Source organism: Phyllobates terribilis, unplaced genomic scaffold, assembly GCF_046119375.1.
Source record: "Phyllobates terribilis strain yellow unplaced genomic scaffold, ASM4611937v1 Scaffold_12__6_contigs__length_324123572, whole genome shotgun sequence".
In the NCBI taxonomy this organism is placed as follows: Eukaryota; Metazoa; Chordata; class Amphibia; order Anura; family Dendrobatidae; genus Phyllobates; species Phyllobates terribilis.
Window position 1 is genome coordinate 50,415,922 of NW_027362772.1, and position 144,179 is coordinate 50,560,100.

Consider the following 144,179-nt stretch of genomic DNA (forward strand, 5'->3'; position numbering starts at 1 on the left):
ATGACTATTCCGGTGATTTACATGCTGGAGCACATGTTAAACAGAATTCGGAGTCAGGTGGTGGCACAAGAGGAGGTGGAGGAAGTAGAGGAGGAGGAGTTGTATGTGGAAGGGCTAACATCTGCAAGGTCCAGACGGTCGGCAGCACCAAGGCGGCAGGCATGTGAGGGTGGGGGAGATGGTTTTACCAGGGCGCATGGTAGCAGCCAAACTAGTGAGGAAGGTGCAGGAGCCCAGGAAGAAGTGGAGGACGAACTGATGGAAGACTCATCAGATGAGGGAGACCTTGATCACATTTCTGTTGTGCGAGGTTGGGGGGAGAGGACAGAGGAAGGAAGCATGATTGTTACCTCGCCACCAACACAACAGGGACTTGGTGCTCCTGGATGCGCAACACACATGAGTGCCTTCTTGCTGCACTACCTGCAACATGACCCTCGAATTGTGAGAATTAGAAATAATCCTGACTACTGGGTTGCCACACTGTTAGATCCCCGGTACAAAAGTAAATTTGCAGAAATTATTCCTGCCATAGAAAGGGATGCACGCATGCAGGAGTATCAGCAGAGACTGTTGCAGAATCTTACATGTGCTTTTCCACAAAATACCAGTGGTGCACGTAGTGAATCTCACAGTTCCAACTTGCCAACCGTGGGACCGTCAAGTGTTCAGCACTCAAACCGTAACAGAACCACAGTATCTGCTGGTAACATCAATTTTGCGGAATCATTTCACCACTTTTTTAGCCCATCCTTTGCAAGGCCACAGGAGACAAGAAGTCTGACACATAGTCAACGCCTAGAGACGATGGTACAGGAGTATCTCCAAGTAAACATTGAAGCCACGACTGTGTCACTGGACCCTTGCTCTTTTTGGGCTTCCAATCTGGATAAATGGCCGGAGCTAGCCACTTACGCCTTGGAGATCTTGTCATGCCCCGCAGCCAGCGTTCTGTCTGAACGTGTGTTCAGCGCTGCTGGTGGTGTGCTGACAGATAAGCGCACGCGGCTCTCCACTGATAATGTAGACAGACTCACGTTCATAAAGATGAACAAATCATGGATCCGAAATGACTTTTCTACCCCTGTGTCATCCTGGGGAGAGTAAAAGCTTGATGATTGGTTAAAATCACCCTACCAACCGTTTTAAGCTTTCAAATTACTAATCATGTTTATCTGTATCTTGACTGGAAAATAATTTGGGCTTTGTAGTAGTGTGCAGCACTGATCCTATTAGGCCATCTATACTAAAGCTTCACCAGATTTAAAATTAAAAATAATTTTTAGCTGCATCTAGCCCGCAAAATAATTTTGGGGCTCCGAGATGCGCAAGGCACATAAGTGCCTTCTTGCTGCACTACCTGCAGCATGACCCTCATATTGTCAGAATTCGAAGTAATCATGACTACTGGGTTGCCACACTCTTAGATCCCCCAAACTTTTCGATCAACCTTTTCATTTTAATAAAGACCAAAAAAATGGTCATTTTTGAAATTATAAGCATTAGCAGGTTGTTAGAAACTGAAATCAAACAGTTTTCAACTCAAAACTTTATTCTAGGTGATGTTACATTTTCACATAGGACCCCTTGTTCGAAAGGAGCTTCTGAACTCTCTCGTCCATTGAATTTGTCAGGTTTTGGATGTTTTCTGCTTCAATTGTTTTGCATGAGGACAGAATACCCTCCCAGAGCTGTTGCTTAGATGTGAACTGCCTCCCGCCATCATAGACACTCCTTTTAATGATGCTCCAAAGGTTCTGAATGGGGTAGAGGTCAGGGGAGCATGGGGGTCACACCATAAGTTTGTCCCCTTTTATGCCCATATCAGCCAGAGATGCAGATGTTTTATGTGCAGCATGAGATGGTACATTATCATGCAGAAAAATGATCTTGCTGTGAAATACACGGTTCTTCTTCTTGAACCATGGCAGGAAGTGCTGTTTGAGAAAATCCACATACATTATGGAGTTCATCTTTAGCGCCTTCAGGGATCCTAAAGGGGCCGACAATCTCTCTCCCCATGATTCCAGCCCAAAACATTACTCCACCTCCTCCTTGTTGGCGCTGTAGCCGTGTTTGCGTGGGGTGTCCATCAACCAGCCATCCTCCACTCCATCCATCTGGACCATCGAGCGCTGCACGGCACTCATCCGTGAACAAAACAGTTTTGAAATCAGTCTTCATGTAATGTTTGGCCCACTGGAGCCGTTTCTGCTTGTGTGAAGTGGATAGAGGAGGTCGACAGGATGGCGCATGCACAGCTGCAAACCTCTGAAGGACCCTGCATCTTGTTGTTCGGGGGACGTTGGAGGCACAAGCAGCTTCAAAAACTTGTCTGCTGCTATGACAAGGCTTTTTTGCCGCTGCTCTTTCAACCTGACGTAATTGCCTGTAGGAAAGAGTCCTTAATTTGCCCTTATCAGCACGCACACGTGTGTACTGTGAATCAGCTACATACTTCTTGATTGCCAAGACACTTCATCCTGATCATCGCACAATGTTGATTGTAGTCATGCCTTGACCTAAACACTCCACAATTTGTTGCTTCTCAGCAGCCGACACATCCTTTTTCTTTCCCATTTTGGCAGAAAATGTAGGCTGCTTAATAATGTGAGAGAGCCTTCTTAAGTAGTCTTGCCTTTCATTGGACACACCTGCCAAACTAATTAGCACAGGTGTCTGCAATTGCTTACAGTGATATAAAGAGCCCTGACACACATCACCATCAATGAGTTTAACTGACAAACAAACAAATTCTTCCCTTATCACTCCTAAACACTTTTTGCATAATAATTTGGAACGCAGTGTACATGTGCTTTTCCACAAAACACCAGTGGTTCACGTAGTGAATCTTACAGTTCTAACTTGCCAACCGTGGTCTGTATGGAGTTGTTCAATAAAGGGCCCAAAATTAAGATAACATAGATGGGAGAGGTCTCTATGAATAGGAATTCCTAAGTATTTGATACCCTGTGAGGGCCAGGCAAAGGGAAAGTTGGACTGGATGGAATCCTATATGGATTTGGGGAGGGAGACATCGAGGGCCTCAGACTTCGCTGCATTGATTTTAAAATTTTACCATGTAACAAAGTGATCTATTTCAGCCATAACAGCATGGATGGATATATGTGATTGAGTGATATATACTAGGACATCATCAGCAAATAGAGAGCACTTGTACTTGGTGCCTCCCACCTCAATCCACCTAATATTGGGGTTATGGCGAATTGATGAGAGCAGGTGCTCCGTCACTAGGATGTATAAGAGAGGGGACAGAGGACATCACTGCCTTGTCCCATTGGTGATTGTGAAAGGTGATGAAAATGTTCTGACGCACCCCCTGGGCCTTGGGACACCCGGAGCCGGACCCTTTTTGGTGGATGCTGGTGGTTGTAGTCTTCGTGGCGGCGACCCGGTTCCGTGGCTCAGGGCGGTCAAACCAGTGGCGGAACTATTTATGTGGTTTTGATGTTTAAATGTCCGACTACGCCACCCGTGGATTGCGGTCAGAGTGAACCGCCGCTACAGGGCAGACCGCTGAGGCTGGTGTTGCGGGTGCAGCAGAGCGTAGCATAACTCCCCACGGGAGGAGTATAGCCTCAGGGCAGTGTATGCGGAGGATGGGGGTGATGGTGCAGGGCAGCAGCAGTAACGACACGGAGTCAGTGATGCAGTTCAGGGCCTTTACTCACAGTTCTTATTATCCAGACCACGTCTGCAGGTAACGGCTGCCCACGTCGTACTGTGCTCACCAGGTGAGGGGCTCAGACAACTCCCAGATAACTTTGGAGCACTTCACAGGACCCCCTTTGTGTGTCCTTTGTCTGGCCTTTCTTACCAACACTTCTGTCCGGCTGCCTCGGGCCTCCTCTTGGTAAACTTGGCTCCAGTTTCCCTGACCCTATGTGGTGCCTTCCTAGCGGGTGTAGCGAGGGGCTGCGCCACATAAAATGTCAGAGCCTCCGGTTTCTAGCTGAGGGTCGTTTCCTGCCTCCACTAGTTCGGGGACCGGTCTCCCCCTTTGGCCTGACCCCTCCACGCAGGTGGATTCGGGCGTGCGGTGGCAACTCGCCCGTCCGCACCCCTGGGATCCCTTCATTCCTCGTTCCTGGAGCCTTCTCCGCTCCTCTTCCTTCCTTCTCCCTCTTCCAGGCCTGGGCCTCTGTTACTAGGCCCGCCTCCGGAGCAGAGCTCATGCAGAGCCCCTGCTCCCTGCCACTTCTGCTCAGACTTCTCTGCACTGAACTAAGATGGTGCCCACCTTTTATACTCCCTTCTCAATGCACCCAGGAACTGCTTCCTCCCTGCTCCTACACTACAGGGTTCCCCTTCCTCAGTGTTCCCTCCCCCCACTCCAGCCAGGAACAGGGACTGTCGTGCCCATCTCAGGGGCATATTGGTCGCCCTGCCCCACGGCAATGTGGTGTAATGCATGCAGGTGTCGGGTCCTGATCCACACTCCATCCTTACCTGAGAGTGAGATATCACACCTCTGGGTGAGGTGCAATACGTCTGTAGCAACCGAGCCCTCAGGGTGCTACAGTTCCATTTATCTTCAGCCTAGGTGACGTATTGCGATACAGGGCCGTGATTTTGGCTATAAAAGGGTCCCCTAGACCCCTACCCCAAGCTTTTTAAGAGAATCATATATGGCGTGCCAGGAGACTCTATGGAATGCTTTCTCAGCATCCAACGAGAGTATCTAATTACAAATTTTTAACTGCATCTAGCCCAGGAAATACTTTGTGCCTAGTAGCAGTGTCTGCTAGTCAGCGGATTATCCCGGCTGTTAAGCAAGCTGCACCACCTGTAGTTTAGACACTTAATTTTTTCAAAGGAAATGCTTCGGGACCACGGGATACTCAGTGAAGAGCATCAGGAGGCACCCCAAGGCATAGGGGCTGGGACTGGCAGTAGGATGCCTTTCGGTGGACAGCCGAGCTCGATCCTTATAAAAGCTTTTTAACTGCAGCAGCTTTAGTGGACGCTACTGGAGCTGGAATTACCGCGGCTGCTGGCATGAGACTTGCCCTCCAATAGATCCTTGTAAATGGATTTAAAGTGTATTCATTCAAATTAGAGAGACAATTTAAATTAAAAAGCTTAGAGCTGCCTCCACCACAGGGGGGCTCGCTCGACCCACCAGCGGACAGGCACCAGTATTGGGAGAGGGGGGCTGGCCGTCAGGGTTCACCGCGGCTCTGGCACAAACCCGGCGACACGGAGGTGGCACGGGCAGGAGCGGACTGGCCGTGTCGGCTTCTCACTTTTTGGATTTTAGAAGGGCATGACATGCCTATATCTGTGTCTCCCCCTCCTTTTACTCCTCCACCTCTTTTATTTTCGCATGACTATATGTACTTGTCACTTTTCCATGTGTTAGTTATGTCTTCTGAGCAGTTTGTCAGCTTTTGGACACCTTTGAAGGTGTTTTCTATGTGTTTCTATGTGTTTTTGTTTGCCTGCCATTGGTTTTAACGGTGTTCGAAGGTGTTCGACGAACAGTTCGACGAACAGTTCGGCGAACACACGGGTGTTCGACGAACCGAACCGAACTCGAACACTACGGGGGTGGCTCAACACTACTCCTGAAGTACCTGGCAGATTGCTGGATCACTACGCCGGAGGACACAGGACGATTTGGGCGGTTACACACTGGTAACTGTAACCTGGAGTCTTTACCAACTGTGAGTAAAAACCTGAAGACTGCACCCCACTGTGTCCTTGGTTCATTACTGCACGACACCGTCCCTGCCAGCAACATCTACCTCATCTAACCATCTACACTGCCCTGGAGCTTAGCTCTGCCTGTGGAGAGCTGAACCAACTCCGCTGCATCACCATCAGCTCCAGAGGATCTGCACCGCAGCGGCGGCTTCATACAGCTGCACACCACAGGTGGCGTCACGAACATTTTCTCCTTTATCCCCCTTTTACTTTTATTTGACCGCTGGGGCCATGGACCGGGTCACTGCCACCGTGACATCCCCCAAATAGAACCGACCGGCCCGGCTACCGAGTACCCCACGGCCCCAGGGGGCGCGTCAGGTGCGTGAGTGGGAGATGCTGAATGTCCTGTCTGTTAGGTATGAGGAGATCCAAGATAGGGCCAAGACTGTGATGCCAAGAAATGAGAGAATCTGTAGTAAGAGGGAATGGTCGACTGTGTCGAAGGCAGATGACAGGTCCAGGAGGAGGAGGATGGAGTAGTGTCGCTTGGATTTGGCGGTTAGTAGGTCGTTGGTGACTTTGGTCAGGGCAGTTTCAGTCGAGTGATGCGGTCAGAAGCCAGATTGTAAGCAGTCGAAGAGGGAACATGAGGAAAGATGGGAGGACAGTTCAAGGTGGACATGTTCTAGTAGTTTTGAGGCATAGGGGAGAAGTTATATGGGGCGGTAGCTAGTCAGAGAGGATGGGTCAAGGGAGGGCTTTTTGAGGATGGGTGTGATTGAGCGTGTTTGAAACATGAGGGGAAGACAACGGTTGTTAGTGACAGGTTGAAGAAGTGGGTTAGGGTTGGGATGAAGACTGTGGTAAGGTTAGGGATGAGGTGGGACGGGATTGGGTCAAGTTCTCAGGTGGTGAGGTGTGGTTTGGAGAGTAAAGAGGAGATTTGACCTTCTGTAATGGTGGAGAAGTAGGGTTTGGAGGAGGAAGGTTGAGTAGATATGAGGAGGGGTTGTTGGGACTTTAGGCAAAAGCTTTGTCTGATGGTGTCAATCTTCTGCTTGAAGAATGAGGCAAAGTCTTCGGCTGAGATGAGAGAAGAGGGAGGAGGCGCCTGGGGATGGAGGAGAGAATTGAAAGTGTTGAATAGCTGTTTAGGGTTGTGAGACAGGGAAGATACGAGAGATGAGAAGTATGTTTGTTTTGCTGCAGTGAGTGTGGACTTGAAAATAGTGAGGGATTGTTTGAATGCGATGAAGTGCTCGATGGAGTGGGACCTTTTCCATCTCTGCTCTGCTACACTGGAGGCCCGTTGGAGTTCTTTAGTAAGGTTGGTGTGCAAGGGTTGCTTGTTGATTGTGCAAGCTTTGGTATGTTTGAGAGGGTCGATTGAGTCGAGAGCTGCAGCTATTGTGGTGTTATATAAAGCAGCAGCAACATCTGCGTCGTGGAAAGAATTTATGTCTGTAAGAGGGAGGAAGGATTCAAAGAGTGAGTGTTAGAACCCTCCTTTTTGTTTTTTCCATCTTGTGTTTTCGCGGTCACGTGACCATCTGCCTTTATATTCCAGCTCCGCCCTTGTGGCTGTGCTGGACTTCAGTGTTTGACTGTTTCTCTAGCCTGGTGCTTCGGTGCCTTTCTCTGTCAAGTTCGCTTGGTCCTTCTTGGACCTCTAGTACATTTTTGTCAGTTTGTCTTTTTGTGTTCTGCAACAACTTCTCAGTTTAGGAGGTGTCCCATTTTTGTCCCAGTCCTTAGTTCTTTTAGGGACCCCTACCTTAATTCTATAGGCCTTCGTTCTGACTAGCCGAGGACTAAGGCGGGTCTGTTCACTAGGAACAGACAGCCCGCTACATCGTAGGGATTCAGCTTAGTGTTACTATAGGGACAGCTTTCCCCTATCTTTCCTTAGTACATGTTGCAGATCACAACAGTAAGTTCAGCCTAAAAAAAAAGGTCAGTTACGCCCGTATAGCTTGTTTACGCTCTGCAGGAGTATTTCTTTCTGGGAGTACTACTATGCAGGGAGACTTGATTGAATTTCAGGTATTTGTGGATTGTGGTTCAACACTTAATGTGATTGATAAAGGGTTTTTGGAAAACCTTAAATTGAAATCCAAACCTTTGTCATCACCTATTTCTGTGATTGCAATTGATAACACTCCTTTGAAATGTATTACTCACAAGACTGCAGCATTTCCCCTCACTATCAATGGAATTCACCAAGAAATTTTGGACTTGGTTGTTTTGGATAATTTACCCTCTCCAGTTGTTCTAGGATTGCCTTGGTTAAAACTGCACAATCCTTTACTGGACTGGTCTACTAATATGATAAAGTCTTGGAGTCCGAAGTGCTATGATAAATGTTGTAATGGTCGCATTGCGGCTGTGGAAAAAGGGGAATTTCAGGTACCTATTTAAGATTTTTGGAGGGTTTTTTCGGAGGAGGAGTCGCAAGTTTTACGTCCTCATAGGGATTATGATTGCGCCATTGAGTTTGTTCCTGGAGCTACTCTTCCCAAGTCGCTTGTTTAATCTGACTATCCCTGAAAGAAAGGCCTTGGAGGAGTACATACAGACTAGCCTGGTTGCTGGTCACATTAGACCTTCTAAGTCGCCTGTGGCAGTTGGATTTTTCTTTGTTAAAAAAAAGGACGGCGGTTTATGTCCTTGTCTGGATTTTCGTGAAATTAATAAGATTACTGTACGCAATTCCTACCCATTGCCGTTAATTCCTGACTTGTTTAACCAGTTAGTGGGGGCCAAGTGATTCTCCAAAATTGATCTCGGGGGGGGGGGGGGCATACAATTTGTTACGAGTGAAAGAGGGTGATGAATGGAAAACTGCTTTTAACACTCCGATAGGTCATTTTGAGAATCTGGTGATGCTTTTTGGTCTTACCAATGCACCTGCATTTTTTCAGAACCTTATTAATGACATCCTGAGACCTTTGATTGGTAAGAATGTGGTTGTGTATTTGGATGACATTTTGATTTACTCACCAGATCTAGAGTCCCATTGGCAGAGTGTACGTGAAGTTTTGCAGTTATTGAGTGATAATTCACTCTTTGCTAAGCTGGAAAAATGTGAGTTCGCTGTGCAGAAAATTAGTTTTTTGGGCTACATTGTCTCCAGTGAGGGCTTTTAGATGGACCCTGTGAAGGTTCAGGCTGTGCAGGAATGGCCTAGGCCTATTGGTCTGAAATCTATACAGAGATTTTTGGGTTTTGCCAATTATTACAGGAAATTCATCAAGAATTTTTCAGTAATTGTTAAACCTCTAACTGATCTCACCAGGAAAGGTGCAAATACGGCCCAGTGGACTACTGAGGCCATTGAAGTGTTTCAGTATCTCAAAGAGAGGTTCAGTTCTGCCCCTATCCTTATGCAGCCTGATGAGACCAAGCCTTTTTTGGTCGAGGTCGATGCTTCATCGGTGGGGGTCGGAGCAGTTTTGTCTCAGGAGAACAAGGGTGGAGTACATCCTTGTGCCTTCTTTTCGAAAAAAATTTCGGAATCCGAACTGAATTATGATGTTGGAAATCGGGAGTTGCTGGCTATTAAACTTGCATTTGAACATTGGCGTCATTTTTTGGAAGGCGCTAGATTTCCTATTCAGGTTTTCACAGATCATAAGAATTTGATCTATCTGGATGCTGGCAAGCACTTGAATGCCCGTCAAGCTAGGTGGGCACTTTTTTTTTCTCGGTTTCATTTTTCTGTTACCTATATCCCTGGCACTAAGAATGTTAAAGCCGATGCTGTATCTCGCAGCTTCTCTCCTACAGTCAGTGCCGAGGAGGAGGAGAGCATTTTACAGAAAGGAGTTGTGGTGGCGGCATTGGACTCCGTTTTGGAGAATGGGATTCTGAAAGCTCAAGATGATGCTCCATCTAACACTCCCCATGGGAGGTTGTTCGTGCCTAGATCCTTTAGGAGAAATTTGTTTGTGACGTGTCATGAGTCTCGGTTGGCAGGTCATCCAGGAATTTTGGAGACTAAGAGACTTATCAGTCGCAGTTTTTGGTGGCTTGGATGGCAGAAGGAAGTCATCAAGTGGGTGCGTCAGTGTACTGTGTGTGCTAGGTCAAAGGCTTCACATACTCCTGCGGCGGGGTTGCTTTGCCCTCTGGAGGTTCCTAGGGTGCCTTGGACGCATCTCACAATGGATTTTATTACTGATCTTCCTGTGACCGAGGGTTTTACTGTCATCTGGGTGGTCGTGGACCGTTTTAGTAAGATGTGTCATTTGGTTCCATTCATTAAGTTGCCCTGCGCCAAGACACTCGCTAAGGCGTTTGTTAAGGAGATTGTCAAGCTCCATAGCGTTCCGACTGATATTGTTTCTGATAGAGGACCTCAGTTTGTGGCTCGCTTTTGGCGTGCATTTTGTGACAGGTTGGGAGTCCATTTGTCATTTTCATCTGGTTATCATCCTGAGTCCAATGGACAGACTGAAAGAAAGAACCAGGATGTTGAACAGTTTTTGCGTTGTTTTGTGGCGGACAATCAAGAGGTGTGGTCTGAGTTTCTGCCTCTCGCAGAATTTGCTCTTAACAATCATACATCCTCCTCTGCTGGGTGTTCTCCTTATTTTTGTTGTACTGGGAGACATCCGTCTTTTGGTTCGTTCTCCAAATTGGGGTCGGCGGTGCCGGAGGAGGAGAATTTTTCCGGTGATTTGGAGAGAGTTTGGACTAATGTACATTGCAACCTTCAAGAGGCTAACAAGAAGTCCGAGAAGTATTTTGACAGGAAACGTAAGGAGGTTTTGTTTACTGTGGGTGATATAGTTTGGTTGTCCCCGAAATCCTGCGGTTGAGGATTCCCTCTAAAAAACTGGGTCCTAAGTTTGTGGGTCCATTTAAAGTGCTTCAGGTTGTTAACCCGTCTGCTGTTAGGTTGGATGTCCCTACTTCCTGGAAGATTAATCCTGCGTTTCATGTTTCCTTGTTGAAAAAGACTGATGTATCTGATAGGGACGCCACTGTCACAGTTCCTCCAGTTGTGGAAGACGGCGAATATGAAATTTCTTGTATCTTGAATTCTAGATGGCATAGAGGGAGATTACCGTATCTTGTCTCCTGGAAGGGTTTCAGTCCCGAAGACAACTCCTGGGTATGGACGGATGATTTCTCTGTTCCTAGGCTTGTTAAAGCTTTCCACAGGAGGTTTCCGGATAGGCCTTGGCCTGGAGGATCCGGAGGATCCTCATAAAAGAGGGGGTACTGTTAGAACCCTCCTGTTTGTTTTTTCCATCTTGTGCTTTGCGGTCACGTGACCATCTGCCTTTATATTCCAGCTCCGTCCTTGTGGCTGTGCTGGACTTCAGTGTTTGACTGTTTCTCTAGCCTGGTGCTTCGGTGCCTTTCTCTTTCAAGTTCGCTTGGTCCTTCTTGGACCTCTAGTACATTTTTGTCAGTTTGTCTTTTTGTGTTCTGCAACAACTTCTCAGTTTAGGAGGTGTCCCATTTTTTTCCCAGTCCTTAGTTCTTTTAGGGACCCCTCCCTTAATTCTATAGGTCTTCGTTCAGACTAGCTGAGGACTAAGGCGGGTCTGTTCACAGGCAGCCCGCTACATCATAGGGATTCAGCTTAGTCTTACTGTAGGGACAGCTTTCCCCTATCTTTCTTTAGTACATGTTGCAGATCACAACAGTGAGTGTAGGTCAAGGTGTTTGAGGTTTCTGCGAGGGTGTGCAAGTTTGTGGAATGGGGCTTGTGGACCTGGAGAGGAGAGGGTAGAGAATGTGAGTAGGTTGTGGTCAGAGAGAGGGAGATGAGAATTAGAGAGGTTAGATAGGGAACAGAGGCGGGTGAATATGAGGTCCAGCGTGTGTCCATCTTTATGAGTGCCTGCGGAAGACTATTGAGCAAGGCCAAAGGAGGAAGTGAGGGATAGGAACTTAGAGACATATGAGTGGAAAGTGTCAATGGGGATGTTGAAGTCACTTATTATGATTATGGGGATGTCAGCGGAAAGGAAGTGAAGCAGCCAGGTGGTGAAGTGGTCTAAGAAAGTGGTGGCTAGCCCTGGGGGTCACTAAATGACAGCCGGTTGGAGGTTGGAGGGGGAATAGATGCACACACAGTGCACCTCAAAAGAGGGGAGTGGAACGGAGGGCGGCAGTGGGATTTGGGTGAAGGCGCAGGTATCTGACAGGAGAAAACCTACACCTCCACCATGTTTGTCATTGGGGTGGGGGGTGTGGGAAAGGTGGTGTCCGCCATACGAAATGTGTCAGAGGGGGTGAGCCAGGTTTCGGTGATGGCGGGGAAGGAAAGTTTGTTAGTAATGAAAAGGTTGTGAATGTAGGAAAGTTTGTTGCAGACGGAGCAAGCGTTCCATAGAGCTCCTGTTAGTGCTACTGAGGAAGTGGGGATTAGTTGGATGGGTATGAGTTTAGAAAGGTTGCAAGAGTTTGTGGAAGGTTGTGGATAAGAGGTAGAAGTGACTGTGGGGATATGGCGAGGAGGACCAGTATTTGGAGAGATGTCGCTGGCAGTGAGAAGGAGTAGAGAAAGCGTTAGCTGGTAGGAGTAGGAGAGAGAATAAGGTGGCTGTCTGTGTTTGGAGATACAGGATTGAATGTTGAGGAATAATTCTGAGGAGGAGGTGAGATGAATGGGGAGGATGGAGGGAGAGATGAAGAGTTCCTTACTAGGTGTAGGGATTTGAGGAGTTACTAGAAAGTGGAGGACTATAGGGGGAAAATTGTAAACTAACAAAAGCATAGTTAAAAGAGAGTAAGCATTCAAAGTGTGGGTTACCTGTCTCCTAGCCTGACTAACTGCCTCTGATATAACTGCCACTTATCTCCGAAGCCACTTTGCACAAGAAGACGCGTGCACAACCCAGCATGCGTGCACCCCTTAAGGAGCTTCTAAATATATAGGGCACACTAAACCATCAGGTGAGGGTCATTGTGGGAGCTGCTTGTGGCTAAATTAGGAGCTGCTCATGTAGCGCCCCGAGGGTTCGGCCGCTACAGGGGTATTGCACCTCTGCCAGAGGTGTGATATTCCACTCCCGGGTAAGGATGGAGTATGGACCAGGGCCCAGTTAGCTGCATGCATCACACACACCCCATTTCCGGGGGACAGCTCAACGGTGCTCCCATTAGTACAGTAATGCAGGCACGACAGACCATGTCACTGGCTGGAGTGGGGAGGGGGGAGGAATACCCAGTGATGTAGGAGCAGAAGGGGACGGTTTCTGAACATAGGTAGGATCTCATTGGTTACTGGTCACCTGAGCTCACACACTAGGGGAAGGTATATAAGGTGGGCACCATCTTAGATCTGGGTCTAGTCAGTTCAGACAGAGAAGAAGCAGAGTGGAGATGTGACAGGGAGCTGTGGCTCAGCCTCGGCCCAGCTCCACGAGGCAGGCCTAGAGTGAAGGCCAGAGCCAGAAGAAAGGAACAGAAACAGAAAGGAACAGAAACAGAAAGGAACAGAAAGGAACAGCAAAGAAAGAGAAGTACCCAAAGTGTAGAAGGCAGAAGGGACCCTAAGAGCCCATGAGAATATCGGGTGAAGGGTCAGGCAGATTAAGGGTACCGGATCCCAAGTTGGTGAAGGAGAAACTACCCTCAGCCAAAGACCGGAGGTCGTGATCATTTATTGGTGCAACACCTCACCAAACCTGCTAGGCAGGCACCATATAGGACAGCGGGGAACGGGGCCCACGTTTACCCGCGCAGATCTGCGGCAGCTGGACAGAAGTTGGTCACTGGTGGGGCAGGCCAGAGAAAGGATAGAAGGGGGTCATGTGCCATATTCCTGAACTGCCTGGGGGTTGACCGAGCCCCTCACCTGGTGGACGCAGCACGGCTCGGGCGGTCATTGCTGACAGAAGTGACTGGGAATATACGAACTGTGAGTAAAAGACCCTGGACTGCAACATGTTGTCTTTATGCTTTTTACTTCGCCAGCACTAACGGTACTGGGACGCCCTGCACCATCACCCCCATCATCCACTACACTGCTCTGGGGCTGTACTCTTCCCGTGGGGAGTTACACTACCTCAGCTGCATACACCATCAGCCTCAGCGGTCTGCCTTGCAGCGGCGGCTCATAATAGCCGCAGTGTACGGGTGGCGTAGTCGGACATTATCTAAAACATCTAAAAGATTGCCACTGGTCTGACCACCCTGAGCCACGGGACCGGGCCGCCACTACTACTCCCAGCGTTACACTGAAGCCCGGTTCCGAGTGCCCCAAGGCACAGGGGGCGAGTCACTCACATCACCAGGAGATGGCTGGGTGATCAAAGACAGAGCTAGGACTCTGTAAGCTCTGCAGTTTAGCACCTCTAAACATCAGATAAAATCTTCAGTGGGGAAAGGACAGACATATGTGAGTATTGAATGGAATGTGACATATAAAGCAGAAATATCAAGCGGAGAATTGTACCAGTAAGTTGATTCAGGGAAGTAGAGCAATAGATGACGACATATACAGCGAGCAGAGGAATTGTGCAGGAGCAGAGCATGTACCTGTGTGAAAAGAGAAGAAGACGGGTGTTGGTTCATGGCCTCTGAAATAACTGCCACTTATCTCCGAAGCCACTTTGCACAAGAAGACGCGTGCACACCCCAGCATGCGTGCACCCCTTTATAATCTTGTATCTTAGCTAAACTATAATTCTATTTTCTCAATCCATTTGATAATTGTACAATGCCTCGTGAGTCGTGAAAATACAGCTCCCACCTCCGTTTATATCAATATGTACAGTATATCAGAAAAGTGAGTACACCCCTCACATTTTTGTAAATATCTTATTATGTCTTTCATGGGATGACACTGAAGATCTGACACTTTGATACAATGTAAAGTATTCAGTGTACAGCTTGTCTAACAGTGTCAATTTGGTGTTCCCTCAAAATAAATCAACACACAGCCATTAATGTCTAAACCGCTGGCAACAAAAGTGAGTACACCCCTATACTGTATGTGAGTGCCATGTATACAAAAGCCTATATCTCTGCTTCACATCAGGGTGAAAAAGAAAGGATCGGGGTGGGGCTGGGGATGTTGGTTGAGATTAACATCACTTATATATTTTATTGCTTTGGTGTCACCAGAGATATCCACTTATGTTTTGCATTTCGACATAAAGAAAAGAAAAATGTAAATGTAAAAAAAAAAAAAAAAATCAAAGGAATAACGGCAAACATGAAATGTATATAAGGTAAACAATGTAAAATGATTTAAAATGATATTTATACATATAAATGGTTGAATCATTTCATCATTATTTCTTCATTTGTTTGTTTCTCATATCTGGAAGTTGTTCCCATATTTAGTTCTATGTGAGAAAGGTGATTAAACGGATGTCTCGAAAGCCTTCTCAAGAACACGCACTGCATCTTCAGCAATCTCTGTAAGGAAGTTATGTAGCATCCAGTAAGTGGTTCCAAATGAGATGCCCCCTGCTACAATACTACCCAGCACTGGGATAAAGCTGGCGGCTTCCTCAGCTGCCATGAGTCCCCCTACTACGGTCATGCTTAGTAAAGTCCAGATAAGTTCTTTAGTTATCTTTTGTGTGACTAAAGGAGATTTGATCACAGATCTTAAATCACTGACGTCTTTATCAAACTTTTTAGCCAGATTTTCTAGAGAATGATCATCCAAGCCAAAAGCAATCTGGTAGCTTTTCAGTGCATTCATCAGGATTCCGGTATCACAAGCTACAGACAGGCCTGGGATCGGGATTGCAGCCAGTCCACAAGAAGCTAAAGCCAACCTCCAGATCTTCTTCTGCAGAGCATCACGCTTCTTCTCCAGAATATCTTTAGAAATGTTGGGTAGAGCGAGCAGGAATACGTGTTTTTTCTGATCTGGTAGCTCATTTATTAGAGTATCCCGCAGCTTCTGGAAGTCGTACTTGTGCAGCTCGTCCTTCAAGCACGAGATGAGAAACACTTTTGGCTCAGTGATTTCTCCTTTTTTGAGACCTTCAATGCAGTTGTCTTGAATTTCTTTCAGTATCTTCGCTTCATTGAACGTCTTCTTCTTTTGTTTCATGGACGAATACAAATCCCCATCAACTTTGGTTCTCGCAAAGTAGAATTTCTTTTTCCTCTTGTTAATCGCCTTCGCTAGCTCAATGTCATTTTGCTTAAAGCGTTGTGATGACATGATGATGAAAAAGTCATATTGATCAAATTTAACACGGTCAAGATACTTTTCTGCCAAAAAATTTGGAGTTCCTATTCCTGGAAGATCCCAAAATGTCACATGAGGATACTGCACGTGGGTGTACTTCATTGGCTCCGTTGTTGTCTCTACCACACCAGTTTGGGCCGAACCTTCTTCTTCATCATCCATGCCACGGATGGCATTAACAAAAGTGGACTTTCCAGTTCCTGACTCTCCAGTGATGGCAATGTTTAATGGAGCATTTTCTATTTCCTTAAGGAACTCGCTGACTTTTTCAGCTGCTTTATAAAGGTCACCATCTGCCAAAGCAGTTTTCATTTCCTGCATTTCTTCATCAGGTATGAACCTTAAAAGATCCATTTTCAGTTATTGCCCTAATGAAAAAAAAAAAATATTTGTAACCGCAGAACTTTACCTTTACTCTATTAAATCTGTTTTTGTATTGCTAATTAGATAAGAACATTTTCCAATCATAAACACGGACAACTGGGCATCTTAATAGTAAAATGTCTCTCTATCCTTATAAGTTCACTGTTCTCATGAATGTTCTTCTTCCTCTAGAGTCATAGAATATAATTTAACCCTAACAATAACCCAGGTTAGGACGTTTCAACTATTGTCAGTCATTTTGGAGGCTATGAATAGTTTTCCTTGGTCAGCCAGTAGTGTTGACCATATTGGGGCAGGGATGCAGTTTCACCGAGCCTTGAAGCATAAGAGAGTCCAAAAGGCCAACATAAGCCCAAGAGTGATAGTTGGGATTCAGTTAAACATTTTGCATTGGGGTCTATGGGCTCAAGTTTTGTCACTGTCAGCCAGTCACACACAAATGTACCTGCCCCCTCCTTTTCCCCCCTCCCTCTTTATCTATATAACTATAAATCTTCTGTACTTATTTTGATAAAACAAATTAATATATGTGATGATACAGCTTATAATCTTAATCAAACTAGATGTCTAGATTTGTTAAGCCAAGAGAAGTACCCTATTGTGTTGACTTATGAATGTATGTGTATTTCTTTGGCTAGTCAAGAAGGACAGTCACTCAGCATAGAACAATGAATGTTTGCTAAATATGTTGATTAATCTTTGTGTGGACCCTGTGGCTTGTTAACTCAAAAGACAGGAGGACAAACTATGCAAATTCATTAAATGCTCAAACAATGAGACCTGAGCGCTGCCCCTTCCCCCCAACATGTGACTGATGACCGTAGCCCCATATGTAAATATAAAAAGGGTTTTTCTATCCTGCTGCAAAGAGAATCAAGGAGAAGCAAAAGATCAGTCAGACTCGTCAAACCATCAGCTTGGAAGCATGGCTTTACCCAAAGAGACACAGATTTGAATTCTACATGATTCTGGCCTAAAGGTGTATGGTCCTGATGGGAAATATCCATATCTGCCCCATTGACTATAAGAGAGCCAATGGATACATTTGGGGAGACCAGGTTGGGATGATGAAGTCACCTGGCCCCATGGATATGTTGTTTTGGGTTGCCAGGTGGGACTATCCAGTTGCCTGGAACCCATGTAGACATTCAGAGAAGCCAGATTGGGTCCAGCTGATCATCTGGCCCTATGGAAACTCTTGGAGAAGTCAGGGTGGGACCCTCGGGTCTCCTGGCCTTGTACTTCGATGGACTGCTAGCTTCCTAAACTTGCCGCTACCTTCCCTCTGTAGGAGCCCACCAGGGGCAGGGGGCCACTGGTTGAGGTAGTTGGCCTTGGTAGTGCCAAACTTGCAGCTGTTCTATCCCAGGCCGGCCAGCAGAAGGGTGAGACTGTGTAATGTTGTTCCATCTTGGGTATTTGCTGGGACTGTTCTATCTGTTTATTGTCCGTTTTGTGGTTCAATAAAGTATTGCCACACTGTTTTACCCTCACCCTGTGTTGTCTGAGTAGTGTTATGCCCATTGAAGACCGTGTCTTCACAATATTCTTTTAAAACATATATTTTTGGGTCGCCATGTTCTGATATCTTTCTTACTTATATGCAGAAGAAGCTGTTAGTGAGCTTGCATTGGACTTTTTATTCCTATCATTTTTGGATACATAAAACTTTTTTTTTATCAATGTTTAATTATTTTTTTAGTAGACTTAAAAATAAAACATAACATTTGGGATTTTTTTTTAATATTACTTTTTACAGAAATCATCGTGCAGTATAATTGACACATGAATGTACTAAGAACGGGGAAGCTATGGGCTCTGGATCCTTGGTTTTATTCATGAATCATCAGGCACACAAGTGTCTTTTACTAATGGATATTGGTTCTCCACCACCAATGATACTTTTTCGTGTCTGCTGAATCTTTTCTATTATATACTCACTTCAGCAATCATTCTCTGGATAAGTGATTAGGCTCAAGTTTAACCCTTCCTTAGTTAGTTGTCCATATATAAGGGCAAGTAAATCACTTTACGAAGCACAGTAATCACACCGACATGGGTAACTCAGACTATACAGAGCACTTTAAATACTTTTAAATATAGTCAACGTATTTAAAATAAAGCATACACAAGCAAAGAAAAATAACAATTTAAAAAGAAATCTTCCTTCGGACGCCATACTCTTCCTCCCTGGATTGGCGTCTATAAACATTAATGAGAATAAAAAGAAATATCTCTCACCTTCAATAATGTTTTTTGAGAAAATGTAGTGGAGAAAAAATCTGGGAACGTAGAAGAATCGTCCTGATCACCACCGATATGTCGAGACTTGAAAAAGGACTTTGTTTAATGCGCAATCAGTTGTGATAACACAGCCATAACCAGCATGAGACAAAATGAGGCAGAACTGAAAGATACATGACCTTTTATAAGGCAAAAGTTGGCTACATGCCATTCATAGATCATTTACAGGAATCGTTGGAACCATTACATATGTGATACAATGTGTGATATGTAATTAGCCTCTTCAGAGAGGAAGACTTAAACTATAGCGCCATCTATTGGATGTAGAAATCCTAAAAGTCAATAGGTAACATTTCTCCTTGTGGAGAGTGACATGCCAGCTCTGGGATGTCAATGTAAGGATGCTTATTCACTGGGCAATGCTCCTCTGGGAAATTGAATATGCAAATTGCCTCTTTAGAGAGAAAGAGGAATTGATCTCTATAGCGCCACCTGTTGGAAGCAGCAATTCTACAAGTCAAAATCGACCCTTTAACGAGTCTTGCAAAACGACTTAGGATAAAAGCCAAATCAGAATCTCAAATTGTAGACACAATGTTTCAGGGTGTTTGCCCCCATCAGTGCAAAGCACTTTTTAAAGGGTCAATATTGACTTTTAGGATTTCTGCCCCCAATGGAGGCACTAGAGTTCTAGTCTTTGTCCTATACTGCTGTTGAGGGAAATAGTTGTTGTGTGGCAGTAGATCTGTTCCAGTGTGGCAGAATTACTTTGGGCCCTGTGAGTTAGGATATGTATAATACATTGTATGTGCGTACACTGAGGACTGATAAATGTACTTTTCTGCCATCTACTGGTTGATGTCTGCATGTGAAAGGTAGGTATTCAATATCCTCACCACAAGCTGCCATGGAAACGGCTATGAGGAGCCTCCCAGCTTAGTCCTGACACTTCCAATGAGCTCGTTCAAACCATTTCTGTTCAGTGTACTCCCGGGTGATGAAGGATGGACTACTACTCCCAGATCTATTCAAGTCCATGCTGACGGGACATTTTTCTTCATATAGTTGCCTCCACAAAGGAGTGAAACTTTCCATTGTCAGGAGAGAGATAGCTGAACAAGTGCTCTCCTGCATACTGGTTTCTCTATGTGCCCCTGGCCGGAACCAGTGCGTTGTGACTTACATGTCCCTGACATTGTCTGCCCAACCCCCTGCAATAGCGCCCAAAACCATGAGTAACTCAGTACTACTAGTGTGTCACCACGGGGAGCCAACCTGTTAAGATCCCTCAGTCAGTGAAGCATTTCCTGGACTGTGCTTTCCTAAAACAATTTCTCCAATAGCAAATGATGTGGACTGTACTCCAGCCACCCTGGGAGGCCCTAAACCTTCTGCTTCACACCAAGATGAAACCTTCTCTCCTGGCTCCAACACTTGCATCCAGACACCACCTCTACAGGATCACCCCCAGGCTGTCTTATAGTGTCTCCATACACTGACGAGCAAAAGGGTAAAATGTTTTGACCTTTTGACTTTCAGGCACCATATCTCACCATCCACTACTGCTTAAAACGTGAGACTACCATCATTTTATAGACAATCATCTTGGCTCTCTCATACATAAATTTGACTTACAACTATTTAGCATATGATTAGTTATGCAGATTATTGTCATGTCACTGCATTGTTACTGTTTTGCTCCTAAAAATCTAAACTTTAATTTTAATCATTTTGTTAATATTTAGTAAATCCACCTTTGGTTTTCAACACTGCCTGGGCATGCTCTTGATCAGATTCAAACATGTCTTGACCGAAATCTGATCCCAGGTCTCTTCTACACGTTCCCAAAGTTGGTGCATACAGGTCGACTCATTTGGGTATGTATATAGATTTTTCTTCAACTCTACGCATAAGTGTTTGATTAGGTTGAGGTTTGAGGACTGTGGGGGCCAATCCAGCATCTCTACTTCAATGTCATTGAACCATTTCTTCACCAATCTTGCCGTATGCTTTGGGTCGTTGACCTGCTGGAACACTATGTCGTCCTTTTCATACACATAGTACTTGAGTGTATGAAGTAACTCGTCTTGTAGGATACTCACGTATAGCTCAACATTGAGACCACCATTGATCCTGGTCCAGTATCCAACACCTTTGGCTGTGAAACAACCCCATATCATCAGGCTTCCTCCACTGAACTTGATAGTTCCTTCAATTTCTCAATCCGTTACCCCTTTGTTCACTTGTTTCTTTCTGACCCATTTGCCCCCATCAGAGCCTAGTCTATTAACTTTCATCTCATCGCTCCAAATCACCCATTTCCAATCTTCCACTCTCCACTTTTCATACTTTTTTTGCAAACTTGAACCAACACATCTTATGATGATACTGAAGTCGAGGCTTCTTCATCTTTTTTCGGGCCACCATTCCAGACTTGTGTAACGAGCGTCGCATGGTGCTTACATTGACATTTGTGATATCACTATTAAAAAGCATAGGAGACACCTCCACTGCCGTGCTTGTTGAGCCAGAACTGATAGACCTACTGATGAGCCAACTTGTTGACTCTGATATTTTGCCTGGACATCTGACGCGCCCCCTGGGCCATGTTGTTAGGGATACCCGGAGCCGGATCAGATGGGGGTTGTAGTCTCCGAGTGGCTGTGACCCGGTCCGTGCCCAGGGTGTCAAACTCAGTGTGTGGCAGTCTTGATAGATGTTATTAGATGTTCTTAGTGTCGACTACGCCACCCGTTGATTTGCGGTCAAGAGGCCGCCGCTGCAGAAGGGTCCGCTGAGGCTGGTGGTGTGTGTGCAGCTGTGGTAGTATAACCCCCAACGGGAGGGGTATAGCCTCAGGGGGTCAGACGTGGAGGATGGTGGTTGTGAAGGTGCAGCAAGGAGACTCAGAGGCATGAAATGCAGTTTCAGGGTTTTTACTCACTGGTGTTGCTCGGGTCACTCTGTACAGCAGTGACCACCCGAGCCGTGCTGCGTCCACCAGGTGCGGGACTCGGTCAACTCCCGGGCAGTTCTGGAGCGTGGTCCTGAGCTCCCTTCTGTCCCTCTCTCTCTGGCCTTTCTCACCAGGGATCCACTTATGTCCGGCTCCCTCGGGTCTCTTGGTGGTTGAACCTTCTCTGGCTTCCCTGACCCTATGCTCGGTGTGCCATTCTGGTGGATTTGGTGAGGGTCGTGGCAAATCTTGCCCACGACCTCCGGTTCCTGGCTAAGGTGTGCTTTTGGCTCTGCCAGCTTGGGATCCGGTACCCTTTTGCCGACCCTTCACCCTCTAGTTCTCATGCGGGCTCTTGGGGTCCCCTCTTGTCCTGCGCCTCTGGGTCCCTCTTCCTTCTCCTCTCCTGGAGTTACTGCTGACTCACAGACTTGACTGACTGACTGACCCTGTCCTAAGATGGTGCCCACCTTATATACTCCCTCTATGTGTGAGCTCAGGTGACCAGCACCCAATGAGCTCCTACATTTACCCAGACTACTCCCCCTATCTGCCCCTTCACTACTGGGATGTTCCACCCCCCTCCCACTCCAGCCAGGGACAGACGCTGTCGTACCTGCACATATACTGGTGGGAGTACCGTAGTTCTGTCCCCCGGAAATGGGATGTATGTAGTGCATGCAGCCTACTGAGCTCAGTTCCACACTCCATCCTTACCCGGGAGTGGAATACCACACCTCTGGTTTGAGGTGCAATACCCCTGTAGCAGCCGAGTCCTCAGGGTGCTACATTCCCCCCTGGTAAATCACAGCACGTCCTCGGGCTGTAAAAGAATAAAAACATGCAAAAACATACAAATTTTTTTCATAACATCATAAACATATAAAACATATAAACATTACATATATACTATCATCATCATAAAACTTTTTCATAATAAACATTCTTGTTCCTCCGGCCACGGTGCAACTTGTGACCGGGTAAAGTGCGACAGTCTCTCTTGGAAGAAAACAGTTTCCTATAAAACCGGTAGGGGGCGCTTTAAGAAGCGCAACTATGTACAAGGGGAATGTGGCCGCTCTCAGTCCTCGACCAGTGGGATTAAGGAATGGCTGTTTACAGTCCTTAGCCTGTTAAGGGATAGGGGACACACGGGTACAGTTCACTGGTCCCAACGGGGACTATATTTTAAACTATTAACTGTTCTTGTACCCTGACGGGTAACTATTTTACAGTTTCACGATACCGTACTCTAATGACGGCGTCCTCCTGTTCCTTCTCGCGGGCAAACTTCAGACCCGTCCGGGTCCTCTTGCTCCTCCTCACACCGCAGCTCCTCCTCCGTCAGCCGGTGTACATGAAGGGCGTACGGTCCTTTGGCACATTTGTGCCGGGTGAATGTGACCTCGTCCCCTACGTATAGGTCACGTCCTCGGTGTCCCTCCGGTAGGTGGGACTCGACATCTCTTCTGGTCACGAAGACGTCGCCGGGGGTGTGATGATCCCTGATGAAACCCCAACCGTGCTGCAGTTGGAATTTAATCACAGTCCCGGTGGCACGGGGACCATGAGCTGCACGGGGGTTCCTCCGGGTCCGGCTCTTTTTTTCAGCGCTCTGTATTTGCAGCCGCTGCTCACAGACCCGCCTCTCTCTCCTTTCCCTGTCAAAGACTTCCAACTGCTGGCGGCAGCACTCCGCACGCTCAGCTGCGGCCGCCCGTGTTTCTTGGGTGAACCCCATGAGGTCTCCTCCAGTGGGGTCCCACTCAAACTGCGCCTCCTCCAACAAGAGCGGGGTCATCTTGACAGGCGCCGGAGGCGGTATCAGGGGCTCATCCAGGGGTCTTTCTTTTTGGAGTTGATAATACTCCGGTGGCCATAAAAAGGGCTGCCCATCCGGGCAAGTGTGCTGGGCAAATAGGTCTTCACCCAGGTGTGGCGCTGTGGACATTGGGGGCGCTGTTATGGTGGCGGCGCCCGGGTTCACCAGGCCTTGCGACCAGGCTTGGGGCACCCTGAATGTAAAGGGCACCGTGAAGACGGCGGTGCCCGGGGTTACTCGGCCCTGCGACCAGGCCGGTGGCTCGGCAGAGGTAGAGGGCGCTGTTGGTACTGCGGCGCCCGGGGGCACTCGGCCTTGCGACCAGGCCGGTGGCGTCTCCTGCTTTGCCGCGCCCAGAGTTGAGGCGCGTGACGTCACAGGGGTCGCGGTCGCGGCTTCTGCTTGAGGCCTAGTCGGGAGCGGTGACGGTGCAACGACGGGCACGGCAGGGGGAATTTCGGGCTCTGCGACGGGGAGCTGGGGCAGGCACACGGCTTCTCGGCTCGGGGTAGTGACGTCCCCTTTACCTGCCTCCGTCTCTTCAGCTCCTTCCTCGGCGTCGTCTCCGGCCTTCACTCCTCCTGCACCATCCTCAGAGGCGGTCGGTCTCCTCGTCTCGGGTGGCGTGCTCCGCTGGCGGGCTCCAGCCTGCTGGGTCATCTCTCGGCTCCACTCCGTCAGCGTTTCTCGCTGCACCTGGGCCATCCTCCGTGCAAGGTCCTCCAGCGCGGTCTGTGCACACTCCCGGTCTCGGGGAAGCTGTGCCAGGATCTCCACCAGGCCTAGTGGGGTGGTTGCTTGCAGCAGGCTCCTGACCACTGGGTCGGTGCTGCCTGACTCTCCTTCCATCTCCGGGTGCGATTTCTCTGGACTCCTCTCCAGACTCCTCATCTCCGGGTGCGCTCTCTCCAGACTGCTCCAGACTGCACCCATCTTCTTTCTTTTGCTCTGTCTCCGCCCCCTTTGGGGATGGTCCTGGGGCAACTTGCTGATTGTCAGTTCCAGGGGCAGTTCTCTCACACTGATGGACATCTCAATCATCACAGTCTCTGCTGGTGGGGGCGGTTTCCGCTTTTGGCACCATTCTTCGACCTGGCCCACGATGGGAGGTGGCTTCTTGCCATCCTCTGGCACGCCCATAATGGCGTCCGCTCTGCCAGGGCGGGAAATCTTCTCGAATGGCGAGAATCGTCTTCCAGTGGCGGGAAACACTGCAGATGGCGGGAAAAGACTGCAGATGACGGGTAAATGGCGGGAACCGATCCGTGATGGCGTCTGATGGCGGGGACCCTCTGGAATTGGCGGGAGACTTCGTTTTGAGGTAAATGCGAACTTTTCTTCAGGCACGCAGTACCCGGTTGTTGCGGGCACGAGATCCTGCCGACTACGCCAAAGTTGACGCGCCCCCTGGGCCATGTTGTTAGGGATACCCGGAGCCGGATCAGATGGGGGTTGTAGTCTCCGAGTGGCTGTGACCCGGTCCGTGCCCAGGGTGTCAAACTCAGTGTGTGGCAGTCTTGATAGATGTTATTAGATGTTCTTAGTGTCGACTACGCCACCCGTTGATTTGCGATCAAGAGGCCGCCGCTGCAGAAGGGTCCGCTGAGGCTGGTGGTGTGTGTGCAGCTGTGGTAGTATAACCCCCAACGGGAGGGGTATAGCCTCAGGGGGTCAGACGTGGAGGATGGTGGTTGTGAAGGTGCAGCAAGGAGACTCAGAGGCATGAAATGCAGTTTCAGGGTTTTTACTCACTGGTGTTGCTCGGGTCACTCTGTACAGCAGTGACCACCCGAGCCGTGCTGCGTCCACCAGGTGCGGGACTCGGTCAACTCCCGGGCAGTTCTGGAGCGTGGTCCTGAGCTCCCTTCTGTCCCTCTCTCTCTGGCCTTTCTCACCAGGGATCCACTTATGTCCGGCTCCCTCGGGTCTCTTGGTGGTTGAACCTTCTCTGGCTTCCCTGACCCTATGCTCGGTGTGCCATTCTGGTGGATTTGGTGAGGGTCGTGGCAAATCTTGCCCACGACCTCCGGTTCCTGGCTAAGGTGTGCTTTTGCCTCTGCCAGCTTGGGATCCGGTACCCTTTTGCCGACCCTTCACCCTCTAGTTCTCATGCGGGCTCTTGGGGTCCCCTCTTGTCCTGCGCCTCTGGGTCCCTCTTCCTTCTCCTCTCCTGGAGTTACTGCTGACTCACAGACTTGACTGACTGACTGACTGACCCTGTCCTAAGATGGTGCCCACCTTATATACTCCCTCTATGTGTGAGCTCAGGTGACCAGCACCCAATGAGCTCCTACATTTACCCAGACTACTCCCCCTATCTGCCCCTACACTACTGGGATGTTCCACCCCCCTCCCACTCCAGCCAGGGACAGACGCTGTCGTACCTGCACATATACTGGTGGGAGTACCGTAGTTCTGTCCCCCGGAAATGGGATGTATGTAGTGCATGCAGCCTACTGAGCTCAGTTCCACACTCCATCCTTACCCGGGAGTGGAATACCACACCTCTGGTTTGAGGTGCAATACCCCTGTAGCAGCCGAGTCCTCAGGGTGCTACACATCCACCTCTTGGCTTTTGTCTGGATGGATGGACGGACTTCATTCCATATTCTTCCACCTGTCATGGCACTCGCATGATTCAATTTGGCAATTTTCATGGCCGAGAAACAGGCTATTGATGAGCTGGAAGATGCTGTTTCTCTTTTCTTGGGAAATCTTCATGGGGGCTCCTCAATTCGAACCAGTGACCTTTCACTTGGGAATCAACCTAATAACTGAGCTATTAGGGAATGTGATAACAGGTTGTAATTTGTAGAATACAGGAAGAAAAATATTTTTCCACCACTAGAGTATCTGAAGAAGAATAACCTGATCACCTAATATCAACATGGGTTTACGAGGGATCGTTCCTGTCAAACTAATCTGATCAGTTTTTATGAGGAGGCAAGTTCTGGACTGGACCAAGGAAATGCAGTGGATGTTGTGTATATGGACTTTTCAAAAGCTTTTGATACGGTTCCACATATTGATACATAAAATGAGAACAATGGAGATAGGGGAAAATATATGTATGTGGGTTAAGAATTGGCTCAGTGATAGGAAACAAAGGGTGGTTATTAATGGAACACACTCAGACTGGGTCTCAGTTAACAGTGGGCTTCTTTTTAACATATTTATTAATGACCTTGTAGAGGGCATACAGAGTAATATTTCAATATTTGCAGATGACACTAAACTCTGCAGGGTAATCAATACAGAGGAGGACAATTTTATATTAATGGAGGATCTATGTAAACTAGAAGCTTGGGCTGATAAATGGGAAATGAGCTTTAATGGGGATAAATGTAAAGTAATGCGCTTGGGCAGAGGAAATAAAATGTATAATTATATGCTTAATTGTAAAACACTGGGCAAAACTGTAACTGAAAAAGACCTGGGTGTATTGGTGGACGACAAGCTCACGTTTAGTGGCCAGTGTCAGGCAGCTGCTGCAAAGGCAAATGAAAGGCCCTTCTTAAATTTTAATAGTGAATCACTCATTACAACATCATGCGGCAGAGAGTTCCATAGTCTCACTGCTCTTACAGTAAAGAATCCCCGTCTGTGTTGATCCAGGGAAGTAGTCTGATTCTCGTATGGAGTCGGGAAGGAATTTTTTTCCCCTATGTGGAGCTTAGTGTTTGCCACATGTTTTTTTTTTTGCCTTCCTCTGGATCAACATGTTAGGCTATGGGTTGAACTAGATGGACTTAGTCTTCCTTCAACCTTAAAAACTATGTTACTATGTTACCAGGAGCAAAACGGTTACAATGCAGTGATGTGACAAGAATCTGCGTAACTAATCATATGCTAAATAGTTGCAAGTCAAATTATGTATGAGATAGCCAAGATGATTGTCTATAAAATTATGGTCATCTCACATTAGAACCTGTAGTGGATGGTGAGATATGGAGCCTGAAAGTCACAAGTTCAAAACATTGTTACCCTTTTGCTCGTCACTGTAAGTGTATCCTACCGCTATTGTTGTGGATATGACGGAAGTGTTTAGGGATCCAGCAGCCTTCTTCAGCTACCCTGACTGTGACGTACACATTTCTCAGCATGTGTCACGCAAGGTGTGGGAAAGACTAAGTGCAACACGAAGGGAAAAGGGGGAGGAAGCCCAAACACTAGGGAAAGGGGGAGTGGAGACCCCTAGGCAGATCTAATATCACCCTGCCTACCTTACCATCCCTATATAGGTTCCACACCTCCCCGAGCCAGACCCTAAACCCTGGATGACCCTAGAATTTGGCCCTAGATAGAGATGGGGAGGTGTGAGCACTGGTCAGGCCCCACTACAAACTAAAGACAACAAGGTAGACAAGCAAAGGGGTTAACTTAGCTTGAGCAGACACCAGAGGAGTAACGCCAACTGTCCTCCAAGGGCACCAGAGAAGACGCTAGCTGACTGCTAGTGCTCCAAGCCTGTACAGAGAAGTATCACTGGCGATTGCTTGGAGCAAACTGAGGGGTTTTAACTCCCATGCAAGGGTGTGTCAATCAGCAGCAAGAGGGAGGTTGCCGCTACGTTCTAAAGGAAGAAGGATTAAGAAGGTGTCTGGAATGCCAAGCGCAGTGACCTTCTACAGCTAAATCCAGAGCGACTGTCTATTACACTTGACACACCCTTGACAGCATGTGATGTGGGATGCGCCTGCAAGGGTTAATTTACCCTCTCACTCAATTTAGCACTCAACCTCTCCTATAGTCTATAAAGTGAGCATAAATCCCATCCCGACACAGTCCACACACCCCACCTACACATCACGCTGCCACCACTCATCAAACACACGGGGTGATGAGTCCCTGAAATATGTTACTATCAAAAGGGTCACAACTCTCTAAAAGGCTAAGAATTCTTTAGAGCAGTGTTTCTCAAACTCCAGTCCTCAGGGCCCCCAACAGATCATATTTTCAGAATTTCCCCATGTTTGACAGGTGAAAGAACCTGTGGCCTTTTCTGATGCCTTGATAATAATTCCATCACCTGTGCAATACTAAGGAAATCCTCAAAACATGATCTGTTGAGGGCCCTGAGGACTGGAGTTGGGGAAACACTGATTTAGAGCATACAAGTGGAGCACAGAGAGAGAGATGGAGATAGGCCTCTTGGACTAGTCATACTAGCCACATGTCCCCAGTAGCTTTTAATAATATATTTGTTCTGAAATGTCGCAGCGTTTCAGATTAAGATCATGTACAGATACATGTATTTCACGGTCCGTATACAGACTGCAATGCTCGGACTGACCGTGGATCTCCTGACCTGAGCTTGCAGCCTCACATGAGTTAAAACCAGGCATTGTGGTTCACATAGGGGCTATACTGTATAATACACCCATGTGAACCCAGACTAAAACAGCAATGCAGCCTGACTCTAAATCCTGCTGCAGGGCTTCAGGTGCCATGAATCAGGTGGCAGGTTAACTTATCTTGAGCAAATTTCAGTGACGTACCTTTGAAAGCCTTAGTCTCATCTGTTACATTGCTTCCATCACTTCTATCTCCAAACAGAATCATCATGTAGTGGTTTAATGTGGAAATAACAGTGACTATAGGAATTTCATGTGATGTTAACAGCAGCTGAGGTGATGTGCATTATGAGGTTCTGCAGCAGCACCGTCCTCAGCAGGACTGAGCAAAGTATACCTGCACAGGAGCGCGATTGGGGGACACTGTGTGGATGATGTAGGACGTGTCATCCACTTGAAGCAAGCAGAAGGACAACGATTGCGACGAGAGAAGTGGCGCCGAAGCAAAACCAGTGACACCGCCTGGAGGATTATAAAACATATTTTTTGGGTTATGCAGAGGGGATTGAGGATTTACATACATCTTCCTAGAATACTGTTAAAGAGGTCTTAAAGGTGGTGGTTGTAGTTTATGTTATAAAAACCTGGTGACAGATTACCTTTAACTCCAATAATCTATGCAAGTTGTTACTGCTGACAAAAGTTATCTTCACTCAGTCTCTTAGTGCCCTCATCAATGCAACATCTTTTACTTTCTTTTTTCTGCCCAGAACCTTCATCCTCCTCCTTAACCCTTGTTTTTTTCATAATATAATCCTCTAATCTTTCTGGAAGTTTTGGTACAATGGGCGATCCTAACAGATACATTTTGGTTTTCTTCTAGTTATCATACCCGACCATTCATGAGAACGGATCACCTTTTCCACATGCTCTTTGACATTTGCAAACCTGTTTTCTTCTGGATGCTGTACTAATCCTAAACCAAGGAATGAAGCCAAAATTATATTCCATCTTTCAATTCCACTGTCTTCTGTGGCAAAAGTGCTATGAACAGTGGAGCTATAAGTTCAGGAGAGAGGAAGGAAACTGTTACTCAAATTGTACTCGCAACTGTTCTGCAGCCGCATAGTAGGACGAGCAAAATTCATTGTCATCATTTTCGCTCTCCTCCACCGCCGAGTTTTGTGAGTACATTTTATATGGAGATAAATCTGCTTCACATATCCTTCCCTCCATTTACCATGCAGCTCAACACTCATCTTCTTTTATCACCTACTTATACATCACATAAGCTGACAACCAATTGGCATCAAATGAACTGTGATGCTAGTCAATACTCAAGGACAAGCGGTAAGGCAGGGTCGTCAAACATTCCGGGGTCAGATACCACAAGGGTGAGTAGTGAACTAAAGGGGAAACACAAAGGTGAAGTCTGGTCACTGTCCGAGGTCAGAATACCAGGAAGATAGTGGATCAGAGCAAAGGGGCTAGGCAAACTGATGGTCAGAATGAGGTTCAAGATCATCAAACAGAGCACAGGAAAAAAAAAAAAAACACAGAGCAAATCCTATGTCTGGCAGAGATCTGGGACTGACAGCTTATCTAAGTAGCTGGGTAATCACTTGGAACAGGGAACACATGAAGCTGTCACAAGGAGTTTTTCAAAAACATCTCCAACTGTCATGGTGGCATCAGGGTATGTGGATTCCACAGATTTAGACACTCTTCCTTGTGACTGCATAGATAGCTATGGTTAGCACAGAGTGACTCGGGCATCGACTTGTAGAGCTGAAGCTCCTAGGCAGGTTAGAAGGCGTTAAATCTTTGCTGGACTTAGCTTGTTGATTACCTGTGGTTACATGCTGCGGAACAACTAGTTGTGTTTGATCTTTCCCTATTTAAGCTGGCTCTGCTGTTCAGGTAATTCCAGCAATAGTTCTCTATGCTCAACAATCAGGTCACCTGGTCCCATGGAGACATTTGGAGAAGCCAGGTTGTGACACTCAGGTCACCTGGCCACATAACTCAATTGGTTGTCAGCTTCCTACACTTGTCGTTACCTCCTCTCTGTGGGTGCCTGCCAAAATCGGGGTGCCACTGGTGGTGGTCGTCGGCCCTGGAAGCCCTGAAGTCACAGCTGCTCTAATCCCGGCGAGCCAGCAGAAGGGTGAGACTCTGTAATTCACACCATTTTGTTTCATTTTTGGGTCTGTTCTATATGTTATTGTCTGTTGGTGGTTCGATAAAGTATTGCCATGCTGTTTTACCCTCACCCTGTGCTACGGTGCCTAGTGGTGGAACCACTGTGCCGTGGTACAAGAAGGGACCAGAGGGGCATAACTAGGGTCTAACCCGGACCGACCCTGGCTCTACGGCGGCTTTACGACTGTGTGAACCGAGGAGGGACCGGGAAGGTGGACCATTTGCTACCCTGGGATATACGTCGTGTGAGAGCAGGTGACTCTCACGGGACTGAGGGCAGGCGCCGACTGGCACGGCAGAAAGGCAGGCACGGCTAGTAGGTCGGTTAGTGGGCACGGCTGGCAGGCAGGCTGCCAGACATGGCTGGCAGGCAGGCGGACACGATTGGCAGGCAGACGGGCATGGCTTTTAGACAGGCTGGCGGGCAGCACTGGGACCTGAGAACTAACAAGAGAGTTAAGCAACAAACTTACAACGTTGCTCAGGCACCACCATGTTGAGGGAGGTCCCTTATATAATAGATGCCCTCCGACATCTTAGGATGGCGCGCGGCCCCTTCAAGAGACAGGGAGTGCGCAAGCACCTTAAGCACAGTGCCTGGGGATCTGCGCGCGGTGCACACACCCCGGGCATGGTCGGCGGGAGCGGCGGGCAGAGGACCAGGTCCGTGGCGGTAAGTGGGTCGGTGTCTTTGCCGGGGGAGGGGAACGGAAGGCAGAGACGCTACACACTGTGTTGTCTGAGCAGTATTCTGCCCATGGGAAAAGGAGGACGGGCGTTCAGTGGGATGAGCCCTGGTCCATGGGGTCTTTCTAAAATGTTATCTGCATGACTGCATATACAGTATGTGGTAACCATTGATAGTTTATTGAACAAAGTCATTTTACAAGCCTCGACATTAGTGATGGGCAAACCCGTGACTGTTTGGGTCTGGCCAGTTCAGCTCAACGCCGAACAGTTTATTAAAAGTTCGGGTTCGGGTACCAGAGCTGTACCCGAACCCGAACACAGGACCTCATTCACATGAATGGGGGGGCCCGAACATCCAATGTTTTCCACGCTGTCATGTGCATGACAGCGCAACAAACACTGCCTCTGATCAGCGGTAAGATCATTATCGACGATCAGAGAGCTGCCGTTCCCATGCTGTTAGACGACAGTGTGGGAATGGGGGCCCGAACATCAGTTGTTTGTCACGCTGTCATCTGCATGAAAGAGCAGCAAACACTGTCTCTGATCGGTTGTAAGATTAAAACCATCGGTCAGAGTGCTGCGGTTCCGACACTGTCAGATGACAGCGTGAGCCCGCAGCTGTGACCGGAGGTAAAACGCGTTTACCTCTGGTCACAGGCATCGGCAGATGGGACTACTACATCCATCAGCCTATGCCTGCTATTGCAGATAACAGCGAGAGCAGGCACGGCTGTTGGAAGTTTTCATCTGTAGGCGCCTGTGCTATAAATAAATAAATAAAAAATAGTGTGAGTTCCTCTGTATTTTTGATAACCAGCCAGGCAAAACTGACAGCTGTGGACTGAAACCCTCAGCTGTCAGCTTTATCATGGCTGGTTATCAAGAATAGAGGGGTCCCCATGTCGTTTTTTAAATGATTTAAAATAAATAATTTAAAAAAACAGCGTGGGGTCCCACCCATTTTTGACAACCAGCCAAGCTAAAGCAGACAGCTGGGGGCTGGTATTCTCAGGCTGGTAAGGAGCCATTGATATTGCCCCCCCCCCAACCTAAAAATAGCAGTCCGCAAAATTATGGCTCCGGGGTAATTTTCATAACCAGCAGAGGGAAAGCTGACAACTGGGGGCTGATATTACTAGCCAGGGAAGGGGCCATTAGCCCGAAATGTTTCCTGGCTATTAAAAACAGCTCACAGCTGCTTGCTTAGCGCTTACTGGATAGATTACAGGGGGACACCAGAAAAGAATTGACGTAAGGTCCCCTACAAAATCTAACCAGCAAAGGCTAGGCAGACAGCTATGAGCTGATAATAATAGTCAGGGAAGAGGCCTTAGATACTGGCCCCCTCTGATGCTAAAAATATCAGCTTTTAGCTGCCCCATAAATGGCGCATCAATAAGATGCGCCAATTCTGGTGCTTGGCATTGCTTCTCCCACTTGTCCTGTGGTGGTGGCAAGTGGGATAATAGGGTTGGGGTTCATGTCAGCCTTGTATTGACAGCTAATATGAAGCCCAGGTTAGTAATGGAGAGGTGTCTATGAGACGCCCCCATTTCTATCCCCTTTGTCAAATTGTGAAAAAAAAAACATTCACCCAGAATGAAGTACTTTCTTTGAAATAATAACACAGACTCCTTTATTAATTCTCAATTTACCAAAAACAATTATACTTACCTAACGCCCAATTCACTGAAGCCAATGTCTTCTGTAAGAAAACAAAAATAAAAAACAACAGTATCCTTCACCTGTCCGAAGTTCTGTCTCATGCCGTAATCCATGTCTGGGATGCATAGTTTTCAACAAGGACGGTGCCAAGATGCGACCATCCCAGCTGAAAAACTACTGAGGGATGAGTTGCTGCGAGTTCAGTATCAGTGACTAGCGGTGACGCTATAGAATTCACCGCTGGTCATTGAGGCTGAATTCCAAGCCAGGCCGCTAGTGGTGATCTCACTGAGGTCACCGCAGTTCATTGCCCCAACTGGGAACGCAGCCTCAATGACCGGCCCTGTATTAATGTCCCACGCTGTATTAATCTTACCACCGATCAGAGCTGCCAGTGTTTCTCATGGTGTCATGCAGATAACAGCGCTAGGAACTCCCGGTGTTCAGTGTGCCGAACCCAAACAGTAAAACGGACTTCCTGGTGAAGTCCATGTTCGGGGTCTGTGCCCGAACAGTAGGTGTTCTGTACGGGTTCCCCCATCTCTACTCAACATATCAGTGGTTATCCTTTTGGTTCTTCTGCTTACCTGGATTCTTTGCTTCTCTCCACCCCTAGGAGGGATCCCAAGGAACACCATTACAGGTGAGAGATATTTCCTTTTTATACTCACAGATGTTTATAGTGGGAGATGCAGGGAGGCAAAATACGGGGGGTTAAAAGTGGGAAACCCCTTCAGTTTGTGTTTGTTTATTGGTTATGATTTGTGAAAAGGAAAGGTTGAGACTGATGATATAGATACATAGAAGAAGTAACTACGATGCCAAACCAACTTTAGTAAGTATTGTAGGGATTCGCTCTCTGGAAGGCATTAGGTAGCGTTCACACAGTGAAACATGGTCATAACATGTGCAATTGCTTTCATAAAACTCCAAGGGAGAACAGCCTCTTCTGGGCACAAACAGTTAATTTAGCAGGGCACAATCTGTATACGTCAGTGCGAGCTCACCCGAACAGATTACAGTTCTTTCTCATGGAGCAAACTTCATACAGAGAAGAGGCACAATTTCACCAATTGCAGTATCCCCTTCAGCTCAAGCTCCAGCAATTCCAGTGCCAAACAGAAGTGTTCAACACTGGGCATAGTTCACACTGAACAGGCTACAGCTTCCACATGGTTCTCTGCAGATGCCACACCAGACTGCTCAGCTTTCCTAGCTGACCCATGCAGTCTCCATTCAGAGAGAGATCCTGGCATGTTTCTCTCACAGCAATAGGACACATTTTGGCTGGCAGCTCATCAGCAGCACACTCAACTCTGCCCAACATCCAGCAGACTGACACACCTAGTGACCACATGTCCTGGTTCTTAGTCAAAGCTAGCCAGGTGCATCTAATTAAGACCTGCAGTGCTAGGATTTAACCCAGTCCTAACTGGCTTTGCTACATAGCCACCCCCCCAAAGCCAGGAGCTGGGCACCATCTACCAACACACAGATTACACAGAATACACACAATGTTCACATCCCGCACACAGTCTCTGCCACCTGCACATCCCGCACACAAGCTCTGCTGCCTGCACATCACAAAGTCACTGCCTACAACAACAGTAAGTCTAGTACTACATGCAATACAAGCAAACATACAAGACACACAACTCTTGCACGAGTACCATACTGCTCTGCAGACACACAGCCACACACACATGCACTGACGGTGATCTGTGCTCAGTACACTACATCCTCCCCTCTAACCAGTACAGTGAGAGGAATTTCATCATTTATATCATTACCTTATTACTTTGAGTAGCATCGGCGTCTCTGCCTTCTGCCAGACAGAGACGCCGTCCCTCTCACCTCCTCTCTCCTCGCGCTCCCCGCTCTCCTTCTCTTCCTGCTCTCAGCGCGCGCAGTCCCCCGGGTACTGTGCTTAGGGCGCGCGCGCGCTCCCCCCCTCTTAAAGGGGCCGCGTGCGCCGTCCTAAGGAGTCCCCGGCCAATAACCGAGGGTCCTCCCATATATAGGGCACCTCCTCCAAAATGGAGGTGCCCGAGCAAAGTTGTTGCACAGTGTTACTTATCTCTGCTTCAGCCCTCAGGTTCCGCTGCTAGCCTGATTCCTCGTCCTGCCTGCCAGCCTGTTATCTGCCCGTTACCTGCCGAGTCTGCCAGCCCGCTCACCTGGAGCGCTCGCCTGTTTCCTGCCTGTTACCTGCCGTGTCTGTCAGCCCGCTCACCTGGGAGCGCTCACCTGTTACCTGCCTGTTACCTGCCTTGTCTGCCAGCCCGCTCACCTGGGAGCACCCGCCTGTTACCTGCCGTGTCTGTCAGCCCGCTCACCTGGGAGCGCTCGCCTGTTACCTGCCTGTTACCTGCCGTGTCTGTCAGCCCGCTCACCTGGGAGCACCCGCCTGTTACCTTCCGTGTCTGTCAGCCCGCTCACCTGGGAGCGCTCGTCTGTTACCTGCCTGTTACCTTCCGTGTCTGTCAGCCCGCTCACCTGGGAGCGCTCGCCTGTTACCTGCCTATTTCCAGACCATCCATCTAGAGACTTCTGCCTGTCACTTGCCGTGACCACCTGACAGCCTACCCGGAGGCTCCCGCCTGTCACCTGCCGTGTCTACCAGTCCATCCTCCAGAACCTCTCGTCAGCCTGCCTACTGTGTCATCTGCTATACCGGTTAGTCCCAGCCATTTGACCCGTGGGAGTCACCTGCTCTCTTACAAGGTCGTCCCCAGAGTAGCACCTGGTCCCTCTGCTCGGTCCCTCCCTGGTCACGGAGTCGTTAGCCGCCGTACGACCAGGGTCGGTCCGGGTTGATACTTAGTCACGCCACTCTGGGTCCCTCCTTGCACCACAGCACAGAGGTTCCACCACCCGGACCCATAACACTTTGTTACCATAGCCATGTGCTTTTATCCATATCTCTGGGTTTAACTGGTTTTAATTTTTTTCTGCGGTTACTGGATTTTCCCCATTACGTTCTCAAGGTTTCACCAACATAGAACAATTTACAGGTGCATTCCAATAGGTAATTTACATATTCCGAATCACCTGTTTGGAAAGAATGGATTGAAAAAGTCTCTTGAGTGGAAGGATGTGAGAAACAATTACCTTTAATCATATATTTACATCTGACGCATCTGAAACACAGAAAAAAACCCTTACGTACCGTGCCTGTAAGAGTCGTTTGTACGCTCGTCTTGAAGGACCCAAGGTCACAGTCTATCAATCTGGCTTTAATGTTTTTAGTTCTCTTATATGAGAAACCGCGAGGGGCTTTAAATTCTTCAATGTTGGGCAAATATCTGCCTATCATAGGCCAATGTCACCTGACAATTCTAGCAATATCCTTACTTTCTTCACTAAACGTGGAGGCAATGTGGTATCTTTATACACTTTGATAGGACATGAAAGAGGTTTATCAGCGATACGTGATAGACTTGGTAACTAGGGATGAGCGGACCGGTGGAAGTTCGATTTCTGATACCTGATCCGTATCATAGAAATTTCATACTCCCAGTCTAGCACGTGTCACTTTGATAGTTTGTTGGGGTATTATGACTAACTCATTGCAATTATTCTGTGATCTTGTTTTATACAGTTCTAGATTTTGGATTAAAATTAAAAATTACATTTTTTACCCATTTCGCACTTGTCACTTTTTATCCTGTATGGTGATGAACAATTTGGGATATTATAATTAATCAATTTCAATTGTCTCGCATGCACTACTTTCGAAATCTTGTCTATGGATAAAATTGAGAGAATATACAGTATATGTAATTAATACTAATTTGTCTGCTATATGGAGTGTTTATTCTTTGTTTTAGTAGTACTATGTTCTTTTATTTCTGCTTGTTTTTTGCATGTGATAAATAATAAAATAATTTGGTTGAAATATACTCTGGTTGTTTGGGCTTCTTCGCGCCCACATTTAGATATTGGTATAGCTTTTTGAGTTACGGCCCCTTTAAATAGACTTTGATCCTTGAATGAGTATCGGTGTTATTAAAGACAGATAAGAGACATATATTCTCGGTCAGAACAAGATATTGTCCAGCAATAGACAATTCGGCTCAAAGACAATACAAGACAAACAGTGCAAAATTTTTCATGAATCCCAAAAGTAAAGTAAAAAAATACATATATTTCTCCCTCGGAGGTGTCAACTTTAAATGCACAATGGCAAACACGAAGATAATGTAAAAACTTTATTGCCTCACATTTATAAATCATTCAATCAATTCTTTGTAGTATCTAGTAGTGTTTTCTATATTTTATTCTATAGGAGAGATTGGCCTAAACGGGTGTCTCTAATGCCTTTGTAAGAACACGCACTGCATCTTCAGCAATCTCTTTAAGAAAGCCATAGAGCATCCAATAAGTGGTACCAAAGGAGATGCCTCCTGCTGCCAGGCTACCTAGCACTGGAACATTACTAACTACATACTCAACTATCATGAGACCCCCTGCGGCCCCTCTGGTTAGTAAAGTGGTGACAAGTTCTTTATTTATCTCTTTAATGACCAAAGGGGACTTGATCACAGATTTTAACTCACTGACGTCTTTACCAAGCTTGTCAGCCAACTTTTCAAGAGAGTTTTCATCCAAGCCAAAAGCATTTCTATAGCTTGTCATGGCTTTCACTAGGATTCCTATATCACAAACTACAGACAGGCCTGGGACTGGAACTGCAGCCACTCCGCAAGAAAGAGAGGCCCACTTCCATATGTCCTTCCTGAAAGCCTCACTCTTCTTCTCAAGGACTGGCAGAGAAATGTTGGGTAGAGAGATCAGGAATATGTGTCTCTTGTGTTCTGGAAGCTCCTTTTCTAGAGTGTCCTGCATTTCGTGAAAGTCGTACTTGTCCAGGTCCAGGAATGAAAGGAGAAACACTTGGGGCTCGGTGATTCCCCCTTCTTTGAGACTTTGAATGCAGTTATTTCTAATTTCATTGAGCACATTCTCTTCATTGAACGTCTTCTTCCTTCGGATCATGGAAGCATTCAAGTCGGAGTCAACTTTGGATCTCACAAAGTAGAATTTCTTGTTCATTGCATGAATCGCCTTTGCTAGGTCAATATCGTTTTGCTTAAAACGTTCTGATGATAAAATTATGAAAAAGTCATAACGACTGAATTCAACAGACTGGAGATAACTGTCTGCCACAAAATTTGGAGTTCCTATTCCTGGAAGATCCCAAACAGTTACATTAGGATACTGAGGATGGACGTAGGGAGTTGGCTTCATTGTTGTCTCCACAACACCAGTTTTGGCCGAGCCTTCTTCTTCATCATCCATGCCACGGATGGCATTGACAAAAGTGGACTTTCCTGTTCCTGACTCTCCTGTAATGGCAATGTTCAACGGAGCATTTTCTATTTCCCTGAGGGACTTGCTGAGCCTTTCAGTTGCTGTGTAGAGGTCTCCTTCTTCTAAAGCGGACCGAATGTCCTGGACTTCTTCGTCACTGATTATGTCAAAAGAGGAATCCATTTTCAGTTATTAATCTGAAGAAAAATAAGAAAGAATTTATGAGAGCAAAACCTTTTACTCACTAAATTCTCAACTGATATCGCTACGTTCTTCGGTCAGAAATTTATTAGCTATTGTAGAGACAGACTGAACCACCAGAATAGTTGAGGATTCTCCAGTACAGCAACCATGCTCTACCAAGCCATAATGATGTGATCTTTCCAAAATGTTGTTTCAAGGTATCGATCAAACTTTGTTTTTAAGACCTTGTCTTAGGAAAGACCTGGCTAAGTCAATAAAGGAATAAAGGTCTGACCACAGTGAACTCCACCATTCCCGAGAATAGAGGGAAAGACCTGGTCCAGTTAATAAAGGTCTGACCACAGTGAATTTCACCATTTCCATGAATAGAGGGAAAGATCTAGTCTAGTCAATAAAAGGTCTGACCACCGTGAAATCCACCATTCCCGAGAATAGAGGGAAAGACCTGGTCCAGTCAATAAAAGTCTGACCACAGTGAATTTCACCATTCCCATGAATAGAGGGAAAGCTCTAGTCTAGTCAATAAAAAGTCTGACCACAGTGAAATTCACCATTCCCGAGAACAGAGGAAAAGACCTGGTCTGGTCAACAAAGGTCTGATCACAGTGAACTGCACCATTCCCGAGAATAGAGGAAAAGACCTAGTCTGGTCAATAAAGTTCTGATCACAGTGAACTCCACCATTCCCGATAATAGAGGAGCCTATGAACTTTGGTGCTGCACATGCTGTTGAAACACAGAAATGTTTCCATTATTATTCTATAAAAGCAGCATTGGAACAAAGTGAGAGGTGTGTTGAGTTGCACATATGGAAATTATTGGTTTTGCCCAGTGCAGCTCTCAATTCATCATTTGTCTTCCCCAGTCAAATTCTTAAAAAGTTCTTCTCCACCCATATAACTTTTGTGCTAAACAGAGAAACACCCACAAGACAGCCCACGTAAACCCATTGAGCTTGCACCACTTTGATCTTATTATAAAGCTTTGAAGCACCTCTCAAATAAATATGTAGAAATAAGTATAATTTAATGTACAATTTACATGTTATAACAATATATTGTGAATGCATTTAGTAGAAATTACAGGAATTGAATGGTAGGCTATCATCTCACTGGCGTTAACATCGATATAATGCTAAAAAAATAAATCATACCTGTCAAAACATGATGGGTCTATCATACAGAATAATTACTTATTTTAATAGCTCCTTTGAGCCCCCCCCTGTATTATCTTTGAACATTGATGTCTCTCCAGCTGTTAGGGAAGTACAACACCCTGCATGAAAGTTGTAATTCTTCAACAGTTGGAGAGCTGCAGTTCAGAGTACATTGCCTTAGCCCATATGGAAAAAGTTGCATCCAAAAAGACCAATTGTCCTTCTCATAATTGCTCCTTTTCTAGGGTCTTCTTCAAGAGTTCAAAGTCATATTTGTCCATTTCTAAGCAGGACAAGAGGAAGACGATGGGTTCCTCCACTCCGCTGTCTTTAAGACCTGTGGTACAATTATCTCGTATCTCATGTAATATTCTCGTCTCGTTGTACGTCTTCCGTCTTCGAAGCTTGCTGGCTCTTAAGTCAGTGTCTATTTTGTTCCTTACGAAGTAGAACTTCTTTTTCATAGAATAGATTTTCTTGGCCAGTTCCATGTCAGAGTGTCTCACCCGTTCAGAAGCAATGATAATAAATAAGTCATACTGATCATAGTTGATTGATTGGGTGATAGTCCTGTAAGTTCCTGTCCCGGGAAGGTCCCAAAATATCAGATTTCTCAGCTTGGGATGTGGATAGGCGGTGGGCTCCATTGTGGTTTCCACTACTCCCGTTTTAGCAGCATCTTCTTGTTCGTCACTGTGAAGACCACGGATGGCATTAACAAAGGTAGACTTCCCAGAGCCCGACTGTCCCATTATGGCAATGTTTATTATGGGCTTTCTAAGGTCCATTTCAACTGTGTCACAAGAGATACTTTCCTGAGTAGCATCACTGTTCTTATGCGTTGTGTCACACATGGTACTCTCATGTAGCGCTCTTATGATGTCTTCCACTTCCTCTTCACAGAAAGCACAGTATATTTCATCGGTGTACATAATCCCTTGTTAATCAGACTTTGGGAAGAAAATAAGGTTCAGTGTTTTTGAACTGATCACTTTAAATACATTAAAATTTTGAGTGAACCTGAGCTTGTATTTTGCTTTTGAGCTGCATTTACAATTCTACAGCCTTCAGAGCTGAAATCGATCAGCACTTCCTGAATGCATTGTGCCTGCACAGAGCTTGCTTTGGAGATAGCACTCTTGGAATTAAACAGACACTATATATACACCCTTTATTATTGGAGCGTAACCCAGCTGTTAGGGGTGTGCCTAAAGACAAGAACAGAATAATGAATGCAGCTCTAGGTATAATATAGAAAGTAATTCATGATTCATGCAAAAAAAAAAAAAAAAAATTATTCAATGTATACGTGAAATGTGACTGTGCCCCCTACAAAGTTATAGATCCCCTTACAAAGCCACATAAACCCCCTACAAAGCCACAGTGTCCCATTATAGTCAGTGCTTCCTTTACAGCTACAGTACCTTAATCACCGCCACAATGTTCTGTTCTCTGTCTACCGTTATTATAGCCTCCTTTGACTTCTACCACAGTACCCCATACAAAATCATAGTACCCTCATCACAGTCACAATGCTCCCATCATTACCGCAGTGTCCTCTACAAAGTCATAATACCCTTCTTATGGGCACTGTGCCCCCAAATCCATCATTTATAAGCATAGTACCTCTATCACCACCACAGTGCCCCCTACTCCTTTCCAAGTCATCGGACCCTCTGCCCTTCTCCATCACAGTGCCCCTACAAAGTCATAATACCCTTAGCACAACCACAGTATTCCCATCAGTTTCTAAGTGACCATCATTGCCATAGAACCATTTACAAAATCATAATACCCTCCTTATAACCACATGCTTTTCCAGCACAATGCCCCTAGACCATCATAATACCCTCCTCATAACCACAATGCCCCCATCATAATAGTCACCTCACAGGAATAATACACCTAACATATAGGTGTATAATACACCTAACACCTAACTACAGCATCATAATATTCTACTCAAAACCACAGTAGCCCTGTTGCCTCTTGCTTACCCCCTACAACATCATAACATCTCTCATAACCATGGGATCATTATCAATACAGCAGTGCCCCCATCATAATACTCCCCAAACAGCAATAGTACCTCTATTGCTGCCACTGCCCATACAAAATCATAATACTTTCTTCACAGCCACAGTACCCAAATGACCTCCATAATAAACTCCTCTTATCATAGCAACAGAACCCCCACAAAGTCATAACATCCTCCACCATCACTACCGCAGGACCCCAAGAGTCATAACATCCTCCAGCATCACTACCGCAGGACCCCAGGAGTCACAACATCCTCCACCATCACTACCACGGGACCCCAAGAGTGACAACATCCTCCACCATCACTACTGCAGGATCCCAAGAGTTACAACATCCTCCACCATCACCACTGCAGAACCACAAGAGTGACAACATCCTCCACCATCACTACCACAGGACTTCAAGAGTCATAACATCTTCGACCATCACTACCGCAGGACCCCAAGAGTCACAACATCCTTCACTATCACTACCGCAGGACCCCAAGAGTCACAACATCCTTCACTATCACTACCGCAGGACCCCAAGAGTCATAACATCCTCCACCATCACTACCGCTGGAGCCCCAAGAGTCACAGCATCATCCACCATAACTACCGCAGGACCCCAAGAGTCATAACATTCTCCACCATCACTACCGCAGGAACCCAAGAGTCACAAAATCCTCCACCATCACTACCGCAGGACCTCAAGAGTCACAACATTCTCCACCATCACTATCGCAGGACCACAAGAGTCATAACACTCTGCACCATCACTACCCAGGGCCCCAAGAGTCACAACATCATCCACCATCACTACCGCAGGACCCCAAGAGTCATAACATCTTCCACCATCACTACCGCAGAACCCCAAGAGTCACAACATCCTTCACCACCACTATCGCAGGACCACAAGAGTCACAACATCCTCCAACATCACTACCGCAGGACCCCAAGAGTCACAACATCCTTCACTATCACTACCGCAGGATCCCATGAGTCATAATATCCAACACCACCACTACCACAGGACCCCAAGAGTCACAACATCCTCCAATATCACTACCGCAGAACCCAAAGAGTCACAACATTCTCCACCATCACTATCGCAGGACCACAAGAGTCATAACACTCTGCACCATCACTACCCAGGGCCCCAAGAGTCACAACATCATCCACCATCACTACCGCAGGACCCCAAGAGTCATAACTGTCACACTGTCACAGAATACTGGAGGTAGGGGGCCTAAGCTGACCCTAAGCTGGGGCCCTGACTAATCCCTAACCTGGAGGTACTGTTAAAGGTACAGAGGTCCAGGCCGCCAGCGTAACCCCTACCTCCTGAGGATCCCTGCACCTAAGTAATCTAGTCCTGAGAAGGACCCCGATCACAACAATTGGGAACCAGAAATAATATGCCCACACACAGTATTTAGACGAACGAGACAGTACAAGGGAAAAACCAAAACCACCTTGCATACAACTTCTACACAACTACAACAGAGGGAACACCAACGGGAAAGGAGATAAATGATAAAGCGAGGAAAGGGAAAAAACACTTCCAAATACACTTATCTTAGCAACTCCAAACACCACGATCCGCTCTGTAAGTCTGAATGAAAAGCTTTCACCGACACCTCCCAAACAGACCTGCAGGAATATAAAGGAGTCTCACTAAAGAAGCATTGATTGCAGCTGGGCGAGGCTGGACCTCAGCTAGCCCAGAGAGAGAGAGAATTAACTCCTACACTGCCGAGAAAACACAAAGCACCAACAAGTCAGCTGCGAGAAGTCAGGCTGTGTACTCGTGACGATCTTCGTGGCAACACACCCGTGACAATAACATCTTCCACCATCACTACCGCAGAACCCCAAGAGTCACAACATCCTTCACCACCACTATCGCAGGACCACAAGAGTCACAAAATCCTCCAACATCACTACCGCAGGACCCCAAGAGTCACAACATCCTCCAATATCACTACCGCAGAACCCCAAGAGTCACAACATCCTCCACTATCACTGCCGCAGGACCACAAGAATCACAACATCCTCCACGATCACTACAACAGGATCCCAAGAGTCATAGCATCCTCCACATTTACTACCGCAGGACCCTACGAAGTCATAACCTCCTCCACCATCACTACCACAGGACCCCAAGAGGCACAGCGGCCTCCTCACTCCCTATTGCCAATTTATGTCTCTCGCAATAAAGGGAGCCCATATTTACCTCTTGGTGTAACGTGCCGGCGCCTTGTCCTCGGGGTTCTGGCACTTTTTCTGACTTTCTCTTCTTATTCTGTACAAAGGATCGAGTTTCTGTTCCGATTCTCAAAAACTGAAACCGAAACTACACAAGTTTCTTGTTTCGTTTCTCTCTCTCTCTTTTTTTCCCATCAAGGAAATTAAAACCTTTAACTTTTGCACCACCTGCTGCCCAACTACGTACAATGCAAGGGAATGCTATTATGTTGTGACAAATATGGGAAATTCCCTTTAAATCTTCAACCCCTTAAGGACTTTGCCAGTTTTGGCCTTCAGTGGGATTTGTGAATTTTTTTTTTAGAATTATTTTTTGAGTTTTCAAGATGACTTGTATTTTTTAATGTTACTATTTTGCTACATGCAATATATTATCATATCGTTTTTATATTTTTGGGGTGGAAAACAGTAATTACTCCATCGTCTTCTGGACTTTGTTCACCGTGGATTGTACTGCAGGTCAGTGCAATGATATGATATTACATTTATAGATTTTTTTTATTTTTTTTAGATATTTTACTACTTTTCCACAAATAAAACACTTAAAAAATATTGTTTGTTTCTATGACTTGTTGATCATTTTTTTTTCTATTTTAAAGAGGCAGAAGGGGCGAAAAAAAGAAAAAAAAGGCAATTTTGGCATTGCTTTCATATTTATTATTATTATTTATTATTATAGCACCATTTATTCCATGGCGCTTTAAATGTGAAAAGGGGTATACATAGCAAAAGCAATTACAATAATCTTGAACAAAACGTGACGGCGACTGGTACAGGAGGAGTGAGGACCCTCCCCGTGAGGGCTCACAGTCTACAAGGAATGGGTGAGGATACAGTAGGTGAGAGTAGGGCTGGTCGTGGAGCGGTATGGTGGAGCGGTGGTGGAGCAGTGGTTAATGCTGGTTGTAGGCTTGTCGGAAGAGGTGGGTCTTCAGGTTCCTTTTGAAGGTTTCCACGGTTGGTGAGAGTCTGATGTGTTGGGGTAGAGAGTTCCAGAGTAGGGGGGATGCACAGGAGAAATCTTGTATACGATTGTGGGAGGAGGAGATAAGAGGGGAGTAGAGAAAGAGATCTTGTGAGGATCGGAGGTTGCGTGCAGGTATGTACTGGGAGACTAGGTCAGATATATATGGAGGAGACAGGTTGTGAATGGCTTTGTATGCCATGGTTAGGGTTTTGACCTGGAGTCTCTGGGCAATGGGGAGCCAGTGAAGAGATTGACAGAGAGGAGAGGCTGGGGAATAGCGGGAGGACAGGTGGATTAGTCAGGCAGCAGAGTTTAGGATAGATTGAAGGGGTGCAAGAGTGTTGTAAGGGAGGCCACAGAGCAGGAGGTTGCAGTAGTCAAGGCGGGAGATGATAATGGCGTGCACTAGTGTTTTTGCAGATTCATGGTTGAGGAATGTGCGGATCCGGGAGATATTTTTAAGTTGGAGTCGGCAGGAAGTGGAAAGGGCCTGGATATGTGGTTTTGAAGGAGAGTTCAGAGTCCAGGGTTACCCCAAGGCAACGAGCTTGAGGGACTGGGGAGAGTGGACTGCCATTGACGTTGATAGATAGGTCAGTTGGGGGGGTTGAATGAGATGGCGGAAAGATGATGAATTCTGTTTTGTCCATGTTAAGTTTTAGAAATCTAGCAGAGAAGAAAGATGAAATAGCGGACAGACATTGTGGGATTTTGGTTAGTAGAGAGGAGATATCTGGTCCAGAGAGGTGGATCTATGGGTCATCAGCATAGAGGTGATACTGAAAGCCGTGAGACTCTATAAGCTGTCCCAGACCTAAGGTGTAGATGGAGAAGAGTAGGGGTCCTAGAACTGAAACTTGGGGGACACCAACAAATAGGGTGCGAGATGAGGAGGTGGTGTGTGAGTGGGAGACACTGAATGTCTGGTCTGTTAGGTATGAGGAGATCCAGGATAGGGCCAAGTCTGTGATGCCGAGAGATGAGAGAGTTTGCAGTAAGAGGGAATGGTCCACTGTGTCGAAGGCAGATGGCAGGTCTAGGAGGAGGAGGACAGAGTAGTGTCGCTTGGATTTGGCAGTTAGTAGGTTGTTGGTGACATTAGTCAGTGCAGTTTCAGTAGAATGGTGCAGTCGGAAACCAGATTGTAGGCAGTCAAAGAGGGAGCAGGAGGAGAGGTGGGAGGACAATTCAGAATGGACGTGTTGTTCGAGTAGTTATGAGGCATAGGGGAGAAGTGATATGGGCTGATAGCTAGACAGAGAGGATGGGTCAATGGATGGCTTTTTGAGGATGGGTGTGATCGAGGCATGTTTGAAGCATGAGGGGAAGATGCCAGTTGTTAGTGACAGGTTGAAGAGGTGGGCTAGAGTTGGGATGAAGATAGTGGTAAGGTTTGGGATGAGGTGGGACGGATTTGGTCAAGTTCACAGGTGGTGAGGTGTGATTTGGAGAGTGAAGAGGAAAGTTGATCTTCTGTAATGGCGAAGAAGCTGGTTTTGGAGGAGGAGGGTTGAGTAGGCGTTTGGAGGGGCTGTGGGGATTTTAGTCAAAAGCTTTGTCTGATGGTGTCAATCTTCTTCTTGAAGAATGAGGCAAAGTCTTCAGCTGAAATAAGAGGAGAGGGAGGAAGAACTGGGGGACGCAGGAGAGAATTGATGGTGTTGATTAGTTGTTTGGGGTTGTGAGACAGGGAGGATATGAGAGATGAGAAGTATGTGTGTTTTGCTGCAGTGAGTGTGGACTTGAAGGAAGTGAGGGACTGTTTGAATGTGATGAAGTGCTCATTGGAGTGGGACTTTTTCCATCTACGCTCAGCAAGCCAGTTCTTTTGTTAGGCTGGTATGCCAGGGTTGTCTGTTGATTGTGCGAGCTTTGGTATGTGTGAGGGGGGTGACCGAATTGAGAGCTGCAGCTGTTGTGGTGTTGTATAAAGTGGCAGCAACATCTGCATCATCTAAGGACCTAATGTCTGTAAGAGGGAGAAGGGATTAAGAGAGTGAGTGTAGGTCAAGGTTTTTAAGATTTCTGCGAGGGTGTGCAAGTTTGTGGATTGGGGATTGTTGCCCTGGAGAGGAGAAGGAAGAGAATGGGAGTAGGTTGTGGTCGAAAAGAGGGAGAGGTGAGTTAGAAAGGTTAGATAGGGAACAGATGAGGTCCAGTGTGTGGCCATCTTTGTGGGTGGCTGCGGAAGACCACTGAGTAAGGCCAAAGGAGGAAGTAAGGAATAGAAGCTTAGAGACAGCTGGGAGGGAAGTGTCAATAGTGATGTTGAAGTCACCCATGAGGATAGTGGGGATGTCAACGGAGAGGAAATGAAGTAGCCAGGTGGTGAAGTGGTCGAAGAAGGTGGTGGTTGATCCTGAGGGGTGATAAATGACAGCCAGTTGGAGGTTGGAGGGGGAGTAAATGCGCATGCAGTGCACTTCAAAAGAGAGGAGAGTAATGGAGGGCGGCAGTGGGATTTGAGTGAAGGAGTAGTTTTATGATAGGAGGAAACCTATTCCTCCACCATGCTTGCCGGTGGGGCAGGGGGTGTGGGAAAGGTGGAATCCACTGTACGAAAGTGCAGCAGGAGAGGCCGTGTCGGAGGGGGTGAGCCAGGTTTCAGTGATGCCGAGGAAGGAAAGTTTGTTAGTGATGACGAGATCGTGAATGTAAGAAATTTTGTTACAGACAGAGCGAGAGTTCCATAGAGCTCCTGCTAGAGGGACTGGGGAAGCAGGGGCTGGGCGGATGGGTATAAGGTTAGAAGGGTTACGAGAGTTTGGGATAGATTGTGGGTAGGAGGTGGAAGTGATTGTAGGGATGTGGTGAGGAGGGCCAGGATTTGGAGAGATGTTGCCGGCAGTGAGGAGGAGCAGAGAAAGCATTAGTAGGTGGGAGCAGGAGAGGGCATGAGGTGGCTGTCTGTGTTTGGAGACAAAGGATTGTATGTTGAGGAATAGCTCTGAGGAGGAGGTGAGATGAGTGGGAAGGATGGAGGGAGATGAAGAGTTCATTACTAGGTGTAGGGATTAGGGGTGGTTGGAAAAGGTGAAGGATTAAAGGGGTGAGAGTGAAAACAAACACAAACATTGTTTACTGTGATTTAGTATCCAGTTACCTTCAAGTTCAATTCAGGATTAATTCATATTTCTCACACTTAAGCAATGGACACACTTAAGGTGATGGACACAGACTAAAGTCTAACAGACTCCTAGTTCACAATATATTTGGTACAGAATGAATTCAGCTGTGAACCAGAGGGGAGTGGTCTGTTCTCATCTTGATCAGTTGATTAAGGCTGAAACAGATGCTGGATAGTCAAGGGCTAAGTAAACCAGGTCATAAATGAAAGTGGGGGGGGGTAGCTGGTGTTACTTGAATAACATACCATTAGTATATAGGAGCAGAGAGGTACAGAGAAATCTGCATGGAAATCAGGATGGGAAAGCTGAGTAGCATACCATTAGTATATAGTATATAGGAGCAGAGATTTATTATACATGTATTTCTTTTTTTTCTGTGGCATTCACCACATAGGATAATTAGCAAATTAGTATTATAGCACTAAACATTACATGTGCAGCCATAACAATTTTTTTTTCTTAATATTTTATTGTATTTTTTATTTTACACTATTTAGTATTACTTACAAGAGGACTTGAAAATGTGATCCTTTCATTTCTTAGATAATAGTTTATCAATATCAGGTCAGTGGGGGTTTATCACTCGACACCTCCATCAATCGGTTCATATCTAGTCCTGCGACATCTACAAGTACACAGTGCAAAGATCAACAGCACAGCGCCATCCACTGTATTGTGGTCAATATAGGTACTGCAGCTCAGATCACATTCACTTCAGTGCTGTACCCAATAATGGCCACTACATAGTGTAAAAAGCTGAACATCGTAGCTCTGTGAACTACTATATGTACTCCCGTGGAACTTGCTTACATCCTGTTGTTAGACACCCATTGATCTGACATTGATGATCATCCTTAGTTCATCAATTTCTTGATACTTGACAACCTCTTCAATAATCTTTTATACAAGGCAGACCTAGAGGTTTGAATATTCTTACACTTTCCACTACTGTAGCACCCCGCAATCGTGAAGCATGGGAGTTGCTGGGTAGACAGAGGGAGCCCTCCTCCTCTGTCAAACTTTTTAGATGCTGCATATATAATATAAAAAAAAATATAAGTCAGCTCACCCATACAAAGACTGAACGCTCGGAACAGGCAATGCTACATGGTTGTCAAATCATGGAAAGAGGAAGCTCCAGCGTAGAAGTCATAAGATAAAGAAAATGTATTTTATTCCAACTAGTTTAAAATCCAATTCTTTATTACAAACATCGCGAGGAATGTCAGTATCGCGAAAGCGTTTCGGATATTAGTCCTTATTCATTGCATGAATAAGGACTCTTTTTTTATCTTATGACTTCTACGCTGGAACTTTCTCTTTCTTAGATGCTGCAGTTCTTCTTGATTGCAATATCTAATAGGTTAAATGGCTGACATACTTACAAACATTTGAAATGTTTAAGACCAGCCCAAAGAACACCAAGAAACTCCCCTCAACAACCAAAGGACTTGCACTTTCTGGTGCGGATTTTGCTGAGCACAGCATCTTTCCAGTTTGGTTTCTCAGATTGTCATTAGAATATCAAGTTAGTTGGTGAATATGGGCTAGGATTATAGTTAGCTTTATGTTACATCTGATCTGACAGTCATAGTAGATGGTACAGACTTGGCTCCATAGATGTATGATGGTCTACCCAATAAATATACACAACACAGGGCAGGACAAAGTTTTCCAGGGTCCTATTAAATATAGAGGATAGGTAGACTGGTGCGAGAGCTGATTTGTTTAGGGAGTCTGGTCTGGGTCAGTGTACAATGGGGGTCTAGTCTTGGATCTGTATATATTTAGTAGGTCTGGTCTGGCATCTGTATTGATGGAGTTTGGTCGGTATAAATGGGATATCTGGTCTGGGGTTTCTTTAGATTGGGGCACTGATCTGGGATCTGTAAAGATGAGGAATCTGGTCTGAGTCTGTCTAGATGTGAGGTCTGAAAATCTGTACACATGGCAGTTTGTTCTGGACTCTGTATAGATAGCTCTGTTCTGGGGTCTGTATAGATAGATCTGGTCTGGGGTCTGTATTGATGGGATGTTTGGTCTAGAGTCTTTGTACATGGAAGGCTGGTCTGAAGTCAGAACAGATAATCTAGACGCTGTATAGATAGAGGTCTGATGTGGGGTCTGTATAGATGGAGGTCTGATGTGGGGTCTGTATAGATGGAGGTCTGATGTGGGGTCTGTATAGATGGAGGTCTGATGTGGGGTCTGTATAGATGGAGGTCTGATGTGGGGTCTGTATAGATGGAGGTCTGATGTGGGGTCTGTATAGATGGAGGTCTGATGTGGAGTCTGTATAGATGGAGGTCTGATGTGGGGTCTGTACAGATGGAGGTCTGATGTTGGGTCTGTATAGATGGAGGTCTGATGTTGGGTCTGTATAGATGGAGGTCTGATGTGGGGTCTGTATAGATGGAGGTCTGATGTGGGGTCTGTATAGATGGAGGTCTGATGTGGGGTCTGTATAGATGGAGGTCTGATGTGGGGTCTGTATAGATGGAGGTCTGATGTGGGGTCTGTATAGATGGAGGTCTGATGTGGGGTCTGTATAGATGGAGGTCTGATGTGGGGTCTGTATAGATGAAGGTCTGATGTGGGGTCTGTATAGATGGAGGTCTGATGTTGGGTCTGTATAGATGGAGGTCTGATGTGGGGTCTGTATAGATGAAGGTCTGATGTGGGGTCTGTATAGATGGAGGTCTGATGCTGGGTCTGTATAGATGGAGGTCTGATGTTGGGTCTGTATAGATGGAGGTCTGATGTGGGGTCTGTATAGATGGAGGTCTGATATGGGGTCTGTATAGATGGAGGTCTGATGTCAGGTCTGTATAGATGGAGGTCTGATATGGGGTCTGTATAGATGGAGGTCTGATATAGGGTCTGTATAGATGGAGGTCTGATGTGGGGTCTGTATAGATGGAGGTCTGATGTTGGGTCTGTATAGATGGAGGTCTGATGTGGGATCTGTATAGATGGAGGTCTGATGTTGGGTCTGTATAGATGGAGGTCTGATGTGGGGTCTGTATAGATGGAGGTCTGATGTGGGGTCTGTATAGATGGAGGTCTGATGTGGGGTCTGTATAGATGGAGGTCTGATGTAGGGTCTGTATAGATAGATGTCAAATGTAGGGTCTATATGGTCTGTGGTCGATATATATAGGAGGGTCTGGTCTGGGATCTGTATAGATTGGGGTTAGTATTTGTTTTAGTCTGGGGTCTTTTTTTGTCTAGTGTGGTCTGTCTTCCTATGCATTATTTGTGATGCTAACGCCCTAGGTTAGGGATGTGTCTTCTATGCATGGGCGGGTCATGGAAAAAAAAATATTCCTGTTTCCAGAATCCTCCTAATGTCCCCTTTTCGCGCCTGTCTGTGACTGTGAGCACATTTGTCCCCGGTAGTCATTACTTGGCACGGACACACGGGGACGCAGCATTACTGGCAGAGCAGCGCTCCTACTCCACCACCATCTCCACCTCCAGCTTCTATATCCATCCGGCAGTAATGTGATATCCTGCCTCCTCCCGGATCAGATTCATCTCTGTTGCTAATTTCCTTCTGTTTAGTAGTGAATCTGTGTCTGTGCTCAAGACGTTGTGATAAGGACGGACTAAGCCCCCTCACCCGGACCACCTCCGGTCACCACCACCTGTGCATCTGAACTCTGACATTCAACACTTACAAGGAGAGCCCAAGACGGTGTCACCTCCTAAAATAAAGCCTCACATCATACTGTACATTGCTCGAGCTCCTCCGGTCACAACCATGAAGATTGGCCAAAGTTTCCAAGATTTGATTCCCAAATTGTGCAACATTTAAGCGTTGAACCCCCAAATAAAACCCCCCAAAATGCACCTTTTATTCTAAAGTAGCACCCAATAAATCCTGAAAAATTCCTATTCTCAAGTTAGAGTTTATTCCACACCTCTGTTTTTAGGCAGAGCTCTAAATATGAAGATTCTGGCTTCCTACAGTCACCACCAGAGGGAGCTCACTGCATACAGATAGAAACTGCTAGTCCTTGATCTGTTGGCTGCTCAATCTAGTGGCCATTGCAGGGAAGGCATCATAGCAGCAGTAGTTGCAGCAGTGCTTGTTTGAGAAGAGGTCACTTACAGAAATGTATGATTATTATCAGCCTTCCCCTCGCCTCCAGAGGAATGAATATAGATGTAGCAGGCTCTTAGTTTCCTGCACGTCCATGTGGTCATCAATCAGCTGATAAAAAAAAAACACAGAGTGAGCTCACTGACTGATTCTCAGTTAACTCTCAAATAGACATATAAATGACCTGCTAATGTGCAGGAGGGGTGTGGGGAGGATTTTTATTTTTTACTTCAATACCTGTATTTTGTGTTAAAAATGATATTTGCAAATGGGTTTTATTAAAAATGTTGCACAGTTTGGCTTTTTACAGGCTCTCAGTTTCCTGCACGTTCAACGTTGATGTGGTTATCAATCAGCTGATCAAAAAAAGACAGAAGTGAGCTCACTGACTGATTCTCAGTTATATCTCTAGTAGACATATAAATGACCTGCTAATATACAGGAGGGGGGAGGGGAGGGATCTTTTTTTTTTTACTTGAATACCTGGATTTTGTATTAAAAATATTATTTTCAAATGAGTCTTGTAAAAAACTTTGCACCATTTTGCTTTTACAGTCTATTACTTTCCTGCACATTCAATGTTGATGTGGTCTGTGGTCAATCATCTGATCAGAAAAAGACAGATAGTGAGCTCACTGACTGATTCTCAGTTAACTCTCTCATAGACATACACATGACCTGAGAATGTACAAGCTCTTTGTTTCCTGCACGTTCAACATTGACATAGTCATCAATCAGCTTAGAGAAACTCAGAAAAAGACTGATAATTAGCTCACTGACTGATTCTCAGTTAACTATCTAATAGACATATAAATGACCTGCTAATGTATAAGCTCTGAGTTTCCTGCACTTTCAACGTTGATGTATTCTGTGGTCATCAATCAGCTTAGAGGAATTAAAAAAAAGACAGATAATGAGCTGACTAACTGACTCTCAGTTAACTCTCTAATAGACATATAAATGACCTGCTAATGTACAAGCTCTTAGTTTCCTGCACGTTCAACATTGATGTGGTCATCAATCCGCTTAGAGAAACTCAGAAAAAGACAGATAAGGAGCTCACTGACTGATTCTCAGTTAACTCATTCTGCAAGCGGTGCAACATTTTTAATGAAATCCAATTGCAAAAATGATTTTTAGCTCAAAATACATAAGAAAAAAAAAAAGTCACTTATTGTAGCTGGTTCACGTTTTGTATGTAGGTGACTGATTCAGCTCTGCTACATCTGTAGGATCCCAGTCGTTTTTCTCTCTAGGACAGGGGCCCCACTTGCGTTCTGCACAAACGTTCACGCCGCGCAGCCTGTTATGCAGTCTACGGATTACGGAGCCAGTTTGGGTGTGGTGAATATTTTTGACAGATGGATGCCAAAATCCAGAAAATTCTCTTCTCGTCAGCTGCAGTCGCCCCCCTCCCTAGATCTGTGCCTGCGTGACTGCCAGGCATTGAACAGGGGGGGGGGGGTGGAGAGGAACAGGGACATCTAGAAGCTTCTGAATCCCGTCACAGCTGTGCAGAGCCAGGCGGCACCGTATATAGAGGGAGTCCGCAGGCAGCCAGCGAGCGATATCTGCGGGGACTGGCACAGGTGAGGTGCACGGGGATGGCGGACTGGATGGGTCTACGTAGGGGTGCAGCAGAGCTGAGCTTGTCATCTCCAGTGACGAGATCTGTGGATTTACATAGGACTGCACAAAAGAGTTAAATGACAAATCCGGCTCTGCTACATGCAAAATTTGCATAAAGCGTGTAAGCATTAGAAAGGGTGCATGATGCTTCGCTGTTAACTCCTAAGCCGCTGCATCGCTTGCTGCGTACCTAACCTCGCGACATCCTATATGGCAGCCTGTCAACATTTTCTCCAAGCCTAATGTCTGACATATTGACTGTGCCGTTGTTCTCTGTTATCAGCCGCTGTTCTAAAAAGCAGACTTTGGGGTTACGGATCCTTTAACTATTAAGGGAAAGTGCTCCGTGCCACACAGGCGACGAAAAGTGGCATCACTGCTTTATGAGAACGTGCGTACGGGGTTAATTTAATGTCGACATTTTTACGCCCATCCGGACAAACCATTAAGTGTGCAAACGTAGCAGAGGCGAATTGGTCATCTGGCACCACTCGCCAGAGAACATCATGTGTTTTGTTATTGCGTTACATAGGACTGCAGGTTACCTAACTGGAACATCTCACCACATCTCAGTCAAACTAACTTTTCCATCCATAACCATTAAAGGACGAATTCAGCTCTGCTACATTGTTATAAGTGATTGTACACATTGCTTTATGTCTACCTAATAAAACAAAGCCGCACTCTTTTCACTATGGTTACTTTTCCAGAGAGTGCAATCCATGCAGTCCTATGTAAATCTGTACATAACACATTACGTCTATCGTGCTGTTCTAAATGACTGCGTAATCTCAGATCATTTACACAATGTCAGACTATTTGTGACTGGAGGCGGAAAAGGGGAAAGTACTGGAGTCTACATGGGAGGGCAGGGGAGTGGACATGGGAGAAGTGCTCATACTGAGACGTCCTGTACTCAATGTGACCTAATGAGGACCATCATTTCCAATGAGCGGAGACATCAGAAAGTATCTATCCAGTGATATGAACAAATATAATACTGCCACTATGTACAGGAATATAACTACTATAATACTGCCCCTATGTACAAGAATATAACTACTATAATACTGCTCCTATGTACAAGAATATAGCTACTATAATACTGCCCCCTATGTGCAAGGATATAACTACTATAATACTGCTCCTATGTAAAAGAATATAACTACTATAATACTGCCCCTATGTACAAGAATATAACTACTATAATACTGCCCCTATGTACAAGAATATAACTACTATAATACTGCCCCTATGTACAAGAATATAACTACTATAATACTGCTCCTATGTACAAGAATATAGCTACTATAATACTGCCCCCTATGTGCAAGGATATAACTACTATAATACTGCTCCTATACACAAGAATATAACTACTATAATACTGCCCCCTATGTACAAGAATATAGCTACTATAATACTGCCCCTATGTACAGGAATATAACTACTATAATACTGCTCCTATGTACAAGAATATAACTACTATAATACTGCTCCTATGTACAAGAATATAGCTACTATAATACTGCCCCCTATGTGCAAGGATATAACTACTATAATACTGCTCCTATATACAAGAATATAACTACTATAATACTGCCCCCTATGTACAAGAATATAGCTACTATAATACTGCCCCTATGTACAGGAATATAACTACTATAATACTGCTCCTATGTACAGGAATATGACTACCATAATACTGCCCCCTATGTACAAGAATATAACTACTATAATACTGCCTCCTATGTACAAGAATATAACTACTATAATACTGCCCCCTATGTACTAGAATATAACTACTATAATACTGCTCCTATGTACAAGAATATAACTACTATAATACTGCCCCCTATGTACAAGAATATAACTACTATGATACTGCTCCTATATACAAGAACATAACTACTATAATACTGCCCCCTTAGTACAAGAATATAACTACTATAATACTACCCCTATGTGCAAGAATATAACTACTATAATACTGCCCCCTTTGTACAAGAATATAACTACTATAATACTGCCCCTATGTACAAGAATATAACTACTATAATATTGCCACCTATGTACAAGAATATAACTACTATAATACTGCTCCAATGTACAAGAATATAACTACTATAATACTGCTCCTATGTACAAGAATATAACTACTATAATGCTGCTCCTATGTACAAGAATATAACTGCTATAATACTGCCCCCTATGTGCAAGGATATAACTACTATAATACTGCCACTATGTACAAGAATATAACTACTATAATACGGCTCCTATGTACAAGAATATAACTACTATAATACTGCCCCCTATGTACAAGAATATAGCTACTATAATACTGCCCCTATGTACAGGAATATAACTGCTATAATACTGCTCCTATGTACAGGAATGTGACTACCATAATACTGCCCCCTATGTACAAGAATATAACTACTATAATACTGCCCCCTATGTACAAGAATATAACTACTATGATACTGCTCCTATATACAAGAACATAACTACTATAATACTGCCCCCTATGTACAAGAATATAACTACTATAACACTACCCCTATGTGCAAGAATATAACGACTATAATACTGCCCCCTTTGTACAAGAATATAACTACTATAATACTGCCCCTATGTACAAGAATATAACTACTATAATACTGCTCCTATGTACAAGAATATAACTACTATAATACTGCCCCTATGTACAAGAATATAACTACTATAACACTGCCCCCTATGTACAAGAATATAACTACTATAATACTGCTCCTATGTACAAGAATATAACTACTATAATGCTGCTCCTATGTGCAAGAATATAACTACTATAACACTGCCCCCTATGTACAAGAATATAACTACTATAATACTGCCCCCTATGTTCAAGAATATAACTACTATAATACTGCCTCCTATGTACAAGAATATAACTACTATAACACTGCGCCCTATGTACAAGAATATAACTGCTATAATACTTCCTCCTATGTGCAAGAATATAACTACTATAACACTGCGCCCTCTGTACAAGAAAATAACTACTATAATACTGCCCCCTCTGTACAAGAATATAACTACTATAATACTGCTCCCTATATACAAGAATATAACTACCATAATACTGCCCCTATGGACAAGAATATAACTACAATAATACTGCCCCCTATATACAAGAATATAAATACTATAATATTGCTCCTATGTACAAGAATATAACTACTATAATACTGCTCCTATGTACAAGAATATAACTACTATAATACTGCTCCCTATATACTAAAATATAATTACTATAATACTGCCCCTATGTACAAGAATATACCCTCAATATTACTGCCCCTATGTACAAGAATATAACTACTATAATACTGCTCCTATATACAAGAATATAGCTACTATTATACTGCTCTTATGTAATAGAATATAACTACTATAAAATTGCTCCCAATGTACAATAATATGACTACTATAATACTGCCCTTATGTACAATAATATAACTACTATAACACTGCTCCTATGTCCAAGAATATAACTGCTATAATACTGCTCCTATGTACAAGAATATAACTACTATGATACTTCTCCTATGTACAAGAATATAACTACTATAATACTGCTCCCTATGTACAATAATAAAGCTACAATAATACTGCTCTTATGTACAAGAATATAACTACTATAATACTGCTCCCTATGTATACTAATATAGCTACTATAATACTGCCCCTATGTACAATAATATAACTACTATAATACTGCCCCTATGTACAAAAATAAAACTTCTATAATACTGCTCCTATGTACAAGAATATAACTACTATAATACTGCCCCCTATGTTCAAAAATATAGCTACTATCATACTGCCCCTAAGAACAGGAATATAAGTACTATAATACTGCTCCTATGTACAGGAATATGACTACCATAATACTGCCCCCTATGTACAAGAATATAACTACTATAATACTGCCCCCTATGTACAAGAATATAACTACTATGATACTGCTCCTTTATACAAGAACATAACTACAATAATACTGCCCCCTATGTACAAGAATATAACTACTATAATACTACCCCTATGTGCAAGAATATATCTACAATAATACTGCCCCCTTTGTACAAGAATATAACTACTATAATGCTGCCCCTATGTACAAGAATATAACTACTATAATATTGCCCCCTATGTACAAGAATATAACTACTATAATACTGCCCCCTATGTACAAGAATATAACTACTATAATACTGCCTCCTATGTACAAGATTATAACTACTATAAAACTGCCCCTATGTACAAGAATATAACTACTATAATGCTGCTCCTATGTACAAGAATATAACTACTATAATGCTGCTCCTATGTACAAGAATATAACTACTATAATACTGCTCCTATGTACAAGAATATAACTACTATAACACTGCCCCCTATGTACAAGAATATAACTACTATAATACTGCCCCCTATGTTCAAGAATATAACTACTATAATACTGCCTCCTATGTGCGAGAATATAACTACTATAACACTGCGCCCTCTGTACAAGAATATAACTACTGTAATACTGCTCCCAATGTACAATAATATGACTACTATAATACTGCCCCTATGTACAATAATATAACTACTATAACACTGCCCCTATGTACAAGAATATAACTACAATAATACTGTTCCCTATGTACAAGAATATAACTACTATAATACTGCCCCTATGTACAAGAATATAACTACAATAATACTGTTTCCTATGTACAAGAATATAACTACTATAATACTGCCCCTATGTACAAGAATATAACTACCATAATACTGCCCCTATGTACAAGAATATAACTACTATAATACTGCTCCTATGTACAAGAATATAACTACTATAATACTGCCCCTTATGTACAGGGATATAACTACCATAATACTGCCCCCTATGTACAAGAATATAACTACTATAATACTGCCCCCTATGTACAAGAATATAACTACAATAATACTGTTCCCTATGTACAAGAATATAACTACTATAATACTGCCCCTACGTACAAGAATATAACTACAATAATACTGTTTCCTATGTACAAGAATATAACTACTATAATACTGCCCCTATGTAAAAGAATATAACTAGCATAATACTGCCCCTATGTACAAGAATATAACTACTATAATACTGCTCCTATGTACAAGAATATAACTACTATAATACTGCCCCTTATGTACAGGGATATAACTACCATAATACTGCCCCCTATGTACAAGAATATAACTACTATAATACTGCCCCCTATGTACAAGAATATAACTACTCTAATACTGTCCCCTATGTCAAGAATATAACTACTATAATACTGCCCCTATGTACAAGAATACAACTACTATAATACTGCCCCTATGTATAAGAATTTAACTACTATAATACTGCTCCTATGTACAAGAATATAACTACTCTAATGCTGCTCCTATGTACAAGAATATAACTAGTATAATACTGCCCCTATGTACAAGAATATAACTACTATAATACTGCTCCTATGTACAAGAATATCTATAATACAGGCGGGATGCCTGTCTCTGTCTGAAGCCTCGAGAGACTGCGCATGCGTGACGCGCAGTCTGGCTCCAGAGAGAAGCACGCATCCAGCCGTTACAGGTAAGAGGAGGTGTATGGCGCCGGAGATCGCGCTGTATGCGTAGACACTGAACGCATACTGCGATCTCCGGCGCCATACTTACATACTTACCTGACCGGGAGGAGCGTTGCCGCGGCGCCTCTCTTCGCTGGAGACCGGGGGCGGAGTGAAGGCGTCGGACCGGCGCGTGCGCATTGTGCTATCCGGCGCCATTTTTCTGAACACACATTTACAGTGAGTCTTCAGCAAAATGGCGCCGGACAGCGCGGTGCTCCGGCGCCGCACTCCTCCCCCGGCCTCCGGCAGAGAGGACGCAGCAGCGCTGGAGTACAGAGAAGAAAGGTGAGTATAACTGTTTATTTTTTTTGTATGTGTGTACAGTGTGAAAGGGATGAGGGGGCCACACATAACAGGATTGTGGGGTGAGGGGACCATGCATATATCAGGATTGGGGGGTTGAGGGGTACCACACATACCAGGATTGGGGGGTGAGGGGTACTACACATACCAGGATTGGGGGTGAGGGGTACCACACATAAAAGGATTGGAGGTGAGGGGTACCACGCATACCAGGATTGGGGGGTGAGGGGTACCACACATACCAGGATTGGGGGGTGAGGGGTACCACACATACCAGGATTGGGGGGGGTGAGGGGTACCACACATACCAGGATTGGGGGTGAGGGGTACCACGCATACCAGGATTGGGGGGTGAGGGGTACCACACATACCAGGATTGGGGGTGAGGGGTACTACACATACCAGGATTGGGGGTGAGGGGTACCACGCATTCCAGGATTGGGGGTGAGGGGTACCACGCATACCAGGATTGGGGGGTGAGGGGTACCACGCATAACAGGATTGGGGGGTGAGGGGTACCACGCATACCAGGATTGGGGGGTGAGGGGTGCCACGCACACCAGGATTGGGGGGTGAGGGGTGCCACGCATACTAGGATTTTGGGGGGTGAGGGGTAACATGCATACCAGGATTGGGGGGGTGTGAGGGGTAACACGCATACCAGGATTGGGGGGTGAGGGGACCATGCATACGAGGATTGAGGGTGAGGTGTGCCACGCATACCGGGATTGGGGATGAGGGGTGCGACGCATAACGGGCTTGGGGATGAGGGGTTCCACGCATACCAGGATAGGGGATGAGTGGTGCCACGCATACTGGGATTGGGGATGAGGGGTGCCACGCATACCGGGATTGGGGATGAGGGGTGCCACGCATACCGGGATTGGGGATGTGGGGTGCCATACATACAAGGATTGGGGATGAGTGGTGCCACGCATGCCGGGATTGGGGATGAGGGGTGCCACGCATGCTAGGATTGGAGATGAGGGGTGCCACGCATGCTGGGATTGGGGATGAGGGGTGCCACGCATACCGGGATTGGGGATGAGGGATAGAGTGGCATGCATACCGGGATGAGGGATGGGGTACCATGCATACCAGGATGAGGGATACCATACACACCAGGATAGTGATGAGGGGTGCCATACATACCAAGATAGGGATGAGGGGTGCCACGCATACCGGGATGAGGGGTGCCAAGCATAACGGGATGAGGGGTGAGGGGTGCCACGCATACTGGGATTTGGGGTGAGGAGTGCCACGCATACTGGGATTGGGGGTGAGGAGTGCCACGCTTACCGGGATTGGGGCTGAGGGGTGCCACGCATACCGGGATTGGGGGTGAGGGGTGCCACGCATACCGGGATTGGGGATGAGGGGTGCCAGGCATACTGGGATTGGGGATGAGGAGTGCCATGTATACCGGGATTGGGGATGAGGGGTGCCACGCATACCGGGATTGGGAATGAGGGATGGGGTGCCATGCATACCAGGATGAGGGATACCATACACACCAGGATAGGGATGAGGGATGGGGTACCATGCATACCAGGATGAGGGATACCATACACATCAGGATAAGGATGAGAGGTGCCACACATACCGGGATTGGGGGTGAGGGGTGCCACGCATACCGGGATTGGGGGTGAGGGGTGCCACGCATACTGGGATGAGGGGTGCCACGCATACCAGGATTGGGGTGAGGGGTTCCATGCATAAAAGGATTGGAGGTGAGGGGTACCACGCATACCAGGATTGGGGGGTGAGGGGTACCACACATACCAGGATTGGGGGATGAGGAGTACCACACATACCAGGATTGGGGGGTGAGGGGTACCACACATACCAGGATTGGGGGTGAGGTGTACCACGCATACCAGGATTGGGGGGTGAGGGGTACCACACATACCAGGATTGGGGGTGAGGGGTACTACACATACCAGGATTGGGAGTGAGGGGTACCACGCATTCCAGGATTGGCGGTGAGGGGTACCACGCATACCAGGATTGAGGGGTGAGGGGTACCACGCATACCAGGATTGGGGGGTGAGGGGTGCCACGCATACCAGGATTGGGGATGAGGGGTGCCACGCATACCAGGATTGGGGGGTGAGGGGTAACATGCATACCAGGATTGGGGGGGTGTGAGGGGTAACATGCATACCAGGATTGGGGGGTGAGGGGACCATGCATACGAGGATTGAGGGTGAGGGGTGCCATGCATACCGGGATTGGGGATGAGGGGTGCCACGCATAAAGGGCTTGGGGATGAGGGGTTCCACGCATACCGGGATAGGGGATGAGTGGTGCCACGCATACCGGGATTGGGGATGAGGGGTGCCACGCATACCGGGATTGGGGATGAGGGGTGCCACACATACCGGGATTGGGGATGAGGGGTGCCATACATACAAGGATTGGGGATGAGGGGTGCCACGCATGCCGGGATTGGGGATGAGGGGTGCCACGCATGTTAGGATTGGGGATGAGGGGTGCCATGCATGCCGGGATTGGGGATGAGGGGTGCCACGCATACCAGGATTGGGGATGAGGGATGGAGTGGCATGCATACAGGGATGAGGGATGGGGTACCATGCATACCAGGATGAGGGATACCATACACACCAGGATAGTGATGAGGGGTGCCATACATACCAGGATAGGGATGAGGGGTGCCACGCATACCGGGATGAGGGGTGAGGGGTGCCAAGCATAACGGGATGAGGGGTGAGGGGTGCCACGCATACTGGGATTGGGGGTGAGGAGTGCCACGCTTACCGGGATTGGGGCTGAGGGGTGCCATGCATACCGCGATTGGGGGTGAGGGGTGCCACGCATACCGGGATCAGGGGTGCCACGCATACCAGGATTGGGGGTGAGGGGTGCCACGCATACCGGGATTGGGAGTGAGGGATAGGGTGTCATGCATACCAGGATGAGGGATACCATACACACCAGGATAGGGATGAGGGGTGCCACGCATACCAGGATTGGGGGTGAGCGGTGCCACGCATGCCAGGATTGGGGGTGAGGGGTGCCACGCATACCAGGATTGGGGGTGAGGGGTGCCACGCATACCAGGATTGGGGGTGAGGGGTACCACACATACCAGGATTGGATGGTGAGGACAGGATGGGGGCAGCACAAATACAAGTAGGGGGCAGCACATACCAGCATGGGAGACCATATACCAATAAAAATGCTTGCCACCCGGGCGTAGAACGGGTTCAATAGCTAGTAACTACTATAATACTGCTCCTATGTACAAGAATATAACTACTATAATTCTGCTTCTATGTGCAAGAATATAACTACTATAATACTGCCCCTACGTACAAGAATACAACTACTATAATACTGCTCCCTATGTACAAGATTATAACTACTATAATACTGCCTCTATATACAAGAATATAACTAATATAATACTGCTCCCTATGTGCAAGAATATAACTACTATAATACTGCCCCCTATGTACAAGAATATAACTACTATAATACTGCCCCTATGTACAGGAATATAACTACTATAATACTGCTTCTAAGTGCAAGAATATAACTACTCTAATACTGTCCCTATGTACAAGAATATAACTACTATAATACTGCCCCTATGTACAAGAATATAACTACTATAATACTGCCCCTATGTACAAGAATATAACTAGTATACTATTGGCAAAGCTTATTCATGAGAGGAGTAGGAAGTTATCGTGGGCTACCTCTAAGCGTCACTGTGTTGTACAATATCTAAACAAGTTGCAATTATTTTCCACTAGGTGTCACTGTTTTCCAGTCTCTTTCTATTATCCAGGATAAAAGAATTGTTGTTATGGTTGGAAACCTCCATGATTTTACTACCAGCGTCCTTTACCTTTTAACTGAGCAGGAGCCAATTCATCGCTCAGTCCAAAGGTTTCCAACCTTCTCCAATCTATGATGTTACAAACCGGCCAAGTGGGTATTGAAGTTCTATACGGCTAACAGCTGAACTTCACATGATGAGATTAATATATGGGTTAAAGGAACTAAAACTCAAGACGTTGACAGGGTGGTTTTCGGAGCACCTGGGTTCTTTGATGCAGCAAGTTATGACTTTGGTCAATTTTACCATTTAAAATATGGGCAGCTTTGGATCAGGTGACTATTGTTGCCTATTATTTTCAAAAATTGTGCCAAATGCCATCCTATAGCAGATACAAAGTGCAAGTAGAGGAGTAACTTCTTTAATATTCAGCATATTTAATATTTAAGAGATTTAAAGAGTAACCGTTGTTTTAATTTTTTTTTATATATATTGATCGTACACAAGAAAATAAACAACTTTGTAATATATCTCATCAGAGAAATCTTCATTCATTCTCAAATCACAGGTAAAATCTGTTAATTCTACTCATGGATTGAAAGTGAAAGTTCAGTCCAAGAGGAGATAGAAGCGGATTTCTCTGATAAGATATATTACAAAGTTGCTTATTTTCACTTGTACTATTAATTTATGAAATAAAAATTTACATGAATGTCACTCTTTAAATTTTTAGAAGCACTTGTTCATTATTTTATGCCAGTAATTCTCATGGCTGATAGTCTTCTGCTTAGGGTTCGGTTTCAGTATGTGGTAACCAAGAGCATCAATGATACACATCACAAACAAGTAATGCCATTCTTAGGCTATGTGCACACTGTGCATTTTTGGTGCGTTTTCACAACGTTTTTTCCACTCAGAAATGCACCAAAAATGCTAGGGAATCCTTGTGCCAGCTAATGCAATCCTGAAGTGCTGTGCACATGATCAGGGATTTTCCTGTCAGGTTTGTCATTGCGTTTAAATCTGCAGCATGTCAATTCTTGTGCGTTTTTGCAGCGTTGTTCACACATAGACTTGAAATGAGTCAGTCAAATCCGCAGCAAAAATACAGGTATAAAAATATTTGCGGATTTGCTGTGGATGTTTGCTGCGAATTTTACTGATACAATTCAAGTCAATAAGTCAAAAACGCGGCAAAAACGCACAAAGAATTGCGGAAGGGAGACTACTCCTCCCATCATCTGATGGCCGTTCCCGCTGACAATAGCGGGAGCAGGTGCAGCTAAGGGGAGAAGTAGTCTCCTCTGCTGGCGTCAGTGCACTGTGTAAAAAAAAATAAAAATAAATCAATATTAAAATAAAAAACACCTTATTCTCATCTGTTCACCGTCACCCCGAGCTTCCCACAGCGATCAGATCACCCGGCAGCCGGCAATACACTGACTGGAGCGCAATCGTTTGCGGCAGTGTATAGCGCAGAGCTGTGGGACTGAGTTCACCGGAGTTCATCAGCTGAAAATTAGCTGACAAGCTCCGGTGACCTCACTTACAGCATCGGTGCTGCGTGAGAATTTTCTCACACAACACTGATGCAGTAAGTGAGGTCACTGGAGCTCTCAGCTGATCATCTGCTGATTGAACTCAAGTGACCTCACTCCTGCAGCACAGCGCTATTCACTGACAGGAGTGATTACACTCCTGTCAGTGTATACAGTGCTGTCTTCTACAACAGTCACACCAGTGATTGCTGACGTGGCTGCTGTAGAAGTGACTCGGAGGGTCGTGGGACACTGTGGATTACGTCATCACGGAGGACAGGTGAGGTGTATGGTAGTTTTTTCGTTTTGGTTTCTTACATAAGATGAGGGCTTCGGGAATTCAGCATTAGGTGAGTATACGGTGTATTTTATGTTTAAATAAAAGATTAAAACTATGTGTAATTTTATTTTGATAAAATGCTTCATTCTGAACATGTCTTTGTTTCAAAACCTTGCCACCACACCAGGGCTAGTGAGAAGAGCAGAGGCCAAGCGCCAGATTTGGCGCATCTTATGGATGCGCCATTTCTGGGGCCACTGAGAGCTGATATTATTAGCCTTGGAGGGGGCTAGTATCCATGGCCCCTTCTCTGGCTATTAATATTAGCCAGAAGCTATCTGCCTAGCCTTTGCTGGTTAGTTTTTATAGGGGGACCCTACATCAATTTTTTCTGGGTGTTCCCCTGTAATCTAACTAGTAAAGGCTAAGCAAACAAGTGTGAGCTGTTATTAATAGCAAGGGAACATTTTTTGCTAATAGCCCCTTCCCCGGCTACTAATAGCAGCTCCCAGTGGTCGGCTTTCCCTCTACTGGCTATGAAAATGACGCAAGAGCCCAAGACATTTTTTTTCATTTTAGGCTATGTGCCCACGATCCGGAAGTAGCAGCACTTTGGACGCAGCATATTTTTGTTGCGTCCAAAACGCTACATTCTGTTGAACACAGGTAATTCTGTATGTGTTCACTGGACCATGCAGATTTCAATACATTCTAGTAGTCAAATGTCTGTTGCAGAGACTAGCGACTCCGCAAGTGAATTTGACATGCTGCGGTCCTGAAATGTCAGTGTCCGTTGGCGATCCAAAGCCTCAGATGCACGCATCGTAGACATGGGATTTCTAGAAATACCATCCACTATGCTATAACATCTGTCCGCAGCAGGTTTGATGCTGCATAAACACGCATTTTCAAACCTGCAGTATTTCCTGATCATGGGCACATGCCCTAACTCACCTGCAGCATGTCATTTTCTGTAGCGGAGATGATAGTCTCCACTGCATATTTTGACCAATTGAAATGTCATTACATGTGGTGTATCCGCATGTATTGACAAAACAAGTACAGCATTAGAACACAGCCTTTTGGACGCAGCAAAAATATGCTACATCCAAATCGCTACTGGTTGCTGATCGTGGGCATAGCGGCTAACCAAACAGCTGTGAGCTGTTATTAATAGCCAGGGAACATGTTGGACTAAGGGACCCTTCCTAGGCTAAAATAGCATCTCTCAGCTGCCCCAGAAATGGCATGAAAAGGAATTAATGCCAATGGGATTAGGGTTAATGGATTAGGTGTCACTGACACCTAGCCCTTTGTTTAGTGATGAAGAGGTGTCACTTTCAACCAAACACCCTCATTACTAAACAAACCTGTAAGTAAAGCGTTAAATAAACACACTCAGAGTAAAACACTTTATTTGAAATCCAACAGACACATTCTTTAATCATTTAAATTAACCAATATACTCACCCCAGGTCCGACGGTTTAAAGCGATGTCCCAGGTTTTTTTTTCAAATATTTTTATTTAGATCCAAAAAGCATTCATTGCTGTACAAAAATGCATAAAAAAACGCATAAAAATCTCGGCAAAACGTTTTCTTTTGCCGCAGCGTTATAGCTGCCAAGAGATGCAGAAACCTTGCAGAAATTTCTGCAATCAATTCCTGAAAGTGCGCACATACCCTTACAGTACAGTTCTTACAAACGCATCTTTTTTTTGCTGGGAGCCAGCAAAGATCTAGTTCAGGTCTCGGTTATGGGTCACAGTTCAACACATCAATAAGTGCTGATGGCCACTGGTTACAAGGTATCTGGATGAGTCTCGACCGACAGAGCAGTTATATTGGCAAAGCCACCTATGAATAGTGCACAATGCCCAGCGGCTACCAAGTCCTGGAGATCTCTCAGGAGTTCTAAGCCTGCATGAAACTGAACGTTTGAACTTCAGAAATTTAACACCCTGCTGAAAATCAGAATAAATTATTGTTCTGCTCTTCATTATGAGTTTTTCCGTACCACCTAAATGTCACTGTCATAGCGGGCAACGATGCTGAGCAATTATAGTGCGACACTGTATCTAGAGGCAGAATAAGTCTACTGATAGTTCTGAATACTGTCACCACGAGGTGGAGTGTGGATCTGAGATCAGAAACTCATAACTCCTCAATATAGGATCAGTAATGTAATGTATGTACACAGTGACTGAACCAGCAGAATAGTGAGTGCAGCTCTGGAGAATAACACAGGATGTAACTCAGGATCAGTACAGGATCAGTAATGTAATGTATGTACACAGTGACTGCACCAGCAGAATAGTGAGCGCAGCTCTGAAGTATAATACAGGAGGTAACGCAGGATCAATAATGTAATGTATGTACACAGTGACTGAACCAGCAGAATACTGAGTGCAGCTCTGGAGTATAATACAGGATGTAACTCAGGATCAGTACAGGATCAGTAATGTAATGTATGTACACAGTGACTGAACCAGCAGAATAGTGAGTGCAGCTCTGGAGTATATTATAGTGTTGAGCCACTCCCGTAGTGTTCGAGTTCGGTTCGGTTCGTCGAACACCCGTGTGTTCGCCGAACTGTTCGTCGAACTGTTCGTCGAACACCTTCGAACACCGTTAAAACCAATGGCAGGCAAACAAAAACACATAGAAACACATAGAAAACACCTTCAAAGGTGTCCAAAAGCTGACAAACTGCTCAGAAGACACAACTAACACATGGAAAAGTGACAAGTACATATAGTCATGAGAAAAGAAAAGAGGTGGAGGAGTAAAAGGAGGGGGAGACACAGATATAGGCATGTCATGCCCTTCTAAAATCCAAAAAGTGAGAAGCCGACACGTTCAGTCCGCTCCTGCCCGTGCCACCTCCGTGTCGCCGGGTTTGTGCCAGAGCCGCGGTGAACCCTGACGGCCAGCCCCCCTCTCCCAATACTGGTGCCTGTCCGCTGGTGGGTCGAGCGAGCCCCCCTGTGGTGGAGGCAGCTCTAAGCTTTTTAATTTAAATTGTCTCTCTAATTTGAATGAATACACTTTAAATCCATTTACAAGGATCTATTGGAGGGCAAGTCTCATGCCAGCAGCCGCGTAATTCCAGCTCCAGTAGCGTCCACTAAAGCTGCTGCAGTTAAAAAGCTTTTATAAGGATCGAGCTCGGCTGTCCACCGCAAGGCATCCTACTGCCAGTCCCAGCCCCTATGCCTTGGGGTGCCTCCTGATGCTCTTCACTGAGTATCCCGTGGTCCCGAAGCATTTCCTTTGAAAAAATTAAGTGTCCAAACTACAGGTGGTGTAGCTTGCTTAACAGCCGGGATAATCCGCTGACTAGCAGACACTGCTACTAGGCACAAAGTATTTCCTGGGCTAGATGCAGTTAAAAATTTGTAATTAGATACTCTCGTTGGATGCTGAGAAAGCATTCCATAGAGTCTCCTGGCACGCTTGGGGTAGGGGTCTAGGGGACCCTTTTATAGCCAAAATCACGGCCCTGTATCGCAATACGTCACCTAGGCTGAAGATAAATGGAACTGTAGCACCCTGAGGGCTCGGTTGCTACAGAGGTATTGCACCTCACCCAGAGGTGTGATATCTCACTCTCAGGTAAGGATGGAGTGTGGATCAGGACCCGACACCTGAATGCATTACACCACATTGCCGTGGGGCAGGGCGACCAATATGCCCCTGAGATGGGCACGACAGTCCCTGTCCCTGGCTGGAGTGGGGGGAGGGAACATTGAGAAAGGGCAACCCTGTAGTGCAGGAGCAGGGAGGAAGCAGTTCCTGGGTGCATTGAGAAGGGAGTATAAAAGGTGGGCACCATCTTAGTTCAGTGCAGAGAAGTCTGAGCAGAAGTGGCAGGGAGCAGGGGCTCTGCATGAGCTCTGCTCCGGAGGCGGGCCTAGTAACAGAGGCCCAGGCCTGGAAGAGGGAGAAGGAAGGAAGAGGAGCGGAGAAGGCTCCAGGAACGAGGAATGAAGGAATCCCAGGGGTGCGGACGGGCGAGTCGCCACCGCACGCCCGAATCCACCTGCATTGAGGGGTCAGGCCAAAGGGGGAGACCGGTCCCCGAAACTAGTGGAGGCAGGAAACGACCCTCAGCTAGAAACCGGAGGCTGTGACATTTTATGTGGCGCAGCCCCTCGCTACACCCGCTAGGAGGGCAGCACATAGGGTCAGGGAAACTGGCGCCAAGTTTACCAAGAGGAGGCCCGAGGCAGCCGGACAGAAGGGTTGGTAAGAAAGGCCAGACAAAGGACACACAAAGGGGGTCCTGTGAAGCGCTCCAAAGTTATCTGGGAGTTGTCTGAGCCCCTCACCTGGTGAGCACAGTACGACGTGGGCAGCCGTTACCTGCAGACATGGTCTGGATAATAAGAACTGTGAGTAAAGGCCCTGGACTGCATCACTGACTCCGTGTCGTTACTGCTGCTGCCCTGCACCATCACCCCCATCCTCCGCATACACTGCCCTGAGGCTATGCTCCTCCCGTGGGGAGTTATGCTACGCTCTGCTGCACCCACAACACCAGCCTCAGCGGTCTGCCCTGCAGCGGCGGTTCACTCTGACCGCAATCCACGGGTGGCGTAGTCGGACATTTAAACATCAAAACCACATAAATAGTTCCGCCACTGGTTTGACCACCCTGAGCCACGGAACCGGGTCGCCGCCACGAAGACTACAACCACCAGCATCCACCAAAAAGGGTCCGGCTCCGGGTGTCCCAAGGCCCAGGGGGTGCATCAGAACATTTTCATCACCTTTCACAATCACCAATGGGACAAGGCAGGGATGTCCTCTCTCCCCTCTCTTATACATCCTAGTGACGGAGCACCTGCTCTCATCAATTCGCCATAACCCCAATATTAGGTGGATTGAGGTGGGAGGCACCGAGTACAAGTGCTCTCTATTTGCTGATGATGTACTAGTATATATCACTCAATCACATATATCAATCCATGCTGTTATGGCTGAAATAGATCACTTTGTTACATAGTCAAATTTTAAAATCAATGCAGCGAAGTCTGAGGCCCTCGATGTCTCCCTCCCCAAATCCATATAGGATTCCATCCAGTCCAACTTTCCCTTTGCCTGGCCCTCACAGGGTATCAAATACTTAGGAATTCCTATTCATAGAGACCTCTCCCATCTATGTTATCTTAATTTTGGGCCCTTTATTGAACAACTCCATACAGACCACGGTTGGCAAGTTAGAACTGTAAGATTCACTACGTGAACCACTGGTGTTTTGTGGAAAAGCACATGTACACTGTGTTCCAAATTATTATGCAAAAAGTGTTTAGGAGTGATAAGGGAAGAATTTGTTTGTTTGTCAGTTAAACTCATTGATGGTGATGTGTGTCAGGGCTCTTTATATCACTGTAAGCAATTGCAGACACCTGTGCTAATTAGTTTGGCAGGTGTGTCCAATGAAAGGCAAGACTACTTAAGAAGGCTGTCTCACATTATTAAGCAGCCTACATTTTCTGCCAAAATGGGAAAGAAAAAGGATGTGTCGGCTGCTGAGAAGCAACAAATTGTGGAGTGTTTAGGTCAAGGCATGACTACAATCAACATTGTGCGATGATCAGGATGAAGTGTCTTGGCAATCAAGAAGTATGTAGCTGATTCACAGTACACATGTGTGCGTGCTAATAAGGGCAAATTGAGGACTCTTTCCTACAGGCAATTACGTCAGGTTAAAAGAGCAGCGGCAAAAAAGCCTTGTCATAGCAGCAGACAAGTTTTTGAAGCTGCTGGTGCCTCCAACGTCCCCCGAACAACAAGATGCAGGGTCCTTCAGAGGTTTGCAGCTGTGCATATGCCATCCTGTCGACCTCCTCTATCCACTTCACACAAGCAGAAACGGCTCCAGTGGGCCAAACATTACATGAAGACTGATTTCAAAACTGTTTTGTTCACGGATGAGTGCCGTGCAGCGCTCGATGGTCCAGATGGATGGAGTGGAGGATGGCTGGTTGATGGACACCCAACGCAAACACGGCTACAGCGCCAACAAGAAGGAGGTGGAGTAATGTTTTGGGCTGGAATCATGGGGAGAGAGATTGTCGGCCCCTTTAGGATCCCTGAAGGCGCTAAAGATGAACTCCATAATGTATGTGGATTTTCTCAAACAGCACTTCCTGCCATGGTTCAAGAAGAAGAACCATGTATTTCACAGCAAGATCATTTTTTTGCATGATAATGCACCATTTCATGCTGCACATAAAACATCTGCATCTCTGGCTGATATGGGCATAAAAGGGGACAAACTTATGGTGTGACCCCCATGCTCCCCTGACCTCTACCCCATTCAGAACCTCTGGAGCATCATCAAAAGGAGTGTCTATGATGGCGGGAGGCAGTTCACATCTAAGCAACAGCTCTGGGAGGGTATTCTGTCCTCATGCAAAACAATTGAAGCAGAAACCATCCAAAACCTGACAAATTCAATGGCCGAGAGAGTTCAGAAGCTCCTTTCGAACAAGGGGTCCTATGTGAAAATGCAACATCACCTAGAATAAAGTTTTGAGTTGAAAACTGTTTGATTTCAGTTTCTAATAACCTGCTAATGCTTATAATTTCAAAAATGACCATTTTTTTGGTCTTTATTAAAATGAAAAGGTTGATCGAAAAGTTTGGGGGATCTAAGAGTGTGGCAACCCAGTAGTCATGATTACTTCGAATTCTGACAATATGAGGGTCATGTTGCACGTAGTGCAGCAAGAAGGCACTTATGTGTCTTGCGCATCTCGGAGCCCCAAAATTATTTTCCGGGCTAGATGCAGCTAAAAATTATTATTAATTTTAAATCTGGTGGAGCTTAGTATAGATGGGCTAATAGGATCAGTGCTGCACACTGCTACAAAGCCCAAATTATTTTCCAGTCAAGATACAGATAAACATGATTAGTAATTTGAAAGCTTAAAACGGTTGGTAGGGTGATTTTAACCAATCATCAAGCTTTTACTCTCCCCAGGATGACACAGGGGTAGAAAAGTCGTTTCGGATCCATGATTTGTTCATCTTTATGAATGTGAGTCTGTCTACATTATCAGTGGAGAGCCGCGTGCGCTTATCTGTCAGCACACCACCAGCAGCGCTGAACACACGTTCAGACAGAACGCTGGCTGCGGGGCATGACAAGATCTCCAAGGCGTAAGTGGCTAGCTCCAGCCATTTATCCAGATTGGAAGCCCAAAAAGAGCAAGGGTCCAGTGACACAGTCATGGCTTCAATGTTTACTTGGAGATACTCCTGTACCATCGTCTCTAGGCGTTGACTATGTGTCAGACTTCTTGTCTCCTGTGGCCTTGCAAAGGATGGGCTAAAAAAGTGGTGAAATGATTGCGCAAAATTGATGTTACCAGCAGATACTGTGGTTCTGTTACGGTTTGAGTGCTGAACACTTGACGGTCCCACGGTTGGCAAGTTGGAACTGTGAGATTCACTACGTGCACCACTGGTGTTTTGTGGAAAAGCACATGTAAGATTCTGCAACAGTCTCTGCTGATACTCCTGCATGCGTGCATCCCTTTCTATGGCAGGAATAATTTCTGCAAATTTACTTTTGTACCGGGGATCTAACAGTGTGGCAACCCAGTAGTCAGGATTATTTCTAATTCTCACAATTCGAGGGTCATGTTGCAGGTAGTGCAGCAAGAAGGCACTCATGTGTGTTGCGCATCCAGGAGCACCAAGTCCCTGTTGTGTTGGTGGCGAGGTAACAATCATGCTTCCTTCCTCTGTCCTCTCCCCCCAACCTCGCACAACAGAAATGTGATCAAGGTCTCCCTCATCTGATGAGTCTTCCATCAGTTCGTCCTCCACTTCTTCCTGGGCTCCTGCACCTTCCTCACTAGTTTGGCTGCTACCATGCGCCCTGGTAAAACCATCTCCCCCACCCTCACATGCCTGCCGCCTTGGTGCTGCCGACCGTCTGGACCTTGCAGATGTTAGCCCTTCCGCATACAACTCCTCCTCCTCTACTTCCTCCACCTCCTCTTGTGCCACCACCTGACTCCGAATTCTGTTTACCATGTGCTCCAGCATGTAAATCACCGGAATAGTCATGCTGATAATGGCATCGTCAGCACTAAACATCTTCGTCGCCATTTCAAAACTGTGCAGAAGGGTGCATAGGTCCCTGATCTGAGACCACTCCTCCAGCGTGATTTGCCCCACCTCCGGATCTCGTTGGCCCAGGCTATACGTCAGAACGTATTGCACCAGGGCTTGTCGGTGCTGCCACAGTCGCTGCAACATGTGCAGAGTTGAATTCCACCGGGTAGGCACATCGCATTTTAGCCGGTGAAGTGGCAGGCCCAACGACTTCTGTAGAGATGTAAGTCGCTGAGCTGCGGGATGCGAACGGCGGAAGTGAGCACACAGCAACCGTGCCCTCTGCAGAAGGCCATCTAGTCTGGGATAGTGGGCTAAAAATTGCTGGACAACCAGGTTCAACACGTGAGCCATACAAGGCACGTGTGTGACATTGCCCCGGCGAAGGGCCGCACCCAGGTTTGCAGCATTGTCGCACACGGCCTTCCCTGGTTTCAGGTCCAGTGGAGACAACCATTCATGAAATTGGTTCTCCAGAGCTGACCACAACTCCTCAGCTGTGTGACTCACATTTCCCAGACATTTCAAAGTAAAAACCGCCTGATGACGTTGATCCCTACTGCCAGCATAGTAAGGAGGTGTGCAGGATCCCTTCTGCACAGTTAGAAAGCTTGTGGCATGACCAGACAGGCTTTGGGTGCAGGTGGAAGACCGAGAGGAGGTTGAGGAGGCAGAAGCAGTGGAGGAACTTTGACATAAAGAGGATTGACGCACAACTCGTGGGGACGGCAAGACTTGGACAGCAGCCCCTTGTCCTCCTGTCACCATAGTTACCCAGTGCCCAGTCAGCGACATGTAACGCCCCTGTCCATGCCTACTCGTCCAAGTGTCTGTGGTGAAATGCACCCTGTCACACACAGAGTTTCTCAAAGAAGCGGTGATGTTGTGTGCGACATGCTGGTGGAGCGCAGGCACACCTTTCTTTGAGAAGTAGTGCCGACTGGGCATCTGGTACTGGGGCACTGCGATGGACATAAGGTCTCGAAAATCCTCTGTGTCCACCAGGCGGAAAGGCAGCATTTCTGTAGCCAAGAGTTTGCAGATGGTGAAATTCAACCTCTTAGCTTTCTCATGGCTAGGAGGAAATGATCTTTTACTTGTCCACATCTGAGTGACCGAGGGCTGGCTATTGTGCTTAGACGGGGTTGATAAGGGTGTCCCCGGCAAACTGCCGGTCTGTGAGGAAGATGCAGGCGGACATGTTAGGTTGCCTTGATCCAAAGGTGGTGCTATCGATGTCGGACAGCGCTCAACACCAGCTGGTGTTACCACCTCCAAAGAAAATGATGACCTGCCAATCACGCTGGCTGTTGCGCGTAAAGAGGTGGCAGGTCTGCGCCCCAAAACAGGTGTGACTGCTGTCTCCCCAGTCACAGAGGATGAAGAGGCCGCGGATGCACAAGATATGGCAGACGGTGGTTGGCCCGGCCGGCTAGGCCGCATTGTAGCACACTGAGCTTCCCACTGCAACTTATGCTTCATGTCCATGTGCCGGTTCATGCATGAAGTACTCAAACTATGTATTTTTTGGCCTCTACTTAGCTTTTGCTGACAAATGTTACAGATAACACGAGTTGGGTCATCTTTATCGATCTGAAAAAATGCCCAGGCTATGCAAGGCTTAGCACCCATGCGACCTGAAGAGCCACCACGACTTGTGGTGAGAGGCAGAGTTGTGTTTGAGGATGCAGTTGTTGACGTGCTTCCAGTACTACGTCTCTGTCCAGGAAGGCGCAACCTGACCTCGTCGTCACTAGCATCTTCCTCCACCTCCTCTGCTGACCTCATCTCTTGGCTGACTGTGGGTTGACAGTAAGTGGGATCTCCAACCTCATCATCATCACCCTGTGCGTTATCACACCCGTCGTCCTCAGAGCCAACCTGTTCCTGCCCTGACAAAAAACTAAAGTTGTCGCTCCAATCAGGTATTTGAGTCTCATCATCGTCTTCCTCATTGTCTCCACCAACAGGAGTTACAGTTTGGGAATGAGGGTCTACATTATGGTCAGAACCTTCTGCGTCTGGTCCTGGATCCGATTCATAAAGATTCTGGGCATCAGTGCAGATCATTTCCTCGTCTGGATTCACAGAAGCGCTGGAGTCGACCTCTGATTCCTAGGCTATAGTATGAGTAAACAGCTCTGCAGACTCAACCATCTGTTGTACCTCATACTCAGACGGGCAGCTGGAGATTTTGGAGCTGTGAGGAAGCAAGTGCGATTGGGGTGACACCTTTGAGGACTGGAGTATTTGTGATGTTGAAGTTGATGTGGAGGAGAGCCCACTTAAAGGAGCACTTGATATCCGTTGAAGCACCTGCTGTTTTTGTGCCTCATCTGGAATTTGTAGCGATTGGCGTGGCCGTAAGAAAGGGATCTTATCACATTGTCCGCTAAAAGAAGTACACATTTTAGTTTGGCTGGAAGATGGTCTTTCTTCTGCAGATGTTACTGTTGCTTTAACACCTACCCCACGGACACAACCTTTTTTCCCCTTCCCAACACGCCTATTCCCCTTTCCACCAGCAGCAGGCCTTTTTCCACTCATTTTGGTGGTTAACTAATTCACAACTCTGGAGTTGTTTGCACAAAAAAACAATGGATGGGAACCGAGCAGAGCTGAGTGGCCAAACTGTGGTATTAGGCCAAAACTATTGGCTGGGTTAGATGCAGAAAAAAATTATATTCAATTTGCAACCTGATGGAGGTCAGTATAGATGGACTAATAGAGAAAGTCCCACACACAGCTAGAAGCCCAAATATATTTTCAGAGGTAGATGCAGAAAAAAAATATATTCAGTTTGCAACCTGATGGAGGTCAGTATTGATGGACTAATAGAGAAAGTCCCACACACTGCTAGAAGGCCAAATTTTTTTTCAGAGCTAGATGCAGACAAAAAAATATTTTTAATTTGCAACCTGATGGAGGTCAGTATAGATGGACTAATAGAACAAGTCCCACACACAGCTAGAAGCCCAAATATTTTTTCAGAGGTAGATGCAGAAAAAAAATATATTCAGTTTGCAACCTGATGGAGGTCAGTATAGATGGACTAATAGAGAAAGTCCCACACACTGCTAGAAGGCCAAATATTTTTTCAGAGCTAGATGCAGAAAAAAATTATATTCAGTTTGCAACCTGATGGAGGTCAGTATAGATGGACTAATAGAACAAGTCCCACACACAGCTAGAAGCCCAAATATTTTTTCAGAGGTAGATGCAGATAAAAATTATTTTTAATTTGCAACCTGATGGAGGTCAGTATAGATGGACTAATAGAGAAAGTCCCACACACTGCTAGAAGCCCAAATATTTTTTCAGAGCTAGATGCAGATAAAAATTTTTTTTAATTTGCAACCTGATGGAGGTCAGTATAGATGGACTAATAGAGAAAGTCCCACACACTGCTAGAAGGCCAACTATTTTTTCAGAGCTAGATGCAGAAAAAAATTATATTCAGTTTGCAACCTGATGGAGGTCTGTATAGATGGATTAATAGAACAAGTCCCACACACAGCTAGAAGCCCAATATTTTTTCAGAGGTAGATGCAGAAAAAAAATATATTCAGTTTGCAACCTGATGTAGGTCTGTATAGATGGATTAATAGAACAAGTCCCACACACAGCTAGAAGCCCAATATTTTTTCAGAGGTAGATGCAGAAAAAAAATATATTCAGTTTGCAACCTGATGGAGGTCAGTATAGATGGACTAATAGAGAAAGTCCCACACACTGCTAGAAGGCCAACTATTTTTTCAGAGCTAGATGCAGAAAAAAATTATATTCAGTTTGCAACCTGATGGAGGTCTGTATAGATGGATTAATAGAACAAGTCCCACACACAGCTAGAAGCCCAATATTTTTTCAGAGGTAGATGCAGAAAAAAAAATATATTCAGTTTGCAACCTGATCGAGGTCAGTATAGATGGACTAATAGAGAAAGTCCCACACACTGCTAGAAGGCCAACTATTTTTTCAGATCTAGATGCAGAAAAAAATTATATTCAGTTTGTAACCTGATGGAGGTCTGTATAGATGGATTAATAGAACAAGTCCCACACACAGCTAGAAGCCCAAATATTTTTTCAGAGGTAGATGCAGAAAAAAATTATATTCAGTTTGCAACCTGATGGATGTCAGTATAGATGGACTAATAGAACAAGTCCCACACACAGTTAGAAGCCCAAATATTTTTTCAGAGGTAGATGCAGATAAAAATTATTTTTAATTTGCAACCTGATGGAGGTCAGTATAGATGGACTAATAGAGAAAGTCCCACACACTGCTAGAAGGCCAAATATTTTTTCAGAGCTAGATGCAGATAAAAATTATTTTTAATTTGCAACCTGATGGAGGTCAGTATAGATGGACTAATAGAGAAAGTCCCACACACTACTAGAAGGCCAAATATTTTTTCAGAGCTAGATGCAGAAAAAAATTATATTCAGTTTGCAACCTGATGGAGGTCAGTATAGATGGACTAATAGAACAAGTCCCACACACAGTTAGAAGCCCAAATATTTTTTCAGAGGTAGATGCAGATAAAAATTATTTTTAATTTGCAACCTGATGGAGGTCAGTATAGATGGACTAATAGAGAAAGTCCCACACACTGCTAGAAGGCCAAATATTTTTTCAGAGCTAGATGCAGATAAAAATTATTTTTAATTTGCAACCTGATGGAGGTCAGTATAGATGGACTAATAGAGAAAGTCCCACACACTACTAGAAGGCCAAATATTTTTTCAGAGCTAGATGCAGAAAAAAATTATATTCAGTTTGCAACCTGATGGAGGTCAGTATAGATGGACTAATAGAACAAGTCCCACACACAGCTAGAAGCCCAAATATTTTTTCAGAGGTAGATGCAGATAAAAATTATTTTTAATTTGCAACCTGATGGAGGTCTGTATAGATGGACTAATAAAGAAAGTCCCACACACTGCTAGAAGGCCAAATATTTTTTCAGAGCTAGATGCAGATAAAAATTATTTTTAATTTGCAACCTGATGGAGGTCAGTATAGATGGACTAATAGAGAAAGTCCCACACACTACTAGAAGGCCAAATATTTTTTCAGAGCTAGATGCAGAAAAAAATTATATTCAGTTTGCAACCTGATGGAGGTCAGTATAGATGGACTAATAGAACAAGTCCCACACACAGCTAGAAGCCCAAATATTTTTTCAGAGGTAGATGCAGATAAAAATTATTTTTAATTTGCAACCTGATGGAGGTCAGTATAGATGGACTAATAGAGAAAGTCCCACACACTGCTAGAAGGCCAAATATTTTTTCAGAGCTAGATGCAGATAAAAATTATTTTTAATTTGCAACCTGATGGAGGTCGGTATAGATGGACTAATAGAGAAAGTCCCACACACTACTAGAAGGCCAAATATTTTTTCAGAGCTAGATGCAGAAAAAAATTATATTCAGTTTGCAACCTGATGGAGGTCTGTATAGATGGACTAATAGAGAAAGTCCCACACACTGCTAGAAGGCCAAATATTTTTTCAGAGCTAGATGCAGATAAAAATTATTTTTAATTTGCAACCTGATGGAGGTCAGTATAGATGGACTAATAGAGAAAGTCCCACACACTACTAGAAGGCCAAATATTTTTTCAGAGCTAGATGCAGAAAAAAAATATATTCAGTTTGCAACCTGATGGAGGTCTGTATAGATGGATTAATAGAACAAGTCCCACACACAGCTAGAAGCCCAATATTTTTTCAGAGGTAGATGCAGAAAAAAAATATATTCAGTTTGCAACCTGATGGAGGTCTGTATAGATGGATTAATAGAACAAGTCCCACACACAGCTAGAAGCCCAATATTTTTTCAGAGGTAGATGCAGAAAAAAAATATATTTAGTTTGCAACCTGATGGAGGTCAGTATAGGTGGACTAATAGAACAAGTCCCACACACTGCTAGAAGCCCAAATATTTTTTCAGAGCTAGATGCAGAAAAAAATTATATTCAATTTGCAACCTGATGGAGGTCAGTATAGATGGACTAATAGAATGATGCTATGCCCAAAAGATTTTACTTCACTAGGTGCAGTAAAAAAATTGGTATTCTATACACAGGTGGTATATCTTGCAACACAGATAGGCTACTCCACTGACTAACACACTCTGCAATAGGCCAAAAAGGATTAGCTTTGCTAGATTCAGCCAAATGCTGTGAAAAAAACTTGCACAGCACTGGCACAGACCTGCCTGGCAAAAACTGATAGGAACTGATGTAACCTAGTCCTGAAAAGGACTGCAATTACAATTAGTCTTTACTCCCACAATCTATCTATTTAAGAGCACAGACCTGCCTGATAAAAGTCGTAGGAAATGCTGTAACCTAGTCCTTAAAAGGACTGCAATCACAACTATTCCCTACTCCCAAGCTATCTGTAGATTTGTGCGAAAATTGGCTTGAAATTAACAAGGTATAGCGCACACAGCAACAGCGGTGCCGTCTAACACGCAGCTGCAGCAGTGAGAAAATGGTGGCGACGGGGAAAATGGCTTGGTCTTATAGGGCAAGGACATGTGACATACACTGCCAATGACACAAGCCCTTGCTTGTGTGAAAAAAAGCACTTCGCTCCGTGTGTGCGCTGCTGATAGGCTGACAGTTTGCACCTCCCCACTGTAAATGCGGGAAAGAGAAAAAAAAATGGAGATCTTCATTATTCCTGCAGAGATCCATCCCCTGCCCCTCCCCCCACCCCGCTGTACACTCAAACTGTGTATTAACATTAATTTTCATCATTACTGAGAAAAAATCCAGTTATGATTTTGGTGCACAAACAGTTATCGAACATAACCTCGAACAGCCGAATTTTTCTCAAATCGTTCGTGTTCGCCGAACGGCTCGAACACCGCCCAAAACAGCTCAAATTTGAGATTGGCGAACAGTTCGAGTAGAACAACGCTCATCTCTAGAGTATAACACAGGATGTAACTCAGGATCAGTACAGGATCAGTAATGTAATGTATGTACACAGTGACTGCACCAGCAGAATAGTGAGCGCAGCTCTGGAGTATAATACAGGAGGTAACGCAGGATCAGTAATGTAATGTATGTACACAGTGACTTCACCACACCAGCAGAATAGTGAGTGTGCAGCTCTGGAGTATAATACAGGATGTAACTCAGGATCAGTACAGGATCAGTAATATAATGTATGTACACAGTGACTGCACCAGCAGAATAGTGAGTGCACCTCTGGAGTATAATACAGGATGTAACTTAGGATCAGTACAGGATCAGTAATGTAATGTATGTGCATAGTGACTGCACCAGCAGGATAGTGAGTGCAGCTCTGGAGTATAATACAGGAGGTAACTCAGGATCAGTACAGGATCAGTAATGTAATGTATGTACACAGTGACTGCACTAGCAGAATAGTGAGTGCAGTTCTGGAGTATAATACAGGATATAACTCAGGATCAGTACAGGATCAGTAATGTAATGTATGTACACAGTGACTGCACCAGCAAATTAGTGAGTGCAGCTCTGGAGGATAATACAGGATGTAACGCAGGATCAGTAATGTTTGTACACAGTGACTGCATCAAAAGAATAGTGAGTGCAGCTCTGGAGGATAATGCAGGATATAACTCAGGATCAGTAAAGGATCAGTAATGTAATGAGTGTACACAGTGAGTGCACCAGCAGAATAGTGAGTGCAGCTCTGGGGTATAATGCAGGATGTAACTCAGGATCAGTACAGGATCAGTAATTTAATGTATGTACACAGTGAGTGCACCAGCAGAATAGTGAGTGCAGCTCGGGAGTATAATACAGGATGTAACTCAGGATCAGTAATGTAATGTATGTACATAGTGACTGCACCTGCAGAATAGTGAGGGCAGCTCTGGGGTATAATACAGGATGTAACTCAGGATCAGTACAGGATCAGTAATGTAATGTATCTATACAGTGACTGCAGCAGGAGAATAGTGAGTACAGCTCTGGAGTATAATACAGGATGTAACTCAGGATCAGTAATGCAATGTATGTACACAGTTACTCCACCAGCAGAATAGTGAGTGCAGCTCTGGAGTATAATACAGGATGTAACTCAGGATCAGTACAGGATCAGTAACGTAATGTATCTATACAGTGACTGCAGCAGGAGAATAGTGAGTGCAGCTCTGGAGTATAATACAGGATGTAACTCAGGATCAGTAATGTAATGTATGAATGTGGCACCCCAGGGGTCTGGTTTCCACAGTAACAGCAATGTTATGTCTGAGAGCAGGTGGGAGGTCTCTTGGTCAGGGATCCTATGCATGCCACACCTCCTGCCCAGTCCTGGGAGGGGAAGAACTTCCCCTATATAAACCTGGGGCTGAGGCAGGGTTAGAGAGTTCAGAGGGAGAGTGCAGCCAGGAGGGCTGACAGGGAGCTGTGGCTCCGGCTGGGCCCAGCTCCTGGCCCATGCCAGAAGTAGAGACAGAGAAGAGAAGCAGCTATGGGAAGAAACAACAGGAGCTCTGTGGGAGCAGTGTTACAAGGAGTCAGGGGCTGGCAGCTGCAGAGCTCGCCCTGACTGAGAAGATTTCTTACCGGACCCGGAGTCCGAGGCTGTGGGGACTAACTCCTACCCAGCAGCAGAATCCGTCAGGCAGGGGATTTCAGGTCCTCTGGCCAAGAAACCCGAAGGCACGGTCACACGCATGGGACCAGCACCGCCGTCGTGGAGCGGAAGCTACTAGAAGGCCCCGAGTCACCGGCCATACGGGTGAGCACCACACGGTACACTCAGGGACGTGGGCTACTTATACCCGCTTCTAGCAAGGTAGCCAGAAGAGTACAGTTAGTTTGGGAGGCCTACAACTCCGCCTGGCCAGGGGAGATCCCATCTGCTCAAGGACTGACCAGGCCCCAATTGCTAGCCAGTACTCCGGGAGGGTCTATCTTTGTCACCAGTAAAGACCCTGAACTACACCGTACCGTCTCCGAGTGGTTCCTGCTACCCCCATCATCCACGTCGGCTGCCCTGAGGCCATACCCCTCCCGTTGGGGGTTATACCATCCCCGCTGCACCATCCTTCCACCGGCCTCAGCGGTCTGCCCTGCAGCGGCAGCTCCAAAGCTGCATTCAACGGGTGGCGTAGTCATCCAACATCTACTGCTAATAGACTCGCCACTTAGTTTGACTCCCTGGGCACGGACCGGGTCACCGCCACGAGACTACAACCCTCAACAGATCCGGCTCCGGGTAAGCTCCCGTGCGCGCGATGCCGCGCGACGAAGGCCCAGGGGTGCGTCAACTTTTGACGTAGTCGGCAGGATTTCGTGCCTGCGACCACCGGGTACTGCGTGCCTGAAAAAGACTGTTCAAACTTACCAGTGGTGAAGATTCCCGCCATCCGGCGCCATCTTCAGCCTTCTTCCCGCCATCGGTGAAGATTCCCGCCATCCGGCGCCATTTTCAGCCTTCTTCCCGCCTTCCGTGGAGTTTTCCCGCCGTTGGACGCCATCTTGAGGACGCCGCGCGGGAAGAAGAGGGGCGTGGACTCCGAAAGCGCGCAAGAACTGAAGTCCCGCCTCACGTCCGGACGTTGCGTAAGGTCCTGGAAGGAGCCCAGCAGACGCCGACGTCACAGGAGCGCGACGGAAGGTCCTCAACCCTGACGATCCACTGCGGAGCCGCGGCCTACGGAAGAGGATCATCGCAAGGTAGGCCACGGTCCACTAGGGGGGAGAAGGATGTCGGATACGGAGGAGAGCTTCACCGCTTCAACCCCCGCCAGCGCCACCGCTGTTGCGGTCATGCCTTTCACCATGCCCTATATCCCGGGGGCAGCCTGGCTACCCCATTACTCAGGGGAGTCACATACCCTGCATGACTTTAGAGAAAAGCTGGATAGCCTCTTCCAGGTGTACCCCCTCACAGAGGAGCAAAAAGTGAGCATCCTGGTGGCCCAATTAACCGGAGCAGCCCAAAGGGAGGTAAAGTCCTGGCCACCTGGGAGGAGGACTTTCGCAGAGATACTAACCCAGCTAACCGAGGAGGAGCTGCAGTACTACCAATACGAGGAAAGCCAAGAGGACCCGGACGGGTCTGAGGACTACCCTCAGGAGGGAGCACAAAGAGGACATAGCTACTGAAGGGAAGTAGCATGAATAAAGAGCTGTAAATAGTTACCCGTAAGGGTACAAGAACTGCTGCTAATTAAAATATGGTCCCCGTTGGGACTAGTGAACTGTTACCCGTGTGTCCCTATCCCTTAACAGGCTGAGGACTGTGAACAGCCATTCCTTATCCCCACTGGCCGAGGACTGAGAGCGGCCATATCCTGTAAATAATTATGTGTTTCTAGTAATTTATGGGAGTCTTTGGTGGATTTACCGGGAATCCTTTGTACATAGTTGGAGCGTAACCCAGGACGGACTAAAGACTGTTAAGGACTCGGGGCAGGACAGACCCCTACCTGGTTACGTCTCCCTGTTTTGGTGAAATGGACACCTTGCTTTTCTTCAAAACTGCACCCGGTTGCGGACACGCCGTAACCATCTTTATGTGTTTTTCTTATTGTATTATTATTGTTTATACCTTGTTATGTTTTTCTAAAAATATGTTTAGTCTCGGAGTGCTAAATTTCACTAGGGGGGAATGTGGCACCCCAGGGGTCTGGTTTCCACAGTAACAGCAATGTTATGTCTGAGAGCAGGTGGGAGGTCTCTTGGTCAGGGATCCTATGCATGCCACACCTCCTGCCCAGTCCTGGGAGGGGAAGAACTTCCCCTATATAAACCTGGGGCTGAGGCAGGGTTAGAGAGTTCAGAGGGAGAGTGCAGCCAGGAGGGCTGACAGGGAGCTGTGGCTCCGGCTGGGCCCAGCTCCTGGCCCATGCCAGAAGTAGAGACAGAGAAGAGAAGCAGCTATGGGAAGAAACAACAGGAGCTCTGTGGGAGCAGTGTTACAAGGAGTCAGGGGCTGGCAGCTGCAGAGCTCGCCCTGACTGAGAAGATTTCTTACCGGACCCGGAGTCCGAGGCTGTGGGGACTAACTCCTACCCAGCAGCAGAATCCGTCAGGCAGGGGATTTCAGGTCCTCTGGCCAAGAAACCCGAAGGCACGGTCACACGCATGGGACCAGCACCGCCGTCGTGGAGCGGAAGCTACTAGAAGGCCCCGAGTCACCGGCCATACGGGTGAGCACCACACGGTACACTCAGGGACGTGGGCTACTTATACCCGCTTCTAGCAAGGTAGCCAGAAGAGTACAGTTAGTTTGGGAGGCCTACAACTCCGCCTGGCCAGGGGAGATCCCATCTGCTCAAGGACTGACCAGGCCCCAATTGCTAGCCAGTACTCCGGGAGGGTCTATCTTTGTCACCAGTAAAGACCCTGAACTACACCGTACCGTCTCCGAGTGGTTCCTGCTACCCCCATCATCCACGTCGGCTGCCCTGAGGCCATACCCCTCCCGTTGGGGGTTATACCATCCCCGCTGCACCATCCTTCCACCGGCCTCAGCGGTCTGCCCTGCAGCGGCAGCTCCAAAGCTGCATTCAACGGGTGGCGTAGTCATCCAACATCTACTGCTAATAGACTCGCCACTTAGTTTGACTCCCTGGGCACGGACCGGGTCACCGCCACGAGACTACAACCCTCAACAGATCCGGCTCCGGGTAAGCTCCCGTGCGCGCGATGCCGCGCGACGAAGGCCCAGGGGTGCGTCAACTTTTGACGTAGTCGGCAGGATTTCGTGCCTGCGACCACCGGGTACTGCGTGCCTGAAAAAGACTGTTCAAACTTACCAGTGGTGAAGATTCCCGCCATCCGGCGCCATCTTCAGCCTTCTTCCCGCCATCGGTGAAGATTCCCGCCATCCGGCGCCATTTTCAGCCTTCTTCCCGCCTTCCGTGGAGTTTTCCCGCCGTTGGACGCCATCTTGAGGACGCCGCGCGGGAAGAAGAGGGGCGTGGACTCCGAAAGCGCGCAAGAACTGAAGTCCCGCCTCACGTCCGGACGTTGCGTAAGGTCCTGGAAGGAGCCCAGCAGACGCCGACGTCACAGGAGCGCGACGGAAGGTCCTCAACCCTGACGATCCACTGCGGAGCCGCGGCCTACGGAAGAGGATCATCGCAAGGTAGGCCACGGTCCACTAGGGGGGAGAAGGATGTCGGATACGGAGGAGAGCTTCACCGCTTCAACCCCCGCCAGCGCCACCGCTGTTGCGGTCATGCCTTTCACCATGCCCTATATCCCGGGGGCAGCCTGGCTACCCCATTACTCAGGGGAGTCACATACCCTGCATGACTTTAGAGAAAAGCTGGATAGCCTCTTCCAGGTGTACCCCCTCACAGAGGAGCAAAAAGTGAGCATCCTGGTGGCCCAATTAACCGGAGCAGCCCAAAGGGAGGTAAAGTCCTGGCCACCTGGGAGGAGGACTTTCGCAGAGATACTAACCCAGCTAACCGAGGAGGAGCTGCAGTACTACCAATACGAGGAAAGCCAAGAGGACCCGGAGGGGTCTGAGGACTACCCTCAGGAGGGAGCACAAAGAGGACATAGCTACTGAAGGGAAGTAGCATGAATAAAGAGCTGTAAATAGTTACCCGTAAGGGTACAAGAACTGCTGCTAATTAAAATATGGTCCCCGTTGGGACTAGTGAACTGTTACCCGTGTGTCCCTATCCCTTAACAGGCTGAGGACTGTGAACAGCCATTCCTTATCCCCACTGGCCGAGGACTGAGAGCGGCCATATCCTGTAAATAATTATGTGTTTCTAGTAATTTATGGGAGTCTTTGGTGGATTTACCGGGAATCCTTTGTACATAGTTGGAGCGTAACCCAGGACGGACTAAAGACTGTTAAGGACTCGGGGCAGGACAGACCCCTACCTGGTTACGTCTCCCTGTTTTGGTGAAATGGACACCTTGCTTTTCTTCAAAACTGCACCCGGTTGCGGACACGCCGTAACCATCTTTATGTGTTTTTCTTATTGTATTATTATTGTTTATACCTTGTTATGTTTTTCTAAAAATATGTTTAGTCTCGGAGTGCTAAATTTCACTAGGGGGGAATGTGGCACCCCAGGGGTCTGGTTTCCACAGTAACAGCAATGTTATGTCTGAGAGCAGGTGGGAGGTCTCTTGGTCAGGGATCCTATGCATGCCACACCTCCTGCCCAGTCCTGGGAGGGGAAGAACTTCCCCTATATAAACCTGGGGCTGAGGCAGGGTTAGAGAGTTCAGAGGGAGAGTGCAGCCAGGAGGGCTGACAGGGAGCTGTGGCTCCGGCTGGGCCCAGCTCCTGGCCCATCCCAGAAGTAGAGACAGAGAAGAGAAGCAGCTATGGGAAGAAACAACAGGAGCTCTGTGGGAGCAGTGTTACAAGGAGTCAGGGGCTGGCAGCTGCAGAGCTCGCCCTGACTGAGAAGATTTCTTACCGGACCCGGAGTCCGAGGCTGTGGGGACTAACTCCTACCCAGCAGCAGAATCCGTCAGGCAGGGGATTTCAGGTCCTCTGGCCAAGAAACCCGAAGGCACAGTCACACGCATGGGACCAGCACCGCCGTCGTGGAGCGGAAGCTACTAGAAGGCCCCGAGTCACCGGCCATACGGGTGAGCACCACACGGTACACTCAGGGACGTGGGCTACTTATACCCGCTTCTAGCAAGGTAGCCAGAAGAGTACAGTTAGTTTGGGAGGCCTACAACTCCGCCTGGCCAGGGGAGATCCCATCTGCTCAAGGACTGACCAGGCCCCAATTGCTAGCCAGTACTCCGGGAGGGTCTATCTTTGTCACCAGTAAAGACCCTGAACTACACCGTACCGTCTCCGAGTGGTTCCTGCTACCCCCATCATCCACGTCGGCTGCCCTGAGGCCATACCCCTCCCGTTGGGGGTTATACCATCCCCGCTGCACCATCCTTCCACCGGCCTCAGCGGTCTGCCCTGCAGCGGCAGCTCCAAAGCTGCATTCAACGGGTGGCGTAGTCATCCAACATCTACTGCTAATAGACTCGCCACTTAGTTTGACTCCCTGGGCACGGACCGGGTCACCGCCACGAGACTACAACCCTCAACAGATCCGGCTCCGGGTAAGCTCCCGTGCGCGCGATGCCGCGCGACGAAGGCCCAGGGGTGCGTCATGTACACAGTTACTCCACCAGCAGAATAGTGAGTGCAGCTCTGGAGTATAATACAGGATGCAACTCAGGATCAGTACAGGATCAGTAATGTAATGTTTGTACAGTACAAACCAAAAGTTTGGACACACCTTCTCATTTAAAGATTTTTCTGTATTTTCATGACTATAAAAATTATACATTCACACTGAAGGCATCAAAACTATGCAAGATAGTGAGTGCAGCTCTGGAGTATAATACAGGATGTAACTCAGGATCAGTAATGCAATGTATGTACACAGTGACTGTACCAGCAGAATAGTGAGTGCAGCTCTGGAGTATAATACAGGATGTAACTCAGGATCAGTACAGGATCAGTAATGTAAAGTATGTACACGGTGATGCCCTAAAGTCCCTGTATGAATGGAGCTGTTGTGTATAATACTGCTCCTTTAGACCATTTACAAATGAATAGAGGTAGACAGATGAGTGTTTAGCAGACTGCTCCTTTAAGCATTGCACATGTTTGTCAGGAGTTTATCTGTGCTGTGTGGATATGTTTGGAGACATGTGCCCGGGCATCATCCTATAATTACAGGAGACGTTTCGCTGCACAAAACATTTATTAATTGTTATTTGCTATTAGTAGAACATGAAGCAATCAGACGGAGCCGGCCCCGAGCTGTGTGTGCTTTGTGCTGTGTGTAATGGGAACCTGCTCGTTATACTCCCTGCACACATATAATGTTCTCATTAGAGGCTTGGAATCGTGCACTTATATTTGGGTAGTGGGTGTGACAACCATGGTTGGCATTCTCCCCTCTGTTTGCCAGGATGTGTTGCCCTAGTTTATCTCATTGTAAATAAACTTATAAAAACGTAATTACAATTTATACAAAAGACGTGATATACTTCTCTTAATGAAGTGACTATTATGGGACTTATTGTAATATGAGTATTTCTCTCTAAGGAGTAACTGATGGACTGCAACTATGGTGGCCAACGTTACTGCTCCCATGGTTGCTTGGAAAGTACATGCCGCAAAATTACCCACTAATTGGAAAACTCTGCATAAAACTGACAGGAAAAAGGACCCACCAATATTAGTAGGGTACATGATCGTTTTTTTTCCACCAGCCACATGACTTGTCCAAGTATTGTTGTCGCTTTGCCAGAGTTTCCGTGTAGTCCCAGCCTAAACCAAGGACGATATTTTACTTCATTCTTATTTTTTGTTTTAATTCCAGAGGCAAAATGTCTAAGGGTCCAGCAGTTGGCATTGACCTGGGCACCACCTACTCTTGCGTAGGGGTCTTTCAGCATGGCAAAGTTGAGATTATTGCCAATGACCAGGGTAATCGTACCACACCCAGTTACGTGGCCTTTACTGACACCGAGAGACTCATTGGTGATGCAGCGAAGAATCAAGTGGCCATGAACCCAACAAACACGGTGTTTGGTGAGTACTTTGGCCTGGGAGATCCAGATCCTTGTAACTTAAGGTGTAGGAAACTCAATTTTGCCTCTTGGTGTTATTATAGATGCGAAGCGTCTGATTGGCCGCCGATTCGATGACCCGGTTGTACAGTCCGACATGAAGCATTGGCCATTTACAGTGATAAACGATGGTGGGAGACCCAAGGTGCAAGTGGAGTACAAAGGGGAGACCAAGTCCTTCTATGCAGAAGAAGTATCCTCCATGGTCTTGACCAAAATGAAAGAGATCTCTGAAGCCTACCTTGGAAAGGTGGGACATCGGTATATGTGACCCATATTAGAAATTGCAGTAGAGTTGGTCGTCTAAAATAAAGTAGGTGGTGTTTGGGGTGGTCAAAATAGAGACAGCATATGACAAAATTAGGATGAAGATGTTCTTATTTGTCATTAAGACCCCAAACTGAAAAATTGATTCAGACTCCTAAAATAATTCAGACTTCAGATCAGATCTTGAAATCAATTTACACCCCAGAAGAAATTCCTAAATTAATTGGACTCCAGCGCAGACCCAAAAAATCAGATACAGTGGGGGAAATAAGTATTTGATCCATTGTTGTTTTTGTAAGTTTGCCCACTGACAAATACATGAACAGTCTATAATTTTAAGGGCAGGCTAATTTTAACATTGAGAGATAAAATATCCCCAAAAAAAGCAAGAAAATCACATTGTACAAATTAGATAAATTTTTGCATTTCGCAGTGAGAAATAAGTATTTGATCCCCCTGGCAAACAACACTTTATGCTTGGTGGAAAAACCCTTGTTGGCAGTCAGACTTTTTTTGTAGTTGATGATGAAGGTTGCGCACATGTTGGGAGGAATTTTGGTCCACTTCTCTTTGCAGATCATCTCTAAATCATTAAGATTTTGAGGCTGTCGCTTGGCAACTCGGAGCTTCAACTCCCTCCATAAGTCTTCTATGGGATTAAGGTCTGGAGACTGGCTAGGCCACTCCATGACCTTACTGTGCTTCTTTTTGAGTCACTCCTTTTTTGCTTTGGCTGTATGTTTTGGGTCATTGTCTTGCTGGAAGACCCAGCCACGACTCATCTTCAATGCTCTTACTAAGGAAAGGAGGTTGTTGGCCAAAATCTCGCGATGCATGACACCATCCATCTTCCCTTGAGTACAGTGCAGTCGTCATGTCCCCTTTGCAGAAAAGCATCCCCAAAGTATAATGTTTCTCCCACCATGCTTCACAGTTGGGATGATGTTCTTAGGGTTGTACTCATCCTTCTTCTTCCTCCAAACACGGCAGGTTGAGTTAATGCCAAAGAGCTCAATTTTTGTCTCATCTGAGCACAGCACCTTCTCACAGTAACTCACAGAATCATCCAGGTGTTCATTAGCAAACTTCAGATGGGCCTGCACATGTGCCTTCTTGAGCAGGGGGAATTTGCGGCCATTGCAGGATTATAAACCTTTAAGGCGTCCTGTGTTACCAATGGTTTTCTTGGTGACTGTGGTCCCAACTGCCTTGAGATCATTAACAAGTTCCCCCTGTGTAGTTTTAGGCTGATCTCTCACCTTCCTCATGATCAAGAATACCCCACGAGGTGATATTTTGCATTGTGCCCCAGATCGATGTCCGTTGACAGTCATTTTGTATTTCTTCCATTTTCTTACTATTGCACCAACAGTTGTCTCCTTCTCACCCAGCATCTTACTTATGGTTTTGTAGCCCATTCCAGCTTTGTGCAGGTCTACGATCTTGTCCATGACATCCTTAGAAAGCTCTTTGGTCTTGCCAATGTTGTAGAGGTTAGAGTCTGACTGATTAATTGAGTCTGTGGGCAGGAGTCTTTTATACAGTTGACTATGTAAGACAGCTGTCTATAATGCAGGTAACGAGTAGATTAGGAACGTCTAACTGGTCTATAGGAGCCAGAACTCATATTGGTTTGTAGGGGATCAAATACTTATTTCTCACTGCAAAATGCAAAAAAAAATTATCTAATTTATACAATGTTATTTTCTTGATTTTTTTTTGGATATTCTATGTCTCAATGTTAAAATTAACCTACCCTTAAAATTATAGACTGTTCATGTCTTTGTCAGTGGTCAAACTTACAAAAACGGCAAGGGATCAAATACTTATTTCCCCCATTGTATGTGTCTGCAGGGTATCAGTACTTATCAGGAAGCACAAGAGTCCACATACAATGGGTTTATTGTGATTCCCTCCTGGTATTAGTCTTAAAATCCCAGTTGCTTCTGGCCCCTCCTGGCTTCTCTTTTCTTCCAGGTGGGAAACCAAACCCTTAAAGCTTAAACTGCCTCTACTATGGATAGTATAGTTGGCCCTTTCTGACTTGTACATGGGTTGCGGTGGTTCCCCCTCTGCAAAGAATGCAAAATGGCAGGGGATGACTTGAAGATTTGGTCAACCTTCTTTAGATATGGTTGAACAAGCTCTTGAAGTAGCAACAGAATTGAGGTTGATTTTGACTTTAATGATGGTCGCTCGTTGACTAACGGACTATGCCCTACCTCCAATTTCAACTTGGTCTTTTTATCATATATCATTTGTATATTGACACATTATCTTTTTTTCCTAGACAATCACAAATGCTGTTATTACAGTACCAGCCTACTTCAATGATTCCCAGAGACAGGCCACCAAAGATGCCGGGACCATTTCGGGACTCAATGTCCTACGAATCATCAATGAGCCGACCGCTGCTGCCATTGCTTATGGCTTGGACAAAAAGGTAACACTTATATGGACTTGATAACTTCAGGCAAAATGCAGATTAGCCAATACTAAATATTCTATAATTTCTACCTGCAGGTCGGGGCTGAGAGGAATGTCCTCATTTTTGACCTTGGTGGTGGCACATTTGACGTTTCCATACTTACCATTGAAGATGGTATCTTTGAAGTTAAGTCTACTGCTGGTGACACTCACTTGGGTGGGGAGGACTTTGACAATCGCATGGTTAACCATTTTGTTGGGGAATTCAAGCGTAAACACAAGAAAGATATCACGGAGAACAAGCGAGCCATCCGTCGCCTGCGTACAGCTTGTGAACGTGCCAAGCGCACCCTGTCTTCCAGTACCCAGGCTAGTATTGAGATTGACTCCCTATTTGAGGGCATTGATTTTTACACTTCACTTACCCGTGCACGTTTTGAAGAGCTCAATGCGGACCTCTTCCGTGGCACTCTAGAGCCGGTGGAGAAATCTCTGAGGGACGCCAAGCTGGACAAGGCACAGATCCATGATATTGTTCTGGTTGGAGGATCAACACGCATTCCAAAAATACAAAAGCTTCTGCAAGACTTCTTTAATGGAAGAGAACTGAACAAGAGCATTAACCCAGACGAGGCTGTGGCTTATGGAGCTGGTAAGAACACTATGTATTTTTCATCTTCCACTTGTAAATGCTTTAATATATATAAAAAACACCACTTTTTATGAATTTTTTATGATATTTTACCAAAAAATTCTAGAGAAAATGCTGGTAAAGTTTTCAAATGCCTAACTTGTTGTGTAAAAATCTTGACTATATCTTGTCTAACTGCCATGCATTATAGGAGCTGACATGATGAATTTCAACGTATACCTCACAACTAGGTGTGGGCCCCGTCTGTACACACAGATACACAATTAACTAAAGAAGAGGAGTACTATTTAGATATTTAGGCAGAGAAAATCCTCCTATCATAAACAGTGCAGCATGTAGCTTACTGCCATGTTTCTGCTGGCCATTACAAAGGTTGTAGGTTAGAATCTTGGGAAAGACCACACTCCAAGAAAAGTTAATAATTAACTATATATAAAGGCAGAGATCTTAACAGTGGATCACCTCTATTAAGTCATAATTTACTAATATGATGCTTGTAAATGAAACCTTTAAACTAGACAATCCCTTTAAACAAATTTATTAGGAAAAGAACCTTCTCTGACTTTTAGTTGATTCAAAAGCTTTTTAAATATACCTCAAACTCTTTATTAATTTCCATAACTCTTGTAACTGAGATATGTAGACCATCTATGATTCTATGTTATTTGCCTTTATTTAGGATGACGCTGACTCTTGCGTCCATTGCTCTTTTCTTAGCTGTTCAGGCTGCAATCTTATCCGGAGACAAATCTGAGAACGTACAGGATCTTCTGTTACTGGATGTGACTCCCTTGTCTCTTGGCATTGAGACTGCCGGAGGGGTCATGACCATTCTCATCAAACGTAACACAACTATACCTACGAAGCAAACCCAGACCTTTACTACATACTCTGACAACCAACCCGGTGTCCTTATCCAGGTAATGAGTCCTGATATATCCTCACCACTATACTGGAGGTATACAGCCGGAGCAATGATGTTGGGCATTGCAACCATTTTTATGCTACCTCTTAGTCTGAAGACCACCACTTAGCAGGCAATATCTGTTTGCCCTGAGCATCACAAGATAGTCTCTCGGGATTGATAACGAAAAGCCAATGATATAATTCATGTACATTCAATGAAACGAGTACTTTCTTATTAGGTATTTGAAGGAGAAAGAGCGATGACAAAGGACAATAATCTTCTTGGAAAGTTTGAGTTGACCGGAATTCCACCTGCTCCTCGTGGTGTTCCCCAAATCGAAGTGACCTTCGACATTGACGCCAATGGGATTATGAATGTGTCTGCTGTGGACAAGAGCACCGGCAAGGAAAATAAGATCACTATAACCAATGACAAGGGTGAGTGGTGAAAAGCGAAGCCAGATTATAAAAGGCATGTGACCTGCAGTCTCTGGCATCTTGAGGACCTAAGAGGTTCCTACCATGGTTGGATCTATCTATCTATCTATCTATCTATCTATCTATCTATCTATCTATCTAATGAGTACCTATATATCTAATTAATGACCCTTAAGTAGGCATTAACAACTTAGTGACCAACACTGGGGAGAGAAGTTCTATGGGACCCTTACCTTTTGGGAAGGTGGGGATCCTCAGATGGCCATTCGACTTTTTGTTTTGAAATGTTAGGAGGTCACTAGCTGGGTGTTTTTTCTGATCCCAATATCAAATGTTAGGGAACAATTTTTTAGGAGCCATTTTTTCCCATTTGTGACTTCTATAGAGTCATGTGGGGTCTGAGTTTCAGTGGTTGGTGGGCGCCAACAAATATTTTTGCTCAGCTGAATCATATAGTCAACCAAGTCTTTTTCTTTTTTCAACCTGCTTGGCTGAAGAATAATCATATTTCCTGAGTGAAAATGCGATAGTGAGACATTAGGATTCTGTTTTACAGCGGACAGTAAAATGAGATGGAGAGTAATTTGTACTGACACCTAGTGGTAAATATGAAAACTGCAATATTATACATTTCATGTTTAATCAGAGTTAAATATAAACATATCTAACCTTTTGCAAATAGTGTCCTAAGCCATAGTGCTTGTATGGGAAAGTATAGCTTTTTTATGTACTAGTATGTGAAAACCAAAGTTAATATTATGATCTGTATTAAAGGTCGTCTGAGCAAGGAGGAGATCGAGCGTATGGTACAGGAAGCAGACAGATATAAGTCTGAAGATGAAGCTCAGAGAGACAAGATCTCTGCCAAGAATTCACTCGAGTCCTTGGCCTTCAACATGAAGAGCACGGCTGAAGATGAGAAGCTGAAAGACAAAATTAGCCCGGAGGACAAACAGAAGATCCTAGACAAGTGCAATGAGGTCATCTCCTGGTTGGACAGAAACCAAGTAAGCACTCCGCCATGTTATGTGAGTCTAAGAGCATGTTTCATAGGGCACTGCCAAAGGAAAACCTCAAGACAAACCATTTAACCCATCCCTGAACTCTAATATCTTCCAATCTTAAAAACTTTCCAAACTTTTTATGTAGTTTGTTATGTATTATATTATCTACTTGTCTTGTCAAATTCTTATCTCCACACTTCAATCAGTAGATCAAATGTCATATAACCGAAGGATGTTATTGGGAACGCCAAATGGAAACTGATGGGGTAGCAAAATCAATCATCAGTTGTTAGGAAGTTAAGCAAAGTCCTTGATTGCATCTACTGTATCTGTGAACAGGTCTTTGGGGTTCAGCTTGAAGACATACTCAGGCAGGAATTTTGTTCTTCCCGAGTAGGGAAGTTCTGGTAGATCAGTCATTGAGTTTGATAGTGGATACTGTTAAAGGGGTATTCCCACTATGGTAATTTCTGGCACGTCTACAGGATGTGCCATAGATTTTTGAAAGATGTGGCCCACCTCTGAGGTCTGCATTTGTATCAATGGGAATACCCCCAACTTTGTCTCATCTAGTGACATGACACGCTTTTGAATAGAAAGTGCAACGAAAATGCTTGCCCACTTTTCCATTTGTTCTCAGCCATGATGCAACCACCTCACCAGTTGAGACCCACGCTGATCACAAATTTATGGGATTTCCTATAAATGTTTGTGATAGTAATGTATTGTCAATTCGGCGGGAGTGGAATTCATATCAAATATTGATGAATCACCTTCTTTGTTAAGGAGAAAGGAGCATTTCAGAGTAAAATATACCTTGCTGAAATTGTGCAGCCAAGCTCTGATTCATGCTGACTGCACTTTGGAAGCTCACGTTTCGCCAACACTTCTTCAGGGAGTTTTCATGACTGTTCTCACTTGTATCCTACTCATATTTTTTTTCTTCTTTGTCTATATATTATTCTACTAGATGGCTGAAAAGGAAGAATATGAACATCAACAGAAGGAGCTGCAGAACCTCTGCAACCCAATAATCACTAAGTTATACCAAGGAGCCGGGGGAGCAGGAATGCCCGGAGGGATGCCAGGCGGCTTTCCTGGAGCTGGAGGCAGTGCAGCAGGTGGATCTTCTTCTGGACCCACCATTGAAGAAGTCGATTAAAAACATCCACCCAACACTATATAAAGCAGGTTTCATGGCAAAGTCCCAAATCAACACGCTTTATAATCATCATAACTTATATCCTGCTTTATCTTATAGCCAAGGAGACTGTTATATCTGTATTATGTACCTGATGCAGTGTCTGTACTTTCTGCACCCTAGTCTGTTCAGCCTAGTACCTTTCACAGTGTTGAAGACTTGTGATCCCAGATCCTTATTTTTATTGTCTGATGACACAAGTGTCTTCCACAATTTGCACTTTGGATGTTGCAACATACCATAAAAGAATGGCAGCCATGACCAGCATCGTATCAATACTCAATCCTGTAGGACTTACCATGCACATGTTCTTAGAAGGTTTCAGATTTATTTTGCCAAAGATACAAGTCCAAAAAATTTCAAAGATGCAGCTGAATTAGTCATACAGGCTAGGGAAAACCAAAATGAGAACCTTCAACTGTTTCACCTCACCCAGATAAAGGCCAAGCAAAGCCACTGCCAAATTTGTCATCAGCCTTCTGTTCCATGGTAGAGTGGGTTCATTTGCTAGGCATAGGACTTTAGGTTAAAAGGAATGGGAGATTTTTATTAGTTTATTTGTATTCTATTCATTAGACCACTTTATGGTGAAAGTCATTGAAACAAGTTTTGACCTTTCAGCTTGTATTTTTTTGGAATCTTATCCCAATATTCTGGAATGGTCTCCAATATCAAGTGATTTTCAAAAACATTTCTTTCACCAAATAGAATTTGAAGACTATTATTTACTACTTTTGTAAATGAGGAAGAAAGGTAATCAGGTACATCTTGGAGACCTCCTGATCTTGGTGATTAAATTCATTCAGCACCAAGAAGCTTAGAGGTCTCAATGTTTAGATTTAAAAAACAGAAGCCTTATGTTCTGCCTATACGTTCGACTTCTGGGCCTTGATGGATCTTGTGGGTAGCTGTTCCACCATATCTAGATTCTATGACTTCATGGATAGGAGAAGAGCAATTGCAAGAAGAGCCATCTGTCATTTTGTGCCAAAAAGAATAACCAGGTTTAGAAGGACTCGTCTTCCAAGATCTCCAGTCAACCAATGTATTTCCTCAACACAAATTCTGCTGTGTTATATGGATTTCCCCCAGATTTTATTAAAAAAAGTATTGAGGTCAAGTTGAAAATTTAGTTTTAAATGTGGCCAAACTACAACTTTCTGCATTGTTCGAGAAGTATTTGTACAAGAGAGGACCACATTGGAGACCAAAAGTCTTAATGGATTGAAATACCTCATCGATGTCCAAATCTTTTGCCTACGATATTGTCTTGGTCACTTTTGATCTACTTGCCCCACCTTCATTTGTCCATATTTCCACTTTTTTTTCACTAAACATGAGAATACATTTCATCATCATCATCATCATCATCATAATCTCACTTTTTCTTAGATCCAGTCCTCTTATTGGCAACATTTTGGTGGATGGAGTACAAACAGCAAATTCAACCTTAGCTGCCCATACACATTAGATGGCCGTATGAAGCTTTGGCCAATTGTTCAGCCTACAGTCACCTTGGCCGTCTCTCACATACACAGGAGCTCTTGTTTAGCTGTGTTCTCCACGAAGAAGTCATCTCCAGACAAGTCCGAAATTGGACATGCCCCATCGACATCTTCCCCAACAGTCAGTCGACCAGCGCCCCCATACACATTACACTGTCAACTGGACAAGTTGATATTGATACGTATATTTTGTACCCAAAAATAATTTTTGCATTTGGGTGTGATAAAAAAATTTGCACCATTTATCTTCTGAGTTAATTCACAAACCTTAGTGAGCTAATTTTGACAGGGAGTTAAAACTCCTCTATGCTGATTTACAACAGCAGACCACATCAAAGTGATGTTGAACTTTGATGTGGTCATAACCCAGCTGAGAAGAGCGCAGAAAAAGGCCTCATTCAGACTTCCGATTTTTCACGTAAGAGAAAATCAAAATGATTATTATTATGATCAAACTCGGATCATATTTTGACCAGAGTGTGCTTCACTTGTCATCCAATTTTCTCGTACATGAAGAAATTAAAAATAAGAATTTATCGAATGTCATCTGAGTGCGGTCCGAATTCTTCACGGAACCATTGTGTGGATTTTGATCCGACCCTCAGATCAAAATCGGACACGTCTTCGATTTCTTTCCTTGGACCACTTGGTCGAAGGAAAAGATCGAACTTGTGAATGGTCCCATAGAATATCACAGATCCGAGTGCTATCCGTGAAAAACACACTTAGCACTTGTATGCAAAAATGAACGAGGCCAAAGATAGATAATAAATTAGTACACTCCCTATCAGAACGAGCTCACTGACAAATCCTCCACTCACTCTGCAGCCAGCAGTGTGCTAGGATTGTGTTGGGGAAACAGTCTCTAAAACCCAAACAGTGAAAATTTTTGAATGAGAGTAAACTGAAAAAAATTTATATTTTAGCTCAAAATAAATGACTCTGAAGGAGTCCATATCCTTTAAGTGCCCACTTGTGCCTTCAGGGGATTTGCCCTGAGAATGGTTCCTGGGACTATGTCTACCCTCATCGTTCTGCACCACTCGGGGGAGTTTGTGTTGTGTCTCTGATGCTTTTACCAGTGGGACTGTAATCACTGTGCCAACATTATCGACAACCACAGTAATAATAAAAGTGCGGTATGAACACCCTGATGATCGTGAAATTTCTCTCCTCCTTCTACTTATGTTGCAAGAATACAACACCAACAGCAATGCTGTCTCCATGCTGATTATAAGCAGATGTAACAGAGCTGAATTCAGAACCCAGCTCCGGTGTGCCCAGTGATAATATTCTAATATAACACATTAGATTGACAAACTCTATAGACGTTTAGTGAATAGAGAGGACCATATTTGTCATTTCTACCAGAACTACATCTGGGATGCACTTCTGTAAGGTTTCTTGCGCGTGATCATTACTGGGTGTCCAAACACACATTCGGGGGGTGCATGATTGGCATAGGGTAAGTAAGGAGTCAAACGTTTTGCATTGGCCATCATTTTCATAACCCATTCATCAGTCTAGGTATAAATTCCCGGATCTTTGTTTTCCAACTTCTATCCATCCAACATGGGGTGGTGGCACCTTACCTGTGACTTTTGTTGCTCTGGTCCAAGCCTAACCCCAAAATTTGGGGTATACAACCATATGACCCTCTGTACAAAGGTTGATGTGAATTTTTGGGGCTTGTCATGAGACTGGCATCTCCTCAACAGCTGGAATAAGGTGGTCTTAGCCTAAGGAACGGACTAAGGCCTAAGCTTTCAATGATGGTCAACGATTGACCATGGAGCTTCCAGAGAAGAGACGTAGTAGTGCGGAGCTTTTCTACTATCACCTTCGCTTAGTTCTAGATATATGAAAAGTAAAAATCAGCTTACTACTGCACTGCAAGAAATACCACAATGTCCCTTGGGTCGGTACACAGAATCCTCCAGGTTGGCAACCTCAAGCAGACAAGGAAGGGGAATAAGTTCAAGCACCGTGGAAAAATTTTTCGGTTAAAAAAAAAATTACCTTTATTGTGAAGCTTTCTTCATTAAAACATGTATGAAAAATATATATAAAAAAAGGGGAGTAAAGAACAAATATGAACATTAAGTGTTTCAGAGTACAGCAAGTCCTTATTCCTAGGAATAAGGACTTGCTATAACCCAAAATGTGTAAGATTCAAATGCATTCTTTTCTCCCCTTTTTATATATGACGTTTACGTGTTTTGGACTGTAGCAAGTCCTTATTCCTACAAATAAGGACTTGCAGTAGTCTGAAACGCATATGGTTAATTTGCGTTTTTTCCCCTTTTCTTTTTCCATGTGAAGCTTATGCATTTAGGACTATAGCAAGTCCTTATTCCTACAATTAAAGACTTGCTATTGTCCGAAACGCATATGGTTCATATGAGTTTTCTCCCATTTTTTTTATCTATATAAACATTACGCATTTCAGACTATATCAAGTCCTTACTCCAATGAATAAGGACTTGCTATCATCTGAAACGCGTAAGGTCACATGTGTTCTTTTCTACCCTTTTCTTTTTATATATGAAGCTAACACGTTTCGGACTAGAGCAAGTCCTTATTCCTATGAATAAAGACTTGCTCTAGTCCTAAACGAGTAACTTTCATACTGTATGCATTCTTTTCTCTTTTTTTTTTTCTTATGAACCTTACACGTTTTAAAATATAACAAGTCCTTATTCATAGGAATAAGGACTTGATATAGACTAGAACACATAAGTTCATGTGTGTTCTTTTCTCCCTTTTTCTTTTTATATATGAAGATTATGCGTTTCGGACTAGAGCAAGTCCTTATTTGTATGAATAAGGACTTGCTATAGTCTGAAATGCGTAAGTTTCATATGCGTTGTTTTCTCCCTTTTTTTTAAATATGAAGCTTATTCATTTTGGACAATAGCAAGTCCTTATTCCTGTGAATAAGGACTTGCTATAATCTGAAATGCGTAAGTTAATAAGAGTTCTTTCTCTCCTTTTCTTTTTATATATGAAGCTTACGTGTTTTGGACAATAATAAGTCCTTATTCCTATGAATACGGACATGCTATAATCCAAAACGCATAACATTCATGTGCTTTCTTTTCTCGTTTTTTTTTTTATTTATGAACCTTACGCATTTTGGACTATAGAAAAACCTTATTCCTATGAATAAGGGTTTACTATAGTCCAAAACGCGTAACGTTCATATGTGTTCTTTTCTCCCCTTTTTTTCTATAATTTTTCATACATCTTTTAATGAAATAAGCTTCACAATAAATGTGATTTTTTTTTAACTGAATTTTTTTTCTACGATGCTGGCATTTCTCCCTTTCCCCCTTCAAAGATGTTGACTGCAGTCACCATATGAGACCTGACACTTTATATCTATTAAAGGGCTTGTCCAGTATGGACAACTTTGGGATAGGTCAAGAACATAATATCTATGGTGGCCCGACATGCCGCACCCTTGTAGATGTCCATAGTGTGCGGCGCCTTTTCCAGGGTATTACAGCTCAGCTCCTTGTGATGTATATGGGAGCTGCAGTACCATAGGAAAGCCACTAGACATCTGGAAGCCGTGGGACCTGGTAATATTTGGTCCATGGTGGGTTTCAGGTGTCGGACCCCCACCAATCTGGAGGGAGAGGATAGGCAACGAATATCGAAGTAGTCCACATCCCCTATAAGGCGGCATTTTAAGGTCAGTCTCTAGCTCATGTGGCGCCCCTGAGGGTTCAGTCGCCAAAGAGGTACTGCACCTCACCCAGAGGTGTGGTGTCTCCCTTCTCTCAGGTAAGGAGGGAGTGCTGCACGGAACCCCAACACACCTGCATCCAACACTACACTGCTCCAGGCCGGCTGGAGGGGCAAGACGCAATGTATGTTTCTGCTGAGCCCTGACCCTGGCTGGAGTGGGGGGAACCCAAAGGCAAGGGGAACCAGTAGTGGGTGTGGATGGAGGAAGTAGTTAGAGAAAGCACTTGTAGAAGGAGATATAAATAGGGAAGCCATCTTAGAGAGTGTGTTCAGTCAGAGGAGGAGAGTGAGAGGAGCAGAGCCTCTGCAGGAGCTCTGCTCCAGAGGCGGGTCTAACCAGTGAGGCCCAAGTCTGAAGAGTTCAGTAGATCGGAGTTAGGTCAGTTCTAGGGAGCTGTTCAGAAAAACAGCTCGGGACTGTTTGGAGGAACAGTCTGGGAGCAGAATCTCATTAGGAGATCTGCTCCACAGTTAGGGCCAGGTCAGAAGGCCCCGGAGGGGAGCAGGTAGTAGGCTCCGTTCAAAGGAAGGATCCCAGGGGGTACAGCACGTGCAGGACGGCACCCGTATGCCCCGCATTTGTCAGAAGACAGAGGGATCGCTGCGGCATTCTAATCCCCCAGGAGGGTCAAGTGGGTCCCGGATCCGATGTACTGGAAGGACTTCAGAGCACCCGAGCGGGATTGAGAGTGGGCAGCGCAGAGCAGGAGCGAGAAGGACCAGAGTAAAGACGGTCCAAATAGGAACACGAGAAAGTGGGGTTCTGCCAGGTATTCCCAAGTTGCCTGAGGAAGGATTGAACCCCTGCCTGGTGAACGCAGTGCGACGAGGGAGGCCTTTACCTGTAAAGTGCACCTGTGAAGTGTCTAAAGAACTGTGAGTAAAATCTTGGATGACTGCACTGCACTGCCTCCGTCTATTCTTCATCGGCACTATTGTTCCCCCTGCACTACAATGCCCAGCGTGACCCACTCTCCACTATCACACTGCCCTGAGGCCTGCTCTACCTGTGGGGAGCTGTCCCATCACAAGCTGCCCTAACATCTGCCTCAGAGGACTGTAGCAGAGCTGGTGATCATCACCAGGTACCCCAGGTGGCGTCACGAACTTTCCCAAATCCCCATATATCCATATTCCCCCTTTTGAGTGACCGCCCTGGGCCACGGACCGGGCCAGCCACCGTGATATCCCCCGGCAACCAGAGGCCTGGCTGCCGAGTACCCCACGGCCCTGGGGGCGCGTCACTCATCACAGGCAAAATTATCTGGGTCACCGGAAGGAGAGTAACACATTTACTAGAAAACTTGGAAAGAAACTACGAAGGAGGCAAAACCCTCATAATAGGAAAATCCTGACATAAATGAGAAAATTCACAGAGAGGACGACGGCAGTGCGAGAGATTGATGGCAGCTCCTCCGGATGGAATTAGGTTATAATTCCCCCTGTAATGATGTATTATTTAAGGGATCCGTCAGCTTAAAACCCCCGGGGTGTCCCGGCCAGATAAGCAACAGTGAGGATGACCTAGTTTCGGCGGTGCGGATCTTTATGAGGATGGAGACTGTTCTTCATGAGTAAACACAAATATTTTATCCCAGTGATTCATTAGTCACACAGCGCAGTGTAAGATATAAACCGTATACTGCATATAAAATATAGATATACATACGTATATAGATACATCCTGATACATTCATTACAGTTTAAAGGGGAAGTACAGTATTATTTACCAACCCAAAAAATAAAAATCCACAATTTGATTATCTTCCTACCGACTCTAAACAAACCAATTAATTATTAATTATGCATTGCTTATATATGGCACCAACATATTCCACAGTGCTGTATAGACATCATCATCATCATCACTGTCTTCACTGAGGCTCACAATTTAAAATCTAAAAAAAAAATCACAAGAAAAAGAAACAGCCTTACCAACACCAGGTCAGATTACCAATGTGAGGGCAGCACAGGTGCAAAATACTGATGTCCGCACCAAACTACACAATAACAATCTTCTCCCACAAGCAAAAGGCAGGGGCAGCACAGGTGCAAAATACTGATGTCCGCACCAAACTACATAATAACAATCTTCTCCCCCTTATTTGATGCGTTTTTGGTGCCATGTGAAGAATCATTTTAATGTGTTTTTCATAGTACAGAGAAGCTTTGATTCTGCACTTAAAAAAGTATCTGCAGTTTTTTACATGTATTTTTTAGGCTCAATATAGAAAACAAGAAAGAAAAAAGAGCACTAAAACTACACAGTTGAGCATTGTCTTTAGGCCACAGGGGGGCACAGTTCTCATGAAATCACATCCACTTTGCTGGGACATTTAAACAGCAGAATTTTTGTGCAGAAAAAACACAGCATTTACGCTACATGTGAACAAGGTCTAAATTGTTAAGCAAATGTGATTCCATGAAATCTCTGCCCTCTGTGGTCTGAAGACTCTGCTGAACTCTGAGGTTTTGCTGCATTTTTTTCCTATAGGCTTCTTCTACTAAAAAAAAAAAAAACGCATAAAAAAAAAAGCACCGCTGCATTTTTAAGAGCAGAATCAAAACTTTTCTGTACTATTAAAAGTTCGATAAAAACCCTGCTTCATATCTGCACCAAAATCACATGAAATAAGGGGGAAAACCCATAAAAGAAACGCAACAAACATGCAGAGAGGATTGTTATTGTGTCGTGTGGTGCGGACACCTGCAGAAAAAAAGCAGCAGAAAGAACGCAGCATTTAATCTATGTGTGAACACGGCCTCAGCATTACCGTTTTGTTAATTTTTTGGGGGGGTTAATAGAGAAAGAATAACAATCACGCCATTTTTTTATATCATTTACTGATCCCCGTAAATAATCTGATCACTGTGTAGTGCGGGTTGTTACGATTTCAGGGACACCAAATATGCCTGTTCTTTGCTGATTTGTGATATTTATTATTGTTAAAAAAACGCATTAAAATGACACTGTTTTTTTATTATCAAGTGTTTTTCACTATTATATTTTAGTAATTTTATAGGATGAAAAAATCTCTCATTCTCCTTTTAGAATAAAAATACATAGAAATACTCTGCTATGTGCAACGTATCAGTACAATTTGCCTGTGGAGTCAGAGCCTGCAATATGGATCAAGTACACAAAATTCTCCCTATTATATCACCAGAGCTTGTGGCTGAGTAGCTTAGGTTCCTGCCTGTAATGTTTGGTTCTGTGGGTTCAAGACCTGGGGATACTCACAAAAATAGAGAAAATTATATTTTTGCAATTTCTTCTTAATTATTTTTACTACTTTTATAGGAACAAAAAATCTTTTTCTTCACCTCAGTATATGGGGACCATAGAAACACATTGTTACATACACAATGCATGTCTATGGACAAGTATAATCCGCTTCTGTGATCATTGACTGCAAAAAAGGTCAAGATTAACAAATTCTCCTATGTGTACCATTATAACCTGTGGCTCATTGGTAGACTACAACTTGTGAACATGGGGATGCAAGTTTGAGTCAGGTGTGAGAAGCAGTGAATATATAATTTAATTTATGCACTGTCTCTGAGGTATAATGCAGGATGTAGCTCAGGATCAGTAATGTATGTACACAGTGACTCCACCAGCAGAATAGTGAGTGCAGCTCTGAAGTATAATACAGGATGTAACTCAGGATCAGTACAGGATCAGTAATGTAATGTATGTACACAGTGACTGCACCAGCAGAATAGTGAGTGCAGCTCTGGAGTATAATACAGGATGTAACTCAGGATCAGTACAGGATCAGTAATGTAATGTATGTACACAGTGACTGCACCAGCAGAATAGTGAGTGCATCTCTGGAGTATAATACAGGATGTAACTCTGGATCAGTACAGGATCAGTAATGTAATGTATGTACACAGTGACTGCACCAGCAGAATAGTGAGTGCAGCTCTGTGGTATAATACAGGATGTAACTCAGGATCAGTAATGTATGCACACAGTGACTGCGCCAGCAGAATAGCGAGTGCAGCTCTGGAGTATAATACAGGATGTAACTCAGGATCAGTAATGTAATGTATGTACACAGTGACTGCACCAGCAGAATAGTGAGTGCAGCTCTGGAGTATAATACAGGATGTAACTCAGGATCAGTAATGTAAAGTAAGTTCTCATGATTCTCTATTGGAAGTTGAAAATATGATTGCCGAAATATAGTAATTAAAAATACAACATCTTTAACAAATTAAAAATATACATCCCCTTTAAATGCTCGATCCTGTGTGTGCTGAGTGTTAGCGCATCATTCGTAACTAATGGTTTATTTTGTGAATGATTCATTGATTTTAAACTGCAATTTAAAAATTTATTACCGTAATCCGGATTTTCTCATGTTATTTTTACGAACTCTGTTGGAAGCAGGACGGGGCTTGTTTGGTGTCATCTGTGATGGATCCATACGGGCAGGGACATGGGTGGGTGCCCCGGGGGCAGGACACCGGTTCTGTGGAGTTGAGTAATCGCTGCGCTCACATACACCGATCATTTTCTCCAGTTGGTTTTATTTTTATCTTCTGTACATTACATTAAAATTGTGCAACTCTCTGGATTTGTCATCCTGCAGGACGAGAAGGTGAAAATGTGGCAGTGACACGTGTCATACTGGTCATGGAAGAATAGCAAAGGGAAACTCATGGCAGGTAGAAAGGGGGCACTATGCACTAAAGGGGAACCCCCAGGAGGCAGTACCACGGGCAGGCAATAAAGACACCTGTTTTCCTGAGCATTGACCCTGCTGAATATGCAAATTGTCTCTTCAGAGAGGAAGAGGACTTGATCTCTAGCGCCACCTATTGGAAGCAGTGATCCTACAAGTCAATATCGACCCTTTAACGGGCCTTGCAATATGACTTAGGATAAAAGCCAAATCAGAATCTCAATTTGCAGACACAGTGTTTCGGGCTGTTGGCCCTCGTCAGTACAAAGTATGAAATCTGATTTGGCTAGATGAGAGGCTCTGGACTGAGATCTAGGGGTAACGTTTCTCCTTGCGGTAGGTGCCAAGCCAAGCCTGGCATGCCAATGTAAGGAGGCTTATTTGCCATGCAATGCTCCTCTGGGAAATTTAATATGTAAATTGCCTCTTCAGTAAGGAAGAGGACTAAAACTCTATAGCGCCACTTGTTGGAAGCAGCGATCCTACAAGTCACTATCGACCCTTTAACAAGCCTTGCAAAATGACTTAGGATAAAAGCCAAATCAGAATCTCAATTTATAGGCACGGTGTTTAGGGGTTTTGCCCCTCATCAGTGCAAAGTATGAGATTGGATTAAATCCTCTTCCTCTCTGAAGAGACAATTTTCATATTTAATTTCCTGGATGTTTAAGTCTCCTCATACTAGTGTGCCAAACCTGGCATGTCACTATACACAAGGTGAAACCTTACTCCTTAGAACCCAGCTGAAGAAATTCAAGATGCATCCATTAAAGGGGTATCTCCAGAAAACATCAAAGGGGTTGTAATAGCACGTATTAAAGTGGGCTTCTGTGTGGTGAAGGGTCACCTTTAGCAGATAGGATACAACCTCCGCTCCCGGCCGTTGGCATTAGGTGCCATTACAATATGGTCATCTTACAGCTTTTTGAGCAATACCAGTATGAAAAGGACAAATTTGTTATGTAAGGGGTAGAAGTTCACTTTTCTCATCAGAGAGGGGCAGTTAATAAGATTTATAGCCACCGACAAGACATCTGTAACAATCACTAATTAAGGGTCTATACAAAGTGCCATTACTGATACTCTAATGTCCAAAACTTTCCTATGTAACCGAGGATAAATACCGTTCACACATTATCATTATCTACTTCCCTTGATTCAGTAGCCGTGAGTCTGAACCACATATTCCTCACCCTGATCCTCCTTCCTCCCACCATGCCGAGTGCCCAGAGACAAATGATCCCACACTTGGACACTCTGAAGAGCTGTTCACTTTTCCATTGATAGATTCGGGTCTCTCGCCCGGTCCACTTGAAGCGGGGCAAGAGAAGATCACATGTAGTGATGCCCAAATATTTGAGCAGCCATGGTCACATGAAGGCGACAGTGGGAAAGTGTCACAAGAGGTGGACGGCCATGAGACACAATTGCCAGAAAGTCAGGAGGAGGACCAGGGTGCGGAAGTGGAAGACGAGGTGGTGGATGATATAGTAACTGACCCAACCTGGCAGGGGGACATGCAGTACGAGGACAGCAGCACACAGGGGGAGGGAGGCAGTGCACCCCAACAGGCAGGAAGAAGCAGTGTGGTGGCCGCAGACAGAAGGCAGGCAACCGTTCCCCGTAACACCAACATGAAGGAAGTTGCCAGTACAACTGTTAGGTCTTACCAAGTCTGGTTAATTTTTAAAGACTCTGCCGATAACCCCAAAAAGGCCATTTGCACCACCTACCAGGCCAGCATCAGCAGGGGTGGCAAAACGACCAGCCTGATCACCACCAGTATGACCAGGCACATGGCAGCAAAGCACCCGACTTTGTGGGACGAACCCCAGGGTCCAGGAACAGTGTCTGTGGGTGGCACCATTGCTTCTTCCGCTGTTGTGCATGCAAGCCAATCCCCTGTCCAAAGTGCATGCGAAGATGCCTCCTGCCCTGCACCTGTCGTTGCACACTCTCAAGTAGCAGCATCAGGAAGCACGTCCACGTCCTTGTCCAAGTGCAGCGTTCAGGTGTCCATACCCCAGTCCTTGGAACGCAAGCGCAAATACGCAGCCAACGCCCCACAGACCACACTACTACTGTAAATTCTCACATTTCACGACTGCTTGCGCTCGAAATGTTGCCTTTTAGGCTCGCGGAGACGGAGGCATTCCACAACCTGATGGGGCCGACCATCCCTCGGTACTTCGTCCCCAGCCGCCAGTATTTCTCCCGGTGTGCTGTCCCCGCATTACACAAGCACGTGTCCCAAAACATTAGCCATGCCCTCAACAATGTAGTTACCGGTAAAGTCCACCTAACCACGGATACGTGGACAAGTGCTTGTGGGCAGGGATGGTACATCTCGCTGACGGCACACTGGGTTAACATAGTGGAAGCCGAGACCCAGTCAGACCTTGGGATGGAACACGTCCTCCTGACACCAAGGATTGGGGGCCCTAGGTCAATATGGGTTGCCCCCACGGTCTACAGCTCCTGCACCTCATCCTCCTCAGCCTCCTCCTCCTCTTCAGCCTCCATCTCCAAAATTACCATATCAGTCACAAGCTGGAAGCACTGCAGCACTGCCTCGCAACAGGCTGTGCTGATGCTATTATGCTTAGGTGACAAACCACACAATGCTAAAGAGTTGTGGACAGCTCTGAAAGAGCAGGCAGATCTGTGGCTCACACCGCTGAACCTACAGCCAGGCATGGTCGTGTGTACAATGGCCGGAACCTGGTGGCAGCTCTGAGGCGAGCGAGCTCACACACATACCATGCCTGGCCCATGTGCTTAACCTCGTGGTTCAGCGGGTTCTCAAATCCTATCCGGAGCTGCCGGATCTGCTTGTTAAAGTACGCCGCCTGTGTGCCCATTTTAGAAAGTCACCTACAGCTTCTGCTGCCCTTGCCGTGTTTCAGCAGCATTTGAAGCTTCCGGCTCACAGACTGGTGTGTGATGTCCCCACGCATTGGAACTCTACACTGCAGATGTTGGGAAGGATTTGTGAGCAGAAGAGGGCAGTTGTTCAGTACCAGCATCAACAAGGCCGTCTGTATTCATTTCAGACTCCACACATAAGACCTCAGGTGTGGATATGGATGTCAGACATATGTACCATCCTCCAAAATGTTACGCTCGCGCCCAGACAGGATGGCGTGAGCGTGATTAGTGATCCCACTGGACCATGAGCCGAGGAGTGCCTGGAGGGGCGTAACTAAGTATCAACCCGGTCCGACCAAGGTCGCCTGGCGGCTCAGTCGACTCCGTGAACCAGGGAGGAACCGAGGAGAGGGACCAGGTGCTACTCCAGGTCAGACCCCGGTCACAGCTGTTGACCCACACCGGGGAATGCAGGAACAGGCAGGTTAGCTGGTATGCAGACAGGTGGGTACTGGCAGGCACAGCTGGTGTGATGGCAGGTGGGTACTTAGCAGGCACGGCTGGTATGACGGCAGGTGGGTACTGGCAGGTGCGACTGGTATGCAGACAGGCGGGTGCTGACAGGCACGGCTGGAATGCAGACAGGCAGATACTGGCAGGTATGAACGCAGGCTGGATAGGGACCAGTACAGACTGGGATACAGGAACAGATCCGCAGATGTGGTGGACTAGCAGAGCAAAACCGCAGAAGCGGTGAACAAGCAGAGTGGAGCAAAACCGCAGCTGCGGTGGACAAGCAGAGCGGAGCAAAACTGCAGGAGCGGTGAGCTAGCAAAGCAGAGCAAAACCGCTGGTGTGGTGAGCAAGCAGAGTGGAGCAAAACAGCAGGAGCGGTGAACAAGCAGAGCGGAGCAAAACCGCAGGTGCGGTGAACAAGCAGAGCGGAGAAAAACCGCAGGTGTGGTGAACAAGCAGAGCGGAGCAAAACTGCAGGTGCGGCGAACAAGCAAAGCGGAGCAAAACCGCAGGTGCGGCGAAAAAGCAAAGCGGAGCAAAACCGCAGGTGCGGTGAACAAGCAGAGTGGAGCAAAAGCGCAGGGGCGTTGAACAAGCATAACGGAGCAAAACCGCAGCTGCGGTAAACAAGCGGAGCAGAGCGGAACCGCCGGAGCCGTGAACTAGCAGAGCAGAACAGAACCGCAGGTGCAATAAACAAGCGGAGCAGAGCGGAACCGCCAGAGCGTTGAACAAGTGGAGCAGAATAGAACCGCAGGTGCGGTAAACAAGCGGGAAGAGCGGAACCGCCGGAGCGGTGAACAAGCAGAGCAGAACAGAACAGAAGGTGAAGGCAGACAGGACAGGGCTCTGTTCACATGGAACAGACTGGAAAATACAGGAAGATGGTTAGAGCACAGGAGGTAGATACAGAGGCAGGGAAAGAGGACAAGCAGAACCAGATACACACAAGGTACTTACAATGAAGTAGTGAGTGGACACAAAACTCACAAACAGAAGTACAGAGACAACGAGTTGGAGTTAGGTGCAGGTTCATACACTGCATGAAAAGGGAAGGTACGAACATAGAGAGAAACAAGTAATGGGCTAGGACACTGTTCAGACAGGAACTGAACCGGGGACAAGATACAGGAATGAGCCTGGGAACTCAGCCCCCAGGGTGGCGGAAACAGACTAGAAGTCAGAGATACAGGAAGCAGCCCTGGGTACTCAGCCCCCAGGGTGGCGGGAACAGACTAAAAGTTAAAGGTACAGGTAGTGGCCCTTGGTACTGAGTCCCCAGGGTGGCAGAACAGACTAGATACAGGACAGGACCTGGCAACTCAGTTGCAAGGACAAACTGAGTGAAAGTGTTGCCAAGGCACCTCCTACTGGGTGGTAGGGGTTTAAGTATCCAGTGACTTCCAGAAATAGGCTGGGGATGCATTAGGACTGTGCACACAGTAGCTATAAGAAACAAGCAGAAAGCCGCGCCGACACCCTAAGCAATCAGACAAGATACAAGGACACAGCAGGTACTGGAGCAAAGAGTGCAGCATGGACTGACAGGTAAGATTGCGGTCTTGCATGGTGGGAGGTGATGCACCATGCAAGCACACCGCCAGGGATGTTACACAAAACTTTGAGGACTCCACCAAGATGGTGAGCGGCGATGACGCCATAATTAGCGTCACCATCCCACTTCTCTGTCTTCTGAAATGTTCTCTGCTCACAATCAAAGAGGTTGCATTGCAGGCGGAGCACGATGATATGGAGCAAGGAACCATACAGGGTGATTACACACAGCCCAGCCTCATGTCATCCCAACGTGGATTGGGTGACAATGAGGAAGAGGAGGAGTAGGAGGAAGAACAGAAGCTAGTTTCATGCACTATAGACGGTACTACCTGCACAACTGTCATACCGTCTGTTCAGTGTGGATGACCAGAGGACAGAGAGGAGGAGGAGGAGAACATGGTCAGTCATCCTCATGGTGAGGACACGGACGTCTTGCCTGTTAGCAGTCTGGCACGCATGGCTAAGTTTATGTTACCCTGCCTTTTCCATGACCCTCGTGTTCTCAAAATTTTGGGTGACAGTCAATACTGGTTGGTGACACTTCTAAACCCACGCTACAAGGAGAACTTTATATCTCTTATTCCTGAGGCGGACAGGTCTACAAAAATGGGGCTGTACCAGAAGGCCCTTGTTGCGGAGCTATTAAAAAAAATTCCCATCTGAAAACGCTGGCGGCAGAGGTCGCAGTTCGTTGGCCAACCAAGGAGTACAGGCGAGAGAGACACAACTTCAATCCAGCAGATGCAGAGGAACACTGTCAAAGTTCTGGGAGAATTTTCTCAGCCCCTCCCATCGCACAGGCCCTGAGGCGCGGGGTACTCTCACAAGGAGTTTTGGAAGATGCTGAGGGAATACCTTGCCGACTGTACCAGCATTCTCTGTGATTCCTCTGTGCCTTATAATTATTGGGTATTCAATCTAGATGCGTGGAATGAACTGTCTCTCTATGCCTTGGAGGCCCTGGCCTGCCCTGCCGCCAGCGTTTTATCAGAGCGGGTTTTTAGTGCCGCTGGTGGAATTATAACTGATAAGCGCATCCGCCTGTTAACTGAAAATGCCGACAGGCTGACTCTTATAAAAATGAACAAGGGCTGGATTGGGCCAGACTTCTCAACACCACCGAATGATAGCAGCGTAATATAAACTGAAATCCAGTGTCTTTTTTTGGGATATGTATTCCCATGCACCTCTTACCACCCACACATAGGTATACGCTTCCTGATTTTGGCTATTTGCTCTTGTCTTCCTCCTTCTCCTCATCCTCATCCTCATCCTCCACCACCATATCACCAGAGTGACCGTGGTCCATGATGCAACACCCACATAATTTTTTAAAGGGTGTTTATTATGTCCGTAAAAAAAATTTTTTATACAGTATGTTCATGTATACCCCCTAGGGGTAAATGTTTGTCAGCCCATACACTTAGTGCATGGGCATTACAAGTATAGGAGGCCCGCTCCTTTCTAATGGGAACATTTTTTATGAGGCCCTCCTCCACGTCTCTTCCAAGGGGCATTGGAGTGCCTCCAAATTTTTGGCAACCCATGCATTCACTGCATAGGCAAACACAATGGGAGATCTACTTCCTAATAATGGGAATATTGTTTTCAAGAGGCCCCCCTCTCAGTCTCTTCAAAGGGGCATTGGGGTGCATCCAAATTTTCTAAGTGGTATTGGGGTTAATCCAAATTTTGGCCAGCCCTGCCACTCACTGCATACACAATAACAATATAGGAGACACACTCTTTTGTAATGGGAACAATAAAACATAGCCGGCTGATGGCTCTCTAAGAATAGTGAGGGCCGACTGCTGGCCCTCTAAGAATAGTAAAGGCCGTCTGATGGCCCTATAAAAATAGGCTTTGTGACTTTCAGACTTCCTCCTTCATAAATGAAACACGATGTGTCTGATGATATCTCACACAACACATGGCCAGATAAGGTTGTAAAATGTTTAAATGTCATTTCCTGGTGAATGCATTTGTCTTGGTTAAAAGCAATGCAAAAGTGAAAAAACGCATCAAAAACGCTACGTGTGAACATAGCCCAAGGTGTGGAGGAGCATTTTTGTTTTTTGTTATTTATTTTGCTTTATATACAAGTCATTACCCTGGAAAGGATGTTCCTTAACATATTTCACAAGAAAATCCATTTTGGTTTCGTTTTTGTATATTTTATAATGAGTCCGTAAAAGTGGCATAATACCTCTGACAACGTTGTTGACAGAAGTGACCTGGGAGTCAGAAATGCTTCCAGGGGTCTTCCCCATACTGTCCCCATGTTATTTTAGCACTGTTCACAGCTATTTGGGGAATCTTTAGGCTCTCTGCAGACCACCTGGGGGGAGCCGCTTGAAAAATGCTCGAGTTTCCCATAGACTTACATTGGGCTCGTTGCTCTGGTCGAGCACCCAAGTATTCCAATGTGCTCGACCCGAGCATCGAGCACCCCAGCATTCCAATTTGATTGACCCGAGCATCGAGCACCCGAGCATTTTAGTGCTCGCCCATCACTACTGATAACACCTCTATATACAGTAGATAACACAGGATCCACCATTCACAATAGGTGATGTCACAGCTCACCTCCTCCTCCTCCAGTTCAATGACTTCTATCACCTCTATATACAGTAGATAACACAGGATCAATCATTCACAATAGGTAATATCACAGCTCACCTCCTCCTCCTATGCAGTGACTAATAACACCTCTATATACAGTAGATAACACAGGATCCACCATACACACTAGCTGTTGTCACAGCTCACCTCCTCCTCCTCCTGTACAATGACTGATAACGCCTCTATATACAATAGATAAAACATGATCTACCATTCACAATAAGGGATATCACAGCTCACCTCCTACCCTTCCTGTACAGTTACTTATAACACCTCTATAAACAGTAGATAACACAGGATCCATAATTCACAATAGGTGAGGTCACAGCTCACCTCCTCCTCCTCCTGTACAATGACGGATAACACCTCTTTATACAGTAGATAACACAGGATTCATAATTCACAACAGGTGATGTCACAGCTCACCTCCGCCTGTACAATGACTAATAACACCTTTATATGCAGTAGATATCACAGGATCCATAATTCACAATAGGTGATGTCACAGCTCACCTCCTCCTCCTGTACAATGATGGATAACACCTCTTTATACAGTAGATATCACAGGATCCATAATTCACAACAGGTGATGTCACAGCAAACTTCCTCCTCCTGTACAATGACTGATAGCACCTTTATATACAGTAGATAACACAGGATCCATCATTCACAATAGGTGATATCACAGCTCACCACCTCCTCCTGTACAATGACTGATAACACCTCTATATACAGTAGATAACACAGGATCCACCATTCACAATAGGTGATGTCACAGCTCACCTCCTCCTCCTGTACAATGACTGATAGCACCTCTATATACAGTAGATAACACAGGATCCATCATTCACAATAGGTGATATCACAGCTCACCTCCTTCTCCTGTACAATGGCTGATAACTCCTCTATATTCTTGATCTACCATTTACAATAAGGAATATCACAGCTCTGCTCCCCCTTCTTGTACAGTTACTTATAACACCTCTATAAACAGTAGATAACACAGGATCCACCATTCACAATAGGTGATGTCACAGCTCACCTCCTCCTCCTCCTGTACAATGTCTGATAGCACCTCTATATACAGTAGATAACACAGGATCCACCATTTACAATAGGTGATGTCACAGCTCACCTCCTCCTCCTCCTGCACAATGTCTGATAACTCCACTATGTACAGTAGATAACACAGGATCCACCATTCAGTATAGTATTGCTGCCCCTACTGTTTATCGACACATAACCCCTCTGATTACAATAGGTGATATCACAGCTCACCTTTTCCTCTCCCTTCACAATTACCTTTTCTCAGATTTGGAGCTCTGATAAAACTTATAGAAAAAAAGAAATAGGGCCCAATTCATGAAGGTCTTTTTCACACTGTTCTGGCAGCTTCATCTGGAGCTGTGTTCACATTTCCACAGGGGCGTAGCTACAAAGAGTCAAGTGGGAGCAGGGGCAACTTGGCCCTTTGTCCCCAAAGATACCTCTGCTACATAAGAAGACACCAGTATTATTTTTGGCATGTAGTGGTCACTGTTACAGATTTTGCATGGGGGCCCCAAACTATAGAACCCAAATGGAAGCTGTTGTGACCAATGGGGTTCATCAGCATCAGTTTTAGAAGAGCAATACCAGAAACAAAGCAGTGGGATATTGAATCTTGTTGGTCTCTAATGCAAAATTTCCAACATGGCCCCCAATTATCGCCGGTCTTTTTTAGCTTTGGTCTTCTGATAAGGGCCAAAAGGACCTTTTGGCTCCAAAAAAGGGCAGACACAGACAGAAGAGGTCCCCTGTGCAGAAACAAAATATGGGCTCTTTGCACTTCAACAGCTCAAGATTGTGCACAATCCACTTGCATTGGAGTAGAATGGGCCCCCTTACACCCCGGGCCCCTATGCAACTGCACAGGTTGCACCAATAGAATGTCTGCCCTTAGTTCCAAGACCTGGGTGTGACTGCAGCCCTTGCACCCAGTGTAGTTTCGCCCCTGGATAACTACATACGTACGTCATTCGAGATCTGATGAAAACTGGATGACGTCGATGACAGGTATTGAGATAATGGCCATTTTATGAAATGTATAAATAAAAGTAATTAGGTGTAAAATCATCATAAAGAGCACTAATTACTGAATGAGGTCTACAGGAATGTTCTGTGCCCATATAAATATATATCTCTGCACAGGGTGGAGTGTGGACTTTTGTTACAGCATTACTATTCCTAATCAGATAGGTGTGCCGTTCCCAGTTTTTATTGTGTTTTTCCGAGTTTACTGCTGGTACTGGGGCTACTATCGAAAGAGGAGATACAATGGGAACAATATATATAAAGATTTACCTTGTATGAATTCTGAATATTTTGTTAAAAAATGCAAAAATTTTGGGTGGGAAAGTGGTGTAAAAGACATGTCCTGGAAGCATTGGGTGTGGTCATAAAAAATGTCTCCGTGAAATCTCTACACATTGTAATTGTAGAAAATAGGTGATCACCGATCAAGACATCATTTATTTTGCCATATACCAAAAAAACAACGTTTTGACTTGTGTCAGATCTTTATCAAGTATGAATCACTTCTGAAAGTTGCCATACACTTACATTTTTTTCTAGGAAAGCGGGTGAGGGTATATTTTATACTTGCAGAGGTTGTCACCCAGGTCTTCAATGCCGAATCTATAGTGATATGGATGGAGACGACGGATTATTGTCCAAGGGAGTTATAGTCATTAGTAAAACACATCTGTTCTCTTCCAGAAATAGCGCCACCCCCATCCCATAAGTTGTGTCTGGTATTGCAGCTCAGCCTCATTCACCTATGGACAGGTATGGGGCTATTTTTAGGAAGTAGACATGTTTTATATTCCTGGATAATCCATCTAAGTTGACAAATCTGTTGTAGAGGAAAATACAGAGAGTTTTGTGGAAATGGTAATTCACCCAGATCTGTAAGAACATGAAACTGATTTTTTTTTTAACAATGTTGCTGAAAAAGATGTCACAAGCGCTGCATACATAATGTGCACTTATAAGGGTTGTGCTGTAGATGGTATTTATAGGGTTAATGATGCGATCAGGAAATAATTACGTTTACTCGTTAATTACTGGGTTACGGGATGATTGATGATTGGGAATAAAACATGTACAGGTTACAGAATAAACAGAGAGAAGATAAAGAGATAATGTCGCCTTGATCCACTTATTGCAACTAAATCAATGACAGCATCCGGTAAAGTAGTAAAGCACAAGTTATAATATACTTTCTGGCCCTATATACCTTTACCAGAGAGAATGAAATTTATTCCCATATGCAAATGAGCTGCAAGTTCTCGGAGGGCGGAGTCAGTCCTGCTAGGCAGTCTGACTTCCCTCACTAAGGCACACATATTAACTGTCTCAAATTTGCTAAAACTATCCCTCTTAACTTTTCTGAAACAACCCTGGTCAAAATGGGTGGTTTATACACAAATACCCCTCATAAATGGGTGTTTCTATGCAGGGTTGGGGAGGAGAGGCCAAAAATGGGCTAAAACTTTCCTAAATTAACAACATGAAAGCAACATTGTCTTTGGTTTTAAATGACGGCTATGGACCTGCCCGCTGATACCTCTGCAGAAAAATTTGCCATTATCATGTCTAGTTCACGCAGGTGCACGACTAATTAAAGGCGTTTTCTCATGCATAATTTTTAGACCAAAATTTGTACAAATTTTGCAGAACTTGTTTTTTATCATTTTTCATCACTTTTTGCTTTCATTTGTTCCACTTGATGCTGCTGGAGGTGGACTCTTGAAAGAATCAGTCTCCTTCTTCCTCTGGCAGCTGTCAAGGGGAAAGGAGATATAGTGCCACCTGGTCTTCAATGTGCATGGCAATGATAATTTTTAGACTAAAATAGTACAAATTTTGCAGAACTTGTTTTATACCATTTTTCATCACTTTTTGCTTTCATTTGTTCCACTTGATGCTGCTGAAGGTGGACTCTTGAAAGAATCAGTCTCCTTCTTCCTCTGGCAGCTGTCAAGGGGAAAGGAGACTGATAGTATAGTGCCACCTGGTCTTCAATGTGCATGGCAATGATCATTTTTAGACTAAAATAGTACAAATTTTGCAGAACTTGTTTTATACCATTTTTCATCACTTTTTGCTTTCATTTGTTCCACTTGATGCTGCTGAAGGTGGACTCTTGAAAGAATCAGTCTCCTTCTTCCTCTGGTAGCTGTCAAAGGGAAAGGAGACTGATAGTATAGTGCCACCTGGTCTTCAATGTGCATGGCAATGATAATTTTTAGACTAAAATAGAACAAATTTTGCAGAACTTGTTTTATACCCTTTTTCATCACTTTTTGCTTTCATGTGTTCCCTTGATGCTGCTGGAGGTGGACTCTTGAAATAATCAGTCTCCTTCTTCCTCTTGCAGCTGTCAAGAGGAAAGGAGAATGATAGTATAGTGCCACGTGGTCTTCAATGTGCATGGCAATGATAATATTTAGAATAAAATACTGCAAATTTTGCAGAACTTGTTTTATACCCTTTTTCATCACTTTTTGCTATCATGTGTTCCCCTTGATGCTGTGGAAGTGGACTCTTGAAATAATCAGTCTCCTTCCCCCTCTGGCAGCTGTCAATAGGGAAGGAGACTGATAGTATGGTACCACCTGGTCTTTAATGTGCATGGCAATGATAATTTTAAGACTAAAAGAGTACAAATTTTGCAGAATTTGTTTTATACCTTTTTTTATCACTTTTTTGCTTTCATGTGTTCCCTTTGGTGCTGCTGGAGGCGGAATCTTGACAGAATCAGTCTCCTTCTCCCTTTGGCAGCAGTCAAGAGGGAAGGAAACTGATAGTATGGCACCACCTTGTCTTAAATGTACATGGAAATGATTGCTTCGAGCAGTGAAATTGAGAACCAGGTGGTGCTATGCAGCATGAATAAATGGTATGATGGGCAGCCTAATGGCACAGTGCTGATTTGCAGCACTGGGATCCTGGGTTCAAATCCCACCAAGGACAACATCTGGAAGGAGTTTGTATGTTCTCCCTGTTTTAGCATGAATTTCCTCTAGATTTTTCTTTTTTTTCTCACTCTCCAAAGACATACTGATTGGGAATGTAAATTGTGATTCCAAATGGGGACAGTGATGGTGATGTCTGTACAGCGCTGCAGATTATGATGGCGCTATCTAAGTAAAGAAAATGAATATAACTCTACTCCTCGCCATGAACATGGTAAACTTTTTTTTTTAAATGAATGATGTATCCTAATGCTGAAATAATTGAAAATCAAGGAAAGTCACTTACCCTACACATCCTTATACCTTTCCTTCTCCAGAAATCAGGAACTTGCGGCACCTCCCAAAATAATTTGGCACAAAACAGAATACAATCAGAGATTTTAGCCGGTCATAACTAGTTCAGCAGAAGGTAGAAAATCCAGTAGGTTATGTCTAGAAGCAAAATGAATCACTGGTCACAAGGCAATAAATTATAATGCTCTGGTTTCTGTTTTGGTAAATATGTAATAATGTATGATACCAAACCATAACATAATGCCGCCCGCTGTTATCTGCTGATCATTGGATAGCGCCACTCTTATAGGTCAGGATCAACACGTCAAAGAGACAGAAAAAATCTCAGTTTTCATCTTTTTATCAGGAATTTATTTTCCAAAAATGACTTGATTTTTTTTTTCAATTTTGGCAATAAAAAAAAGAACTCTTGTAATTCCCATACCAGCCACTGGGGCTTCTTTTCCCAAACTTCCTGTTGGTTAAGGAATTGCACATGAACATTAACATCAATAGACCAATTCCGACCTTATCTTTTGCATTGAGGCCTCTAATGAGAGCGTGCAAAGGTGATTGTAAGGGGAGGGGGAGCAGAAAAAGTTGTGATATCGCCTATTGCGATCAACAGCAGGTAAACTAAGGTGTTACCTGTCATTGAAATCCTGTCTGTGATGATAATGAGCCTACTGAAAACTCTTCCTGAAGGGACAGGAAGTATGAGTCTAAAATAGCTCGAGTGGCAAGAGAGAAAAATTATAATTTTGTTTTTTAATAAATTTTGCAATGTGATAAAAAAAAACATTTTTTAAAAAAAATATACATAGCTCCCAACCGTGCCTGATTCAGCGGGACTGTCCCTACACATCAGTGCTTTTGTCCCGGCTACTAATACTCACCTTTCTCCTATATCTTCATCACTCCGCAGCTACTGCTCCTCGGGGGTGGGGCCGCATTCCTTTGCTCAGTGCATAAATGAAACTACAATATTCCTTCACCTCTCCTCTGATCAGGTCTTCCCAGGACTCAAGCTCACATCTCCATGCTGAAGCTCTATCTATGAGCCACAGCCCACATTAACGTAGGAGAATTTGGTAATCTTGACCTGTATTTCAGACAGTGAATCCTAAAAAAATTATAAATGTCCATAGAGATACATTGCATATAACAATATGTTTCTATGTTTCCTGCATACTAGAGGTGAAAAAAAAGTCTGATTTTTGTTGTTCCTATAAAACGACTAAAAATAATAAAAAGCAAATACAAACACGTCATTTTATTTCTTTTTTATGAGTCTCTTCAATATTCGAACCCACAACCTTCAACATTACAGGAAGGAGCTAAAGATACTGAACCACAACCTCTGGTGAAGAAATAGGGAGAATTTTGTGTACAGGCAGATTGTACTGATACTGTACATTGGACACAACAGAGTATTTCTATGTATTTGTATTCTAGCGGGAGAATAAAAGAGATTTTTTTCATCCTATAAAATTACTAAAAAATAATGAAAAGCACTCGATAATGAAAAATATAGTGTAATGTCATTTTTAATGTATTTTTCTTTTAAATAATAAACATCACAAATCAGCAAATAATATATTTGCTGACCTTGTAATTGTAGCGACCCGCAAAACACAGCGATCAGATTATTTACGGGGATCGTTAAATGACTTAAAAAATGTCGCGATTGATATTTTTTCCTTTTTAAACCCATAAAAAATGTAATAAAAATATAAAGCTGAGGTCGTGTTCACACGTAGAGTAAATGCTGTGTTCTTTCTACTGCTTTTTTTCTGCAGGTGTCCGCACCAGACGACACAATAACAATCTTCTCTGATTATTACGTGTTTGCTGCGTTTTTTATGTGTTTTCCCGCTTACTTGATGAGATTTTGGAGCAGATATGAAGCAGAGTTTTTAACGCCTTTTTAATAGTACAGAAAAGTTTTGATTTTGCTCTTAAAAATGCAGCAAGTTTTTTTTTTTATGCATTTTTTTTGTTCAGGGGGTGGAGATTTCATGGAATCACATCCACTTTGCTTGGACATTTAGATCGTGTTCACATGTAGCTTAAATGCTGCGGATTTTCTTCTGCTTTTTTGCATAGAAATTCTGCTGTGTTTCACTGTCCAAGCAAAGTGGATGTGATTTCATGAAAACTGCACCCCCTGTGGTCTAAACTTGCTCCTGATCTGTGCGGTTGCAATGCTTTTTTTCTCTGAAGGCTTCTTTGTGGAGCCTAAAAAAAAATCACATGAAAAAGACAGCAGATACTTTATTAAGTGCATAATCAAAGCATTTCGCACAGATGACGTCGGTCCAGCCCTCGGTGATCAAGCCCTGAACTTAACATCCAGCCACCAGGTACCACTGACTTGGATGCTAAACCAGAGATCTGTGAATCGATCCGCTCATCTCTAGTCCCAACTGTCCTGGATAGAGTGGACAGTCCTGGATTTGGGTCTACGTTCTGCAGCACCTGAATAATGCAGGACAGGACAAGTTCTCCAGAACAAGGGACACTCTGTGTAACTGCTCTCCACTATGGACAATACATGAGGACAACTCCATCAAAGTATTCTTTGTTAAAGGTGAACCTCAATTTTATTAGTCAAAGAGGACAACAGCTGGAAGGAGGATCTCCAACTCTGGAGGATACCAAGTAATATCCCAATTCTCTTGCTATGTTCGCTGAAGGTCAAAATGTGCAACAGCTGATAACTCTCATTTTAGAGAAGCCATTTTGAAAAAAAACATGCATTCTGATTGGTTGCTGTACATGACAGTTGTTTCTGTACTAATAAATATGAACATTGGCTGGGTTTTCCCTCAAAGGAGACAAGGGTCTTGTGCTTGCTACCCCCTTCCATAATTGCCAGAGAACAGTCTCATAAACTGGACCACAAAAGGGAAAGAGCCTAAAAAACATACCCAAAAGTAAGTGTTTTGGACAATTTCTCAGGTGGTCCATGTCCTACATTTTGGTAAAAGTTGGTAAGTAGACCCTTCTATGACCCTTGTGATAATTCCTACACCAAAAGGACTTCTTACACTAAGAACCCACTACCAGTAACATGGCTGGCTTTACAGTATGAACACACTTGGCTGTGATGGGAATGACAATCACAAGATAAATTGACAATCGTTTGCTTCTACGTTCAACATAACCAGCTGATGTTGAAGATGTGAGGTCATCGGGATGACCATGAGCACCTGATCATCACCGCTGTCCTCTATCATCGTGTAAAAATGAAAGTGGTGCTACGTTCCGCTGATATGCTGCAGACACAAGAATATTCATTTTTCTAAGGTTATGCTTATATGATCGTATTTCCAGTCTAGGTGATATCTGTGGAAAAAAATGGACCTCACTCAAGGTAATGATATCCAATTGGGCAATTCAGATGACCGAATATCTATGTGAGAAAAATTGCTGCATGCGCAAGTGTCTTCTGCACTTTAAATGAGACTCATCCAAGGGCTCATTCTCATGTCTGATTTTCAGGGCCAAGTGCTATCTGTGGTTTTGACCTGTGATACTCTGTATGGTTATTGACATTTCTGTGATTTTTTGTGGACCAAGAGGTCCATGGAAAATCGTGGAGACATTTCTGATGTTGATCCTAGGGTCGGATCAAAATTGGCAATGCAAGTCAATGGGTCCGTGAAAAAATCAGACTGCTCTCGGATGAGATCTGAGTGAGGTCCAATTTTCATGGACTGTCAGATTGGAGAAGATGGAGAATGAGAGATCAGACTTTTTTATTTCTCCACATATTAGAAAAACGTATGAAACTTGGAAAACACTCCAGTCAAAGTCTGATCAGAGTCTGATCAAAGTCTAATTGGCCAGCTTTTCTTGTATGTGGAAAAATCAAACTTGTCAATAAGCCCTAAGAGTTAGGCAGGACAGTCTTGGCAGTTACTGTTACTTTAAGTGGTACACAAGTGTAGTGATACAGTTTCTAGATGAGGCACAATACTTGGTGGTTACTCTCACACTTGGTGGTTGCAGTACAAATGAATAATGATGGCTGATGGCTCATGAGTAAACCCACATGCCGTCATGGATAAAAATGAATTATTCTCTAATATAAGTGTTGTTTCTCCTTGGCTAAGGATGTCATGGTCCTTCAAAAGGTGTCTGCAGCAGTTAGGCTGCGAACATTGGCCCCTTATGACTGACACCTCCTCCTGCAGGAGAGCTTCCAGTAACACCATTTCTGGTGTCATCAACTAACACAGAAATGGTAGCCCCCATCGATACAACAGTTTGCCAACTCCACCTCTGAGTGTCATAGGTGCTCAGACTCTGTGGGCACAATGACATGAATATTCAATATAGTCTTCAATATAGTCTTCAAGTGGTTGTCTACCACAGAGTTTTTTTTACATTATTTTTAATTTTGCACTTTTTGCTTTCCATAGACTTTTTGTTGTTGCACTGTCTATTGTTGGCTGCAGAATGAGATTAACTGAGAGTCTGCCAGTGAGCGCATTCTGATGTAAAAAAATTTTTAAACTCTTGTAACTGTTTTTTTTTTTTTTAGCTCCTTTCTTTGACGTGGTCTCCACTCTTGGAGACCACATCAAAGTTGAATGCGTAGGGAAAAAAAGAAACCTGTAAAAGCCAAACGGTGCAATATTTTTAATGAAACCCAATTAGAAAAATGATTATAAGCCCCAAATACATGCATTTAACCCCTTCACGACCTTTGAAGTACATTTACATCAAAGGTTATGTCCCTGCCTTTGATGCGGGCTTGTGCGCATACTCCACGTCTTTCCCAACACATGATAGCTGATTTAATCAGCCATCAGGTGCCTTTAACAACCAAGGGTGAGGCAATGCTCTGACCGTGGCTATTAACCAGTTAAATCCCGCTGTCAATCACTGACAGTGGGATTTAACATCCACCGGCCAGAAGCTCATCATTCATGCGCCCAATGGTGTCTTCGTCACATGATCGTGGGGCGCCAATGGGTTTTCATGACAACTGGGGGTCTGCTGATGACCTTCATGAATGTCATTATGATTCTTCTGTAAGTGCTGGTTCGTGGCCAGCGTTCATAGGAGATCGTGATTTTCTTTATACATAGCAGTGCTAACAGACTGCTATGTATAGTACAAGCAATCAGACAATCACAGCTTCAAGTCCCCTAAGGGGGACTATTCAGTACAGTAAAAAGTAAAAAAAAGAGTTTATAAAAATATAAAAACAATAAACACAAAAGTTCAAATCACCCCCCTTTTTGCCCCATTAAAAATAACACAATTAAAAAAAATACACACATTTGGTATTGCTGCGTTCCTGAAAGTTAGATATATAAAAATATAAAATAAATTAATCTGATCTGTAAACAGCGCAATGAGAAAAAAATCAAAATGGCAGAATTACGTTTTCTGGTTGCCGCAGCACTGCAATAAAATGCAAAACACCTTTTCTACCCCAAAATGGTATCAATAAAAATGTCAGCTCAGAGCACAAAAATAAGCCCTCAGCCTGGTACAGATCCCGAAAATTAAAATGTTACAGGTCTTGGAAAATGGCGACAAAAGCCAATTTTTTTTCCTATCAAATTTACCATTTTTTTCACTGCTTAAAAGAAAAAAAAAATCTATACATGTTTGGTATCTGCATACTCATACTGATCTGGGGAATCAGTTTTACCATATAGTGAACATGGTAAATAAAAAAACACAAAAAAAATTTGTGGTATTGCACTTTTTTTGCAATTTCAATGCACTTAGAATTTTTTTCCTGCTTTCCAGTACCTGATATGGTAAAATGAATGGTGTCTTTCAAAAATATAGCTTTTCCCGCAAAAAACAAGCTCTCAGGGGATGGAAAAATAAGAAAAGTTATGACTCTTGGAATAAGGGGAGAAAAAAACCCCAAAAGCTCAAAAACTGAAAATCTCAAGGTCATGAAGGTGTTAAGTCAAAATAAAAATGCTCCCAAAGGTGGACCACCCCTTTAAGTATTTTTATTTCATTTTCATTTGCTTCATGAATAGGCAGGATCACTGATTGATCGATGATCGATGTACTTCAATCTCACCCATGCCTCCAAAATAGTGATAACAGTAGAAATATTTTATATATGCAGAATGAGGCACATAAAACTTTAATAATGTCCCTCATAGCCCCTAACAAAATATATTAGTCCCTAATATTTTATAATAGTCTCCAATAGTTACTGAACCTCTAAAAATGAAGATTAGTCCATAATAATTCATAATAGTCCCTAAAAAAAAAAGTCCCTAATAATTAAGGTTGTCTAATAATTCACAACAGTCCCTAATATACAATGAGACCCTACTAATCAACAACAGCCATAATAAATAATAAAATATTCTAATAATATTAGTCCCTAATAAATAATGAGTTCCTACTATTTAAAAATAATTAGAATCCCTAATAATAATAAGTATCTCTAATAATTAGTAATAGTCCCTAATTAACAATAACAGTCCATACTTTATAATAATTATAGTCTATAATAATTCAGTAGTTCATAATAAATAATAATAGTCCCTAATAGTGAGGTTGCCTAATAATTAACAACAATCCCTAATAAATAGAGAGTCTCTAATAATTACTAATAATTAGTGATGAGCGAACGCACTCACCACTACTCGGTACTCGCCCGAGCATCATGGTGCTCGACAAGCTCGGCGCTCGGCGAGTATTGCTCAGGCGGGAACTCGGGTCCCCTCCCTGCATGTTTGGTGCTCTTTAGAGAACCAGTGTACATGCAGGGATTGCTTGCCATGCACTGTAATGCCGTAGCCATGTTGGTTGTTGCATTACAGTGATTGGCTGGCCGCACAGCGTCATCAGGTCTATATCAGACCTGGCGCCGCCATGCTCGTCACATTCTACTCCGGATCAGACAGTGTAGGGAGAGGTGCTGCTGTGTCAGGGAGAGTTTTGCTTGTGATTTAGGTAGTGTAGGGAGAAAAACCGTACATTACACATATCCATCTCAACAAACAGTCCTTCTGAGGACTAATCCATCTGCAGAGATATCAGGCAGGCAGTAAATATAGGCAGGCAGGGTATATAGCAGACTGCAGTGCATATAGTACAAGAGGCTCCATTCCAATTCTGCCTTCTGCTGCTGTTAAATATTGCTATACAATGGCCCAGGTCTCAGGGGCCAGGAATACTTTTCTTTGGATCTTAATCTTAATTATTTGCTTAAAAAGCAATCCAAAGAACACGTTTTTTCTGCGCCATGTGCTTGTTGGCACTGCAGAATACAGTCAGGTCCTTTCCATATTACAGCGCCAAAAATCCAGCTATTTAAAACTGTGTTTTCTCCGTCACACGGCTCACATATATGTTTTCAAAAAATACTGCCATTTCTGGCCTCCATTAAAAATTTCTTTCAGTGTGTCAGTGAAGCAACTGACACCAGATTGCTGTTCAAAATAGTTACCTACAGGCCAGGTATTTAAAACTGTGTTTTCTCCGTCACACGGATCACATATAAGTTTGCTCCAAACTCAGTCATTTGTAGTGAGCGTGGAAGATACTGTGCTCTATTTAAAATGGACAAGGCACGTGGCAAGGGACGGGGAACTGGACGTGATGGTGATGGTGCATTCAGAGGCCAAGGACAAGGCCGTGGGCAAGCTGAAATTGTGCCTCAACAAACACCCACATCTTCTCGCCTGACCTTCCTGTCCCAATTTTTAGGGGACCGCAGCACACCACTATTGAACCCAGAGCAGTTTCAAAAGGTTGTTGGTTGGATAGCGGATAATGATTCCAGTCACTTAGCCACCACCACCACCCTGTCTTCCACACGGTCAAGTCTCAGTAGCCGTGAGTCTGGACCGCATATTCCTCACCTTGATCCTCCTTCCTCCCATCATGCCGAGTACACAGAGGCAACTGATGCCACACTCTGAAGAGCTGTTCACTTTTCGATTTATAGATTCGGGCCTCTCGCCTGGTCCACTTGAAGTGGGGCAAGAGGAGCTTGCGTGTAGCGATGCCCAAATATTTGAGCAGCCACGGTCACACGAAGGTGACGGTGGGAAAGTGTCACAAGAGGTGGACGATGATGAGACACAATTGCCGGAAAGTCAGGAGGAGGACCAGGGTGCGGAAGTGGAAGACGAGGTGGTGGATGATATAGTAACTGACCCAACCTGGCAGGAGGACATGCAGAGAGAGGACAGCAGCACATAGGGGGAGGGAGGCAGAGCACCCCAACAAGCAGGAAGAAGCAGTGTGGTGACCGCAGACAGAAGGCAGGCAACCGTTCCCCGTAACACCAACACGAAGGAAGTTGCCAGTACAACTGTCAGGTCTTCCCGAGTCTGGTTGTTTTTTAAAGACTCTGCCGATAACCCCAAAAAGGCCATTTGCACCACCTGCCAGGCCAGCATCAGCAGGGGTGGCAAAACTACCAGCCTGACCACCACCAGCATGATCAGGCACATGGCAGCAAAGCACCTGACTTTGTGGGCCGAACCCCAGGGTCCAGGAACAGAGTCTGCAAGTGGCACCATTGCTTCTTCCGCTGTTGTGGATGCAAGCCAATCCCCTGTCCATGGTGCATGCGAAGATGCCTCCTGCCCTGCACCTGTCATTGCACACTCTCAAGTAGCAGCATCAGGAAGCACATCCATATCCTTGTCCCAGTGCAGCTTACAGTTGTCCATACCCCAGTCCTTGGAACGCAAGCGCAAATATGCAGTCAACGCACAACAGGTCACATTACTAAATTCTCACATTTCACAACTGCTTGCACTCGAAATGTTGCCTTTTAGGCTCGTGGAGACGGAAGCCTTCCGCAACCTGATGGCGGCAGCCGTCCCTCGGTATTCAGTCCCCAGCCGCCACTATTTATCCCGGTGTGCCGTCCCCGCATTACAAAAGCACGTGTCCCAAAACAATAGCCGTGCTCTCAACAACGCAGTTACCAGCAAAGTCCACCTAACCACGGACACGTGGACATGTGCTTGTGGGCAGGGATGGTACATCTCGCTGACGGCACACTGGGTTAACATAGTGGAAGCCGAGACCCAGTCAGACCTTGGGACGGAACACGTCCTCCTGACGCTAAGGATTGCAGCCCTAGGTCAATAAGGGTTCGCCCCACGGTTTACAGCTCCTGCACCTCATTCTCCTCAGCCTCCTCCTCCTCTTCAGCCTCCATCTCCGAAATTACCACATCAGTCACGAGCTGGAAGCACTGCAACATTGCCTCGGCCAAGCGGCAACAGGCTGTGCTGAAGTTAATATGCTTAGGAGAAAAACCGCACAATGCTGAAGAGTTGTGGACAGCTCTGAAAGAACAGGCATATCTGTGGCTCACACCGTTGAACCTACAGCCAGGCATGGTCATGTGTGACAATGGCCGGAACCTGGTGGCGGCTCTGAGGCGAGGCAAGCTCACACACGTACCATGCCTGGCCCATGTTCTTAACCTCGTGGTTCAGCGGTTTCTCAAATCCTACCCGGAGCTGTCGGATCTGCTAGTTAAAGTACGCCGCCTTTGTGCCCATTTTAGAAAGTCAGCTACAGCTTCCGCCGCCCTTGCAGTGTTTCAGCAGCATTTGCAGCTTCCGGCTCACAGACTGGTGTGTGATGTCCCCAAGCGTTGGAACTCTACACTGCAGATGTTGGGAAGGATTTGTAAGCAGAAGAGGGCAGTTGTTGAGTACCAGCATCAACAAGGCCATCTGTATTCAGTTCAGACTCCACACATAAGACCTCAGGAGTGGACATGGATGTCAGACATATGTAACATCCTCCAAAACTTTGAGGACTCCACCAAGATGGTGAGCAGCGATGACTCCATAATTAGCATCACCATCCAGCTTCTCTGTCTTCTGAAACGCTCTCTGCTCACAATCAAAGAGGATGCATTGCAGGCGGTGCACGATGAGATGGAGCAAGGAACCATACAGGGTGATTACACACAGCCAAGCCTCATCTCATCCCAATGTGGATTGGGTGACAATGAGGAAGAGGAGGAGGAGGAGGAAGGTCAGGAGCTAGTTTCATGCACTATAGACGGTACTACCTGCACAGCTGTCATACCGTCTGTTCAGCGTGGATGGCCAGAGGACAGAGAGGAGGAGGAAGAGGAGGAGAGCATGGTCAGTCATCCTCTTGGTGAGGACACGGAAGTCTTGCCTGTTAGTAGTCTGGCACGCATGGCTGAGTTTATGTTACGCTGCCTTTCCCATGACCCTCGCGTTCTCAAAATTTTGGGTGGCAGCCATTACTGGTTGGTGACACTTCTAGACCCACGCCACAAGGAGAACTTTATATCTCTTATTCCTGAGGTGGACAGGTCTACAAAAATGGGGCTGTTCCAGAAGGCCCTTGTTGCGGAACTATTAAAATAATTCCCATCTGAAAACGCTGGCGGCAGAGGGCACACTTTGTTGGACAACCAAGGAGTACAGGCGAGAGAGTCACAACTTCAATCCAGCAGATGCAAGGGAACATCGTCAAAGTTCTGGGAGAGTTTTCTCAGACCCTCCCATCGGACAGGCCCTGAGGCGCGGGGTACTCTCCCAAGGAGTGCAAAGTTTGGGAAGATGCTGAGGGAGTACCTTGCCGACCGTACCAACGTCCTCCGTGATTCCGCTGTGCCTTATAATTATTGGGTATCCAAGCTTGATACGTGGAATGAACTGGCTCTCTATGCCTTGGAGGTCCTGGCCTGCCCTGCTGCCAGTGTTTTATCAGAGCGGGTTTTTAGTGCCGCTGGTGGAATTATAACTGATAAGCTCATCCGCCTGTCAACTGAAAATGCTGACAGGCTGACTCTTATAAAATGAACAAGGGCTGGATTGGGCCAGACTTCTCAACACCACCGAATGATAGCAGCGTAACAGAAACTCCAATCCAGTGTCTTTTCTTGAGAGGTGTAATCCCATGCACCTTTTCACACCCACACACGCTTCCAGATTTTGGCTATTTGCTCTTGTCCTCCTCCTTCTCCTCATCCTCCACCACCATAATACCAGGGTGACCGTGGTCCGTGATGCAACACCCACCTAATTTTTTTAAAGGGTGTTTATGATGCCCGTAAAAAAATGTTTTGATACGCTATGTTCATGTATACCCCCCAGTGGTAAATGTTTGTCAGCCCATACACTTAGTGCATGGACATTACAAGTATAGGAGGCTCTCTCCTTTCTAATGGGAACATTTTTTTTATGAGGCCCTCCTCCACGTCTCTTCCAAGGGGCATTGAAGTGCCTCCAAATTTTTGGCAGCCCTTGTATTCACTGCATAGGCCAACACTATAGGAGACTCTCTCCTTTCTAATGGGAATTTGTCGTTACTGTGGCCCTGCTCTATGTGTCATTAAATTCTTAGTTGGGTTTTTCCTAAAATTAGTCACCCGTTGGACTCACTGCATACCCTATAACTGTATAGCAGACCCTCTCTTTTCTAATGGGAACATGTCGTACCTTGTTACTGTGGCCCTGCTCCGAGTGTCTTTAAATTCTTAGTGGGGTTTTTCCTAAAATTAGTCAGCTGTTGGACTCACTGCATACCCTATAACTGTATAGCAGACCATCTCCTTTCTAATGGGAACATGTTGTACCTTGTTTCTCTGGCCCTGCTCCGTGTGTCTTTAAATTCTTAGTGGGGTTTTTCCTAAAATTAGTCAGCCGTTGGACTCACTGCATACCCTATAACTGTATAGCAGACCCTCTCTTTTCTAACAGGAACATGTCGCACCTTGTTACTATGGCCCTGTGTAATGCACACGCCCGGGCTGAGCGGCGTGTGCGTGTGATTCCACTGGACCGTGCCGGAGAGTGAATGCCTGGAGGGGCGTAACTAGGTATTCACCCGATCCGACCAGGGTCGCACGACGGCATACGACGCCAGTGCACCAAGGAGGAACCGAGCAGAGGGACCAGGTGCTACTCCAGGACAGACCCCGGACACGGCTGTTGACCCACACAGGGGAATACAGGAACAGACAGGTTAGGCTGGCACACAGACTGGTGGTTATAGGCAGGCACGACTGGTATGCAGGCAGGCGGGTATGCAGGCAGGGGGGTACAGGCAAGCACAGCTAGAGTGCAGACAGGGAGGCACTAGCAGGTTGGAACACAGGCGGGATAGGACCCAGTACACACTGGGACTCAGGAACAGAACCACAGATGTGGCGGACAAACACAGAGAGGTGAGCGAGAGCAGGGCAAGACGAGACCGCCTAGAGCGGTGAGCGAGAGTAGAGCAGGACGAGGCCGTCTGGAGCGATGAGCAAGAGAAGAGCAGGACAAGGCTGTCTGGAGCGGTGAGCAAGAGTAGAGCAGGACAAGGCCACCTGGAGCGGTGAGCAAGAGTAGAGCAGGACAAGGCCGCCTGGAGTGGTGAGCAAAGGGTCAGAGCAGAGCGAGACTGCCGGAGCAGTGAGCAAGGAGTCAGAGCAGAGCGAGACTGCCGGGGCAGTGAGCAAAGGAGTCAGAGCAAAGCAAGACTGCCGGAGCAGTGAGCAAAGGAGTCAGAGCAGAGCGAGACTGCCGGAGCAGTGAGCAAAGGAGTCAGAGCGGAGCGAGACTGCCGGAGCAGTGAGCAAAGGGTCAGAGTGGAGCGAGACTGCCGGTGCAGTGAGCAAAGGGTCAGAGCGGAGCGAGACTGCCGGAGCAGTGAGCAAAGGGTCAGAGCGGAGCGAGACTGCCGGAGCAGTGAGCAAAGGGTCAGAGCGGAGCGAGACTGCCGGAGCAGTGAGCAAAGGGTCAGAGCGGAGCGAGACTGCCGGAGCAGTGAGCAAAGGGTCAGAGCGGAGCAAGACTGCCAGAGCAGTGAGCAAAGGGTCAGAGCGGAGCGAGACTGCCGGAGCAGTGAGCAAAGGGTCAGAGCAGAGCAAGACTGCCGGAGCAGTGAGCAAAGGGTAGGGCAGGCTAGAACCGCCGGAGCGGTGAGCAAGGCAGAGCAGGCTAGAACCGCCAGAGCGGTGAGAGAGGCAGAGCAGGCTAGAACCGCCGGAGCGGTGAGAAAGGCAGAGCAGGGGGGACAGGGCTCTGTACAAACGGAACAGGCAGGAAGGGAAAGGTGACTCGCCCCCTGAGCCGTGGGGCACTCGGATCCGGGCAGTAGGGGAACGATGGGGGTAGTAGTGGCGACCCGGTTCCGTGGCTCAGGGTGGTCAGACCAGTGGCAGTCTTTTAGGTGTTTTAGAAAATGTCTGACTACGCCACCCGTGGATTGCGGTTTTTAGGAACCGCTGCTGCAGGGCAGACCGCTGGGGCTGATGGTGGGTGCAGCTGAGGTGGTGTGACTCCCCACGGGAAGAGTGCGGCCCCAGGGCAGTGTAGTGGATGGTGGGAGTGATGGTGGTGAGAGTCCCAATACCAGTAGTGCTGGAGGCGCGAAGGAGCACACAGACAACAAGTTACAGTCCAGGGTTTTTACTCACAGTTCATGTGCTCCGGGTCACTTCGGTACCAGAAGTGACCGCCCGAGCCGTGCTGCGTCCACCAGGTGTGGAGCTCGGTCAACTCCCAGGCAGTTCAGAAGTATGGCTCAGGACCCCCTTTTGTCCTTTCTCTGGCCTGCCTCACCAGTGACCCACTTTTGTCCAGCTGCCGCGGACCTGTGCGGTTAAACGTGGGCCCCGTCCTCCGCTGTCCTATATGGTGCCTTCCTAGCAGGTTTGATGAGGTGTCGCACCAATAAATGATCACGACGACCGGTCTTTGGCTGAGGGTAGTTTCTCCTCCACCAACTTGGGATCCGGTACCCTTAATCTGCCTGACCCTTCACCCTGGATTCTCGTGGGTTCTTAGGGTCCCTTCCACCTTCTTGTTCCTGAGCCCTTCTGTTTCTCTCTCTTCTCCTTCTTTCCTGTTCTGTCTTCTCCTCCTTCCCTTGGCCTCTTCTCCAGGCCCACTTCTCCTTCTCCTCTCAGGCTCTGGCCTCTTCTCTAGGCCTGCCTCTGGAGCAGCACTCAGCCTGAGCTGCTGCTCCCTGTCAGCTCTCCTCTCAACCTCTCCTCACAGACTGAACCTAGATCTAAGATGGTGCCCACCTTTTATACCTCCCTCTGACCATGAGCCCAGGTGACCAGCAACCAATGAGCTCCTTCCTACGCTCAGGAACCAACCCCTATCTGCCCCTACAGCACTGGGTGTTCCACCCCCCCCTCCCCACTCCAGACAGGGACATAGTCGGTCGTGCCTGCACTTCTGTCTAGTGGGAGCACCGTTGAGCTGTCCCTCGGAAATGGGGTGTGTGTGCTGTATGCAGCTAACTGAGCCCTGGTCCATACTCCATCCTTACCCGGGAGTGGAATATCACACCTCTGGTCTGAGGTGCAATACCCCTGTAGCGGCCGAACCCTCGGGGCGCTACAAAGGCAGAACCAGATACCCACAGGGTACTTACAGTGAAGTAGCGAGTGGACCACTAACTCACAAACGGGAGTACAGTGACAACGAGCAGGAGTTAGGTACGAGTTCAGACTGCAGAAAAAGGAAAGGTACGGACATAGAGAAACACAGGAAACAGGCTAGAAGAGTATACAGATAAGAACAGACACAGTAGCAAGATACAGGAGCGGGTCTAGGTATGCAGCCCCTAGAAGGCGGGAGGAACAGGCTAGGAGCGTGCTCAGACAGGACAGACAAGATACAGGAGCGGGTCTAGGTATGCAGCCCCGAGAAGGCGGGAGGAACAGGCTAGGAGCGTGTTCAGACAGGACAGACAAGATACAGGAGCGGGTCTAGGTATGCGGCCCCTAGAAGGCGGAATGAACAGGCTAGGAGCGTGTTCAGACAGGCCTGGAAATACAGCCTGCAGGAAAGGCAGGCAAGCAAACACAGAAAGGGACCTGGCACATTCAGAGTGAAAGAGCATACTGAATGAAACACAATGCTCAGGCAGGGATTCATTGGAGCAGCTGGGTTAAATACCAGGTGACAGACAGCAATAGGCTGAGGACGCACAAGGGGTGTGCCCGCAGCAGGTACAAGAAAAAGGAAGTGATCGGGCGCCGCCCTTAAGCAGCAGAAGCAGAGGCAAGCAGACAGCATGGAGGGAAGCCAGGCTAGCAGACTGGACTGGAGATCAAGTGTGCGCTCTTGCACAGTGGGAGATGGACCACTATGCAAGGACGCCGCCAGGTATGTTACAGTACCCCCCCTTTACGCCCCCTCTTGTTCAGGCCTGCCAGAATGTTCCGCAGGGAATTCGAGGGCCAATCCTTCACTTCAAGGAGATCACTTCCACTGTCCACAGGAAAAACTGGTCTCCTCTGGGTAGCTAGGATGCTACCTCCTATCCAGCCATCCTCAGCAACAGACGAAATGGGTGGAGTACCAGGAACAGCACACAAGGAAGTCTCTCTCCACTTATTATCAGGCAGCACCCCAGAGGGTTCAGGAGACAACTGGAAGCCCTCCGCCGAGTTGGAGGGGTAGAGACTCGGGGGTAACCTCTGCTTCGGGGTACATCTTGTCAAGCTCACAGGATGAAATGGGCGAGGTATCAGGTACAAGGTGTAGAAAAGTCACTGTCTCTTTGTTATCAGGTGGTACCCCGGAGGATTCAGGAAACAACTGGGGGTCCTCCGCCGGGTCGGAAGAATGCAGAGACTCGGGGGTAACCTCTGCTTCGGAGTACACTAGGTCGGACTCACTGGAAGAAGCGGGCGAGGTATCAGGTACCGAGTATAGGAGAGTCTCTGTCCATTCGCTATCAGGTAGCACCCCGAAGGGTTCAGGAGACAACTGGAGGTCCTCCGCCTGGTCGGAGGGGTGTAGAGACTCGGGGATAACCTCTGCTTCGGAGTACACTAGGTCGGACTCACTGGACGAAGCGGGCGAGGTATCAGGTACAGAGTATAGGGAAGACTCTGTCCATTTGCTACCAGGTAGCACCCCGAAGGTTTCTGGAGACAACTGGAGGTCCTCCGCCTGGTTGGAGGGGTGTAGAGACTCGGGGTTAACTACCGCTTTGAGGTACCCATTGTCAGGCTCACAGGACGGAGTGGATGAAGTATCGAGTACCAGGTGTAGAGAAGTCTCTCTCCATTTGTCATCAGGTGGTATCCCGGAGGATTCTAGGTGGGCAGAAGTCTCTTCGGGCAGGAGAACTGGTGCGCTACCCACGCATATTACCCATAGGGGCTGCTCCGGGATACAGGGAAATGAAGCTTCAGCAGGGACTTCAAGGTTGGGATCAGGAGATCTTTGGGAGGACAGACCCAGGCGTGACGGCTTGCCTCTATGCCTAGCACGTCTGGACTGCCTCTTGAGGTTGGGAGAAGCATTCCGGAGAGCGTAGTCATCCTGTGTGGATTCTGGATGGGCAGTAGTCTCTTCGGGCAGGAGGACTAGTGCGCTACCCACACACATTACCCATCGGGGCTGCTCCGGGATTTTGGAAAGTGAAGCTTCAGCAGGAGCCTCCGGGTTAGGATCATCGAAGACCAATAGAAAGGCCACCAGGAAGGCCATTATGTCCAGGACGATAGGATCCTGTGCGTCCCATAGGGGGGTGATCCATTTCAAGGCATCACCTGCTAGGTAAGACATCATGAATCCCACCTTAGCCCGATCGGTGGGAAAACAAAGAGGGTAGAACTTGAAGTGTACCATGCATTGCTCCACAAATGCACGACTCTGTCTTGGATCCCTATAGTACCGTGGCGGATCCGCAGGAATGAGCGCAGAAAGATCCATCTGGACGGGTGCGTAATTCGCCTGGAACTCAGCTAAAGAAAAAAAAAAAAGTAAATATATTTTTTTAAATTTATTTTTAATGCACGTATTCGCTGGAAAAACATTTCAGAGAGCGAAGGCCGTGGGGCTCAACGGGAACCATGGCCTGAGCATGCTGTAATGCACACGCCCGGGCTGAGCGGCGTGTGCGTGTGATTCCACTGGACCGTGCCGGAGAGTGAATGCCTGGAGGGGCGTAACTAGGTATTCACCCGATCCGACCAGGGTCGCACGACGGCATACGACGCCAGTGCACCAAGGAGGAACCGAGCAGAGGGACCAGGTGCTACTCCAGGACAGACCCCGGACACGGCTGTTGACCCACACAGGGGAATACAGGAACAGACAGGTTAAGCTGGCACACAGACTGGTGGGTATAGGCAGGCACGACTGGTATGCAGGCAGGCGGGTATGCAGGCAGGGGGGTACAGGCAAGCACGGCTAGAGTGCAGACAGGGAGGCACTAGCAGGTTGGAACACAGGCGGGATAGGACCCAGTACACACTGGGACTCAGGAACAGAACCACAGATATGGCGGACAAACACAGCAGAGTGAGGCCGCCCAGAGAGGTGAGCGAGAGCAGGGCAAGACGAGACCGCCTAGAGCGGTGAGCGAGAGTAGAGCAGGACGAGGCCGTCTGGAGTGGTGAGCAAGAGTAGAGCAGGACGAGGCCGCCTGGAGCGGTGAGCAAGAGTAGAGCAGAACAAGGCCGCCTGGAGCGGTGAGCAAGAGTAGAGCAGGACAAGGCCGCCTGGAGCGGTGAGCAAGAGTAGAGCAGGACAAGGCCGCCTGGAGCGGTGAGCAAAGGGTCAGAGCAGAGCGAGACTGCCGGAGCAGTGAGCAAGGAGTCAGAGCAGAGCGAGACTGCCAGGGCAGTGAGCAAAGCAGTCAGAGCCAAGCGAGACTGCCGGAGCAGTGAACAAAGGAGTCAGAGCAGAGCGAGACTGCCAGAGCAGTGAGCAAAGGGTCAGAGCGGAGCGAGACTGCCGGAGCAGTGAGCAAAGGGTCAGAGTGGAGCGAGACTGCCGGAGCAGTGAGCAAAGGGTCAGAGCGGAGCGAGACTGCCGGAGCAGTGAGCAAATGGTCAAAGCGGAGCGAGACTGCCGGAGCAGTGAGCAAAGGGTCAGAGCGGAGCGAGACTGCCGGAGCAGTGAGCAAAGGGTCAGAGCGGAGCGAGACTGCCGGAGCAGTGAGCAAAGGGTCAGAGCAGAGCGAGACTGCCGGAGCAGTGAGCAAAGGGTCAGAGCGGAGCGAGACTGCCGGAGCAGTGAGCTAAGTGTCAGAGCGGAGCGAGACTGCCGGAGCAGTGAGCAAAGGGTGAGAGCAGAGCAAGACTGCCGGAGCAGTGAGCAAAGGATCAGAGCGGAGCAAGGCTGCCAGAGCAGTGAGCAAAGGGTCAGAGCGGAGCAAGACTGCCGGAGCAGCTAGCAAAGGGTCAGAGCAGAGCACAACTGCCGGAGCAGTGAGCAAAGGGTCAGAGCGGAGCAAGACTGCCGGAGCAGTGAGCAAAGGGTAGAGCAGGCTAGAACCGCCGGAGTGGTGAGCAAGGCAGAGCAGGCTAGAACCGCCAGAGCGGTGAGCAAGGCAGAGCAGACTAGAACCGCCGGAGTGGTGAGAAAGGCAGAGCAGGGGGGACAGGGCTCTGTACACACGGAACTGGCAGGAAGGGAAAGGCAGAACCAGATACCCACAGGGTACTTACAGTGAAGTAGCGAGTGGACCACTAACTCACAAACAGGAGTACAGTGACAACGAGCAGGAGTTAGGTACGAGTTCAGACTCTGCAGAAAAAGGAAAGGTACGGACATAGAGAAACACAGGAAACAGGCTAGAAGAGTATACAGATAAGAACAGACACAGTAGCAAGATACAGGAGCGGGTCTAGGTATGCAGCCCCTAGAAGGCGGGAGGAACAGGCTAGGAGCGTGTTCAGACAGGACAGACAAGATACAGGAGCAGGTCTAGGTATGCGGCCCCTAGAAGGCAGAACGAACAGGCTAGGAGCGTGTTCAGACAGGCCTGGAAATACAGCCTGCAGGAAAGGCAGGCAAGCAAACACAGAAAGGGACCTGGCACATTCAGAGTGAAAGAGCACACTGAATGAAACACAATGCTCAGGCAGGGATTCATTGGAGCAGCTGGGTTAAATACCAGGTGACAGACAGCAATAGGCTGAGGACGCACAAGGGGTGTGCCCGCAGCAGGCACAAGAAACAGGATTTGATCGGGCGCCGCCCTTAAGCAGCAGAAGCAGAGGCAAGCAGACAACATGGAGGGAAGCCAGGCTAGCAGACTGGACTGGAGATTAAGTGCGCGCTCTTGCACAGTGGGAGATGGACCACTATGCAAGGACGCCGCCAGGTATGTTACACCCTGCTCCATGTGTCTTTAAATTCTTAGTGGGGTTTTTCCCAAATTTTGCCAGCCCTTGCAGTCACAGCATGGGCATTACCACTATAGGAGACCCGCTCCTTTATAATGGGAACATTTTTTTTACTGAGACCCTCCTCTATGTCTCTTCAAAGGGGTATTGGGTTGCATCCAAATTTTTGGCAGCCCTTGCAGTCACTGGATACGCAATAACAGTATAGGAGGTCCACTTGTTAATAATGGGAACAACAAAGCATAGCCGGCTGATGGCTCTCTAACAATAGCTAGTGCCGACTGCTGGCCTTTTAAGAATAGTAATGGCCATCTGATGTCCCTATAAAAATAGGCTTTATGACTTTCTGAGTCCCTCCATCCGTCTGATGTCCCCAAAAAAATAGGCTTTATGACTTTCAGAGTCCCTCACCAATTTAACAACAATGTAATCACATTGTTCAGCTCATGCACCTCCTCCTCCATCTCCAAAATGACCACATCAGTCACAAGCTGAAAGCACTGCAGCACTGCCTTGGCCAAGCAGCAATAGACTGTGCTGAAGATAACATGCTTAATGCCTAATTGACAAACCGCCCAGCACTGCAGAGTTGTTGAAAGCTGTAACACAGCAGCCTAATCTGTGGCTCTCACCACTGAACATACAGCCAGGCATGGTCGTGTGTGACAATGGGCGGAACCTGGTGATGGAGAAATGACAGCCGGGGTAGATACAGTTTCCCTCTATGCCAGTCCTTTCACCGAGCTAAAGAATATGGCTGTGGTGAAATACAACTCCCACTGAGAAGCTTTTTCAGATTGAAAAACATTGTGCCCACCAGAGGATTTGATTCTGAGGGCTCACCTTTCTCCTCCTCTCAAGAGCCCCATAGCAGCTGCAAAGTTAGCACTATTATGAACTCTCCTGAGGTAGAAGCCAAGGCACACCAGAGGATTCTCTGGTGGGACCGTCCAACCCAGCCGAGAAGCAGTCCTGGCTAAGAAAAGTGTGTGGAAAGGTTACTGGACACTCTATGGCTGCTTTTTTACTGAGGTGGAAACCCATGCAAACACGGGGAGAACATACAAAGTCCTTGCAGATGTTGTCCTTGCTGGGATTTGAACCCAGGATCTCAGCGCTGCAAGTCTTCAGTGCTAACCACTGATCCAATGTGCTGCCGTTCACCCTCTAATATCTAAAGGGCTGGAGAAACTTGCACCTACTGTTTGGAGGGCTATATGGGGGTCATTATACTGTTTGGAGGGCTATATTGGAGGCCATTATATTGTTTGGAGGGCTATATGGGAGGATATTATACTGTTTGGAGGGCTATGCGGGACGCCATTATACTGTTTGGAGGGATCTATTGGAGGCCATTATACTGTTTGGGAGGCCCTTATACTGGTTCTATGGCTATATGTATGGCCATAATACTGTTTGGCGAGCTATAAGGGAGGCCATTGTACTGTATGGAGGGCTATATGGGAGAACATTTTACTGTCTGTAGGGAATTATGGGGTGCCTTTTTACTGTTTGGAGGGCTATATGGGAGGCAATTATACCGTTTGGAGGGCTATATGGGAGGTCATTATACTGTTTGGAGTGCTATATGGGAGGCCATTATATTGTTTGGAGGGCTATATGGGAGTCCATTATACTGTTTAGAGGTCTATATGGGAGGCCATTATACTGTTTTACTGGCTATATCGGAGGCCATTATACTGTTTGGAGTGACATATGGGGGCCATTATACTGTTTGGAGGGCTTTATGGGGGGCCATTATACTGTTTGGAGGGCTATATGGGAGTCCATTATACTGTTTGGAGGGCTGTATGAGAGACCCTTAGACTGTTTGGAGGGCTATATGGGAGGCCATTATACTGTTTGGGAGGCCCTTATACTGGCTGTATGGCTATATGGGGGGCCATTATACTGTATGTAGGGCTATGTGGGGTTCCATTATACTGCTTAGAGGGCTATATGGGAGGCCTTTATACTGTTTGGAGGCTATATGGGGGCCATTATACTTTTTAGAGGGCTGTATGAGAGGCCAGTATACTGTTTGGAGGGCTATATGGGAGGCTAATATACTGTTTCGGAGTCCCTTATACTGGTTGTATGGCTATACGGGGGGCCATTATACTGTTTGGAGGGCAATATAGGGTGCCATTATACTGTTTGGAGGGCTATATTGGGGGGCCATTGTACCGTTTGGAGTGCTACATGGGAGACCATTATACTATTTGTAGGGCTATATAGGAGGCCATTATACTGTTTTGAGGGATATAAGGTAAGCCATTATACTGTTTGGAGGGCTATATTGGAGACCATTATATTGTTTGGAGGGCTATATGGGAGGACATTATACTGTTTGGAGGGCTATACGGGAGGCCATTATACTGTTTGGAGGGATCTATGGGAGGCCATTATACTGTTTGGGAGGCCCTTATACTGGTTCTATGGCTATAAGTATGGCCATAATACTGTTTGGCGAGCTATAATGGAGGCCATTGTACTGTATGGAGGGCTATATGGGAGAACATTTTACTGTCTGTAGGGAATTATGGGGTGCCTTTTTACTGTTTGGAGGGCTATATGGGAGGCAATTATACCATTTGGAGGACTATATGGGAGGCCATTATATTGTTTGGAGGTCTATAATGGGTGCCATTATACTGTTTGGAAGGATATATGGGAGGCCATTATACTGTTTGGGGGGCTATATCGGGGACCATTCTATTGTTTGGAGTGCCATATGGGGGGCCATTATACTGCTTGGAGCGCTATATGGGAGGCCATTATACTGTTTATGAGGGGTATATGGAAGGTATTATACTTTTTGGAGGGCTATAAAGGAGGCCATTATACTGTATGGAGGGCTATATGGGAGGCCATTATACTGTTTGTAGGGCTATATAAGAGGACATATACTGTTTGTAGGGAATTATGGGGTGACTTTATACTGTTTGGCGAGCTATATGGGAGGACATTATACTGTTTGTAGGGCTATATTGAGGGCCTTTATACTGTTTGGTTGGCTATATTGGGGGCCATTATACTGTTTGGAGGGCTATATATGAGACCATTATACTGTTTGGAGGGCTATATGGAAGGCCATTATACTGATGGGGGGCTATATGGGGCGCTCTTATACTGTTTGGGGCTATATGGCATGCCATTATACTGTTTGGGGGGCTATATGGGGGACCATTCTACTGTTTGGAGTGCCATATGGGGGCCATTACAGTGCTTGGAGGGCTATATGTGTGGCCATTATACTGCTTGGAGGGCTATATGGGAGGCCATTATACTGTTTATGAAGGCTATATGGAAGGCTGTTATACTGTTTCGAGGGTTATAAAGGAGGCCATTCTACTGTTTGTAGGGCGATATGGGGGGCCATTATACTGTTTGGAGGGTTATATGGGGGCTTTTATACTGTTTGGAGGGATATATGGGGGGCCATTATACTGTTTGAAGGGCTATATGGGAGGCCATTATACTGTTTGGAGGGCTATATGGGAGGAAATTATACTGTTTGGAGGGCTATATGACAGACCCTTATACTGTGTGGAGGGCTATATGGGAGGCCATTATACTTTTTGGGAGGCCTTTATACTGATTGTATGGCTTTATGGGGGGCCATTATACTGTTTGGAGTGATATATGGGGTGAGATTTAACAGTTTGGAGGCTATATGGGGTCCATTATACTGTTTGGAGGGCTACATGTGAGGTCATTATACTGTTTTGAGGGATATATGGGAGGCCAATATACTTTTTTGAGGGATATAAGGAAGGCCATTATACTGTTTGGAGGGCTATATGGGAGGCCATTATACTGTTTGGATGTCTATATGGGAGGACATTATACTGTTTGGAGGGCTATATGGGAGGCCATTATACTGTCTGGAGGGATATATGGGATGCCATTATACTATTTGGGAGGCCCTAATACTGGTAATATGGCTATAGGTAGGGCCACTTTACTGTTTGGAGGGCTATATGGGAGGCCATTATCCTGTTTGAGGGCTATATGGGAGGCCATTACACTGTTTGGAGGGCTATATGGGAGGACATTATACTGTTCGTAGGGATATATGGGGGGCCTTTATACTATTTGGAGGGCTATATGGGAGGACATTAAACTGTTTGGTGGGCTGTATGAGAGTCCCTTATACTGTTTGGATGGCTGTATGGGGGGCCATTATACTGTTTGGAGGGCTTTATGGGCGGCCATTATACTGTTTGGAGAGCTATATGGGTGGCAATTATACTGTTTGGAGGGCTATATGGAAGGCTATTATACTATTTGGAGGGCAATTAAGGAGGCCATTATACTGTTTAGAGGGCTATATGGTAGGCCATTATACTGTTTGGAGGGCTATATGCGGGGCCATTATACTGGTTAAAGGGCTATATGGGGGTCATTATACTGTTTGGAGGGCTATATGGGGGGCCATTATAGTGTTTGAGGGCTTTATGGGGTGCCATTATACTGTATGAAGGGCTATAAGGGAGGCCAAAATATTATTTAGAGGACTATATGGTTTGCCGTTATACTATTTGGAGGGCTATAAGGGAGTCCATTATAATGTTTGGATGGCTATATCGGATTCCAGTATACTGTTTGGAGTGCTACAAAGGAGGTCATTGTACTGTTTGGAGGGATGTGTGAGGGCCAATTATACTGTTTAGAGGGTTATGAGAGCGTCATCAAACTGTCTGGAAGGCTGTATGGGAGGCCATTATACTGTTTGGTGGGCTGTATGGGAGGCAATTATACTGTTTGGAGGGCTATATGGCAAGCCATTATACTGTTTGGAGGGCTATATGGGAGGGCATTATACTGTTTGGAGGGCTATATGTGAGGCCATTATACTCTTTGGTGCGCTATAAGGGAGGTCATTATACTGTTTGGAGGGCTAAAAAGGAGGCCATTAAACTGTTTGTAGGGTTATATGGTAGGACATTATACTGTTTGGAGAGATAAAAGGGAGTTCATTATACTGTTTGGATGGATTTATAGGGGGCAATTATACTGTTTGGAGGGGTATATGGGAGGCCATTATAATGTGTGGGTGACTATATGGGAGGAAATTATACTGTTTGAAGGCCTATATGGGGGGCATTTATACTGTTTGGAGGGCTAAAAGTGAGGTCATTATACTGTTTGGAGGGCTTTATGTTGGGCAAGTATACTGTTTGGAGGGCTATATTTGAGGCCATTATACTGTTTAGAGGGCTATATGGGGGGCCAAAATACTGTTTGGAGGGCTATATGGGGGTCATTATACTGTTTGGAGGGCTATATGGGGGCCATTATATTGTTTGGAGGGCTATATTGGAGGCCATTATCCTGTTTGGAGGACTCTATGGGGGCCATTATACTGTTTAGAAGGCTTTATGGTAGGCCTTTATACTGTTTGGAAGTCTATAAGGGAGGACATTATATTGTTTGGAGGGCTATATGGGAGGCCATTATACTGTTTGGAGGGCTATATGGGGGGCCATTATACTGTTTGGAGAGCTTTATGGGTTGCCATTGTACTGTATGGATGGCTATAAGGGAGGCATTTATACTATTTAGAGGACTATATGGGGGCCATTATACCATTTGGAGGGCTATAAAGGAGGTCATTTTACTGTTTGGAGGGATGTGTGAGGGCCAATTATACTGATTACAGGGTAATGTGAGGGTCATCAAACTGTCTGGAAGGCTGTATGGGAGGCCATTATACTGTTTAGATGGCTGTATCGGAGGCCATTATAATGTTTGAAGGACTATATGGAAGGCCATTATACTGTTTGGAGGGCTATATGGGAGGCCATTATACTGTTTGGAGGGCTATATGGGAGGCCATTATACTGTTTGGAGAGTTATAAGGGAGGTCATTTTACTGTTTGGAGGGCTATATGGGAGAAAATTATAGTGTTTGAATGGCTATATGGGGGGCCTTTATACTGTTTGGATGGCTATATGGGGGGCCATTATATTGTTTGGAGGGCTATAATGGAGGCCATTATCCTGTTTGGAGGACTATATGGGGGCCATTATACTGTTTAGAAGTCTTTATGGGAGGCCACTATACTGTTTGGAAGTCTATAAGGGAGGACATTATATTGTTTGGAGGGCTATATGGGAGGACATTATACTG

General features: G+C 45.8%; 3 protein-coding genes across 3 annotated transcripts; 1 reads left to right on the top strand and 2 right to left on the bottom strand.

Moving 5' to 3' along the window:
• Positions 1-14,879: 14,879 nt before the first annotated feature.
• LOC141173044 (interferon-inducible GTPase 5-like) lies at positions 14,880-18,650 on the bottom strand. Its single transcript, XM_073657677.1, has 2 exons — positions 18,470-18,650; positions 14,880-16,212 (listed from the first exon to the last, which is right to left on the bottom strand). The coding sequence occupies exon 2, from the start codon at positions 16,196-16,198 to the stop codon at positions 14,999-15,001; it is 1,200 nt and encodes a 399-aa protein (XP_073513778.1). The 5' UTR covers positions 16,199-16,212; positions 18,470-18,650; the 3' UTR covers positions 14,880-14,998.
• A 17,576-nt stretch (positions 18,651-36,226) lies between these two features.
• Positions 36,227-44,213, bottom strand: LOC141172023 (interferon-inducible GTPase 5-like). Its single transcript, XM_073655803.1, has 2 exons — positions 44,032-44,213; positions 36,227-38,614 (listed from the first exon to the last, which is right to left on the bottom strand). The coding sequence occupies exon 2, from the start codon at positions 38,598-38,600 to the stop codon at positions 37,404-37,406; it is 1,197 nt and encodes a 398-aa protein (XP_073511904.1). The 5' UTR covers positions 38,601-38,614; positions 44,032-44,213; the 3' UTR covers positions 36,227-37,403.
• A 9,397-nt stretch (positions 44,214-53,610) lies between these two features.
• Positions 53,611-98,794, top strand: LOC141172025 (heat shock cognate 71 kDa protein-like). Its single transcript, XM_073655804.1, has 9 exons — positions 53,611-53,852; positions 88,991-89,202; positions 89,285-89,490; positions 91,798-91,950; positions 92,031-92,586; positions 93,304-93,506; positions 93,732-93,930; positions 94,705-94,937; positions 95,905-98,794. The coding sequence occupies exons 2-9, from the start codon at positions 88,998-89,000 to the stop codon at positions 96,094-96,096; spliced, it is 1,947 nt and encodes a 648-aa protein (XP_073511905.1). The 5' UTR covers positions 53,611-53,852; positions 88,991-88,997; the 3' UTR covers positions 96,097-98,794.
• The last annotated feature ends 45,385 nt before the right edge of the window (positions 98,795-144,179 follow it).

What these genes read in the sequence shown, in the direction of transcription:
- LOC141173044 (XM_073657677.1), bottom strand. Translation starts at nt 16,198, where the DNA reads ATGGATCTTTTAAGGTTCATACCTGATGAAGAAATGCAGGAAATGAAA.
- LOC141172023 (XM_073655803.1), bottom strand. Translation starts at nt 38,600, where the DNA reads ATGGATTCCTCTTTTGACATAATCAGTGACGAAGAAGTCCAGGACATT.
- LOC141172025 (XM_073655804.1), top strand. Translation starts at nt 88,998, where the DNA reads ATGTCTAAGGGTCCAGCAGTTGGCATTGACCTGGGCACCACCTACTCT. An exon ending in CCCAACAAACACGGTGTTTG is followed by an intron (nt 89,203 to 89,284) that starts GTGAGTACTTTG and finishes GTGTTATTATAG; the next exon opens with ATGCGAAGCGTCTGATTGGC. An exon ending in CTTATGGCTTGGACAAAAAG is followed by an intron (nt 91,951 to 92,030) that starts GTAACACTTATA and finishes TTCTACCTGCAG; the next exon opens with GTCGGGGCTGAGAGGAATGT.